The sequence below is a fragment of the Scyliorhinus torazame genome, chromosome 27 (genome assembly GCF_047496885.1).
Source record: "Scyliorhinus torazame isolate Kashiwa2021f chromosome 27, sScyTor2.1, whole genome shotgun sequence".
Lineage (NCBI taxonomy): Eukaryota > Metazoa > Chordata > Chondrichthyes > Carcharhiniformes > Scyliorhinidae > Scyliorhinus > Scyliorhinus torazame.
The window spans coordinates 4956795-5100973 of NC_092733.1; the positions used below are offsets into that span (position 1 = coordinate 4956795).

Here is a 144179-nt window from a genome sequence, read left to right on the forward strand (position 1 = left end):
TCGATCCACTCCTGTACCATGTGGTGTTGGGTGCTCTGGTGCACAGATGAGCCAACACAGTTGTATGTGGTACAACTCTATTTTATTATAACTCTTATAATACAGTTCGTTCTGGATACTCTGCACGTGCTGTCTCCCTGAGTGTGTTTGGCAATAGATGTGTCCTGGTTCTCCTCTGCAGCTAATACTGACCACCGGGGGTCGTGTCTGTGCTTTTATATCTTTCTGTCATTGGTTGTGGTGTTGTGTGTTCTGATTTGTCTGTTGGTGTGTCTATCATGATGTGTGTGTTTGAATATCATGACAGCGGGAAGGATGGAAGGTTGTGTCCCGAGGCTGGATGCGGAGAACCAAGCAGGCTTCGTAAAGGACAGGCAGCTTTCTAGTAAAGTAACGAGGCTGTTAAATGTAATTATGATCCTGTTGGGAGCTCAGGTACCGGAGATAGTGGTGTTTGCTGGTTTAGCTCAGTAGGCTAGACAGCTAGTTTTTAATGCAGAACAAGGCCAGCAGCGTGGGTTCAATTCCCGTACCAGCTTACTCGAACAGGCGCCGGAATGTGGCGACTAGGGGCTTTTCACAGTAACTTCATACTTGTGACAATAAAAGATTATTATTATTACATGGATGCGGAGAAGGCATTTGACCCGGTGGAATGGTGGTCCTGTTTGAGGTCCTGGGAAGGTTTGGGTCGAAGTTTGTGGCACCGAGGGCGAGGACCAATGACATGGGTTCACGGAACTTTGAACTACACAGGGGATAAGGCAGGGGTACCCACTGTCGTTTGTACTGACTATAGAACCCCTGGCAATGGCTTTTAGGTGGTCGGCAGAGTGGCAAGGGATTACAAAGGGACGGAGGGAGCATCGGGTGTCACTCTATGCTGACGACCTACTATTGTATGTTTTGGACCCGCTGGAGAGCATGGAGAGGATCATGGGCCTGTTGGGGAAGTTTGGGGTGTTCTCGGGATATAAATTAAATGTAGGGAAAAGCGAAGTGTTCCCGGTGAATGAGCCAATTTGGGGGGGGGGGCCATTTAAGGTGGCCAGAGACCGGTTTAGATTCCTGGGGATTCAGGTAGCGAGGGAATGGGCGATGCTTCACAAATGGAATTTAACAAAACTGGTGGAGGAGGCTAGGGAGGATCTCAAGAGGTGGGACACGCTGCACTTGACTTTGGCAGGAAGAGTCCAAGTGGTGAAGATGAACATTCTGTCAAGGTTCCTGTTCATATTCCAGACACTCCTGATCTTTATATTGAAGGCAATCTTTCAGAAACTGGACACAATTATTTCAGACTTTGTATGGGCTGGGAAGGTGCCAAGGGTGAAGAGGACCCTGTTACAGAGGCAGAGGCAGCAGGGAGGGTTGGTGTTGCCGAACCTGCTACATTACTATTGGGCGGCGAACGTGGAGAAGGTGAGGCGATAGTGGGAAGGAGAGGGGGTAGGAGAGGGGATAGAATGGGTTAGGAAGGAGGAAGAATCCTATGGGGGTCCATCTTAAGAGCTACAGTGATGGCAGCGTTGCCAATGGCACCAAGCAGATATTCAGAGAGTCCGAAGGTGTTGTCCACGGTGAAGATCTGGAACCAGCTGAGGAGGTACTTTGGGATAGAGGGGTTGTCGGTATTAACGCCGTTGTGTGAAAACCATGGTTTTGAGCCGGGGGTGGGGGGGGGGGGGGGGGGGTGGATTAATGGCATTTATAGGAAATGGGGCTGGTTAAGGTGAGGGATCTGTATCTGGAAGAAGGGTTTGCCATTATCGATGAATTGAAGGAGAAGGTAGAGCCCCCGAGAGGAAGTGAATTTAGGTACCTACAGGTCAGGGACTTTGTGCGGAAGGTTTGGATGGAGTTCTTCAGGTTTCTGGAGCGACTGTTGCTTCCGGATGTGGAAGGGGAGGGCAGGATCGGAGATATATACAGGTGGCTGAGAGAACAGGGAGGTGAGCGGGTGTTGAAGATTAAGGAGAAGCGGGAAGGGGAACTGGGAGGAGAGATAAACTGTGGAATACGGAGGGAGGCGCTACAAAGGGTAAATGCGACCGTGCGCAAGGATGAGTCTGGTATAGTTCAAGGTCGTACCCACGGTGCATATGACATGGGCAAGAATGAGTGGGTTGTTCAGGGGATGGCAGACGAGTGTCTGGGCAGGGTCCAGAGAACCACACACGTATGTTCTGGGGCTGCGGAAAGGTGGAGAGATTCTGGACAGAAGTGTTCGCGGCAAGGATAGTGGGAAGGAGGTTGAGCCGGACCCTTTGGTGGCGATATTTGGGATATCGGAGAAGCCGGAGCTGATTTGGGGGGGGGGGGGGGGGGGAGGCCGATGTTGTGGCTTTCGCCTAACTGATCGCCCAGAGATTAATTTTATTGGAGTGGCGGTCAGCCAACGGCCTGGCTGATGAGCAATGTCCCCGGGGGTGGCGGCCTGGCTGGGGGCGTATATGACTTTCTTCTGCTGGAAAAGATCAAATACGAGTTAAGGGGATCAGGGGAGGGTTTCGAGGTAAGGTGGGGGATGTTCATGACTGTGTTTGAGGAGTTGTCGGTGTGAGGATGGGGAGGGAGGGGGACGGCGATAAAGGGGGAAAATTTGTACAAACTGTATAGTTGTGTGTTGGGAAGTTTGTTTCCCGAATTGTTTGTGTTGTAACTTTTCATGGACATTTGGAATAAAATACATTAAAAAAAACAATAGTCCATGATCTGGCAAGAATTCTAAGAGTTGAAGAATACAACTTGAAAGAGAGTGGGCTGGATTCTCCATTTCTGAGACTAAGTGTTGACGACGGGACAGGATTCGTGGAGTTCCTCGACTGCAAAACTGGCGCCGTACCTTGACCAATTCAGCCACTGTGGAGGGGCTAGCACCGGTGCCACGTGGAACACAATCGATTCCAATGAGAAACGGTGCGGAATTTGCTCAGGAGGCTGACGGGCTGCCCCATATACCCACTTCACTCCCCACACACACCATCCTATCCAATAAGATGGCAGCTTGGAGAGAAGCACCCTGTTTCACGGACCCCGAGCTGGCGGCCCTCCTGGACGCGGTGGGGGAGGGGCGGGCCACCGTGTACCCTGTCCCGGGAAGGAGGTTGCCAGCTGCCGCCATTCGTCGTGCCTGGGCACAGGTGGCAGAGGCAGTCATCGCCACCTGTAACACTGTCCGGACTGGCCAGCAGTGCAGTAAAAAAATACGCGACCTCAGGGCGGCCCCTGCCACTAAACACGTCCCACCGCCCCCATCCCCCCAACAACCCAGAGGACGGCCGAACCCCCACCCTGCAGCTCGGGCTGCAGCCCTCGACCCGAGACTCAAGTCTGAGGATGACACAGATTTCCCGTCTCCAACCCCTCTACCATCCCAGAGACACTCACCTCGGTTGGGCACCTTATTGAAGAGGCTCCTGGGACACTCTCTAATGCACACCACACAACTGATCTGGTACAGCAGATGGAGGTAGGATCACCCAAGGGGTGGAGGGCGGGCTGACCCCAGGGACCAGCTGCCATCCAGACGGGTTTCTGGCTTCTGGAATGGACAGTCCCATCAATTTTGGAGATGCAGTTGCAGAGCCAGGGTCTACATGGGGGTTGTCGGCGAGCATCCAGTACCCGCAGGTGCAGTTGGATAGTCCAACCTCATGCAGGAGCAGGAGGTGGTGCCGACAATGCGTTCAACCCCGACCAATGAATTGATTATCTGAAAAATTGGCTTTCTATCGTATTGTGACAACTTTGGAGGTTTGGCGCTGTTGAAAAAACGTGGACTTCAATCCACCAAACAGAGCTATTGTGGGAAATACCTGCACTAACTCTTGCCCACATGAATCCCGGCACAGAGAATCACGCAGGCATGGAGAATTCACTGCCAAGGCCATAAGTCAGGTGCAAATGGATCGCCTTGACCTATTTGCATCCTCCCACTGGCGCGGGACACACACCTCGAGACCGCCACCAGCAGGGGACCGGAGCATTGGAACGGGTTTGACACCAGGCACCAATCCCGTTTTTTGGACGATGCTGGATTCTCCGCTGCATCGAGAACTCCACTACCATCGGTGGAGAGTCACGTTGATTTACCCTCCAACAGCTGCACCCAATCCAAATTCTTCAATTCCTATCTAATGTTATCGTAATTTGCCTTTCCCCAGTTTAACACCTTAACGCGAGTGTTACCCTCATCCCTGTCCAAAAGTACCCTAAAACTTACAGAATTGTGGTCGCTACTCCCAAAACCTCAACCACCTGTCCAGGCTCATTCCCCTATACCAGGTCCAGTGTTGCCCCTTCCCTGGTTGGACTATCTACATATTGCATCAAGAAGTCTTCCTGGATACACCTTACAAACTCTGCCCCATCCAAACCCCTAGCACTAAGTGAGTCCCAGTCAATATAGGGGAAATTAAAATCCCCTACCACAACAACCCTGTTACTTTTTCACCTATCCAAATCTCTCTACCTAACAAATCCCCAACATTGTGATTGCCTCTTTCCCGTTCCTGAGCTTTACCCAGATTGCCTCATTGTATGAGCCCTCAGAGGTGTCCTCCTGCAGTACGGCTATAATATTCTCCTTAACCAGTAATGCTACTTCCCCAACCCTTTTATATCCCATTCTCTCTCTCCTGAAGCATCTATATCCTCCCAACGTTCAGCTGTCAATCCTGCCCTTCCTTTAACCACATTTCTATGATAGCCACATCATAATTAGCCACAACATCATAATTCCAAGTACTAAATAAGTACTCTTAAGCTCATCTGCCTTACCTGCTATACTTCTGGCATTGAAACAAATACACTTCAAACCACTGTGTTTGAGTAGACAGAGTGATGTTGTTCCCTTATTTTTGTTCTCTATTTCCCCTTCAGTTATTACACCTTCTAAACTACCGCTCTGGTTCCCACCCCCTGCCATACTAGTTTAAAGCCTCCCGTGTGACTTTAGCAAACCTCCAGCCAGGATATTGGTGCCCCTCCAGTTTAGATGCAGCCCGTCCTTCTTGTACAGGTCACACCTGCCCCAGAAGAGATCCCAATTGTCCAGAAATCTGAAACCCTCCCTCCTACATCATCAGTTTAACCACGTACTTAGCTGCACTATCCTCCTATTTATAGTCTCACTGGCACGTGGCACAGAGAATAATCCTGAGATTACCTGAGAAAGCTGAGGTTAATATACACAAACTTTCCATGAAGCTAACTTGACCCAGAGAAAAATAAGTTAATACTAGACAGTCAACATGGCTTTGTCAAGGGCAGGTCATGTCTGACAAATTTAATTGAGTTATTTGATTGGGTGACACAGGCAGTGGGTGAAGGTGGTGCCGTGGATGTTGTACATTTGGACTTTCAGAAAGCATTTGATACGTTGCCACATGGCAGGTTGGTTAGCATTAAAAATGTTTGGGATTGATGTGTCCTTGGCAGCATGGATTAGAAGTTGTCTAAGAGATAGGAAACGGAGGGTAGGTATAGATGGCATTTCTCAGACTGGAGAGAGTTGAAAGTGGTGTCCCCCAGGGCTCAGTGTGGGACCCTTGCTTTTTCTGATTTATGTAAATGATTTAGAATTGGGTGTTGAGGGCAAAATCTCTAAATTTGCAGATAATACTGAGCTAAGGAGAATAGGGAAGTGTGAGGATGACGCTGAGCGACTTCAGAGGGATATTGACAAGTTGGCCAAATGGGCAGACACCTGGCAGATGAACTTCAACGCAGTGAAATGTGAGGTAATGCATTTTGGTAGAAGAAACACGGGGAGACAATCCAGGCTCAATGGTACAACTTTGAGGGGAGTCCAGGAGCAGGGCGACCTCGGGGTTCAAGAGCATAATTCTCTGAAGGTGGCCAGACATGTTGAAACAGTTGTTAAGAAGGCTTAGAGCATCCTTGGGTTTATAAATAAAGGCATAGAGTATAAAAGCAAGGAAGTGATGCTGCACCTCTACAAATCATTGGCCAGACCACATTTGGAGTATTGTGTTCAGTTCTGGGCACCTTATTTAAGGAAGGATGTTAAAGCCCTGGAGAGAGTGCAGAGGAGATTTACTAGAATGATGCCAGGAATGAGGAATTTTAGATACAAGGAAAGATTGGAGAAATTGGGCTTGTTCTCCTTGGAGCCGAGAAGATTAAGAGGTGACCTTATTGAGGCGTTCAAAGTTCTGCACAATTTTGACAGGGTAAAGAAGGACATTCTGTTTCCACTGGTTGGTATGTCAGTGACTAGGGGGGGGTCACAATTTCAAGATGGTCAGCGAGAGAGCTGGAGTGAGATGAGGAGAAACCTCTTTGTTCAGAGAGTTGTTGGGGTTTGGAATGCGCTGGCTGGCAGAGAAGTGGAGGCGGATTCCACAGGAGGTTTCAAAAGAGAGCTGGATATATATTTGAAAGTGCTGAACTTAGAGGGTTGCAGAGATAGAGCTGGGGAATGGGACTAGCTGGGTTGCTCTTTTGCAAGGCCGGTGCAGACACGATGGGCCGAATAGCCTCCTGCTGTGCTGTAAAAAGTAAACAAACAAGATGTTGAAAATTATGAAGTGTCACAGTGTGTCTGTTGGTGGATAACCAGAAGAAGGAACACATCTGATGAACAAGCATTTATAAAGCATACGAATAGGAAATATAATTACTATGGAAGTGAACTGACCTACAATACATGACATAATTAATTTGCATTTCGTCACCACAATAAGGAGCTGCATTAAAGACTCAGCATTTCTTTATTTCATGATTTAGTTGCCATACCTGACCTTGTCCCTGACCAACATTCATGCCTGTATGACACACTGACACACACACACGTGGGCAGATACATACACACACTGACATGCACACACAAACCAACTTACATGGGACACATTGACATGCCCTTACACACCAACATGCCTCCACAAACTTATACATGCATGCACACACCATCCGGAATTTAATCTGCCCTTTGGTTCCTGTAGAGTTGGAACAAGATGTGCTGGCGCTGATCCCCGATTGCATGAACATGTTCCTTCATGAACAGTGCATAACAGGAAAGAGGCAAATAGTACTGAGGCTCATCAACCCAGTCTTCCTGGAGCCCTGTGCTGAGAAGGAGAGGCAGAGAACGAGGAATGACCAGATGCCGGAAGCACCATTGCAGCAGAAGAAACAGAAAAAAATGGCAGGCTCTGGCTGGGAAAGGACGGGCAAGCAGGAGGTCGTGCCATGATAACCCAATTGCCACCCAGAGTTTTCAGGATTCACCGCCACTCTCTCCAGATGTCGCTGTATCTGTGCAAAAGCAGACTGCAGCTGTCAACAGAAGCCATCACTGCAGATGCCATGCTGCAGAACCATCTGCGATCCATGGAACTTGATGGACACGCAATGCCCATGATATAAGATAATGATTTTTCTACATATTCCTTCCACGGGCAGGGTCTCCAAGGCAAGCAGCTCATCACTGCATTAACAAAATTCCCAACGCTTTACACAAAAGGGCTAAAATGTGGGGCAGCACAGTAACACTGTGGTTAGCACTGCTGCCTCACGGTGCTGAGGTGCCAGAATCAATCCCGGCCCTGGGTCATTGTCCGTATGGAGTTTGCACATTCTCCCCATGTCTGCGTGGGTCTCACCCCCACAACACAAAGATGTGCAGGGTAGGTGGATTGGCCGTGGCTAAATTGCCCCTTAATTGGGAAAAAAATAATTGGGTACTCTAAATTAAAAAAAAATAGAAGTGCAAGTTAATGACCAGGACTTTAAACTAGTTAAAGGGGCCAAGGGCTCAGGCAGAGTTTAGTAACATAATAGAACAGAGATTATTGAGGTGACAGGAATCTAACTTCAGGCAGAGCAAAAAAGGTGACAAATATGAGAAGGTCAATGCAGGACTGAGGGTGTTGTGCCTAAATGCGCACAGTATACGGAACAAAGTAAATGAGCTTGTTGCGCACATTGAAATTGGCCGGTGCGATGTTGTGGGCATCACCGAGACGTGGCTGCAAGGGGATCAAGGCTCGGATCTAAATATCCAAGGATATGTGTCCTATCAAAAGGACAGACAGATGGGCAGAGCAGGTGGGGTTGCATTGTTAATAAGGAATGAAATTAAATCGATAGCAAGAAGCGATATAGGATCAGAATTAATAGAATCTATGTGGGTCGAGTTGAGGAATTTCAAAGGAAAAAGACCTGATGGAAGTTATGTGCAGGCCCCCTAGCAATAGTCAGGATGTGGGGCAAAAAGTAAATCAGGAGATAGACAAAGCATGTAAAAAAGGCAAATCACAATTACCATAGATTAGAATAGAATCCCTACCATGCAGAAGGAGACCATTCGGCCCATTGAGCTTGCACTGACCCTTCGAATGACCACCATTCTAAGCCCAACCCCTCACTCTATTCCTGCAATCCCACCCTAAGGGATAATTTAAGCATGGCCAATCCACCTAACCTGCACATCTTTGGACTGTGGGAGGAAACCGGAGCACCCGGAGGAAACTCACGCAGACACGGGGAGAACGTCCAAATTCCACACAGACAGTTCCGAGGTCAGAATCGAACCCGAGTCCCTGGCGCTGAGACAGCAGTGCTAACCACCATGCTGCCCCAATGCGGGGTGGGGGGGGCTTCAATATCTTCAATATGCAGCGGGACTGGGGAAGTCAGGTTGGCAGTGGATCCCAAGAAAAGGAATTTGTGGAATTTCTAAGAGATGTTTTTTTGGAGCAGCTTGTGACAGAGCTCACTAGGGAACAGGCAATTCTGGATTTAGTGATGTGTAATGAGGCAGACTTGATTAAGGAACCCGCAGGCAGCAGTGACCACAATATGATAAAATTTACCCTGTGGAGGCATTGGTGGTGATCTTTCAGGAATCACTGGAGGCAGGAATGGTCCCAGAGGGCTGGAAAGTGGCAAATGTAACACCGCTGTTTAAGAAGGGAAGGAGGCAGAAGACAGGAAATTATAGGCCGGTTAGCCTGACTTTGGTCATTGTTAAGATTTTAGAGTCCATTAGTAAAGATGAGATTGCGGAGTACTTGGAAGCGCATGATAAAATAGGACTGAGTCAGCTCAGCTTTGTCAAAGGGAGGTCATGTCTGACAAACCTGTTAGAGTTCTTTGAGGAGGTAACGAGGAAGTTAGATAAAGGAGAACCAGTGAACGTGATTTATTTAGATTTCCAGAAGGCCTTTGACAAGGTGCCGTATAGGAGGCTATTAAATACGTGGTGTTAAGGGGAAGATCCTGGCATGGATGGAGGATTGACTGACTGGCAGAAGGAGAGAGTGGGGATCAAGGGGTCTTTTTCAGAATGACAGCCGGTGGCTAGTGGTGTGCCTCAGGGGTCTGTGCTGGGACCACGGCTTTTCACAATATACATTAATGATCTAGAAGAAGGAATTGAAGGCACGGTTGCTAAATTTGCAGATTATACAAAGATCTGTAGAGGGACAGGTAGTATTGAGGAAACAGAGGGCTGCAGAAGGACTTTGACAGGCTAGGAGAGTGGGCAAAGAAGTGGCAGATGGAATACAATGTGAAAAATTGTGAGGTTATGCACTTTGGTAGGACAAATGGAGGCATAGACTATTTTCTAAATGGGGAAATGCTTTGGAAATCTGAAGCATAAAGGGACTTGGGAGTCCGAGTTCAAGATCCGCTTAAGGTTAATGTGCAGGTTCAATTGGCAGTTAGGAATGCAATGTTAGCATTCATGTCGAGAAGGCCACACGAAAAGAGCAGGGATGTACTTCTGAGGGTGTAGAAGGCTCCATTTGGAGTATTGCGAGCAGTTTTGGGCCCTGTATCTAGAACAAAGAAATGTACAGCACAGGAACAGGCCCTTCGGCCCTCCAAGCCCGTGCCGACCATGCTGCCCGACTAAACTACAATCTTCTACACTTCCTGGGACCGTATCCCTCTATTCCCATCCTAGTCATGTATTTGTCAAGATGCCCCTTAAATGTCACTATCGTCCCTGCTTCCACCACCTCCTCCGGTAGCGAGTTCCAGGCACCCACTACCCTCTGCGTAAAAAACCTGCCTCGTACATCTACTCTAAACCTTGCCCCTCTCACCTTAAACCTATGCCCCCTAGTAATTGACCCCTCCACCCTGGGGAAAAGCCTCTGACTATCCACTCTGTCTATGCCCCTCATAATTTTGTATACCTCTATCAGGTCGCCCCTCAACCTCCGTCGTTCCAGTGAGAACAAACCGAGTTTATTCAACCGCTCCTCATAGCTAATGCCCTCCATACCAGGCAACATTCTGGTAAATCTCTTCTGCACCCTCTCTAAAGCCTCCACATCCTTCTGGTAGTGTGGAAGGAAGGATGTGGTGGCCTTGGAAAGGGTCCAGAGGAGGTTCACAAGAATGATCCCTGCAATGAAGAGCTTGTCGTATGAGGAACGGTTGAGGACTCTGGGTATGTACTTGTTGGAGTTTAGAAGAATGAGGGGGACCTTATTGAAACTTACAGGATACTGCGAGGCCTGGATAGAGTGGACGTGGAGAGGTTGTTTCCACCAGTAGGAGAGACTAAAACCTGAGGGCACAGCTAAATCACTGAGTGTCTTTAAGACAGATGTTGCGCGATGTTGTGGAGAACACAGCAGGCCACCATGATGCTGGCGACCCTCTCAGGGCCATACTGGAGGGTGCCTCCAAAGCGGTCCAGGCAGCTGAACCACATCTTCTGGAGGATGAAGCACCACTCGATCACGCTAAAGGTTGCTATATGGGCATCGTAGTGCGGGCCAACGCGTCAGTCTATTACCTTTGGGTAGACGTCAGCATCCACGACCGAAGTGCATAACTCCTGTCAACCAGCCGGGGGGGGGGGGGGGGGGGGGGGGGGCTGCGGCAACTAGGAGGTTACTGGTTGAATTCCAATATCCATTGTCTTCAGGGGTGAAAGGCCGACACGTTAGCATGGTGCACACCCCCGTACCCAACCAGACCCACTGGGCTACACGGTGGCCCCGGTTGACGCTGCGGGCCCTACCGCCACATGTTTACTGCCCCCCACATCTCCGGATCCCTGGCACCATCGTTGTCCGGCACCGTGAGGGCCTCTGGCCCTGACGCCCTCCCCTGCTGCCAAGGGTACCATCGGCTGTCACTGCCCTTTTACAGTGATTCGCTCCATGGCCCCCGCCTGGTGCCCCCGTAGTGGGCATTGCCCTTGAGTGGGCCGCGTGATGCTCTGCCGGTGGGATCGGAGGTGGGGCACCCATACTGCAGGTGTCACTCTACAGAACCAGTGGGCAAGGTGGGTGGTCAGTGGAGTGCGCAGCAAGATGGTTGCCTTGCAGGCCTTGGCAATAGCGGTCCATGCCTGGACACCGCCCCAGTCCCATGGGTGGTCACTCCAGCCACAGGGCCCGATACCACCTCACCCAACACCCTCCCCCCCCCCCCCCCCCCCCCCCCCGGCCCGGTCAGGGCTCCCCACCCCAGCCCGGCATCCGTCGGTGGCGCCTCTGTGTTCGATCTCCTCTCTCTCCATCATTAGCCACGACGCTGGTTCCATGATTTTTAAAAGCACAAGCGAATAATGGCATCGGTACCTTGGCCCAGCAGAGGCGGAGAATCGCGGAGAATACCAGTTCGGGCCCGCTAATGATATGCAAACGGTGTTTACTGTACGTGCATTCCTGACCGCATTGACGCCACTGTTGAGGTGATGGAGAATTGCGATTTGGTGTCAACTTGGCACCCATCGCGATTTTGGCGGCGGAACTGATTCTCCACCCAATTGCGTTTCACGATTTTCCCATCAGCCAACAGAGGATCCCGCCCGAAGTTCTTCCTCATCTCAGTCCTGAATGGCTTGCATCTTATTCTTAGGCTGTGACGTCCCCAACATCGGGAACATTCTTCCCGTATCTAGCCTGCCCAGTCCCATCTGGATTTTATATGTTTCTATGTGATGCCCTCTCCTTCTAAACTCCAGTGAGTACCAGCCCAGTTGATCCAATCCGGCCAATGTTTCATTCACCATTCTGGCTGTTTTTGGGTAGTGTAATCTCATGCACATTGAAGAACCAAAGATTGATACTTGTAGATAAAATGCTGTTATCAAGTATGCAGCACACAACCGACACACCCTTCCACAAAATGCTGGGCGTGTTGAAATCGTCAGTTACATTTTCATGGTTACACTGGTGCACATACCTGAAGCAGCTTGATGCTGTCGGGAATGATTTGTTGAAATTGAACCATCCATGTTACTTATTCCTGCAGCAATGGACAAGAGAGCAGTTTATATCCATATTGTACCTGCAGTGCTGGCTTTCTGGATCCAACGTAAGTATCAGTGTTGTCGGAACAGCGTAACAATAAATTGTTGCCCCAACTGAAAAGTAAAATTTCAAGGCTTGTCGAGTTTGAATACTATTCTTCTATATGTTCAGTACGTGTGGGTAAAAGGGAACCATTCAATTCTGTCTGGAACTAGCTATCTTACTCAGACAGTCCTGGAATAGTTACTGAGCAGTGAAATGTTAGAATGAAATGTTAGAATGTTTCATTCTCTCACTAATCCCTCTCCCATTTTTCTCTCTCTCCTTTTTTCCTCGTTCCCCTCCTGCTAATCTATCTCAGTCCTCTCACATTTCCCACTGTCCCTTTTCATGTGTGTCTCCTATTTTTGTCTCATTAATTTGTCTCCCCACAGGGAAGGAGGAGGCACAGTGGAGGAAAGCGCAGGGGGCGACCTACGAGTATGGGGAAAAGGCTAGTCGGATGCTGGCACACCGGCTCCGTAAGAGGATGGCAGCGAGGGAAATAGGGGGAGTCAAAGGTGGAAGGGGAGCCACGGTTCAGAGTGCGACGAAAATAAACGAGGTATTTAAGGCCTTTTATGAAGAGCTGTACAGATCCCAGCCCCCAGCGGGGGAAGAGGGGATGAGACGATTCCTAGATCAACTGAGATTCCCGAGGGTGGAGGAGCAAGAAGTGGCTGGTTTGGGGGCACCAATTGGGTTGGAGGAGCTGAGCAAGGGTTTGGGGAGCATGCAGGCGGGGAAGGCCCCAGGACCGGACGGATTCCCGGTGGAGTTCTACAGGAAGTACGTAGACCTGTTGGCCCCGCTACTGGTGAGGACCTTTAATGAGGCAAGAGAGGAGGGGACCCTTCCCCCGACAATGTTGGAAGCAACAATTTCCTTGATCCTAAAGCAGGACAAGGACCCACTGCAATGTGGATCGTACAGGCCGATCTCGCTCCTCAATGTGGATGCAAAGTTGCTGGCAAAAGTGCTGGCCACGAGGAGCGAGGACTGTGTCCCAGGGGTAATCCACGAGGACCAGACGGGATTTGTAAAGGGCAGGCAACTAAACACCAATGTGCGGCGGTTCTTAAACGTGATAATGATGCCATCGGAGGAGGGCGAGGCGGAGATAGTGGCAGCTATGGACGCGGAGAAGGCCTTTGACCGAGTAGAGTGGGAGTATCTCTGGGAGGTGCTGCGTAGGTTTGGGTTTGGGGGAGAGTTTATCAGTTGGGTTAAGCTCCTTTACAGAGTCCCGATGGCGAGTGTAGTGACGAACCGGCGGAGGTCGGAGTACTTTCGACTGTACCGAGGGACGAGGCAGGGGTGCCCCCTGTCCCCCCTGTTGTTCACATTGGCGATCGAACCATTGGCCATGTCATTGAGGGAGTCTAATAAATGGAGGGGGGTGGTCCAAGGGGGAGAAGAGCATCGGGTGTCGCTATATGCGGATGACCTGTTGCTGTACGTGGCGGATCCAATGGAGGGGACGGTGGAGGTCATGCAGACTCTAAGGGAGTTTGGGGAGTTTTCGGGCTATAAGCTCAATGTAGGGAAGAGTGAGCTCTTTGTATTACAGGCGGGGGACCAAGAAAGAGGGATAGGGGACCTACCGCTGAGGAGGGCGGAGGGGAGCTTTCGGTATCTGGGGATCCAGATAGCCAGGAGTTGGGGGACCCTACATAAACTGAATCTGACGAGGTTGGTGGAGCAAATGGAGGAGGATTTCAAAAGATGGGACATGTTACCGCTCTCGCTGGCGGGTAGAGTGCAGTCGGTCAAAATGGTGGTCCTTCCAAGGTTTCAGTTTGTGTTTCAGTGCCTTCCCATCGTGATCACTGAGGCCTTTTTTAAGAGAGTAGGCAGGAGTATTATGGGGTTTGTGCGGGCGAATAAGACCCCGAGAGTAAGGAGAGGGTTCCTGGAACGCAGTAGGGACCGAGGAGGGTTGGCGCTGCCAAACCTGGGGAGCTACTACTGGGCAGCAAATGTGGCGATGATCCGCAAGTGGGTTATGGAGGGAGAGGGGGCGGCATGGAAGAGGATGGAGATGGCGTCCTGTAAAGGAACGAGCCTGGGGGCGTTGGTGACGGCACCGCTGCCGCTCTCGCCGACAAAGTATACCACGAGCCCGGTGGTGGCCGCAACGCTAAGGATCTGGGGCCAGTGGAGACGGCACCGGGGTGCAATGGGAGCATCGGTGTGGTCCCCGATCAGGGGTAACCACCGGTTTGTCCCGGGGAAGATGGACGGGGGGTTCCAGAGTTGGCATCGGGCGGGGATTGGAAGAATGGGGGACCTGTTCATCGACGGGACGTTTGCGAGCCTAGGGGCACTGGAGGAGAAGTTCGAGTTACCCCCGGGAAATGCCGTTAGATATATGCAGGTGAGGGCTTTTGTGAGGCGACAGGTGAGGGAATTCCCGTTGCTCCCGGCACAAGAAGTTCAAGATAGGGTGATCTCGGGTGTATGGGTCGGGGAGGGCAAGGTGTCGGAAATACACCAGGAGTTGAAAGAAGAGGGGGAAGCGCTGGTAGAAGGGTTGAAGGGTAAATGGGAGGAGGAGCTGGGGAAGGAGATCGAGGAAGGTCTGTGGGCTGATGCCCTAGGTAGGGTTAATTCCTCCTCCTCGTGTGCCAGGCTCAGCCTGATACAATTTAAGGTGGTCCACAGAGCGCACTTGACGGGAGCGAGGTTGAGTAGGTTCTTTGGGGTAGAGGACAGATGTGGAAGGTGCTCAGGGAGTCCAGCGAACCATGTCCACATGTTCTGGACATGTCCGGCACTGGAGGGGTTCTGGAGAGGAGTGGCGGGAGCAATATCTCAGGTGGTGAAAGTCAGGGTCAAGCCAAGCTGGGGGCTAGCAATATTTGGAGTAGTGGACGAACCGGGAGTGCAGGAGGCGAAAGAGGCCGGCATTCTGGCCTTTGCGTCCCTAGTAGCCCGGCGAAGGATCTTGCTAATGTGGAAGGAGGCGAAGCCCCTCAGCGTGGAGGCCTGGATATATGATATGGCTGGGTTCATAAAGTTGGAGAGGATTACGTTCACCTTGAGGGTCTGCGCAGGGGTTCTACAGGCGGTGGCAACCGTTCCTAGACTATCTCGCGGAGCGTTAGAGGAAGGTCGGTCAGCAGCAGCAGCAACCTTGGGAGGGGGGGGGGGTGGAGGGGACGTCCTGGGAGGGAGAGGGAAAGGGGGGACTGCCTGGGAGGGTGGATGAGCAAGAGATAACATGAAGGGTTGGGGAAACTGGCACGTACGGGTGAGGGCCAGTGTACAAAGCTGTGTAAATATATCATTTTGCCATGTATATATCTTGCTCTGCGCGATTTCTCGTTTTTTTTGTTACGAGGGGGGGGTATTTTTAAAAATATATATATTTTATTAAAATTTTTCAAACAAAATTTTTTCCCTTTTTACAACTCAACAAGGGATTATACATTAACTGGTAAATAACATTATTTAAATAATATAGTGAACTAACAACAACAACTAAACAAAAAAAAAAAAAAAATAGCAAAAACACAAAATAGTGCTCCCCCCCCCCCTCCCCATTGGGTTGCTGCTGCTGTCATTTCTATCTTTTCATTATCGTTCCGCGAGATAGTCAAGGAACGGTTGCCACCGCCTGGAGAACCCCTGAGCCGATCCTCTCAACGCAAATTTTATTCGTTCCAGCTTTATAAACCCTGCCATGTCGTTTATCCAGGCCTCCACGCCCGGGGGTTTCGCTTCCTTCCACATGAGTAGAATCCTACGCCGGGCTACCAGGGACGCAAAGGCCAAAATATCGGCCTCTTTCGCCTCCTGCACTCCCGGCTCTTCCGCAACCCCAAATATAGCCAACCCCCAGCCTGGCTTGACCCGGACCTTCACCACCTTTGAGATTACCCTTGCCACGCCCCCCCAGAACTCATGCAGTGCCGGACATGACCAGAACATGTGTGTGTGGTTCGCCGAGCTTCCTGAGCACCTCCCACACCTGTCCTCCACCCTGAAAAACCTGCTCAGTCTTGCTCCCGTCATATGTGCTCTATGTAGAACCTTAAATTGAATCAGGCTAAGCCTGGCACACGAGGACGAGGAATTTACCCTACTTAGGGCATCAGCCCATAGCCCCAACTCAATCTCTTCCCCCAGCTCTTCTTCCCATTTTCCCTTCAGCTCCTCTATCATCGCCTCTCCCTCGTCCCTCATCTCCCAGTACATTTCGGACACTTTGCCCTCCCTGACCCATGCCCCCGAAATCACTCTATCTTGGATCCCCTGCGTCGGGAGCTGTGGAAATTCCCTCACCTGTATCCTCGTAAATGCCCTCACTTGCATATATCGGAAGGCGTTACCCGGGGGCAACTTATATTTTTCTTCCAGCGCTCCCAGACTTGCAAACGTCCTGTCTATTAACAGGTCCCTCAGCTTTCTAATTCCTGCTCGTTGCCAGCACTGGAACCCCCCATCCATCCTCCCTGGGACAAACCTGTGGTTATTCCTTATCGGGGACCACACCGAGGCACCCGTCACTCCCCTGTGTCGCCTCCACTGCCCCCAGATCCTCAAGGTTGCCACCACCACTGGGTTTGTGGTGTACCTTTTCGGGGAGAACGGCAGCGGCGCCGTCACCAGCGCTTTTAGGCTCGTTCCCTTACAGGACGTCATCTCCAGCTTCTTCCACGCTGCTCCCTCTTCCTCCCTCGTCCACTTACAGACCAACGACACATTGGCGGCCCAGTAGTAGTCGCTCAAACTCGGCAGCTTCAGTCCCCCTCTGTCCCTACTGCGCTGAAGGAACCCCCTCTTTACTCTCGGGGTCTTTCCTGCCCACACAAAGCTCGTAATGCTCCTGTCTATTTTTTTTAAAAAGGCCTTTGTGATCAGAATGGGGAGGCACTGGAACACGAAAAGAAACCTCGGGAGAACCACCATTTTAACTGCCTGCACTCTGCCCGCCAGCGACAGCGGCACCATATCCCACCTCTTAAAGTCCTCCTCCAACTGCTCCACCAATCGCGTCAGGTTATGTCTATGCAGGGTTCCCCAGTTCCTGGCCATCTGGATCCCCAGGTATCGGAAGTTCCTTTCCACTGAGGGAGGGGTTATTGTTTGTAAGGGAGAAAAATTGTGTTAAAAAACTTTAATAAATATATATATATTTTTTTAAATTAATTTGTCTCCCAAAACTCACATGCTCTACTCTCTCCTCTCTTTAATTCCTATCCTCGCTCCTTTTTGACCCTCTTCCTTTCCCTGTCTCTTGTTCCACTCCTTTCTTCTCATCTCCTTCTCTCTCCCTCCCTTAAATGTTCCTTCACTTTTAGTTCCATTTCTCTCTCTGCCACTCTAATGCTTTTATTTTCTATACCCATCCTTTCGGTCTTCATCCTCCTGTTTATCGTGATCTTTCTGTGGAACTCTCGTTTTTCTCTTCTCCTGTCTCTTGTTCCTCCCCATTTGTGTTTGAGCCGACTAGCATAATTGTACACTTCATAAACAGCAAAAATTCAAAGAAAACAAACAAGCAAAACAGTTCAGGCTTAGAAGTAATAAATTAATTATCTTTACTGAGGATATGCTGCCATTAGGAAAATGATCAGTAAGTAGTGTGTCATGTGAGAGTACCTTTAAGAAATGGGTGCTTAAGGAATGTACCTTTAAGAAATGGGTGTTTATCAGTGATGTCAGAGTGTAGGTGGAGCTGGGCTGTGTCAGCTTTTTACTTTCATTTTAGGCTGTTTGCTGCAGGGTGTGTTTTAGTTTTGTTTTCAGTGTTGGAGCTGAGTCCAGACCAAGCAGGTGTACTGCTGTTCTCTCTGCCATCAAAAGACTATCTCTTGATCAGTTGGTGAATTCAGAATTATAAATGTTCTCAGTAGTGAATGTAAACCTACTGTGCTTCTATTTAAAAGTCTTGAGCAGATTGTGGTTGCTTTTCAGCTGTGGTATTTCAGTTAAGTCGGGAGTGTGTTGTGGACAATGGATCTTTCAGAGGGTCTGAGGTTTTTGGGGGTGGAGACAGTCACATGCAGTATCTTACGGACAGAGACTAAAAACTGGTGGAATCTTCTTGTCCAAACTGAACGGTTGGAGGTCTGCTGGACCCCAGGACCCAGCTGGCTCCCAGTCAGAGGCGAAGCCTCTGGAACAGGTTAATCCGGAGCTGATGTAGATGTTAGGGAGCGGCCAGGACATTCAGAAGGAGATGTCAGCGACATTCCAGTAGGTCCATCATCGATTGAAGGCATCCCAAAGGCTACAGGCGCAGGAGATAGCACAGGCAATACGTGGCACTGAGGCCAAAACTGCCAGGATGGCGGCCGCAGTGGAGAGCCTGGTGCACAACATCAGCAGCATGAGTGAATGTGTCCAAGGCATTGCGCAGTCGGTGAAGGCCATGGCTGTGGGCTTCAGTAGACTGTTTGACTCGATGGGGGACGAGACCCAGTACCAGGCGGACCTTGATGAGGCGCTGGGGGACATGTCCCAGTCGCAGTTGGGCATTGCCAAGGCACTGCAGAGCATGTCCCAGTCGCTGAGAGCATCGATATTGGGGAGCTGCCAGAACTGGGAAGGCCAGATGATGCAGGGGCAGCCAGGGCTTGATCCAGCTGCCCGCAGTCCTGAGTGAACCCCAGGGCCCTATGGGCACCGACTGGGAGATGGGGCACTGGTGCCAACACGGACCTGTCCCATGGAGTGGCGATGTTGGCCACCAGCTTCTCCGAGTTTCACCCCGTCGACTCTCGCAGTCAGCATCATCTACAGTGCAGCACGGCTGTGCGTGTGCATCCCTCAAGTGTGCATCCCTCCGGCCCCAGAGCCCCCAGAGGACACCCGCGAGGGGCACGGAAGGCCACGGGTCGTGGTAAGCAGCTGGCTGCCTCCACCTCAGATGTGCATCCTGGGGACACCTAGACGCAGTTGGAGAGGAAGGAAGGCTAAACACGTCGAGGATCACTGAGGGCACTGGGAGGGGGGGGGGGGGGGGGGGAAAGAGGCGATAGTGGGGAAAGTGGGGTAGAACCATTGGGAATGTGGGGTAGTGTTGGACACTTGTGTGAAACATTAAAAAACGTTCACAACCAGTATGATGCCTCTGACACTTTCTTCCGCTATATGGGCTGACCTCCGAAGCCTTGCGCCATCTCCCCAGCCATGGGTGGCCTGCCCACCTCCCTCCTCTCCCCTGGCACACCGCGTGCGGGTGATAGGTGTGAGCGAACACTCAGCAGATAGGCAGGGGTCAGACTATGGCATAGATGGAGGAGAACCAGCGCACGGCTCTCTGCAAATTATCATCACCACATTGCCCTCGGCAGTGACCCGCTGACGATGCCGACACACTTCCAGCACCCAAGATTGATATAACAGAGGCATTGGAAGGGTGGGAAATGGGGACAGGAGGGGGTGGAGCGAGGAGTTGAAGTTGTAGCCACCTAAAATGGCTGATTCCCTATTAATTTGGCCAAAACCCGATATAAAATGGCTAACCGAAAAGGCTGATGGGAAAAGCAGCCAATAGGACACAAACGGACAGCTGCAGACAGATCAGTGTATTCGGCTCTGGGGAAGTCGGCCCAGACCGATACCTGCGACCATTAGCAGCACATCAACCCAGACATCTGCAGTTTAATCGGCTATCCCCGGGAACAATTGCAACATATTAGCAATTGAATGCCGGGCCAGACCTCTCGGTGCCTGCAGTGGCCGAGACAAAGACAGGTGAACGACCACCCCCCGATCGAGGAATCGCCCCATTATTGGAGCATATCGAACCCAGTGATTGGGAACAAGTCCAATCACTTGGGACTCAGGGTCAAGGGCCGCCCCGAGAGGCGGGAAGCCCCTGGGCCCTATAAATTGAGGGGCCAAGTTCAGATCTCTCTCTCTCTCCCTTCTTCTCCTGCTCGTAACCTTCGCAAGAACATCGACCAGAAACAGTAAGTCTGACTGCAGCGATCGCTACCCGATAGAGACTCCTAGCCATCGACCCGTGTCAGCCTTTTGAATCCCGCAGACCAGACCCAATTCGATAAACCATTCGTTTCCCTGACCTGGTGGGCCATCCCCAAAAGTTAAGTATTGGCCAGTAGTGGTAGGTAGTGATATAGATAGTAGGATTATTGTGTAAACATTACTTGTTGTATATAATCAATGACCGTTGATTTCAATCTTACTAAGCGGTGTGCTGACTTATTAATCATAACTCGAGCTTGAACCACGTGGCGGTATCAGAAAGATACCTGGCGACTCGTGAGCAAAGGTGACATAATCAGAGCTAATAAAACTAAGGCTAAAAAGAGCAACAAAGTACCGCTTCCTTTGTGAAGCGGGTGAGCATGAGGACCTCCCTGACTGTCAGGGCTTGCTGGACCCTGGCCTCCACTGCCTCATCTGGAGCCTCCGGCCTGTCCTCCAGTTCCTCCCTGGGATCGTACTCCTCCCCCTACTGGTCCGGCACCTCCTCACCATCCTCCGTCTTCAGGTCAAGTCTGATGAAGGAGCTGTGCTCTGAAAGCTAGTGATTACAAATAAACTTGTTGGACTTTAACCTGGTGTCTTAAGACTTCTCACTGTGCCGAGCCCAATCCAGTCCGTCTACACCACATCATCATTCTCATCCTCCTCGGAGGTGGCCACAGGTTGCCCATCCTCCACCCCCAGCACGTCGCCCCGCTGCTGAGCCAGATTGTTGTGGGCACAGGCGGCCACCACGAAGCAGGCGACCTTTTGCGGAATGTACTGCAGGGCACCACCTGAGCGGTTGAGGCATTGGAACCACATTTTGAGCAGTCCGGTGGCCGCATGGGTCTCCGCAACGGCCTCCGGCCTCCTTACTGGAGTCATTAGCCAGGTCCTAAGAACCAACTGGCCATCCTGGGGTGGTCCTCGAAGAGGCAGGGGTGTATGGCAGTCCCAAGATGCAGCCGTCTTGCACACTCCCTGGGAAGTGTGCACACACGTGTTTGAGCATGATTTTAAGGTGGTGGTCGCAGACGTGTTATTCAGGGAGTGGAACCCCTTCCTATTATTGCAGGGCACTGTCAGATGATCTGGTGCACACAGGGTGACATGCGTTCAGTCTACTGGGAGTGTCTCCCAGGGGAATCGGAGACGCCCAGGTGGTTGCCCTCTAGGCAGGTTGGCTCCCTGGCACTTCTGGTGCCACCTGGGCAACCTGGCAGTGCCAGCTGGGTGCCAGCCTGGTACTGCCAAGGTGCCCAGGTGTCACAGCCAGGCGAGCAGTGCCAAGGTGCATTTTCTCTCCCCTGGGATTGGTCCTGGGAGTGCCGTGCCCATATGAAGGGGGGGGGGGGGGGGGGGGTGCCTGAGGACACTCTTAGAGGTGAGTTGGGTGGTGGGAGGTGCGGGGGTCCCACCAGGGAGCTTGACAGATCAGGACTCCATTTAAAAATGGCATCCCGATCTTCTCCAGCACTGAGGAGTTCCAGCGAGTACAGGAAACGTGCGGCCTCGGCAGGGCGTTCCCCACTGAGGACCCAGATTGCAACAAAGTCCCAATAGATAGCATAATGTTTCTTGGCGCTGCTAGCACTGGAAAACACCCGCCTAAACGTGCTCGGCCTGGGTCTCTGTTGCAATTTGATTAGATAGCACCCAATATGTTGAATATGGTGAAATATAACAAAAGAGGAAAATGTTACCTTTCCAATCTGTAATAAGTTAGTAGTTAAAATGTTTACAGTATTGAAATTGGTTGTATTTTGCTGGTGTTGTGGAAAAGCCGTGTCCAAATGTTTTTTTCATTTTAGGGAGGAGGTGCCATGAAGACTAACTTTACAAGATAATTATGTTTTTAAAAGTACCTTAAAGTTAAAGAAAAACTGTTTGTTCCGAAAAGGGGAGAAGTGAATTTTTGGTTAAGCCTCAGTTCAGAGAAATCCCCAGGTGATCTCAGTTGCCGGGGGAGAGAAACACAAATAAAAACACGTTAACATGTTCAGTATCAGGGACAGCACAATTCACCATTCAGTGCGATTGGTCTCTAAGAGGTTGTAACATACATCACTACATTTGGCCAGGACGAGAGCCAATTGTGAATTAGCTAAAAGTGGAGATAGTCAGGTATAAAAATGTAAAAAATAATTTGACTAACTGAAGGTTTCTTTTCATTTGAACCTATCTAAGGAACTTCACAATTTTATTGTTTGCCTTCCATGTTGCAGTCATGGTTGGCTCATTATTTGGTATTTTTCTAATGCTGCTTATTGAACACAAGGCTGAATGAAGACTTCTACCATTTACAGCTCCTTACACTTTTACAGGAAGTTTAAACTCTAATCAATAGGCAAACACACATTTATTAGTCTCAGTTTTTCAAAGCAGTTTGTGGATTTGAATTCTTAGCCACCGCCTGTTATTTTCTTTGCAATCCAGTTTTAATTTTAATCAGGGGCAGCACGGTAGCATGGTGATTAGCACAATTGCTTCACAGCTCCAGGGTCTCAGGTTCGATTCCCGGCTTGGGTCACTGTCTGTGTGTAGTCTGCACGTTTTTCCCCGTGTCTGCGTGGGTTTCCCCCGGGTGCTCAGGTTTCCTCCCACAGTCCAAAGATGTGCAGGTTAGGTGGATTGGCCGTGATAAATTGCCCTTAGTGTTGGGTGGGGTTACTGGGTTATGGGGATAGGGTGGAGGTGTTGACCTTGGGTAGGGTGCTCTTTCTAAGAGCCGGTGCAGACTCGATGGGCTGAATGGCCTCCTTCTGCACTGTAAAGTCTATGATAAATTCTATGATAAATTTCCATGTCTTTCCCACTGTAAAAGTGCATGGTTTCAAAATGAAACTGTAGTTACTGTGGGGAGTTAACTGGTGAGTGCTGTCATTAAATGTATTTCCTTTTCTTTCATCTTTTGTGATTTGTTTCCTTAGCAGCAATTGTAACTGGATTTGAGATCACGCTCAACACAAACCCCCCAGCTGTGGAATTTGGAGCTTCTTTCGAGATGAACTGCACTACGACATGTCCAGACCCAATAATCAACGTGGAATATAAACCGGGGATACATCCCAACAGAACAACTGGCAGTAATTGGATCACAGACTATTTCCCGAGTGTGCAGGCATGGGATTTTACAGCACCATGTAATATGATCTGTAAATCACAGAATAATAGCGCAGATGAGCAGAAAAAGGTGGTCACAGTATACAGTAAGTGAAAAGGCTTGCTCTAACATATTGGCTTACCTGACAATAAAGGAAAGTAGCGACAGGAGAAGGTCTTCTTTATAGAGAAGCAGGATATATCTGATTTAATGTTGCCTGTTGCTGGTCAGATCTGAACTGTACTGATTTAATTGACAGTCATTGTTTGAAATTGAAGCAAGGAAATGAGGCCGAAGAGTTTGGAGCAGGAAGATCATGGGCAGCATTCTCCATCTGCTGAAGCCAAAAATCGCAAAATGCAATTGGGCGGAGAATTGGATCCGATGCCAACAGCGTGATTCTCTGTCACCCTGACAGCTGCGTCAGTGCGTATCAGAGCGCATGTACAGTAGACACCACTTGCATATCATTAGTGGGCCCGACCCGGTAATCTCCGGGGCCTCCGCGGTGCTCCGCCTCCGATGGGCCGAGTTCCCGACGGCACGGTTAATTGTGCTTTTAAAAATAGTGACCCTGGCGTGGTGACTGATGAAGGAGAGAGAGAGGAGGAAGGAAGAAAAAGAGAGGAGCGACTACGGGCAGCACGGTTCAATTCCCGTACCAGCCTCCCCGAACAGGCGCTGGAATGTGGCGACTAGGGGCTTTTCACAGTAACTTCATTTGAAGCCTACTTGTGACAATAAGCAATTTTCATTTTTCATAATCGCTTATTTTCACAAGTAGGCTTCGATGAAGTTCCTGTGAAAAGCCCCTAGTTGCCACATTCCAGCGCCTGTTCGGGGAGGTCGGTACAGGAATTTAACCCGCGCTGCTGGCATGAAGGGTCTGCTCGAGGAGGAGGAGTAAGCTGCAGCAGCAGAGCATGCAACAGCAGAGCGGGCAGCAGCGGAGCGGGCAGCAGAGGGAAAGGTGGCAGCCGCCAGGATGGAGAGCGAGCCACCCAACAGGCCAAGGTCCCACCTGAGGCCTGATATGTACTGGCACCACCTGCCAGTTGAGGACCTGCCAGACCGGGCATGCCATCGAAGGCTCCGGCTGAGCAGGGGGGCAGTGCGACATATCTACCAGACGATGGCACACCTGGCACAGCGGGGGTCTCCCGGTTGTCCTGAACTTTTACATGACGGGGTTTGTCTGTGCAGCGAGTGGGGAATCGGTCCGGGATCTCACAGACCTTGGTGCACAGGAGCATCCACGCCGTCACGGAGGCCCTATATGGCCCAGTCGGCTCAATACATCCACTTCAATGTGGACCAAGCCCACCAGGCTGCCCGAGCAGCGGGGTTTGCTGCCATTGCCGGGATGCCCCAGGTCCAGGGGGTGATTGACAGGATGCATGTCCCCTACGACCTGCAGCTGACAGACTGATCTTCACAAACCAAAAGGGGTTCCACTCGATGAATGTGCAGCTGATAAGTGACCATCAGCTACGCATCATCCACGTCTGTGCCCGATACCCAGGCACACTTGACGATTCCTGACATGTTTAGAATGCCCCCCACCCCGGCTGGGGTTGTTGACTCCTGGGTGTCAGGGGTTATCCACTGTGATCATGGCTGATGAAGCCTATCCGGAGGCCACAGACAAACGCGGAGGCCAGCTACATCGATGCCCATGCAGGACTTGGTCCGTGATCGAGTGGTGCTTCAGCCTCCTGAAGATGTGGTCCAGGTTCCTGGGCCGCTCTGGAGGGGCCCTCTAGTATGATGCTCTTGAGGGTCGCCACCATCGTGGAGGCCTGCTGCGTCCACCACAACATCACGCAGCACAGATGCTGGAGGAGGAACAGGAACACCAGGCCTCATCTGACGAGAGGATGCAGAGGAGGGCGAAGATGGGCAGGTTGCCACAGTGGCAACAGGTGTTTAATGTAAGCAAATTTGACAGATTTGAGCCCTAGCCCCTATATCTAAACTGATTTCGGAGTGTGGTAGTGTGTAGGAATTGCCCCGAGCTTCCTGGCACTCGGCCTAGACGCACTGGAAGCCAGGAGGAATGTCCTGTCCCCCCCGAGGGCCCAGGAGGGTGAGCCGTAGGGCAGCCAGTGCTGCCTGGGGCAGCTGTGATCTCGGGGAGTGTGACCAGGAGGACTGGCCTCCAGTGCTGAAAAAAGTTCAATGATCTACACCAGGCAGCATGAGTGAATAGACACCAACGCCTTCCACCCCACCTAAGGGAGTATCACCCATGGGGCTGTTCTCCTTGCTGCCATCTTGTTGGCTGGGATGGTGTGTGAGGGGAGGGGAGAATTGTTTTCGTGCTGCTTCATCTTGTCAGCATTTGGGTGTCAATTGCGAAGCCGGCGAATGAGGCACTGTTTCGCATTAGAATCAATTGTGTTCCACGTGGCACCGGTGCTAGCCCCTTAATGGTAGCAGAATTGTGATCCACGTGGCACCGGTGCTAGCCCCTTAATGGTAGCGGAATCGGTGCAGGTGCGGCACCAGTTTTTCGTAGAAGTCCATGGATTCTGCGACAACACTTTGTCTCAGAAATGAGAATCCTGCCGCACGATTTTTACTCCATAGAGTCACAGTCCTGCATACGCACTTGTCTAAGAAGGAAGTTTTGTCAGTAACTGGATTTGAATCACATGTTGAAAGGAGACTAATATGAATATCCAGACTGTAATAACTCCAAAGGAAACTATCATAAACATAAACTGGATTTATTTACATATCTATACAAGTTACAAATTATTCTTGTACCTCATTCCCAGTGGAGACCCTACTGAGAGAATAGATCTGACCAGTCTCAGACTGGAGCCTGCATTTATCCTCTAGTCTCACGAGCCCCTGCTGGGTCTGTGTCCCCTCCTGGGGAATTCATATTTAATAAGCCCTCATGATCTCATGGTGGTTTTAACACAGATATATTCAGTGAATTATGTTAATTGTAATTCTCCTTTAACAGATCGAGAGATAAACATTACTTCACCTCCGGAAGTGCTGGAAGTTAACAGAACGTATAGTCTGGAGTGCATTGGTCCGAGGGTCTATCCAAACAATAAACTCATCCTCACATGGCTGAGAGGGAGTGAGACTCTTCAGATTAATTCCACAGGAGAACAAGGTTTCCCGGATGAAGATATAAGATTGAGGAATGTCTTCAGTTTCACTGCCAGTGTGTCAGATGATGGACAGGAGTACACCTGCTTGGCAGAAGTGGACCTGGGCTCTAACAGCACAAAACCAATCGCAAACTGCTCTGTGACTCTGCGAGCTCACTGTAAGTTCCTCTCGAGTGTGTACTAATTTGTTTGTTTTCTCTGTCTGAGAATGAGCGAAATGTTCACATTTGTAGATAAAGAAATCAGAACACGCTCGAGGTCTGCGTTTGTTCTGGTCAGGGAGGTCGATAAACTGGGAGATTGAACCACCAAGTGAGAGATATATTTTAATTAGAAGAATGCAAATTCTAGAACCTGCGGGATTCTCCCCTAACCGGCGGGGCGGGCCGTACCAGTGCCGAGGAGAGACATGAACCACTCCGCCGTCGGGCCACCCAAAGATGCGGAATCCTCCGCACCTTCAGGGGCTAGGCTGGCCCCGGCGGGGTTGGCACCGTGCCAACCGGTGCCGAAGGGCCTCGGTCAGCCGGCACGAGTTGGCGCATGCGCGGGAGCATCAGCGTGTGCTGGCGTCATCCCAGTGCATGCGCAGGGGGGGTTCTTCTCCGTGCCGCCCATGACGGACCGTTACACCGGCCCGCGCGGAAGGAAAGAGTGCCCCCACGGCACAGGCCCGCCCACGGATCAGTTGGCCCCGATCGTGGGCGAGGCCACCGTGGGGGCCCACCCCGGGGCTAGATCCCCCCGCGCTCCCCAGAGACGGGTCCCGCCGGTACGGACTGGTGGAACATACACCGGCAGGACCCGCCGAAAACGAGCGACTATTCGGCCTAACGCGGGCCGGAGATTCGCCGGGGGGGCCGCTGCCAACGGCCTCCGACCGGCGCGGCGCTATTCCCGCCCCCGCAAAAAAAAAAACCCCGCGATTCACCGGCCCGGCGGGGGGGGCGGAGAATCCAGTGAGGGAAACAAATAACATGGTTGCAATTCTCCCCCGAAAATTCAGAGTTCATTTGTAGCTGTCTTTCAGGGAGTTTCCCGCCGGCTCGGTCAGCGAGTTCCCCACGTTATTCTATTCTGCTCGGGCACGATTCTCCGGCCTCTTTAATAATAATCTTTATTGTCACAAGTAGGCTTACATTAACATTGCAATGAGGTTACTGTGAAAATCCCCCAGTCACCACATTTCAGTGCTTGTTCAGGTACACTGAGGGACAATTCAGAATGTCCAAATTACCTCACAACACGTCTTTCGGGACTTGTGGGAGGAAACCGGAGCACCCGGAGGAAACCCACGCAGACACGGGGAGAACGTGCAGACTCCGCACAGACAGTGACCCAGCGGGGAATCGAACTTGGGTCCCTGCCGCTGTGAAGCAACAGTGCTAACCACTGTGTTACTGTGCTGCTCCCAAGTGGATTCCCGTGGGCGGGCGGGCCATGTAGCATGTGGGAGTCATTGCCGAGCATCCCAATCACATCTTGATGCAAGGACACTGTGCAAGAGGCAACACCACACACACACAGCAGCCAACATCCGAACACCCAGGGGATGGGACAGGGCTCCGGATACATGTCCACGGCTGGAGGGTGGTTTGGGTGCCGTGGAGAGGAAGAGATGCCTGGAGAGATGGGCAAAGGGTTCAGAGGTTAGTCCACATTGCGGAAAGTAACAGAGGCATCATATTGGTTGTGCACAAAATTGTTCATTGTGTTTGACAATTCCCCACGCTCCTGATGGTGCTGCCCCTCCCCCACCCTTCTTACCCACTACGTACCCCCTCCACACCCTTCACCCCTCCCCCAGTGTCCTCAGTGATCCTCGATGTGCTTAGCCCTCCTACTACATCTAGGTGTGTCCCTAGGATGCACATCTGAGGTGGACAGCCAGCTGCTTACCGCATCACGTGACCTTCAGTGCCCCTGGTGGGTGTCCTCTAGGGATTCTGAGGACGGAAGGACCCAGCTCACTGGTCGACGGCACATGCACAGCTGTGCCACCCTGTCCCGTGTGCTGGCTGTGCAGCCTCATAAGAGGGGTGGAACTCGGGGGAGCTGGTGGCCACGATCGTCATTCCATGGGACGGGTCCGGATTGGAACTCAGCGTCCCCTCCTCCTGGTTGGTGCCCCTACGGCCCTGGGGTTCACCCTAGGACGAAGGGGCAGCAGGTTCGAGGTGGTCTCCTGGGACGCAGGAGAGGGGGCCGCCCGGGATGGGCCGGCGCTGTCGGCGGGAAGACCTGCGGGAGAATGGACATGTGGTCAGTGCGAGGGATGGGTCAGTCAGTATGGCAATAACAACTCATGTTTGACAGGTCCTCCGGGTGGGGCCCGGTGGTTCCTCACCTCTGCAGCGTCCACCAGCCTCCGCGAGGGTGACCCCTCTGTCCTCAGCCACACCAGCCACCTCCAGGGCCTGCTCCTCGAAGGTGGTGAGGATTCTCAAGTCTGGCACCCTCCCGTCAGTCTGGGCCCTTTCTAGGCGATTATGGGAGAGCTTTTCTTGAGGAGACACAGAGAGGGCATCGTTAGTCACACGCATGGTTCACAGAGGAGGGGGTGGGTGGAAGGAGGATTGAAAGAGGAGGAGGGTGGAGAGAGGGTTGTGAGTCTCTTGGGGGGGGGGGGGGGATGCTCCCTTGGGTGGGGGGGGGGGGAACATTGGTGTCTACTCACCCGTGCTGCCCAGTGTATGCCATTGACCTTCTTCCGACACAGGCCAGTCCACCTGCTCACACTGCCCGAGTTGACAGTTGCCACCACCTCATCCCAGACAGCACTGGCTGCCTTGTGACTGACTCTCAGGGACCCTCGGGGAAACAGGACATCTCTCCTGGTCTCCACGCCATCCAGGAGCCTCCCCAGGTCAGTATCTCCGAATCTCGGGGCTGGTTTCCTTCGAGCCATTGTTGCGAGCTGGCTGAGCAAGTACAGCTCAAGTACTGCTCGAAGTTGTTCGCGGGGGCATGCGAGCGCGGTCCCGGGGAATCCTCTGGCAAACCGGTATTCGGGGAAGGAAGCCAGTGAACCCTCATTAAGTGGACCAATTAACGTTGAATAGCGTTGCCAGTCTCGCTGGGTCGAGCGCCGGGAAACACGTGACAATTCCCACTCGCTAGCAGATTAGAAATTATTCTGGAGAATCACGCGCAAGATCAACATCAACAATTTTAGGGCACGATTCAACTAGATAAATTGTGGGCACGATCTTCCGGCCTCGTTGCACTCTCGCTCAAGCATAACGAGGCCGATGAGTAGCGGGAGAGGCCAGGGGCTGGTTTAGCTCACTGGGCTACATCGCTGGCTTTGAAAGCAGACCAAGGCAGACCAGTAGCACGGTTCAATTCCCGTACCAGCCTCCCCGAACAGGTGCTGGAATGTGGCGACTAGGGGCTTTTCACAGTAGCTTCATTGAAGCCTACTTGTGACAATAAGCGACTTTTCATTTCATTCATTTCATTTTCAAAAGCAGGAACCGCGCCAGGCCGCAAGCAGTTTCATAGAATCATAGAATTTACAGTACAGAAGGAGTCCATTCGGCCCATCAAGTCTGCACCGGCCCTTTGGAAAGAGCACCCCACTGAAGCCCTCCACCCCATCCCCATAACCCAGCAACCACACCCAACCTTTTCTTTTGGACACTAAAAGCAATTTATCATGGCCAATCCACCTAACCTGCACATCTTTGAACTGTGGGAGGAAACCGGAGCACCCGGAGGAAACACACGCACACACGGGGAGAACGTGCAGACTCCGCACAGACAGTGACCCAAGCCGGAATCGAACCTGGGACCCTGGAGCTGTGAAGCAACTGTGCTAACCACTGTGCTACCGTGCAGGCCGGTTTGCAATGCAACCGGCCTGCTCCCATAGGTGAAATTGGAATCTCGCCATAGCGTGGCGAGAAATCAATTATCCCCACTGAAGCCCCATTTCCATACAATTAACAAGAGCCACCCATCATCCAATGGCCTTCTGTCATTTACCGGCCTTCCCAGCAAGTGGTCACGCTGGCGCTGATTAGTACGTGAACCTGGCGGAAGGGTGTCCGTGGGGAGCCGAGGAGGAGAACAGCAATCTTTGCTCAAAGGCAAACAGACCAGTCCTGGTGGATTGCCACCCCAGTGATCAGCGGGAGGTGGGCGACGATCCGCAGGGGTAGGCCACCATGAGGGTGGGGGGGAGGCACTGGGGGGGCAATTGCTCGTGGCACCACCATGACAATCCCTGGATCCCAACCCCATTCCGGGGGCAACTACCCATCTGCCAAACTGATCACCCATAACCCCCACCGACTGCTGAGGCCTATGGCCGCGTGGCTGAAGGCTATCGCGAATAGGGAATAGGCAATCATGGTTAAGTGAGCACTTGACACATGCCAAGCGGGTTCCCGTGGGTAGGCGGGCCATGTGAGAGTTAATGCCTAGCATCCCGATTTCACCTTGATGCCTGGACACTGTGTGGGGGTCAACACCACACGCAGCAGCCAACATCCGAACACCCAGGGGATGGCCGCAGCTCCCGGGGCACCACCACGGTGCTTGTGTGCCACAGGGAGCGGGGTTGCCTGGAGAGGTACGCAAAGGGTCCGGAAGTCAGCCCGCATTGCGGAAGAAAGTGACAGAGGCATCATAATGTTTGTGCCAAAGATTGTTTAATGGGCTATACAATATCCCATTGCTGACCAACCCCTCCCACTACACCGGTGCCTTCAATGTTGCTCAACGTGTCTGACCCTCCTAGCTCTACCACAACATCTAGGTGTGTCCCCAGGATGCACATCTGAGATGGAGGCAGCCAGCTGCTTACCTCGTCTAGTGTCCTTTGATGCCAATGGCGGACATCCGCTGGGAGTTCTGGGGCCGGATGGCCCCGGGTCACTTATCGACGTCACATGCACAGCCTTACCCGCCCAGTCCCGTGTGCTGACGTGGCCACATCAGGGGAGTGGAACACGGGAGTGCTGGTGGCCACCATGGGACAGGTCCGGGTTGGCACCCAGCACTCCTCCCAGTCAGTGCCCATAGGGCCCTGGGACGGAGGGGCAGCCAGTTGCCCCTGCATCATCTTGTTCTGCCAGTCCTGTGGTTTCCCATAGACTGCACCATCGTGTCGCCGCCTAGGCGATGCTCCTTAGTGACTGGGACACATATCCCAGTGACCGGGCCATGCTCTGCAGTGCATCAGCCATTCCCACCTGTGACTGGGACCAGCTCTGCTTGCGCCAAACACATTGGGCTGGATTCTGCACCCCGACGTGAAAATCGCATTTGGCGCCGGGGCGGAGAATCCGTTTTGACACCCATATCGGGAGCGGCACCGAATTTTGGATTCTCCGCCCCAGGAGTAGGATTTTGCCGCGGCGATTATCCACGGCCTCGGAGGCTCACCCCGCAATGCTCCCTTGCAGACCGGCCGAGTTCCCGATGGCATGGGTTACGTGTGCTCACACCATCCGGGAAGCTCGCGTGGTGGCTGCGGACTCGGCGGGCAAGGGGGGATGTATTTGGGGCTGGGGTCACTATAGGCAGGCGGTCTGGGGCGCACGAGCAGCCGGAGGGATGCACTACTTTTGCGGTCCAGGTTTGTGGTCGGAGTTCGCCATGGAGTATGGCGCGGCAGCTGCAGGCCTCCGCCGTGCGCATTCGCAGCCACGAAACCAGAGATGCTGAGGGACGTATTGCCAGCTATAGCTCTACGCTGTCTCCCTGCTATCTCTAGCATAGTGGTGAATCAGTGGCTGTTTTGCACCAGTTTTCCTGCTGTAAAAGACCACCGTTTTCACGCCGGGGTGGGGACGTAGTCTCAGAATCGGAGAATCCAGCCCAATGTGTTATGGTTGTAACTGTTCAGAAAAAAAATCAAAGTTGGTGCAACACCACCACCAAAATCTCCTTCTCAGCTATCAGAATATAGTTTCCACAGACAGAAAAAGAGCTGCAGAATGTTCACATGTTAATCATCAGCTTCAATGACCAACTAGCATCTAACCTGTAAGTACTGGATAAGCCCTTTAAATAGTGCTGGTGAAAAGCCCAGTGCTGCCTGGTAGCACCAGGAGTTGCTGCGTGAGTTTATCACTCCAACACTGGGACACTGCAATGTCACAAAAGGTTTATACAGAGACAATAAAATCCTATTTAGAATATTAAATGTATTGTTTTAAATAGCTCCAGTCGCTGTTCTGGATGCCGAAGGAGCAGCTCGATCCAATATGATGGGCTGTGCACTCCCAGCACCATATTGCATCTGAGGTGCCGTTTAGCACCATTGAGTTTCCCGGCTTCGGTTTCTGTACAAAGTGTGGAATGTGTCCCACACTGACACGGCTGGAATTGGGAACTCACTGGCAATGGGGCTGAACTTGTGTCCCACCCCTGCTGTGCTGATTCTCCAAACACCTTCCCATTTTCATATTGTTTCACATTTCTTTTCCAGATAAACCAGGAGACACAACCATATCAGTAAATAACAAAACTGTGTCAGGGTTTCCAGTAACCGTCAGGAAAGGTGATGAGGTTACAATGATCTGCAATTCCAATGGAAATCCCACACCTACATTAAAGTGGGAAGATCCCAGTAACAGCAGCAATGTTGAGATTGGTTCCCCTGGAGTCCTCCGTATTTCCCACGCAACATCAGGACATCAAGGAATTTATCAATGTAGAGCAACCAATCGCTATGGAATTGAAGAGAAGGAAGTGGACATCAGGGTCACAGGTCAGTTTGTAACATTGGTCAGAATTCAATGAATAAATAATTAATCTTTTGAGGATTGAAACAGCATTTCAGTCACTCCATTTTGATCCAGAGGGTCACATTGTGTTACAACATTCTGTTATTTATTTATTTTGATTAAGTTTCCTGTTCCACTCCATCCTTGCTGATGAAGGGACAAATGGATAAACCACTCCCAGCCTCTAACAATGCTGCTCTGTAACTAGCCTCTGGGACATGAGTACGAGTGATCCAGAGTGACACTCTCTTCCTCTTGTTCCTCTTTGTGTGTAGAAGCACCTTCCTCCCACTCTGTTTGCCCAGACTGTCCGAGCAATAACACTGCAGGAGGAGAGGTACAGCTGTGAATCCACACAGTGCCGGTCCATGGTGCGAGGTGTTGGCAGCTCAGTGAACTGCAGTACATGGCTGGGCATCAATTGTCATAGTGACGGGGAAGTGGGGCCAATCACAATGTGTTATGGTTATAACAGTTTGGAAACAATCCAAGTTGGTGCAACACCAGCACCAAAATCTCCTTCTCAGCAATCAGAGTATAGTTTCCACAGACAGAAAAAGAGCTGCAGAATGTTCACATGTTAATCATCAGCTTCAATGACCAACTAGCATCTAACCTGTAAGTACTGGATAAGCCCTTTAAATAGTGCTGGTGAAAAGCCCAGTGCTGCCTGGTAGCACCTGGAGTTGCTGCGTGAGTTTATCACTCCAACACTGGGACACTGCAATGTCACAAAAGGTTTATACAGAGACAATAAAATCCTATTTAGAATATTAAATGTAGAGAGATTGAGGGAAGGATTACGTCGTTCATATGGGGCGGGAAGGTGGCCAGAGTTAGAAAGGTGCTACTACAGAGGGGAAGGCAGGCAGGGGGTTTGGGTCTTCCGAACCTGATGTATTACTACTGGGCGGCGAATGTGGAGAAAGTGCGGAGCTGGGTAAGAGGGGTTGATTCCCAGTGGGTCAGAATGGAGGAGAGTTTGTGCAGGGGGTCGGGATTGAAAGCACTAGCAACAGCGCCGCTCCCGATAGCCCCAGGGAAGTTCTCAGGGAGTCCGGTAATAATAGCTTCATTGAGAATTTGGAGGCAGTTTCTCCAACATTTCGGGTTGGGGGCAGGGTCAAGGGAAATGCCGATTCCGGGGAACCACAGATTTGAGCCAGGGAGGTGGGATGGAAGTTTTCGGAAATGGGAGGAGAAGGGGATTAAGACACTGAAAGATTTGTTTCATAGGGGGCAGTTTGCAGGATTGAAGGAGCTGGAAGCGAAGTATGGGCTGGAGCAGGTGGAAATGTTTAGATACATGCAGGTTCGAGATTTTGCCAGAATGGAGATACAGAACTTCCCGGAGGAGCCGGCCTCCACATTGCAGGAGGAGGTGCTGATGACAGGGGGACTGGAGAAGGGGGTAGTGTCAGCGGTTCATGGAGATATTTTGGGAGAGGTGAAGGCACCACTGGAAGGGATCAAAGCAAAGTGGGAGGAAGAGTTGGGAGAGGATATGGAGGAGGGGTTCTGGTGTGAGGTGCTCCGGAGAGTGAATGCCTCCACCTCGTGCGCGAGGTTGGGGCTGATACAGCTGAAGGTGGTATACAGAGCACACCTCACGAGGGCGAGGATGATCCGATTCTTTGAAGGAGTAGAAGATGTGTGTGAACACTGCTGGGGGGGCCCTGCTAATCACGTTCATATGTTTTGGTCCTGTCCAAAGCTAGAGGATTACTGGAAGGAGGTTTTTAGGGAAATTTCTAAAGTGGTGCACGTGAAACTGGACCTGGGCCCCCGGGAGGCCATATTCGGAGTGTCGGACCAGCCAGTGTTAGAAACGGGTACGGAGGCAGATGTTGTAGCCGTCGTCTCGTTGATCGGCCGAAGGCGGATTCTGATGGGTTGGAGAGCAGCCTCTCCACCCAGTGCCCTGGTGTGGCGGCAGGACCTGTTGGAATTCTTGACTCTTGAGAAGGTTATGTTTGAGCTGAGGGGAAGGATGGAGGGGTTCTACAATTCGTGGGCATTATTCATTATGCTCTTTCAAGAACTGGATAGCATCAAACATTAGTTGCGGGGGGGGGGGGGTTGGGGGGATGGGCGTGATGGGTGTTAATGGTGGCTATGGGTGATTCCTTTTTGTCATTTGCTTATGTGAATATGTGGGTGAATGTTTTGGGTTTGGTGGGAGGATGGGATCGTTGTTATTGATATGGGGATTGACATCACATCTGTTACTGATTATTGTTTATTGTTGGTGGGTGTAAATTTGGAGAAAATGTGAAAAAAGAGGAGAATAAAGAATTTAAAAAATATATATATATTAAATGTATTGTTTTAAATAGCTCCAGTCGCTGTTCTGGATGCCGAAGGAGCAGCTCGATCCAATATGATGGGCTGTGCACTCCCAGCACCATATTGCATCTGAGGTGCCGTTTAGCACCATTGAGTTTCCCGGCTTCGGTTTCTGTACAAAGTGTGGAATGTGTCCCACACTGACACGGCTGGAATTGGGAACTCACTGGCAATGGGGCTGAACTTGTGTCCCACCCCTGCTGTGCTGATTCTCCAAACACCTTCCCATTTTCATATTGTTTCACATTTCTTTTCCAGATAAACCAGGAGACACAACCATATCAGTAAATAACAAAACTGTGTCAGGGTTTCTAGTAACCGTCAGGAAAGGTGATGAGGTTACAATGATCTGCAATTCCAATGGAAATCCCACACCTACATTAAAGTGGGAAGATCCCAGTAACAGCAGCAATGTTGAGATTGGTTCCCCTGGAGTCCTCCGTATTTCCCACGCAACATCAGGACATCAAGGAATTTATAAATGTAGAGCAACCAATCGATATGGAATTGAAGAGAAGGAAGTGGACATCAGGGTCACAGGTCAGTTTGTAACATTGGTCAGAATTCAATGAATAAATAATTAATCTTTTGAGGATTGAAACAGCATTTCAGTCACTCCATTTTGATCCAGAGGGTCACATTGTGTTACAACATTCTGTTATTTATTTATTTTGATTAAGTTTCCTGTTCCACTCCATCCTTGCTGATGAAGGGACAAATGGATAAACCACTCCCAGCCTCTAACAATGCTGCTCTGTAACTAGCCTCTGGGACATGAGTACGAGTGATCCAGAGTGACACTCTCTTCCTCTTGTTCCTCTTTGTGTGTAGAAGCACCTTCCTCCCACTCTGTTTGCCCAGACTGTCCGAGCAATAACACTGCAGGAGGAGAGGTACAGCTGTGAATCCACACAGTGCCGGTCCATGGTACGAGGTGTTGGCAGCTCAGTGAACTGCAGTACATGGCTGGGCTTCAATTCTCATAGTGACGGGGAAGTGGGGCCAATCACAATGTGTTATGGTTGTAACAGTTTGGAAACAATCAAAGTTGGTGCAGCACCAGCACCAAAATCTCCTTCTCAGCAATCAGAGTATAGTTTCCACAGACAGAAAAAGAGCTGCACAATGTTCACATGTTAATCATCAGCTTCAATGACCAACTAGCATCTAACCTGTAAGTACTGGATAAGCCCTTTAAATAGTGCTGGTGAAAAGCCCAGTGCTGCTTGGTAGTACCAGGAGTTGCTGCGTGAGTTTATCACTCCAACACTGGGACACTGCAATGTCACAAAAGGTTTATACAGAGACAATAAAATCCTATTTAGAATATTAAATGTGGAGAGATTGAGGGAAGGATTACGTTGTTCATTTGGGGAGGGAAGGTGGCCAGAGTTAGAAAGGTGCTACTACAGAGGGGAAGGCAGGCATGGGGTTTGGGTCTTCCGAACCTGATGTATTACTACTGGGCGGCGAATGTGGAGAAGGTGCGGAGCTGGGTAAGAGGGGTTGATTCCCAGTGGGTCAGAATGGAGGAGAGTTTGTGCAGGGGGTCGGGATTGAAAGCACTAGCAACAGCGCCGCTCCCGATAGCCCCAGGGAAGTACTCAGGGAGTCCGGTAATAATAGCTTCATTGAGAATTTGGAGGCAGTTTCTCCAACATTTCGGGTTGGGGGCAGGGTCAAGGGAAATGACGATTCGGGGGAACCACAGATTTGAGCCAGGGAGGTGGGATGGAAGTTTTCGGAAATGGGAGGAGAAGGGCATTAAGACACTGAAAGATTTGTTTCATAGCGGGCGGTTTGCAGGATTAAAGGAGCTGGAAGCGAAGTATGGGCTGGAGCAGGTGGAAATGTTTAGATACATGCAGGTTCGAGATTTTGCCAGAAAGGAGATACAGAACCTCCCGGAGGAGCCGGCCTCCACATTGCAGGAGGAGGTGCTGACGACAGGGGGACTGGAGAAGGGGGTAGTGTCAGCGGTTTATGGAGCTATTTTGGGAGAGGAGAAGGCACCACTGGAAGGGATCAAAGCAAAGTGGGAGGAAGAGTTGGGAGAGGATATGGAGGAGGGGTTCTGGTGTGAGGTGCTCCGGAGAGTGAATGCCTCCACCTCGTGCTCGAGGTTCGGGCTGATACAGCTGAAGGTGGTATACAGAGCACACCTTCCTGGGGGAAGGCTAATTATAACAATATGAGGCGGGAACTGAAGAAGATAGATTGGGGGCGGATGTTTGAGGGCAAATCAACATCTGACATGTGGGTGACTTTCAAGTGTCAGTTGAAAGGAATTCAGGGCCGGCATGTTCCTGTGAGAAGAAGGATAAATACGGCAATTTTCAGGAACCTTGGATAGCGAGAGATATTGTAGGCCTCGTCAAAAAGAAAAAGGAGGCATTTGTCAGGGCTAAAAGGCTGGGAACAGACGAAGCCTGTGTGGAATATAAGGAAAGTAGGAAGGAACTTAAGCAAGGAGTCAGGAGGGCTAGAAGGGGTCACGAAAAGTCATTGGCAAATAGGGTTAAGGAAAATCCCAAGGCTTTTTACACGTACATAAAAAGCAAGAGGGTAGCCAGGGGAAGGGTTGGCCCACTGAAGGATAGGCAAGGGAATCTATGTGTGGAGCCAGAGGAAATGGGCGAGGTACTACATGAATACTTTGCATCAGTATTCACCAAAGAGAAGGAATTGGTAGATGTTGAGTCTGGAGAAAGGTGTGTAGATAGCCTGGGTCACATTGAGATCCCAAAAGACGAGGTGTTGGGCGTCTTAAAAAATATTAAGGTAGATAAGTCCCCAGGGCCTGATGGGATCTACCCCAGAATACTGAAGGAGGCTGGAGAGGAAATTGCTGAGGCCTTGACAGAAATCTTTGGATCCTCACTGTCTTCAGGTGATGTCCCGGAGGACTGGAAAATAGCCAATGTTGTTCCTCTGTTTAAGAAGGGTAGCAAGGATAATCCAGGGAACTACAGGCCGGTGAGCCTTAGTTCAGTGGTAGGGAAATTGCTGGAGAGAATTCTTCGAGACAGGATCTACCATCATTTGTAAGCAAATGGACGTATTAGTGAGAGGCAGCATGGTTTTGTGAAGGGGAGGTCGTGTCTCACTAACTTGATAGAGTTTTTCGAGGCGGTCACAAAGATGATTGATGCAGGTAGGGCAGTGGATGTTGTCTATATGGACTTCAGTAAAGCCTTTGACAAGGTCCCTCATGGTAGACTAGTACAAAAGGTGAAGTCACACGGGATCAGGGGTGAGCTGGCAAGGTGGATACAGAACTGGCTAGGTCATAGAAGGCAGAGAGTAGCAATGGAAGGATGCTTTTCTAATTGGAGGGCTGTGACCAGTGGTGTTCCACAGGGATCAGTGCTGGGACCTTTGTAGTTTGTAGTACATATAAATGATTTGGAGGAAAATGTAACTGGTCTGATTAGTAAGTTTGCAGACGACAAAAAGGTTGGTGGAATTGCGGATAGCGATGAGGACTGTCAGAGGATACAGCAGGATTTAGATTATTTGGAGACTTGGGCGGAGAGATTGCAGATGGAGTTTAATCCAGACAAATGTGAGGTCATGCATTTTGGAAGGTCGAATGCAGGTAGGGAATATACAGTGAATGGTAGAACCCTCAAGAGTATTGAAAGTCAGAGAGATCTAGGAGTACAGGTCCACAGGTCACTGAAAGGGGCAACACAGGTGGAGAAGGTAGTCAAGAAGGCATACGGCATGATTGCCTTCATTGGCCGGGGCATTGAGTATAAGAATTGGCAAGTCATGTTGCAGCTGTATAGAACCTTAGTTAGGCCACACTTGGAGTATAGTGTTCAATTCTGGTCGCCACACTACCAGAAGGATGTGGAGGCTTTAGAGAGGGTGCAGAAGAGATTTACCAGAACGTTGCCTGGTATGGAGGGCATTAGCTATGAGGAGCGGTTGAATAAACTCGGTTTGTTCTCACTGGAACAAAGGAGGTTGAGGGGCGACCTGATAGAGGTCTACAAAATTATGAGGGGCATAGACAGAGTGGATAGTCAGAGGCTTTTCCCTGGGGTAGAGGGGTCAATTACTAGGGGGCATAGCTTTAAGGTGAGAGGGGCAAGGTTTAGAGTAGATGTACGAGGCAAGTTGTTTACACAGAGGTTAGTGGGTGCCTGGAACTCGCTACCGGAGGAGGTGGTGGAAGCAGGGACGATAGTGACATTTAAGGGTCATCTTGACAAATACATGAATAGGATGGGAATAGAGGGATACGGACCCAGGAAGGGTAGAAGATTGTAGTTTAGTCGGGCAGCATGGTCGGCATGGGCCTGGAGGGCCGAAGGGCCTGTTCCTGTGCTGTACATTTCTTTGTTCTTTGTTTGTTCAAACCCAAAACATTCATTTAAAAATGGCATCCCGATCTTCTCCAGCACTGAGGAGTTCCAGCGAGTACAGGAAACGTGCGGCCTCGGCAGGGCGTTCCCCACTGAGGACCCAGATTGCAACAAAGTCCCAATAGATAGCATAATGTTTCTTGGCGCTGCTAGCACTGGAAAACACCCGCCTAAACGTGCTCGGCCTGGGTCTCTGTTGCAATTTGATTAGATAGCACCCAATATGTTGAATATGGTGAAATATAACAAAAGAGGAAAATGTTACCTTTCCAATCTGTAATAAGTTAGTAGTTAAAATGTTTACAGTATTGAAATTGGTTGTATTTTGCTGGTGTTGTGGAAAAGCCGTGTCCAAATGTTTTTTTCATTTTAGGGAGGAGGTGCCATGAAGACTAACTTTACAAGATAATTATGTTTTTAAAAGTACCTTAAAGTTAAAGAAAAACTGTTTGTTCCGAAAAGGGGAGAAGTGAATTTTTGGTTAAGCCTCAGTTCAGAGAAATCCCCAGGTGATCTCAGTTGCCGGGGGAGAGAAACACAAATAAAAACACGTTAACATGTTCAGTATCAGGGACAGCACAATTCACCATTCAGTGCGATTGGTCTCTAAGAGGTTGTAACATACATCACTACATTTGGCCAGGACGAGAGCCAATTGTGAATTAGCTAAAAGTGGAGATAGTCAGGTATAAAAATGTAAAAAATAATTTGACTAACTGAAGGTTTCTTTTCATTTGAACCTATCTAAGGAACTTCACAATTTTATTGTTTGCCTTCCATGTTGCAGTCATGGTTGGCTCATTATTTGGTATTTTTCTAATGCTGCTTATTGAACACAAGGCTGAATGAAGACTTCTACCATTTACAGCTCCTTACACTTTTACAGGAAGTTTAAACTCTAATCAATAGGCAAACACACATTTATTAGTCTCAGTTTTTCAAAGCAGTTTGTGGATTTGAATTCTTAGCCACCGCCTGTTATTTTCTTTGCAATCCAGTTTTAATTTTAATCAGGGGCAGCACGGTAGCATGGTGATTAGCACAATTGCTTCACAGCTCCAGGGTCTCAGGTTCGATTCCCGGCTTGGGTCACTGTCTGTGTGTAGTCTGCACGTTTTTCCCCGTGTCTGCGTGGGTTTCCCCCGGGTGCTCAGGTTTCCTCCCACAGTCCAAAGATGTGCAGGTTAGGTGGATTGGCCGTGATAAATTGCCCTTAGTGTTGGGTGGGGTTACTGGGTTATGGGGATAGGGTGGAGGTGTTGACCTTGGGTAGGGTGCTCTTTCTAAGAGCCGGTGCAGACTCGATGGGCTGAATGGCCTCCTTCTGCACTGTAAAGTCTATGATAAATTTCCATGTCTTTCCCACTGTAAAAGTGCACGGTTTCAAAATGAAACTGTAGTTACTGTGGGGAGTTAACTGGTGAGTGCTGTCATTAAATGTATTTCCTTTTCTTTCATCTTTTGTGATTTGTTTCCTTAGCAGCAATTGTAACTGGATTTGAGATCACGCTCAACACAAACCCCCCAGCTGTGGAATTTGGAGCTTCTTTAGAGATGAACTGCACTACGACATGTCCAGACCCAATAATCAACGTGGAATATAAACCAGGGATACATCCCAACAGAACAACTGGCAGTAATTGGATCACAGACTATTTCCCGAGTGTGCAGGCATGGGATTTTACAGCACCATGTAATATGATCTGTAAATCACAGAATAATCGCGCAGCTGAGCAGAAAGTGGTGCTCACAGTATACAGTAAGTGAAAAGGCTTGCTCTAACATATTGGCTTACCTGGCATTAAAGGAAAGTAGCGACAGGAGAAGGTCTTCTTTATAGAGAAGCAGGATATATCTGATTTAATGTTGCCTGTTGCTGGTCAGATCTGAACTGTACTGATTTAATTGACAGTCATTGTTTGAAATTGAAGCAAGGGAATGAGGCCGAAGAGCTTGGAGCAGGAAGATCATGGGCAGCATTCTCCATCTGCTGAAGCCAAAATCGCAAAATGCAATTGGGCGGAGAATTGGTTCCGATGCCAACAGCGTGATTCTCTGTCACCCTGACAGCTGCGTCAGTGCGTATCAGAGCGCATGTACAGTAGACACCACTTGCATATCATTAGTGGGCCCGACCCGGTAATCTCCGGGGCCTCCGCGGTGCTCCGCCTCCGATGGGCCGAGTTCCCGACGGCACGGTTAATTGTGCTTTTAAAAATAGTGACCCTGGCGTGGTGACTGATGAAGGAGAGAGAGAGGAGGAAGGAAGAAAAAGAGAGGAGCGACTACGGGCAGCACGGTTCAATTCCCGTACCAGCCTCCCCGAACAGGCGCTGGAATGTGGCGACTAGGGGCTTTTCACAGTAACTTCATTTGAAGCCTACTTGTGACAATAAGCAATTTTCATTTTTCATAATCGCTTATTTTCACAAGTAGGCTTCGATGAAGTTCCTGTGAAAAGCCCCTAGTTGCCACATTACAGCGCCTGTTCGGGGAGGTCGGTACAGGAATTTAACCCGCGCTGCTGGCATGAAGGGTCTGCTCGAGGAGGAGGAGTAAGCTGCAGCAGCAGAGCATGCAACAGCAGAGCGGGCAGCAGCGGAGCGGGCAGCAGAGGGAAAGGTGGCAGCCGCCAGGATGGAGAGCGAGCCACCCAACAGGCCAAGGTCCCACCTGAGGCCTGATATGTACTGGCACCACCTGCCAGTTGAGGACCTGCCAGACCGGGCATGCCATCGAAGGCTCCGGCTGAGCAGGGGGGCAGTGCGACATATCTACCAGACGATGGCACACCTGGCACAGCGGGGGTCTCCCGGTTGTCCTGAACTTTTACATGACGGGGTTTGTCTGTGCAGCGAGTGGGGAATCGGTCCGGGATCTCACAGACCTTGGTGCACAGGAGCATCCACGCCGTCACGGAGGCCCTATATGGCCCAGTCGGCTCAATACATCCACTTCAATGTGGACCAAGCCCACCAGGCTGCCCGAGCAGCGGGGTTTGCTGCCATTGCCGGGATGCCCCAGGTCCAGGGGGTGATTGACAGGATGCATGTCCCCTACGACCTGCAGCTGACAGACTGATCTTCACAAACCAAAAGGGGTTCCACTCGATGAATGTGCAGCTGATAAGTGACCATCAGCTACGCATCATCCACGTCTGTGCCCGATACCCAGGCACACTTGACGATTCCTGACATGTTTAGAATGCCCCCCACCCCGGCTGGGGTTGTTGACTCCTGGGTGTCAGGGGTTATCCACTGTGATCATGGCTGATGAAGCCTATCCGGAGGCCACAGACAAACGCGGAGGCCAGCTACATCGATGCCCATGCAGGACTTGGTCCGTGATCGAGTGGTGCTTCAGCCTCCTGAAGATGTGGTCCAGGTTCCTGGGCCGCTCTGGAGGGGCCCTCTAGTATGATGCTCTTGAGGGTCGCCACCATCGTGGAGGCCTGCTGCTTCCACCACAACATCACGCAGCACAGATGCCGGAGGAGGAACAGGAACACCAGGCCTCATCTGACGAGAGGATGCAGAGGAGGGCGAAGATGGGCAGGTTGCCACAGTGGCAACAGGTGTTTAATGTAAGCAAATTTGACAGATTTGAGCCCTAGCCCCTATATCTAAACTGATTTCGGAGTGTGGTAGTGTGTAGGAATTGCCCCGAGCTTCCTGGCACTCGGCCTAGACGCACTGGAAGCCAGGAGGAATGTCCTGTCCCCCCCGAGGGCCCAGGAGGGTGAGCCGTAGGGCAGCCAGTGCTGCCTGGGGCAGCTGTGATCTCGGGGAGTGTGACCAGGAGGACTGGCCTCCAGTGCTGAAAAAAGTTCAATGATCTACACCAGGCAGCATGAGTGAATAGACACCAACGCCTTCCACCCCACCTAAGGGAGTATCACCCATGGGGCTGTTCTCCTTGCTGCCATCTTGTTGGCTGGGATGGTGTGTGAGGGGAGGGGAGAATTGTTTTCGTGCTGCTTCATCTTGTCAGCATTTGGGTGTCAATTGCGAAGCCGGCGAATGAGGCACTGTTTCGCATTAGAATCAATTGTGTTCCACGTGGCATCGGTGCTAGCCCCTTAATGGTAGCAGAATTGTGATCCACGTGGCACCGGTGCTAGCCCCTTAATGGTAGCGGAATCGGTGCAGGTGCGGCACCAGTTTTTCGTAGAAGTCCATGGATTCTGCGACAACACTTTGTCTCAGAAATGAGAATCCTGCCGCACGATTTTTACTCCATAGAGTCACAGTCCTGCATACGCACTTGTCTAAGAAGGAAGTTTTGTCAGTAACTGGATTTGAATCACATGTTGAAAGGAGACTAATATGAATATCCAGACTGTAATAACTCCAAAGGAAACTATCATAAACATAAACTGGATTTATTTACATATCTATACAAGTTACAAATTATTCTTGTACCTCATTCCCAGTGGAGACCCTACTGAGAGAATAGATCTGACCAGTCTCAGACTGGAGCCTGCATTTATCCTCTAGTCTCACGAGCCCCTGCTGGGTCTGTGTCCCCTCCTGGGGAATTCATATTTAATAAGCCCTCATGATCTCATGGTGGTTTTAACACAGATATATTCAGTGAATTATGTTAATTGTAATTCTCCTTTAACAGATCGAGAGATAAACATTACTTCACCTCCGGAAGTGCTGGAAGTTAACAGAACGTATAGTCTGGAGTGCATTGGTCCGAGGGTCTATCCAAACAATAAACTCATCCTCACATGGCTGAGAGGGAGTGAGACTCTTCAGATTAATTCCACAGGAGAACAAGGTTTCCCGGATGAAGATATAAGATTGAGGAATGTCTTCAGTTTCACTGCCAGTGTGTCAGATGATGGACAGGAGTACACCTGCTTGGCAGAAGTGGACCTGGGCTCTAACAGCACAAAACCAATCGCAAACTGCTCTGTGACTCTGCGAGCTCACTGTAAGTTCCTCTCGAGTGTGTACTAATTTGTTTGTTTTCTCTGTCTGAGAATGAGCGAAATGTTCACATTTGTAGATAAAGAAATCAGAACACGCTCGAGGTCTGCGTTTGTTCTGGTCAGGGAGGTCGATAAACTGGGAGATTGAACCACCAAGTGAGAGATATATTTTAATTAGAAGAATGCAAATTCTAGAACCTGCGGGATTCTCCCCTAACCGGCGGGGCGGGCCGTACCAGTGCCGAGGAGAGACATGAACCACTCCGCCGTCGGGCCACCCAAAGATGCGGAATCCTCCGCACCTTCAGGGGCTAGGCTGGCCCCGGCGGGGTTGGCACCGTGCCAACCGGTGCCGAAGGGCCTCGGTCAGCTGGCACGAGTTGGCGCATGCGCGGGAGCATCAGCGTGTGCTGGCGTCATCCCAGTGCATGCGCAGGGGGGGTTCTTCTCCGTGCCGCCCATGACGGACCGTTACACCGGCCCGCGCGGAAGGAAAGAGTGCCCCCACGGCACAGGCCCGCCCACGGATCAGTTGGCCCCGATCGTGGGCGAGGCCACCGTGGGGGCCCACCCCGGGGCTAGATCCCCCCGCGCTCCCCAGAGACGGGTCCCGCCGGTACGGACTGGTGGAACATACACCGGCAGGACCCGCCGAAAACGAGCGACTATTCGGCCTATCGCGGGCCGGAGATTCGCCGGGGGGGCCGCTGCCAACGGCCTCCGACCGGCGCGGCGCTATTCCCGCCCCCGCAAAAAAAAAAACCCCGCGATTCACCGGCCCGGCGGGGGGGGCGGAGAATCCAGTGAGGGAAACAAATAACATGGTTGCAATTCTCCCCCGAAAATTCAGAGTTCATTTGTAGCTGTCTTTCAGGGAGTTTCCCGCCGGCTCGGTCAGCGAGTTCCCCACGTTATTCTATTCTGCTCGGGCACGATTCTCCGGCCTCTTTAATAATAATCTTTATTGTCACAAGTAGGCTTACATTAACATTGCAATGAGGTTACTGTGAAAATCCCCCAGTCACCACATTTCAGTGCTTGTTCAGGTACACTGAGGGACAATTCAGAATGTCCAAATTACCTCACAACACGTCTTTCGGGACTTGTGGGAGGAAACCGGAGCACCCGGAGGAAACCCACGCAGACACGGGGAGAACGTGCAGACTCCGCACAGACAGTGACCCAGCGGGGAATCGAACTTGGGTCCCTGCCGCTGTGAAGCAACAGTGCTAACCACTGTGTTACTGTGCTGCTCCCAAGTGGATTCCCGTGGGCGGGCGGGCCATGTAGCATGTGGGAGTCATTGCCGAGCATCCCAATCACATCTTGATGCAAGGACACTGTGCAAGAGGCAACACCACACACACACAGCAGCCAACATCCGAACACCCAGGGGATGGGACAGGGCTCCGGATACATGTCCACGGCTGGAGGGTGGTTTGGGTGCCGTGGAGAGGAAGAGATGCCTGGAGAGATGGGCAAAGGGTTCAGAGGTTAGTCCACATTGCGGAAAGTAACAGAGGCATCATATTGGTTGTGCACAAAATTGTTCATTGTGTTTGACAATTCCCCACGCTCCTGATGGTGCTGCCCCTCCCCCACCCTTCTTACCCACTACGTACCCCCTCCACACCCTTCACCCCTCCCCCAGTGTCCTCAGTGATCCTCGATGTGCTTAGCCCTCCTACTACATCTAGGTGTGTCCCTAGGATGCACATCTGAGGTGGACAGCCAGCTGCTTACCGCATCACGTGACCTTCAGTGCCCCTGGTGGGTGTCCTCTAGGGATTCTGAGGACGGAAGGACCCAGCTCACTGGTCGACGGCACATGCACAGCTGTGCCACCCTGTCCCGTGTGCTGGCTGTGCAGCCTCATAAGAGGGGTGGAACTCGGGGGAGCTGGTGGCCACGATCGTCATTCCATGGGACGGGTCCGGATTGGAACTCAGCGTCCCCTCCTCCTGGTTGGTGCCCCTACGGCCCTGGGGTTCACCCTAGGACGAAGGGGCAGCAGGTTCGAGGTGGTCTCCTGGGACGCAGGAGAGGGGGCCGCCCGGGATGGGCCGGCGCTGTCGGCGGGAAGACCTGCGGGAGAATGGACATGTGGTCAGTGCGAGGGATGGGTCAGTCAGTATGGCAATAACAACTCATGTTTGACAGGTCCTCCGGGTGGGGCCCGGTGGTTCCTCACCTCTGCAGCGTCCACCAGCCTCCGCGAGGGTGACCCCTCTGTCCTCAGCCACACCAGCCACCTCCAGGGCCTGCTCCTCGAAGGTGGTGAGGATTCTCAAGTCTGGCACCCTCCCGTCAGTCTGGGCCCTTTCTAGGCGATTATGGGAGAGCTTTTCTTGAGGAGACACAGAGAGGGCATCGTTAGTCACACGCATGGTTCACAGAGGAGGGGGTGGGTGGAAGGAGGATTGAAAGAGGAGGAGGGTGGAGAGAGGGTTGTGAGTCTCTTGGGGGGGGGGGGGGGGATGCTCCCTTGGGTGGGGGGGGGGGGGGGAACATTGGTGTCTACTCACCCGTGCTGCCCAGTGTATGCCATTGACCTTCTTCCGACACAGGCCAGTCCACCTGCTCACACTGCCCGAGTTGACAGTTGCCACCACCTCATCCCAGACAGCACTGGCTGCCTTGTGACTGACTCTCAGGGACCCTCGGGGAAACAGGACATCTCTCCTGGTCTCCACGCCATCCAGGAGCCTCCCCAGGTCAGTATCTCCGAATCTCGGGGCTGGTTTCCTTCGAGCCATTGTTGCGAGCTGGCTGAGCAAGTACAGCTCAAGTACTGCTCGAAGTTGTTCGCGGGGGCATGCGAGCGCGGTCCCGGGGAATCCTCTGGCAAACCGGTATTCGGGGAAGGAAGCCAGTGAACCCTCATTAAGTGGACCAATTAACGTTGAATAGCGTTGCCAGTCTCGCTGGGTCGAGCGCCGGGAAACACGTGACAATTCCCACTCGCTAGCAGATTAGAAATTATTCTGGAGAATCACGCGCAAGATCAACATCAACAATTTTAGGGCACGATTCAACTAGATAAATTGTGGGCACGATCTTCCGGCCTCGTTGCACTCTCGCTCAAGCATAACGAGGCCGATGAGTAGCGGGAGAGGCCAGGGGCTGGTTTAGCTCACTGGGCTACATCGCTGGCTTTGAAAGCAGACCAAGGCAGACCAGTAGCACGGTTCAATTCCCGTACCAGCCTCCCCGAACAGGTGCTGGAATGTGGCGACTAGGGGCTTTTCACAGTAGCTTCATTGAAGCCTACTTGTGACAATAAGCGACTTTTCATTTCATTCATTTCATTTTCAAAAGCAGGAACCGCGCCAGGCCGCAAGCAGTTTCATAGAATCATAGAATTTACAGTACAGAAGGAGTCCATTCGGCCCATCAAGTCTGCACCGGCCCTTTGGAAAGAGCACCCCACTGAAGCCCTCCACCCCATCCCCATAACCCAGCAACCACACCCAACCTTTTCTTTTGGACACTAAAAGCAATTTATCATGGCCAATCCACCTAACCTGCACATCTTTGAACTGTGGGAGGAAACCGGAGCACCCGGAGGAAACACACGCACACACGGGGAGAACGTGCAGACTCCGCACAGACAGTGACCCAAGCCGGAATCGAACCTGGGACCCTGGAGCTGTGAAGCAACTGTGCTAACCACTGTGCTACCGTGCAGGCCGGTTTGCAATGCAACCGGCCTGCTCCCATAGGTGAAATTGGAATCTCGCCATAGCGTGGCGAGAAATCAATTATCCCCACTGAAGCCCCATTTCCATACAATTAACAAGAGCCACCCATCATCCAATGGCCTTCTGTCATTTACCGGCCTTCCCAGCAAGTGGTCACGCTGGCGCTGATTAGTACGTGAACCTGGCGGAAGGGTGTCCGTGGGGAGCCGAGGAGGAGAACAGCAATCTTTGCTCAAAGGCAAACAGACCAGTCCTGGTGGATTGCCACCCCAGTGATCAGCGGGAGGTGGGCGACGATCCGCAGGGGTAGGCCACCATGAGGGTGGGGGGGAGGCACTGGGGGGGCAATTGCTCGTGGCACCACCATGACAATCCCTGGATCCCAACCCCATTCCGGGGGCAACTACCCATCTGCCAAACTGATCACCCATAACCCCCACCGACTGCTGAGGCCTATGGCCGCGTGGCTGAAGGCTATCGCGAATAGGGAATAGGCAATCATGGTTAAGTGAGCACTTGACACATGCCAAGCGGGTTCCCGTGGGTAGGCGGGCCATGTGAGAGTTAATGCCTAGCATCCCGATTTCACCTTGATGCCTGGACACTGTGTGGGGGTCAACACCACACGCAGCAGCCAACATCCGAACACCCAGGGGATGGCCGCAGCTCCCGGGGCACCACCACGGTGCTTGTGTGCCACAGGGAGCGGGGTTGCCTGGAGAGGTACGCAAAGGGTCCGGAAGTCAGCCCGCATTGCGGAAGAAAGTGACAGAGGCATCATAATGTTTGTGCCAAAGATTGTTTAATGGGCTATACAATATCCCATTGCTGACCAACCCCTCCCACTACACCGGTGCCTTCAATGTTGCTCAACGTGTCTGACCCTCCTAGCTCTACCACAACATCTAGGTGTGTCCCCAGGATGCACATCTGAGATGGAGGCAGCCAGCTGCTTACCTCGTCTAGTGTCCTTTGATGCCAATGGCGGACATCCGCTGGGAGTTCTGGGGCCGGATGGCCCCGGGTCACTTATCGACGTCACATGCACAGCCTTACCCGCCCAGTCCCGTGTGCTGACGTGGCCACATCAGGGGAGTGGAACACGGGAGTGCTGGTGGCCACCATGGGACAGGTCCGGGTTGGCACCCAGCACTCCTCCCAGTCAGTGCCCATAGGGCCCTGGGACGGAGGGGCAGCCAGTTGCCCCTGCATCATCTTGTTCTGCCAGTCCTGTGGTTTCCCATAGACTGCACCATCGTGTCGCCGCCTAGGCGATGCTCCTTAGTGACTGGGACACATATCCCAGTGACCGGGCCATGCTCTGCAGTGCATCAGCCATTCCCACCTGTGACTGGGACCAGCTCTGCTTGCGCCAAACACATTGGGCTGGATTCTGCACCCCGACGTGAAAATCGCATCTGGCGCCGGGGCGGAGAATCCGTTTTGACACCCATATCGGGAGCGGCACCGAATTTTGGATTCTCCGCCCCAGGAATAGGATTTTGCCGCGGCGATTATCCACGGCCTCGGAGGCTCACCCCGCAATGCTCCATTGCAGACCGGCCGAGTTCCCGATGGCATGGGTTACGTGTGCTCACACCATCCGGGAAGCTCGCGTGGTGGCTGCGGACTCGGCGGGCAAGGGGGGATGTATTTGGGGCTGGGGTCACTATAGGCAGGCGGTCTGGGGCGCACGAGCAGCCGGAGGGATGCACTACTTTTGCGGTCCAGGTTCGTGGTCGGAGTTCGCCATGGAGTATGGCGCGGCAGCTGCAGGCCTCCGCCGTGCGCATTCGCAGCCACAAAACCAGAGATGCTGAGGGACGTATTGCCAGCTATAGCTCTACGCTGTCTCCCTGCTATCTCTAGCATAGTGGTGAATCAGTGGCTGTTTTGCACCAGTTTTCCTGCTGTAAAAGACCACCGTTTTCACGCCGGGGTGGGGACGTAGTCTCAGAATCGGAGAATCCAGCCCAATGTGTTATGGTTGTAACTGTTCAGAAAAAAAATCAAAGTTGGTGCAACACCACCTCCAAAATCTCCTTCTCAGCAATCAGAATATAGTTTCCACAGACAGAAAAAGAGCTGCAGAATGTTCACATGTTAATCATCAGCTTCAATGACCAACTAGCATCTAACCTGTAAGTACTGGATAAGCCCTTTAAATAGTGCTGGTGAAAAGCCCAGTGCTGCCTGGTAGCACCAGGAGTTGCTGCGTGAGTTTATCACTCCAACACTGGGACACTGCAATGTCACAAAAGGTTTATACAGAGACAATAAAATCCTATTTAGAATATTAAATGTATTGTTTTAAATAGCTCCAGTCGCTGTTCTGGATGCCGAAGGAGCAGCTCGATCCAATATGATGGGCTGTGCACTCCCAGCACCATATTGCATCTGAGGTGCCGTTTAGCACCATTGAGTTTCCCGGCTTCGGTTTCTGTACAAAGTGTGGAATGTGTCCCACACTGACACGGCTGGAATTGGGAACTCACTGGCAATGGGGCTGAACTTGTGTCCCACCCCTGCTGTGCTGATTCTCCAAACACCTTCCCATTTTCATATTGTTTCACATTTCTTTTCCAGATAAACCAGGAGACACAACCATATCAGTAAATAACAAAACTGTGTCAGGGTTTCCAGTAACCGTCAGGAAAGGTGATGAGGTTACAATGATCTGCAATTCCAATGGAAATCCCACACCTACATTAAAGTGGGAAGATCCCAGTAACAGCAGCAATGTTGAGATTGGTTCCCCTGGAGTCCTCCGTATTTCCCACGCAACATCAGGACATCAAGGAATTTATCAATGTAGAGCAACCAATCGCTATGGAATTGAAGAGAAGGAAGTGGACATCAGGGTCACAGGTCAGTTTGTAACATTGGTCAGAATTCAATGAATAAATAATTAATCTTTTGAGGATTGAAACAGCATTTCAGTCACTCCATTTTGATCCAGAGGGTCACATTGTGTTACAACATTCTGTTATTTATTTATTTTGATTAAGTTTCCTGTTCCACTCCATCCTTGCTGATGAAGGGACAAATGGATAAACCACTCCCAGCCTCTAACAATGCTGCTCTGTAACTAGCCTCTGGGACATGAGTACGAGTGATCCAGAGTGACACTCTCTTCCTCTTGTTCCTCTTTGTGTGTAGAAGCACCTTCCTCCCACTCTGTTTGCCCAGACTGTCCGAGCAATAACACTGCAGGAGGAGAGGTACAGCTGTGAATCCACACAGTGCCGGTCCATGGTGCGAGGTGTTGGCAGCTCAGTGAACTGCAGTACATGGCTGGGCATCAATTGTCATAGTGACGGGGAAGTGGGGCCAATCACAATGTGTTATGGTTATAACAGTTTGGAAACAATCCAAGTTGGTGCAACACCAGCACCAAAATCTCCTTCTCAGCAATCAGAGTATAGTTTCCACAGACAGAAAAAGAGCTGCAGAATGTTCACATGTTAATCATCAGCTTCAATGACCAACTAGCATCTAACCTGTAAGTACTGGATAAGCCCTTTAAATAGTGCTGGTGAAAAGCCCAGTGCTGCCTGGTAGCACCTGGAGTTGCTGCGTGAGTTTATCACTCCAACACTGGGACACTGCAATGTCACAAAAGGTTTATACAGAGACAATAAAATCCTATTTAGAATATTAAATGTAGAGAGATTGAGGGAAGGATTACGTCGTTCATATGGGGCGGGAAGGTGGCCAGAGTTAGAAAGGTGCTACTACAGAGGGGAAGGCAGGCAGGGGGTTTGGGTCTTCCGAACCTGATGTATTACTACTGGGCGGCGAATGTGGAGAAAGTGCGGAGCTGGGTAAGAGGGGTTGATTCCCAGTGGGTCAGAATGGAGGAGAGTTTGTGCAGGGGGTCGGGATTGAAAGCACTAGCAACAGCGCCGCTCCCGATAGCCCCAGGGAAGTTCTCAGGGAGTCCGGTAATAATAGCTTCATTGAGAATTTGGAGGCAGTTTCTCCAACATTTCGGGTTGGGGGCAGGGTCTAGGGAAATGCCGATTCCGGGGAACCACAGATTTGAGCCAGGGAGGTGGGATGGAAGTTTTCGGAAATGGGAGGAGAAGGGGATTAAGACACTGAAAGATTTGTTTCATAGGGGGCGGTTTGCAGGATTGAAGGAGCTGGAAGCGAAGTATGGGCTGGAGCAGGTGGAAATGTTTAGATACATGCAGGTTCGAGATTTTGCCAGAATGGAGATACAGAACTTCCCGGAGGAGCCGGCCTCCACATTGCAGGAGGAGGTGCTGATGACAGGGGGACTGGAGAAGGGGGTAGTGTCAGCGGTTCATGGAGATATTTTGGGAGAGGTGAAGGCACCACTGGAAGGGATCAAAGCAAAGTGGGAGGAAGAGTTGGGAGAGGATATGGAGGAGGGGTTCTGGTGTGAGGTGCTCCGGAGAGTGAATGCCTCCACCTCGTGCGCGAGGTTGGGGCTGATACAGCTGAAGGTGGTATACAGAGCACACCTCACGAGGGCGAGGATGATCCGATTCTTTGAAGGAGTAGAAGATGTGTGTGAACACTGCTGGGGGGGCCCTGCTAATCACGTTCATATGTTTTGGTCCTGTCCAAAGCTAGAGGATTACTGGAAGGAGGTTTTTAGGGAAATTTCTAAAGTGGTGCACGTGAAACTGGACCTGGGCCCCCGGGAGGCCATATTCGGAGTGTCGGACCAGCCAGTGTTAGAAACGGGTACGGAGGCAGATGTTGTAGCCGTCGTCTCGTTGATCGGCCGAAGGCGGATTCTGATGGGTTGGAGAGCAGCCTCTCCACCCAGTGCCCTGGTGTGGCGGCAGGACCTGTTGGAATTCTTGACTCTTGAGAAGGTTATGTTTGAGCTGAGGGGAAGGATGGAGGGGTTCTACAATTCGTGGGCATTATTCATTATGCTCTTTCAAGAACTGGATAACATCAAACATTAGTTGCGGGGGGGGGGGGGTTGGGGGGATGGGCGTGATGGGTGTTAATGGTGGCTATGGGTGATTCCTTTTTGTCATTTGCTTATGTGAATATGTGGGTGAATGTTTTGGGTTTGGTGGGAGGATGGGATCGTTGTTATTGATATGGGGATTGACATCACATCTGTTACTGATTATTGTTTATTGTTGGTGGGTGTAAATTTGGAGAAAATGTGAAAAAAGAGGAGAATAAAGAATTTTAAAAATATATATATATTAAATGTATTGTTTTAAATAGCTCCAGTCGCTGTTCTGGATGCCGAAGGAGCAGCTCGATCCAATATGATGGGCTGTGCACTCCCAGCACCATATTGCATCTGAGGTGCCGTTTAGCACCATTGAGTTTCCCGGCTTCGGTTTCTGTACAAAGTGTGGAATGTGTCCCACACTGACACGGCTGGAATTGGGAACTCACTGGCAATGGGGCTGAACTTGTGTCCCACCCCTGCTGTGCTGATTCTCCAAACACCTTCCCATTTTCATATTGTTTCACATTTCTTTTCCAGATAAACCAGGAGACACAACCATATCAGTAAATAACAAAACTGTGTCAGGGTTTCCAGTAACCGTCAGGAAAGGTGATGAGGTTACAATGATCTGCAATTCCAATGGAAATCCCACACCTACATTAAAGTGGGAAGATCCCAGTAACAGCAGCAATGTTGAGATTGGTTCCCCTGGAGTCCTCCGTATTTCCCACGCAACATCAGGACATCAAGGAATTTATAAATGTAGAGCAACCAATCGATATGGAATTGAAGAGAAGGAAGTGGACATCAGGGTCACAGGTCAGTTTGTAACATTGGTCAGAATTCAATGAATAAATAATTAATCTTTTGAGGATTGAAACAGCATTTCAGTCACTCCATTTTGATCCAGAGGGTCACATTGTGTTACAACATTCTGTTATTTATTTATTTTGATTAAGTTTCCTGTTCCACTCCATCCTTGCTGATGAAGGGACAAATGGATAAACCACTCCCAGCCTCTAACAATGCTGCTCTGTAACTAGCCTCTGGGACATGAGTACGAGTGATCCAGAGTGACACTCTCTTCCTCTTGTTCCTCTTTGTGTGTAGAAGCACCTTCCTCCCACTCTGTTTGCCCAGACTGTCCGAGCAATAACACTGCAGGAGGAGAGGTACAGCTGTGAATCCACACAGTGCCGGTCCATGGTACGAGGTGTTGGCAGCTCAGTGAACTGCAGTACATGGCTGGGCTTCAATTCTCATAGTGACGGGGAAGTGGGGCCAATCACAATGTGTTATGGTTGTAACAGTTTGGAAACAATCAAAGTTGGTGCAACACCAGCACCAAAATCTCCTTCTCAGCAATCAGAATATAGTTTCCACAGACAGAAAAAGAGCTGCACAATGTTCACATGTTAATCATCAGCTTCAATGACCAACTAGCATCTAACCTGTAAGTACTGGATAAGCCCTTTAAATAGTGCTGGTGAAAAGCCCAGTGCTGCTTGGTAGTACCAGGAGTTGCTGCGTGAGTTTATCACTCCAACACTGGGACACTGCAATGTCACAAAAGGTTTATACAGAGACAATAAAATCCTATTTAGAATATTAAATGTGGAGAGATTGAGGGAAGGATTACGTTGTTCATTTGGGGAGGGAAGGTGGCCAGAGTTAGAAAGGTGCTACTACAGAGGGGAAGGCAGGCATGGGGTTTGGGTCTTCCGAACCTGATGTATTACTACTGGGCGGCGAATGTGGAGAAGGTGCGGAGCTGGGTAAGAGGGGTTGATTCCCAGTGGGTCAGAATGGAGGAGAGTTTGTGCAGGGGGTCGGGATTGAAAGCACTAGCAACAGCGCCGCTCCCGATAGCCCCAGGGAAGTACTCAGGGAGTCCGGTAATAATAGCTTCATTGAGAATTTGGAGGCAGTTTCTCCAACATTTCGGGTTGGGGGCAGGGTCAAGGGAAATGACGATTCGGGGGAACCACAGATTTGAGCCAGGGAGGTGGGATGGAAGTTTTCGGAAATGGGAGGAGAAGGGCATTAAGACACTGAAAGATTTGTTTCATAGCGGGCGGTTTGCAGGATTAAAGGAGCTGGAAGCGAAGTATGGGCTGGAGCAGGTGGAAATGTTTAGATACATGCAGGTTCGAGATTTTGCCAGAAAGGAGATACAGAACCTCCCGGAGGAGCCGGCCTCCACATTGCAGGAGGAGGTGCTGACGACAGGGGGACTGGAGAAGGGGGTAGTGTCAGCGGTTCATGGAGCTATTTTGGGAGAGGAGAAGGCACCACTGGAAGGGATCAAAGCAAAGTGGGAGGAAGAGTTGGGAGAGGATATGGAGGAGGGGTTCTGGTGTGAGGTGCTCCGGAGAGTGAATGCCTCCACCTCGTGCTCGAGGTTCGGGCTGATACAGCTGAAGGTGGTATACAGAGCACACCTTCCTGGGGGAAGGCTAATTATAACAATATGAGGCGGGAACTGAAGAAGATAGATTGGGGGCGGATGTTTGAGGGCAAATCAACATCTGACATGTGGGTGACTTTCAAGTGTCAGTTGAAAGGAATTCAGGACCGGCATGTTCCTGTGAGAAGAAGGATAAATACGGCAATTTTCAGGAACCTTGGATAGCGAGAGATATTGTAGGCCTCGTCAAAAAGAAAAAGGAGGCATTTGTCAGGGCTAAAAGGCTGGGAACAGACGAAGCCTGTGTGGAATATAAGGAAAGTAGGAAGGAACTTAAGCAAGGAGTCAGGAGGGCTAGAAGGGGTCACGAAAAGTCATTGGCAAATAGGGTTAAGGAAAATCCCAAGGCTTTTTACACGTACATAAAAAGCAAGAGGGTAGCCAGGGGAAGGGTTGGCCCACTGAAGGATAGGCAAGGGAATCTATGTGTGGAGCCAGAGGAAATGGGCGAGGTACTAAATGAATACTTTGCATCAGTATTCACCAAAGAGAAGGAATTGGTAGATGTTGAGTCTGGAGAAAGGTGTGTAGATAGCCTGGGTCACATTGAGATCCCAAAAGACGAGGTGTTGGGCGTCTTAAAAAATATTAAGGTAGATAAGTCCCCAGGGCCTGATGGGATCTACCCCAGAATACTGAAGGAGGCTGGAGAGGAAATTGCTGAGGCCTTGACAGAAATCTTTGGATCCTCACTGTCTTCAGGTGATGTCCCGGAGGACTGGAAAATAGCCAATGTTGTTCCTCTGTTTAAGAAGGGTAGCAAGGATAATCCAGGGAACTACAGGCCGGTGAGCCTTAGTTCAGTGGTAGGGAAATTGCTGGAGAGAATTCTTCGAGACAGGATCTACCATCATTTGTAAGCAAATGGACGTATTAGTGAGAGGCAGCATGGTTTTGTGAAGGGGAGGTCGTGTCTCACTAACTTGATAGAGTTTTTCGAGGTGGTCACAAAGATGATTGATGCAGGTAGGGCAGTGGATGTTGTCTATATGGACTTCAGTAAAGCCTTTGACAAGGTCCCTCATGGTAGACTAGTACAAAAGGTGAAGTCACACGGGATCAGGGGTGAGCTGGCAAGGTGGATACAGAACTGGCTAGGTCATAGAAGGCAGAGAGTAGCAATGGAAGGATGCTTTTCTAATTGGAGGGCTGTGACCAGTGGTGTTCCACAGGGATCAGTGCTGGGACCTTTGTAGTTTGTAGTACATATAAATGATTTGGAGGAAAATGTAACTGGTCTGATTAGTAAGTTTGCAGACGACAAAAAGGTTGGTGGAATTGCGGATAGCGATGAGGACTGTCAGAGGATACAGCAGGATTTAGATTATTTGGAGACTTGGGCGGAGAGATGGCAGATGGAGTTTAATCCAGACAAATGTGAGGTCATGCATTTTGGAAGGTCGAATGCAGGTAGGGAATATACAGTGAATGGTAGAACCCTCAAGAGTATTGAAAGTCAGAGAGATCTAGGAGTACAGGTCCACAGGTCACTGAAAGGGGCAACACAGGTGGAGAAGGTAGTCAAGAAGGCATACGGCATGATTGCCTTCATTGGCCGGGGCATTGAGTATAAGAATTGGCAAGTCATGTTGCAGCTGTATAGAACCTTAGTTAGGCCACACTTGGAGTATAGTGTTCAATTCTGGTCGCCACACTACCAGAAGGATGTGGAGGCTTTAGAGAGGGTGCAGAAGAGATTTACCAGAACGTTGCCTGGTATGGAGGGCATTAGCTATGAGGAGCGGTTGAATAAACTCGGTTTGTTCTCACTGGAACAAAGGAGGTTGAGGGGCGACCTGATAGAGGTCTACAAAATTATGAGGGGCATAGACAGAGTGGATAGTCAGAGGCTTTTCCCTGGGGTAGAGGGGTCAATTACTAGGGGGCATAGCTTTAAGGTGAGAGGGGCAAGGTTTAGAGTAGATGTACGAGGCAAGTTGTTTACACAGAGGTTAGTGGGTGCCTGGAACTCGCTACCGGAGGAGGTGGTGGAAGCAGGGACGATAGTGACATTTAAGGGTCATCTTGACAAATACATGAATAGGATGGGAATAGAGGGATACGGACCCAGGAAGGGTAGAAGATTGTAGTTTAGTCGGGCAGCATGGTCGGCATGGGCCTGGAGGGCCGAAGGGCCTGTTCCTGTGCTGTACATTTCTTTGTTCTTTGTTTGTTCAAACCCAAAACATTCATTTAAAAATGGCATCCCGATCTTCTCCAGCACTGAGGAGTTCCAGCGAGTACAGGAAACGTGCGGCCTCGGCAGGGCGTTCCCCACTGAGGACCCAGATTGCAACAAAGTCCCAATAGATAGCATAATGTTTCTTGGCGCTGCTAGCACTGGAAAACACCCGCCTAAACGTGCTCGGCCTGGGTCTCTGTTGCAATTTGATTAGATAGCACCCAATATGTTGAATATGGTGAAATATAACAAAAGAGGAAAATGTTACCTTTCCAATCTGTAATAAGTTAGTAGTTAAAATGTTTACAGTATTGAAATTGGTTGTATTTTGCTGGTGTTGTGGAAAAGCCGTGTCCAAATGTTTTTTTCATTTTAGGGAGGAGGTGCCATGAAGACTAACTTTACAAGATAATTATGTTTTTAAAAGTACCTTAAAGTTAAAGAAAAACTGTTTGTTCCGAAAAGGGGAGAAGTGAATTTTTGGTTAAGCCTCAGTTCAGAGAAATCCCCAGGTGATCTCAGTTGCCGGGGGAGAGAAACACAAATAAAAACACGTTAACATGTTCAGTATCAGGGACAGCACAATTCACCATTCAGTGCGATTGGTCTCTAAGAGGTTGTAACATACATCACTACATTTGGCCAGGACGAGAGCCAATTGTGAATTAGCTAAAAGTGGAGATAGTCAGGTATAAAAATGTAAAAAATAATTTGACTAACTGAAGGTTTCTTTTCATTTGAACCTATCTAAGGAACTTCACAATTTTATTGTTTGCCTTCCATGTTGCAGTCATGGTTGGCTCATTATTTGGTATTTTTCTAATGCTGCTTATTGAACACAAGGCTGAATGAAGACTTCTACCATTTACAGCTCCTTACACTTTTACAGGAAGTTTAAACTCTAATCAATAGGCAAACACACATTTATTAGTCTCAGTTTTTCAAAGCAGTTTGTGGATTTGAATTCTTAGCCACCGCCTGTTATTTTCTTTGCAATCCAGTTTTAATTTTAATCAGGGGCAGCACGGTAGCATGGTGATTAGCACAATTGCTTCACAGCTCCAGGGTCTCAGGTTCGATTCCCGGCTTGGGTCACTGTCTGTGTGTAGTCTGCACGTTTTTCCCCGTGTCTGCGTGGGTTTCCCCCGGGTGCTCAGGTTTCCTCCCACAGTCCAAAGATGTGCAGGTTAGGTGGATTGGCCGTGATAAATTGCCCTTAGTGTTGGGTGGGGTTACTGGGTTATGGGGATAGGGTGGAGGTGTTGACCTTGGGTAGGGTGCTCTTTCTAAGAGCCGGTGCAGACTCGATGGGCTGAATGGCCTCCTTCTGCACTGTAAAGTCTATGATAAATTCTATGATAAATTTCCATGTCTTTCCCACTGTAAAAGTGCATGGTTTCAAAATGAAACTGTAGTTACTGTGGGGAGTTAACTGGTGAGTGCTGTCATTAAATGTATTTCCTTTTCTTTCATCTTTTGTGATTTGTTTCCTTAGCAGCAATTGTAACTGGATTTGAGATCACGCTCAACACAAACCCCCCAGCTGTGGAATTTGGAGCTTCTTTCGAGATGAACTGCACTACGACATGTCCAGACCCAATAATCAACGTGGAATATAAACCGGGGATACATCCCAACAGAACAACTGGCAGTAATTGGATCACAGACTATTTCCCGAGTGTGCAGGCATGGGATTTTACAGCACCATGTAATATGATCTGTAAATCACAGAATAATAGCGCAGATGAGCAGAAAAAGGTGGTCACAGTATACAGTAAGTGAAAAGGCTTGCTCTAACATATTGGCTTACCTGACAATAAAGGAAAGTAGCGACAGGAGAAGGTCTTCTTTATAGAGAAGCAGGATATATCTGATTTAATGTTGCCTGTTGCTGGTCAGATCTGAACTGTACTGATTTAATTGACAGTCATTGTTTGAAATTGAAGCAAGGAAATGAGGCCGAAGAGTTTGGAGCAGGAAGATCATGGGCAGCATTCTCCATCTGCTGAAGCCAAAAATCGCAAAATGCAATTGGGCGGAGAATTGGATCCGATGCCAACAGCGTGATTCTCTGTCACCCTGACAGCTGCGTCAGTGCGTATCAGAGCGCATGTACAGTAGACACCACTTGCATATCATTAGTGGGCCCGACCCGGTAATCTCCGGGGCCTCCGCGGTGCTCCGCCTCCGATGGGCCGAGTTCCCGACGGCACGGTTAATTGTGCTTTTAAAAATAGTGACCCTGGCGTGGTGACTGATGAAGGAGAGAAAGAGGAGGAAGGAAGAAAAAGAGAGGAGCGACTACGGGCAGCACGGTTCAATTCCCGTACCAGCCTCCCCGAACAGGCGCTGGAATGTGGCGACTAGGGGCTTTTCACAGTAACTTCATTTGAAGCCTACTTGTGACAATAAGCAATTTTCATTTTTCATAATCGCTTATTTTCACAAGTAGGCTTCGATGAAGTTCCTGTGAAAAGCCCCTAGTTGCCACATTCCAGCGCCTGTTCGGGGAGGTCGGTACAGGAATTTAACCCGCGCTGCTGGCATGAAGGGTCTGCTCGAGGAGGAGGAGTAAGCTGCAGCAGCAGAGCATGCAACAGCAGAGCGGGCAGCAGCGGAGCGGGCAGCAGAGGGAAAGGTGGCAGCCGCCAGGATGGAGAGCGAGCCACCCAACAGGCCAAGGTCCCACCTGAGGCCTGATATGTACTGGCACCACCTGCCAGTTGAGGACCTGCCAGACCGGGCATGCCATCGAAGGCTCCGGCTGAGCAGGGGGGCATTGCGACATATCTACCAGACGATGGCACACCTGGCACAGCGGGGGTCTCCCGGTTGTCCTGAACTTTTACATGACGGGGTTTGTCTGTGCAGCGAGTGGGGAATCGGTCCGGGATCTCACAGACCTTGGTGCACAGGAGCATCCACGCCGTCACGGAGGCCCTATATGGCCCAGTCGGCTCAATACATCCACTTCAATGTGGACCAAGCCCACCAGGCTGCCCGAGCAGCGGGGTTTGCTGCCATTGCCGGGATGCCCCAGGTCCAGGGGGTGATTGACAGGATGCATGTCCCCTACGACCTGCAGCTGACAGACTGATCTTCACAAACCAAAAGGGGTTCCACTCGATGAATGTGCAGCTGATAAGTGACCATCAGCTACGCATCATCCACGTCTGTGCCCGATACCCAGGCACACTTGACGATTCCTGACATGTTTAGAATGCCCCCCACCCCGGCTGGGGTTGTTGACTCCTGGGTGTCAGGGGTTATCCACTGTGATCATGGCTGATGAAGCCTATCCGGAGGCCACAGACAAACGCGGAGGCCAGCTACATCGATGCCCATGCAGGACTTGGTCCGTGATCGAGTGGTGCTTCAGCCTCCTGAAGATGTGGTCCAGGTTCCTGGGCCGCTCTGGAGGGGCCCTCTAGTATGATGCTCTTGAGGGTCGCCACCATCGTGGAGGCCTGCTGCGTCCACCACAACATCACGCAGCACAGATGCTGGAGGAGGAACAGGAACACCAGGCCTCATCTGACGAGAGGATGCAGAGGAGGGCGAAGATGGGCAGGTTGCCACAGTGGCAACAGGTGTTTAATGTAAGCAAATTTGACAGATTTGAGCCCTAGCCCCTATATCTAAACTGATTTCGGAGTGTGGTAGTGTGTAGGAATTGCCCCGAGCTTCCTGGCACTCGGCCTAGACGCACTGGAAGCCAGGAGGAATGTCCTGTCCCCCCCGAGGGCCCAGGAGGGTGAGCCGTAGGGCAGCCAGTGCTGCCTGGGGCAGCTGTGATCTCGGGGAGTGTGACCAGGAGGACTGGCCTCCAGTGCTGAAAAAAGTTCAATGATCTACACCAGGCAGCATGAGTGAATAGACACCAACGCCTTCCACCCCACCTAAGGGAGTATCACCCATGGGGCTGTTCTCCTTGCTGCCATCTTGTTGGCTGGGATGGTGTGTGAGGGGAGGGGAGAATTGTTTTCGTGCTGCTTCATCTTGTCAGCATTTGGGTGTCAATTGCGAAGCCGGCGAATGAGGCACTGTTTCGCATTAGAATCAATTGTGTTCCACGTGGCACCGGTGCTAGCCCCTTAATGGTAGCGGAATCGGTGCAGGTGCGGCACCAGTTTTTCGTAGAAGTCCATGGATTCTGCGACAACACTTTGTCTCAGAAATGAGAATCCTGCCGCACGATTTTTACTCCATAGAGTCACAGTCCTGCATACGCACTTGTCTAAGAAGGAAGTTTTGTCAGTAACTGGATTTGAATCACATGTTGAAAGGAGACTAATATGAATATCCAGACTGTAATAACTCCAAAGGAAACTATCATAAACATAAACTGGATTTATTTACATATCTATACAAGTTACAAATTATTCTTGTACCTCATTCCCAGTGGAGACCCTACTGAGAGAATAGATCTGACCAGTCTCAGACTGGAGCCTGCATTTATCCTCTAGTCTCACGAGCCCCTGCTGGGTCTGTGTCCCCTCCTGGGGAATTCATATTTAATAAGCCCTCATGATCTCATGGTGGTTTTAACACAGATATATTCAGTGAATTATGTTAATTGTAATTCTCCTTTAACAGATCGAGAGATAAACATTACTTCACCTCCGGAAGTGCTGGAAGTTAACAGAACGTATAGTCTGGAGTGCATTGGTCCGAGGGTCTATCCAAACAATAAACTCATCCTCACATGGCTGAGAGGGAGTGAGACTCTTCAGATTAATTCCACAGGAGAACAAGGTTTCCCGGATGAAGATATAAGATTGAGGAATGTCTTCAGTTTCACTGCCAGTGTGTCAGATGATGGACAGGAGTACACCTGCTTGGCAGAAGTGGACCTGGGCTCTAACAGCACAAAACCAATCGCAAACTGCTCTGTGACTCTGCGAGCTCACTGTAAGTTCCTCTCGAGTGTGTACTAATTTGTTTGTTTTCTCTGTCTGAGAATGAGCGAAATGTTCACATTTGTAGATAAAGAAATCAGAACACGCTCGAGGTCTGCGTTTGTTCTGGTCAGGGAGGTCGATAAACTGGGAGATTGAACCACCAAGTGAGAGATATATTTTAATTAGAAGAATGCAAATTCTAGAACCTGCGGGATTCTCCCCTAACCGGCGGGGCGGGCCGTACCAGTGCCGAGGAGAGACATGAACCACTCCGCCGTCGGGCCACCCAAAGATGCGGAATCCTCCGCACCTTCAGGGGCTAGGCTGGCCCCGGCGGGGTTGGCACCGTGCCAACCGGTGCCGAAGGGCCTCGGTCAGCCGGCACGAGTTGGCGCATGCGCGGGAGCATCAGCGTGTGCTGGCGTCATCCCAGTGCACGCGCAGGGGGGGTTCTTCTCCGTGCCGCCCATGACGGACCGTTACACCGGCCCGCGCGGAGGGAAAGAGTGCCCCCACGGCACAGGCCCGCCCACGGATCAGTTGGCCCCGATCGTGGGCGAGGCCACCGTGGGGGCCCACCCCGGGGCTAGATCCCCCCGCGTTCCCCAGAGACGGGTCCCGCCGGTACGGACTGGTGGAACATACACCGGCAGGACCCGCCGAAAACGAGCGACTATTCGGCCTATCGCGGGCCGGAGATTCGCCAGGGGGCCGCTGCCAACGGCCTCCGACCGGCGCGGCGCTATTCCCGCCCCCGCAAAAAAAAAAACCCCGCGATTCACCGGCCCGGCGGGGGGGGCGGAGAATCCAGTGAGGGAAACAAATAACATGGTTGCAATTCTCCCCCGAAAATTCAGAGTTCATTTGTAGCTGTCTTTCAGGGAGTTTCCCGCCGGCTCGGTCAGCGAGTTCCCCACGTTATTCTATTCTGCTCGGGCACGATTCTCCGGCCTCTTTAATAATAATCTTTATTGTCACAAGTAGGCTTACATTAACATTGCAATGAGGTTACTGTGAAAATCCCCCAGTCACCACATTTCAGTGCTTGTTCAGGTACACTGAGGGACAATTCAGAATGTCCAAATTACCTCACAACACGTCTTTCGGGACTTGTGGGAGGAAACCGGAGCACCCGGAGGAAACCCACGCAGACACGGGGAGAACGTGCAGACTCCGCACAGACAGTGACCCAGCGGGGAATCGAACTTGGGTCCCTGCCGCTGTGAAGCAACAGTGCTAACCACTGTGTTACTGTGCTGCTCCCAAGTGGATTCCCGTGGGCGGGCGGGCCATGTAGCATGTGGGAGTCATTGCCGAGCATCCCAATCACATCTTGATGCAAGGACACTGTGCAAGAGGCAACACCACACACACACAGCAGCCAACATCCGAACACCCAGGGGATGGGACAGGGCTCCGGATACATGTCCACGGCTGGAGGGTGGTTTGGGTGCCGTGGAGAGGAAGAGATGCCTGGAGAGATGGGCAAAGGGTTCAGAGGTTAGTCCACATTGCGGAAAGTAACAGAGGCATCATATTGGTTGTGCACAAAATTGTTCATTGTGTTTGACAATTCCCCACGCTCCTGATGGTGCTGCCCCTCCCCCACCCTTCTTACCCACTACGTACCCCCTCCACACCCTTCACCCCTCCCCCAGTGTCCTCAGTGATCCTCGATGTGCTTAGCCCTCCTACTACATCTAGGTGTGTCCCTAGGATGCACATCTGAGGTGGACAGCCAGCTGCTTACCGCATCACGTGACCTTCAGTGCCCCTGGTGGGTGTCCTCTAGGGATTCTGAGGACGGAAGGACCCAGCTCACTGGTCGACGGCACATGCACAGCTGTGCCACCCTGTCCCGTGTGCTGGCTGTGCAGCCTCATAAGAGGGGTGGAACTCGGGGGAGCTGGTGGCCACGATCGTCATTCCATGGGACGGGTCCGGATTGGAACTCAGCGTCCCCTCCTCCTGGTTGGTGCCCCTACGGCCCTGGGGTTCACCCTAGGACGAAGGGGCAGCAGGTTCGAGGTGGTCTCCTGGGACGCAGGAGAGGGGGCCGCCCGGGATGGGCCGGCGCTGTCGGCGGGAAGACCTGCGGGAGAATGGACATGTGGTCAGTGCGAGGGATGGGTCAGTCAGTATGGCAATAACAACTCATGTTTGACAGGTCCTCCGGGTGGGGCCCGGTGGTTCCTCACCTCTGCAGCGTCCACCAGCCTCCGCGAGGGTGACCCCTCTGTCCTCAGCCACACCAGCCACCTCCAGGGCCTGCTCCTCGAAGGTGGTGAGGATTCTCAAGTCTGGCACCCTCCCGTCAGTCTGGGCCCTTTCTAGGCGATTATGGGAGAGCTTTTCTTGAGGAGACACAGAGAGGGCATCGTTAGTCACACGCATGGTTCACAGAGGAGGGGGTGGGTGGAAGGAGGATTGAAAGAGGAGGAGGGTGGAGAGAGGGTTGTGAGTCTCTTGGGGGGGGGGGGGGGGGATGCTCCCTTGGGTGGGGGGGGGGGGGGGAACATTGGTGTCTACTCACCCGTGCTGCCCAGTGTATGCCATTGACCTTCTTCCGACACAGGCCAGTCCACCTGCTCACACTGCCCGAGTTGACAGTTGCCACCACCTCATCCCAGACAGCACTGGCTGCCTTGTGACTGACTCTCAGGGACCCTCGGGGAAACAGGACATCTCTCCTGGTCTCCACGCCATCCAGGAGCCTCCCCAGGTCAGTATCTCCGAATCTCGGGGCTGGTTTCCTTCGAGCCATTGTTGCGAGCTGGCTGAGCAAGTACAGCTCAAGTACTGCTCGAAGTTGTTCGCGGGGGCATGCGAGCGCGGTCCCGGGGAATCCTCTGGCAAACCGGTATTCGGGGAAGGAAGCCAGTGAACCCTCATTAAGTGGACCAATTAACGTTGAATAGCGTTGCCAGTCTCGCTGGGTCGAGCGCCGGGAAACACGTGACAATTCCCACTCGCTAGCAGATTAGAAATTATTCTGGAGAATCACGCGCAAGATCAACATCAACAATTTTAGGGCACGATTCAACTAGATAAATTGTGGGCACGATCTTCCGGCCTCGTTGCACTCTCGCTCAAGCATAACGAGGCCGATGAGTAGCGGGAGAGGCCAGGGGCTGGTTTAGCTCACTGGGCTACATCGCTGGCTTTGAAAGCAGACCAAGGCAGACCAGTAGCACGGTTCAATTCCCGTACCAGCCTCCCCGAACAGGTGCTGGAATGTGGCGACTAGGGGCTTTTCACAGTAGCTTCATTGAAGCCTACTTGTGACAATAAGCGACTTTTCATTTCATTCATTTCATTTTCAAAAGCAGGAACCGCGCCAGGCCGCAAGCAGTTTCATAGAATCATAGAATTTACAGTACAGAAGGAGTCCATTCGGCCCATCAAGTCTGCACCGGCCCTTTGGAAAGAGCACCCCACTGAAGCCCTCCACCCCATCCCCATAACCCAGCAACCACACCCAACCTTTTCTTTTGGACACTAAAAGCAATTTATCATGGCCAATCCACCTAACCTGCACATCTTTGAACTGTGGGAGGAAACCGGAGCACCCGGAGGAAACACACGCACACACGGGGAGAACGTGCAGACTCCGCACAGACAGTGACCCAAGCCGGAATCGAACCTGGGACCCTGGAGCTGTGAAGCAACTGTGCTAACCACTGTGCTACCGTGCAGGCCGGTTTGCAATGCAACCGGCCTGCTCCCATAGGTGAAATTGGAATCTCGCCATAGCGTGGCGAGAAATCAATTATCCCCACTGAAGCCCCATTTCCATACAATTAACAAGAGCCACCCATCATCCAATGGCCTTCTGTCATTTACCGGCCTTCCCAGCAAGTGGTCACGCTGGCGCTGATTAGTACGTGAACCTGGCGGAAGGGCGTCCGTGGGGAGCCGAGGAGGAGAACAGCAATCTTTGCTCAAAGGCAAACAGACCAGTCCTGGTGGATTGCCACCCCAGTGATCAGCGGGAGGTGGGCGACGATCCGCAGGGGTAGGCCACCATGAGGGTGGGGGGGAGGCACTGGGGGGGCAATTGCTCGTGGCACCACCATGACAATCCCTGGATCCCAACCCCATTCCGGGGGCAACTACCCATCTGCCAAACTGATCACCCATAACCCCCACCGACTGCTGAGGCCTATGGCCGCGTGGCTGAAGGCTATCGCGAATAGGGAATAGGCAATCATGGTTAAGTGAGCACTTGACACATGCCAAGCGGGTTCCCGTGGGTAGGCGGGCCATGTGAGAGTTAATGCCTAGCATCCCGATTTCACCTTGATGCCTGGACACTGTGTGGGGGTCAACACCACACGCAGCAGCCAACATCCGAACACCCAGGGGATGGCCGCAGCTCCCGGGGCACCACCACGGTGCTTGTGTACCACAGGGAGCGGGGTTGCCTGGAGAGGTACGCAAAGGGTCCGGAAGTCAGCCCGCATTGCGGAAGAAAGTGACAGAGGCATCATAATGTTTGTGCCAAAGATTGTTTAATGGGCTATACAATATCCCATTGCTGACCAACCCCTCCCACTACACCGGTGCCTTCAATGTTGCTCAACGTGTCTGACCCTCCTAGCTCTACCACAACATCTAGGTGTGTCCCCAGGATGCACATCTGAGATGGAGGCAGCCAGCTGCTTACCTCGTCTAGTGTCCTTTGATGCCAATGGCGGACATCCGCTGGGAGTTCTGGGGCCGGATGGCCCCGGGTCACTTATCGACGTCACATGCACAGCCTTACCCGCCCAGTCCCGTGTGCTGACGTGGCCACATCAGGGGAGTGGAACACGGGAGTGCTGGTGGCCACCATGGGACAGGTCCGGGTTGGCACCCAGCACTCCTCCCAGTCAGTGCCCATAGGGCCCTGGGACGGAGGGGCAGCCAGTTGCCCCTGCATCATCTTGTTCTGCCAGTCCTGTGGTTTCCCATAGACTGCACCATCGTGTCGCCGCCTAGGCGATGCTCCTTAGTGACTGGGACACATATCCCAGTGACCGGGTTCTGGTGTGAGGTGCTCCAGAGAGTGAATGCCTCCACCTCGTGCGCGAGGTTGGGGCTGATACAGCTGAAGGTTGTATACAGAGCACACCTCACGAGGGCGACGATGAGCCGATTCTTTGAAGGAGTAGAAGATGTGTGTGAACACTGCTGGGGGGGCCCTGCTAATCACGTTCATATGTTTTGGTCCTGTCCAAAGCTAGAGGATTACTGGAAGGAGGGTTTTAGGGAAATTTCTAAAGTGGTGCACGTGAAACTGGACCTGGGCCCCCGGGAGGCCATATTCGGGGTGTCGGACCAGCCAGTGTTAGAAACGGGTACGGAGGCAGATGTTGTAGCCGTCGTCTCGTTGATCGGCCGAAGGCGGATTCTGATGGGTTGGAGAGCAGCCTCTCCACCCAGTGCCCTGGTGTGGCGGCAGGACCTGTTGGAATTTTTGACTCTTGAGAAGGTTATGTTTGAGCTGAGGGGAAGGATGGAGGGGTTCTACAATTCATGGGCATTATTTATTATGCACTTTCAAGAACTGGATAACATGAAACATTAGTTGGGGGGGCGGGGGGGGGGGGGGGAATGGGCGTGATGGGTGTTAATGGTGGCTATGGGTGATTCCTTTTTGTCATTTGTTTATGTGAATATGTGGGTGAATGTTTTGGGTTTGAACAAACAAAGAACAAAGAAATGTACAGCACAGGAACAGGCCCTTCGGCCCTCCAAGCCCGTGCCGACCATGCTGCCCGACTAAACTACAATCTTCTACACGTCCTGGGTCCGTATCCTTCTATTCCCATCCTATTCATATATTTGTCAAGATGCCCCTTAAATGTCCCTATCGTCCCTGCTTCCACTACCTCCTCCGGTAGCGAGTTCCAGGCACCCACTACCCTCTGCGTAAAAAACTTGCCTCGTACATCTACTCTAAACATTGCCCCTCTAACCTTAAACCTATGCCCCCTAGTAATTGACCCCTCTACCCTGGGGAAAAGCCTCTGACTATCCACTCTGTCTATGCCCCTCATAAGTTTGTATACCTCTATCAGGTCTCCCCTCAACCTCCTTCGTTCCAGTGAGAACAAACAGAGTTTATTCAACAGCTCCTCATAGCTAATGCCCTCCATACCAGGCAACATTCTGGTAAATCTCTTCTGCACCCTCTCTAAAGCCTCCGCATCTTTCTGCTAGTGTGGCGACCAGAATTGAACACTATACTCCAAGTGTGGCCTAACTAAGGTTCTATACAGCTGCAACATGACTTGCCAATTCTTATACTCAATGCCCCGGCCAATGAAGGCAAGCATGCCGTATGCCTTCTTGACTACCTTCTCCACCTGTGTTGCCCCTTTCAATGACCTGTACTCCTAGATCTCTTTGACTTTCAATACTCTTGAGGGTTCTACCATTCACTGTATATTCCCTACCTGCATTAGACCTTCCAAAATGCACTACCTCACATTTGTCCGGATTAAACTCCATCTGCCATCTCTCCGCCCAAGTCTCCAGACAATCTAAATCCTGCTGTATCCTCCGACAGTCCTCAGCGCTATCCGCAATTCCACCAACCTTTGTGTCGTCTGCAAACTTACTAATCAGACCAGTTACATTTTCCTCCAAATCATTTATATATACTACAAACAGCAAAGGTCCGAGCATTGATCCCTGTGGAACACCACTGGTCACAGCCCTCCAATTAGAAAAGCATCCCTCCATTGCTACTCTCTGCCTTCTATGGCCTAGCCAGTTCTGTATCCACCTTGCCAGCTCACCCCTGATCCTGTGTGACTTCACCTTTTGTACTAGTCTACCATGAGGGACCTTGTCAAAGGCTTTACTGAAGTCCATATAGACAACATCTACTGCCCTACCTGCATCAATCATCTTAGTGACCTCCTCGAAAAACTCTATCAAGTTAGTGAGACACGACCTCCCCTTCACAAAACCGTGCTGTCTCTCACTAATACGTCCATTTGCTTCCAAATGGGAGTAGATCCTGTCTCGAAGAATTCTCTCCAGTAATTTCCCTACCACTGAAGTAAGGCTCACCGGCCTGTAGTTCCTGGGATTATCCTTGCTACCCTTCTTAAACAGAGGAACAACATTGGCTATTCTCCAGTCCTCCGGGACATCCCCTGAAGACAGCGAGGATCCAAAGATTTCTGTCAAGGCCTCAGCAATTTCCTCTCCAGCCTCCTTCAGTATTCTGGGGTAGATCCCATCAGGCCCTGGGGACTTATCTACCTTAATATTTTTTAAGACACCCAACACCTCGTCTTTTTGGATCACAATGTGACCCAGGCTATCTACACCCCCTTCTCCAGACTCAACATCTACCAATTCCTTCTCTTTGGTGAATACTGATGCAAAGTATTCATTTAGTACCTCGCCCATTTCCTCTGGCTCCACACATAGATTCCCTTGCCTACCCTTCAGTGGGCCAACCCTTTCCCTGGCTACCCTCTTGCTTTTTATGTACGTGTAAAAAGCCTTGGGATTTTCCTTAACCCTATTTGCCAATGACTTTTCGTGACCCCTTCTAGCCCTCCTGACTCCTTGCTTAAGTTCCTTCCTACTTTCCTTATATTCCACGCAGGCTTCGTCTGTTCCCAGCCTTTTAGCCCTGACAAATGCCTCCTTTTCTTTTTGACGAGGCCTACAATTTCACTCGTCATCCAAGGTTCCCGAAAATTGCCGTATTTATCTTTCTTCCTCACAGGAACATGCCGGTCCTGTATTCCTTTCAACTGCCACTTGAAAGCCTCCCACATGTCAGATGTTGATTTGCCCTCAAACATCCGCCCCCAATCTATGTTCTTCAGTTCCCGCCTAATATTGTTATAATTAGCCATCCCCCAATTTAGCACATTCATCCTCGGACCACTCTTATCCTTGTCCACCAGTACTTTAAAACTTACTGAATTGTGGTCACTGTTACCGAAATGCTCCCCTACTGAAACATCTACCACCTGGCCGGGCTCATTCCCCAATACCAGGTCCAGTACCGCCCCTTCCCTAGTTGGACTATCTACATATTGTTTTAAGAAGCCCTCCTGGATGCTCCTTGCAAACTCCGCCCCGTCTAAGCCCCTGGCACTAAGTGAGTCCCAGTCAATATTGGGGAAGTTGAAGTCTCCCATCACCACAACCCTGTTCTTTTTACTCTTTTCCAAAATCTGTCTACCTATCTGCTCCTCTATCTCCTGCTGGCTGTTGGGAGGCCTGTAGTATACCCTCAACATTGTGACTGCACCCTTCTTATTCCTGATCTCTACCCATATAGCCTCACTGCCCTCTGAGGTGTCCTCTCGCAGTACAGCTGTGATATTCTCCCGAACAAGTAGCGCAACTCCGCCTCCCCTTTTACATCCCCCTCTATCCCGCCTGAAACATCTAAATCCTGGAACGTTTAACTGCCAATCCTGCCCTTCCCTCAACCAGGTCTCTGTAATGGCAACAACATCATAGTTCCAAGTAGTAATCCAAGCTCTAAGTTCATCTGCCTTACCCGTAATGCTCCTTGCATTAAAACATATGCACTTCAGGCCACCAGACCCGCTGTGTTCAGCAACTTCTCCCTGTCTGCTCTGCCTCAGAGCCACACTGTCCCTATTCCCTAGTTCTCCCTCAATGCTCTCACCTCCTGACCTATTGCTCCCGTGCCCACCCCCTGCCATACTAGTTTAAACCCTCCCGTGTGACACTAGCAAACCTCGCGGCCAGGATATTTATGCCTCTCCGGTTTAGATGCAACCCGTCCTTCTTATACAGGTCACACCTGCCCCGGAAGAGCTCCCAGTGGTCCAGATAATGGAAACCCTCCCTCCTACACCAGCTGTTTAGCCACGTGTTTAGCTGCTCTATCTTCCTATTTCTAGCCTCACTGGCACGTGGCACAGGGAGTAATCCCGAGAATACAACCCTCGAGGTCCTGTCTTTTAACTTTCTGCCTAGCTCCCTGAACTCCTGCTGCAGGACCTCATGCCCCTTCCTGCCTATGTCGTTAGTACCAATATGTACAACGACCTCTGCCTGTTTGCCCTCCCCCTTCAGGATGCCCTCTACCCGTTCGGAGACATCCTGGACCCTGGCACCAGGGAGGCAACATACCATCCTGGAGTCTCTTTCACGTCCACAGAAGCGCCCATCTGTGCCCCTGACTATAGAGTCCCCTATTACTATTACTCTTCTGCGCTTTGACCCTCCCTTCTGAACATCAGAGCCAGCCGTGGTGCCACTGCTCTGGCTGCTGCTGTTTTCCCCTGATAGGCTATCCCCCCCGACAGTATCCAAAGGGGTATATCTGTTCGAGAGGGGGACAACCACAGGGGATTCCTGCACTGACTGCCTGCCCTTTCTGGTGGTCACCCATTTCTCTGCCTGCACCTTGGGTGTGACCACATTTACATAACTGCGATCTATGACGCTTTCCGCCACCTGCATGCTCCTAAGTGCATCCAATTGCTGCTCCAACGGAACCATGCGGTCTGTGAGGAGCTCCAGTTGGGTGCACTTTCTGCAGATGAAGCCATCCGGGACGCTGGAAGCGGAAGTTTGGTGGGAGGATGGGATCGTTGCTATTGATATGGGGATTGACATCACATCCGTTACTGATTATTGTTTATTGTTGGTGGGTGTAAATTTGGAGAAAATGTGAAAAAAAGAGGAGAATAAAGAATTTTAAAAATATATATATATTAAATGCATTGTTTTAAATAGCTCCAGTCGCTGTTCTGGATGCCGAAGGAGCAGCTCGATCCAATATGATGGGCTGTGCACTCCCAGCACCATATTGCATCTGAGGTGCCGTTTAGCACCATTGAGTTTCCCGGCTTCGTTTTCTGTACAAAGTGTGGAATGTGTCCCACACTGACACGGCTGGAATTGGGAACTCACTGGCAATGGGGCTGAACTTGTGTCCCACCCCTGCTGTGCTGATTCTCCAAACACCTTCCCATTTTCATATTGTTTCACATTTCTTTTCCAGATAAACCAGGAGACACAACCATATCAGTAAATAACAAAACTGTGTCAGGGTTTCCAGTAACCGTCAGGAAAGGTGATGAGGTTACAATGATCTGCAATTCCAATGGAAATCCCACACCTACATTAAAGTGGGAAGATCCCAGTAACAGCAGCAATGTTGAGATTGGTTCCCCTGGAGTCCTCCGTATTTCCCACGCAACATCAGGACATCAAGGAGTTTATAAATGTAGAGCAACCAATCGATATGGAATTGAAGAGAAGGAAGTGGACATCAGGGTCACAGGTCAGTTTGTAACATTGGTCAGAATTCAATGAATAAATAATTAATCTTTTGAGGATTGAAACAGCATTTCAGTCACTCCATTTTGATCCAGAGGGTCACATTGTGTTACAACATTCTGTTATTTATTTATTTTGATTAAGTTTCCTGTTCCACTCCATCCTTGCTGATGAAGGGACAAATGGATAAACTACCCCCGGCCTCTAACAATGCTGCTCTGTAACTAGCCTCTGGGACATGAGTACGAGTGATCCAGAGTGACACTCTCTTCCTCTTGTTCCTCTTTGTGTGTAGAAGCACCTTCCTCCCGCTCTGTGTTTGCCCAGACTGTCCGAGCAATAACACTGCAGGAGGAGAGGTACAGCTGTGAATCCACACAGTGCCGGTCCATGGTGCGAGGTGTTGGCAGCTCAGTGAACTGCAGTACATGGCTGGGCTTCAATTGTCATAGTGACGGGGAAGTGGGGCCAATCACAATGTGTTATGGTTATAACAGTTTGGAAACAATCAAAGTTGGTGCAACACCACCACCAAAATCTCCTTCTCAGCTATCAGAATATAGTTTCCACAGACAGAAAAAGAGCTGCAGAATGTTCACATGTTAATCATCAGCTTCAATGACCAACTAGCATCTAACCTGTAAGTACTGGATAAGCCCTTTAAATAGTGCTGGTGAAAAGCCCAGTGCTGCCTGGTAGTACCAGGAGTTGCTGCGTGAGTTTATCACTCCAACACTGGGACACTGCAATGTCACAAAAGGTTTATACAGAGACAATAAAATCCTATTTGGAATATTAAATGTGGAGAGATTGAGGGAAGGATTACGTCGTTCATTTGGGGAGGGAAGGTGGCCAGAGTTAGAAAGGTGCTACTACAGAGGGGAAGGCAGGCATGGGGTTTGGGTCTTCCGAACCTGATGTATTACTACTGGGCGGCGAATGTGGAGAAGGTGCGGAGCTGGGTAAGAGGGGTTGATTCCCAGTGGGTCAGAATGGAGGAGAGTTTGTGCAGGGGGTCGGGATTGAAAGCACTAGCAACAGCGCCGCTCCCGATAGCCCCAGGGAAGTACTCAGGGAGTCCGGTAATAATAGCTTCATTGAGAATTTGGAGGCAGATTCTCCAACATTTCGGGTTGGGGGCAGGGTCAAGGGAAATGACGATTCGGGGGAACCACAGATTTGAGCCAGGGAGGTGGGATGGAAGTTTTCGGAAATGGGAGGAGAAGGGCATTAAGACACTGAAAGATTTGTTTCATAGCGGGCGGTTTGCAGGATTAAAGGAGCTGGAAGCGAAGTATGGGCTGGAGCAGGTGGAAATGTTTAGATACATGCAGGTTCGAGATTTTGCCAGAAAGGAGATACAGAACCTCCCGGAGGAGCCGGCCTCCACATTGCAGGAGGAGGTGCTGACGACAGGGGGACTGGAGAAGGGGGTAGTGTCAGCGGTTCATGGAGCTATTTTGGGAGAGGTGAAGGCACCACTGGAAGGGATCAAAGCAAAGTGGGAGGAAGAGTTGGGAGAGGATATGGAGGAGGGGTTCTGGTGTGAGGTGCTCCGGAGAGTGAATGCCTCCACCTCGTGCTCGAGGTTCGGGCTGATACAGCTGAAGGTGGTATACAGAGCACACCTTCCTGGGGGAAGGCTAATTATAACAATATGAGGCGGGAACTGAAGAAGATAGATTGGGGGCGGATGTTTGAGGGCAAATCAACATCTGACATGTGGGTGACTTTCAAGTGTCAGTTGAAAGGAATTCAGGACCGGCATGTTCCTGTGAGAAGAAGGATAAATACGGCAATTTTCAGGAACCTTGGATAGCGAGAGATATTGTAGGCCTCGTCAAAAAGAAAAAGGAGGCATTTGTCAGGGCTAAAAGGCTGGGAACAGACGAAGCCTGTGTGGAATATAAGGAAAGTAGGAAGGAACTTAAGCAAGGAGTCAGGAGGGCTAGAAGGGGTCACGAAAAGTCATTGGCAAATAGGGTTAAGGAAAATCCCAAGGCTTTTTACACGTACATAAAAAGCAAGAGGGTAGCCAGGGGAAGGGTTGGCCCACTGAAGGATAGGCAAGGGAATCTATGTGTGGAGCCAGAGGAAATGGGCGAGGTACTAAATGAATACTTTGCATCAGTATTCACCAAAAAGAAGGAATTGGTAGATGTGGAGTCTGGAGAAGGGTGTGTAGATAGCCTGGGTCACATTGAGATCCAAAAAGACGAGGTGTTGGGCGTCTTTAAAAATATTAAGGTAGATAAGTCCCCAGGGCCTGATGGGATCTACCCCAGAATACTGAAGGAGGCTGGAGAGGAAATTGCTGAGGCCTTGACAGAAATCTTTGGATCCTCACTGTCTTCAGGAGATGTCCCGGAGGACTGGAAAATAGCCAATGTTGTTCCTCTGTTTAAGAAGGGTAGCAAGGATAATCCAGGGAACTACAGGCCGGTGAGCCTTAGTTCAGTGGTAGGGAAATTGCTGGAGAGAATTCTTCGAGACAGGATCTACCATCATTTGTAAGCAAATGGACGTATTAGTGAGAGGCAGCATGGTTTTGTGAAGGGGAGGTCGTGTCTCACTAACTTGATAGAGTTTTTCGAGGAGGTCACAAAGATGATTGATGCAGGTAGGGCAGTGGATGTTGTCTATATGGACTTCAGTAAGGCCTTTGACAAGGTCCCTCATGGTAGACTAGTACAAAAGGTGAAGTCACACGGGATCAGGGGTGAGCTGGCAAGGTGGATACAGAACTGGCTAGGTCATAGAAGGCAGAGAGTAGCAATGGAAGGATGCTTTTCTAATTGGAGGGCTGTGACCAGTGGTGTTCCACAGGGATCAGTGCTGGGACCTTTGTAGTTTGTAGTACATATAAATGATTTGGAGGAAAATGTAACTGGTCTGATTAGTAAGTTTGCAGACGACAAAAAGGTTGGTGGAATTGCGGATAGCGATGAGGACTGTCAGAGGATACTGCAGGATTTAGATTATTTGGAGACTTGGGCGGAGAGATGGCAGATGGAGTTTAATCCAGACAAATGTGAGGTCATGCATTTTGGAAGGTCTAATGCAGGTAGGGAATATACAGTGAATGGTAGAACCCTCAAGAGTATTGAAAGTCAGAGAGATCTAGGAGTACAGGTCCACAGGTCACTGAAAGGGGCAACACAGGTGGAGAAGGTAGTCAAGAAGGCATACGGCATGATTGCCTTCATTGGCCGGGGCATTGAGTATAAGAATTGGCAAGTCATGTTGCAGCTGTATAGAACCTTAGTTAGGCCACACTTGGAGTAGAGTGTTCAATTCTGGTCGCCACACTACCAGAAGGATGTGGAGGATTTAGAGAGGGTGCAGAAGAGATTTACCAGAACGTTGCCTGGTATGGAGGGCATTAGCTATGAGGAGCGGTTGAATAAACTCGGTTTGTTCTCACTGGAACAAAGGAGGTTGAGGGGCGACCTGATAGAGGTCTACAAAATTATGAGGGGCATAGACAGAGTGGATAGTCAGAGGCTTTTCCCTGGGGTAGAGGGGTCAATTACTAGGGGGCATAGCTTTAAGGTGAGAGGGGCAAGGTTTAGAGTAGATGTACGAGGCAAGTTGTTTACACAGAGGGTAGTGGGTGCCTGGAACTCGCTACCGGAGGAGGTGGTGGAAGCAGGGACGATAGTGACATTTAAGGGTCATCTTAACAAATACATGAATAGGATGGGAATAGAGGGATACGGACCCAGGAAGGGTAGAAGATTGTAGTTTAGTCGGGCAGCATGGTCGGCACGGGCCTGGAGGGCCGAAGGGCCTGTTCCTGTGCTGTACATTTCTTTGTTCTTTGTTTGTTCAAACCCAAAACATTCATTTAAAAATGGCATCCCGATCTTCTCCAGCACTGAGGAGTTCCAGCGAGTACAGGAAACGTGCGGCCTCGGCAGGGCGTTCCCCACTGAGGACCCAGATTGCAACAAAGTCCCAATAGATAGCATAATGTTTCTTGGCGCTGCTAGCACTGGAAAACACCCGCCTAAACGTGCTCGGCCTGGGTCTCTGTTGCAATTTGATTAGATAGCACCCAATATGTTGAATATGGTGAAATATAACAAAAGAGGAAAATGTTACCTTTCCAATCTGTAATAAGTTAGTAGTTAAAATGTTTACAGTATTGAAATTGGTTGTATTTTGCTGGTGTTGTGGAAAAGCCGTGTCCAAATGTTTTTTTCATTTTAGGGAGGAGATGCCATGAAGACTAACTTTACAAGATAATTATGTTTTTAAAAGTACCTTAAAGTTAAAGAAAAACTGTTTGTTCCGAAAAGGGGAGAAGTGAATTTTTGGTTAAGCCTCAGTTCAGAGAAATCCCCAGGTGATCTCAGTTGCCGGGGGAGAGAAACACAAATAAAAACACGTTAACATGTTCAGTATCAGGGACAGCACAATTCACCATTCAGTGCGATTGGTCTCTAAGAGGTTGTAACATACATCACTACATTTGGCCAGGACGAGAGCCAATTGTGAATTAGCTAAAAGTGGAGATAGTCAGGTATAAAAATGTAAAAAATAATTTGACTAACTGAAGGTTTCTTTTCATTTGAACCTATCTAAGGAACTTCACAATTTTATTGTTTGCCTTCCATGTTGCAGTCATGGTTGGCTCATTATTTGGTATTTTTCTAATGCTGCTTATTGAACACAAGGCTGAATGAAGACTTCTACCATTTACAGCTCCTTACACTTTTACAGGAAGTTTAAACTCTAATCAATAGGCAAACACACATTTATTAGTCTCAGTTTTTCAAAGCAGTTTGTGGATTTGAATTCTTAGCCACCGCCTGTTATTTTCTTTGCAATCCAGTTTTAATTTTAATCAGGGGCAGCACGGTAGCATGGTGATTAGCACAATTGCTTCACAGCTCCAGGGTCTCAGGTTCGATTCCCGGCTTGGGTCACTGTCTGTGTGTAGTCTGCACGTTTTTCCCCGTGTCTGCGTGGGTTTCCCCCGGGTGCTCAGGTTTCCTCCCACAGTCCAAAGATGTGCAGGTTAAGTGGATTGGCCGTGATAAATTGCCCTTAGTGTTGGGTGGGGTTACTGGGTTATGGGGATAGGGTGGAGGTGTTGACCTTGGGTAGGGTGCTCTTTCCAAGAGCCGGTGCAGACTCGATGGGCTGAATGGCCTCCTTCTGCACTGTAAAGTTTATGATAAATTTCCATGTCTTTCCCACTGTAAAAGTGCACGGTTTCAAAATGAAACTGTAGTTACTGTGGGGAGTTAACTGGTGAGTGCTGTCATTAAATGTATTTCCTTTTCTTTCATCTTTTGTGATTTGTTTCCTTAGCAGCAATTGTAACTGGATTTGAGATCACGCTCAACACAAACCCCCCAGCTGTGGAATTTGGAGCTTCTTTAGAGATGAACTGCACTACGACATGTCCAGACCCAATAATCAACGTGGAATATAAACCAGGGATACATCCCAACAGAACAACTGGCAGTAATTGGATCACAGACTATTTCCCGAGTGTGCAGGCATGGGATTTTACAGCACCATGTAATATGATCTGTAAATCACAGAATAATCGCGCAGCTGAGCAGAAAGTGGTGGTCACAGTATACAGTAAGTGAAAAGGCTTGCTCTAACATATTGGCTTACCTGGCATTAAAGGAAAGTAGCGACAGGAGAAGGTCTTCTTTATAGAGAAGCAGGATATATCTGATTTAATGTTGCCTGTTGCTGGTCAGATCTGAACTGTACTGATTTAATTGACAGTCATTGTTTGAAATTGAAGCAAGGGAATGAGGCCGAAGAGCTTGGAGCAGGAAGATCATGGGCAGCATTCTCCATCTGCTGAAGCCAAAATCGCAAAATGCAATTGGGCGGAGAATTGGTTCCGATGCCAACAGCGTGATTCTCTGTCACCCTGACAGCTGCGTCAGTGCGTATCAGAGCGCATGTACAGTAGACACCACTTGCATATCATTAGTGGGCCCGACCCGGTAATCTCCGGGGCCTCCGCGGTGCTCCGCCTCCGATGGGCCGAGTTCCCGACGGCACGGTTAATTGTGCTTTTAAAAATAGTGACCCTGGCGTGGTGACTGATGAAGGAGAGAGAGAGGAGGAAGGAAGAAAAAGAGAGGAGCGACTACGGGCAGCACGGTTCAATTCCCGTACCAGCCTCCCCGAACAGGCGCCGGAATGTGGCGACTAGGGGCTTTTCACAGTAACTTCATTTGAAGCCTACTTGTGACAATAAGCAATTTTCATTTTTCATAATCGCTTATTTTCACAAGTAGGCTTCGATGAAGTTCCTGTGAAAAGCCCCTAGTTGCCACATTCCAGCGCCTGTTCGGGGAGGTCGGTACAGGAATTTAACCCGCGCTGCTGGCATGAAGGGTCTGCTCGAGGAGGAGGAGTAAGCTGCAGCAGCAGAGCATGCAACAGCAGAGCGGGCAGCAGCGGAGCGGGCAGCAGCGGAGCGGGCAGCAGAGGGAAAGGTGGCAGCCGCCAGGATGGAGAGCGAGCCACCCAACAGGCCAAGGTCCCACCTGAGGCCTGATATGTACTGGCACCACCTGCCAGTTGAGGACCTGCCAGACCGGGCATGCCATCGAAGGCTCCGGCTGAGCAGGGGGGCAGTGCGACATATCTACCAGACGATGGCACACCTGGCACAGCGGGGGTCTCCCGGTTGTCCTGAACTTTTACATGACGGGGTTTGTCTGTGCAGCGAGTGGGGAATCGGTCCAGGATCTCACAGACCTTGGTGCACAGGAGCATCCACGCCGTCACGGAGGCCCTATATGGCCCAGTCGGCTCAATACATCCACTTCAATGTGGACCAAGCCCATCAGGCTGCCCGAGCAGCGGGGTTTGCTGCCATTGCCGGGATGCCCCAGGTCCAGGGGGTGATTGACAGGATGCATGTCCCCTACGACCTGCAGCTGACAGGCTGATCTTCACAAACCAAAAGGGGTTCCACTCGATGAATGTGCAGCTGATAAGTGACCATCAGCTACGCATCATCCACGTCTGTGCCCGATACCCAAGCACACTTGACGATTCCTGACATGTTTAGAATGCCCCCCACCCCGGCTGGGGTTGTTGACTCCTGGGTGTCAGGGGTTATCCACTGTGATCATGGCTGATGAAGCCTATCCGGAGGCCACAGACAAACGCGGAGGCCAGCTACATCGATGCCCATGCAGGACTTGGTCCGTGATCGAGTGGTGCTTCAGCCTCCTGAAGATGTGGTCCAGGTTCCTGGGCCGCTCTGGAGGGGCCCTCTAGTTTGATGCTCTTGAGGGTCGCCACCATCGTGGAGGCCTGCTGCGTCCACCACAACATCACGCAGCACAGATGCTGGAGGAGGAACAGGAACACCAGGCCTCATCTGACGAGAGGATGCAGAGGAGGGCGAAGATGGGCAGGTTGCCACAGTGGCAACAGGTGTTTAATGTAAGCAAATTTGACAGATTTGAGCCCTAGCCCCTATATCTAAACTGATTTCGGAGTGTGGTAGTGTGTAGGAATTGCCCCGAGCTTCCTGGCACTCGGCCTAGACGCACTGGAAGCCAGGAGGAATGTCCTGTCCCCCCCGAGGGCCCAGGAGGGTGAGCCGTAGGGCAGCCAGTGCTGCCTGGGGCAGCTGTGATCTCGGGGAGTGTGACCAGGAGGACTGGCCTCCAGTGCTGAAAAAAGTTCAATGATCTACACCAGGCAGCATGAGTGAATAGACACCAACGCCTTCCACCCCACCTAAGGGAGTATCACCCATGGGGCTGTTCTCCTTGCTGCCATCTTGTTGGCTGGGATGGTGTGTGAGGGGAGGGGAGAATTGTTTTCGTGCTGCTTCATCTTGTCAGCATTTGGGTGTCAATTGCGAAGCCGGCGAATGAGGCACTGTTTCGCATTAGAATCAATTGTGTTCCACGTGGCACCGGTGCTAGCCCCTTAATGGTAGCGGAATCGGTGCAGGTGCGGCACCAGTTTTTCGTAGAAGTCCATGGATTCTGCGACAACACTTTGTCTCAGAAATGAGAATCCTGCCGCACGATTTTTACTCCATAGAGTCACAGTCCTGCATACGCACTTGTCTAAGAAGGAAGTTTTGTCAGTAACTGGATTTGAATCACATGTTGAAAGGAGACTAATATGAATATCCAGACTGTAATAACTCCAAAGGAAACTATCATAAACATAAACTGGATTTATTTACATATCTATACAAGTTACAAATTATTCTTGTACCTCATTCCCAGTGGAGACCCTACTGAGAGAATAGATCTGACCAGTCTCAGACTGGAGCCTGCATTTATCCTCTAGTCTCACGAGCCCCTGCTGGGTCTGTGTCCCCTCCTGGGGAATTCATATTTAATAAGCCCTCATGATCTCATGGTGGTTTTAACACAGATATATTCAGTGAATTCTGTTAATTGTAATTCTCCTTTAACAGATCGAGAGATAAACATTACTTCACCTCCGGAAGTGCTGGAAGTTAACAGAACGTATAGTCTGGAGTGCATTGGTCCGAGGGTCTATCCAAACAATAAACTCATCCTCACATGGCTGAGAGGGAGTGAGACTCTTCAGATTAATTCCACAGGAGAACAAGGTTTCCCGGATGAAGATATAAGATTGAGGAATGTCTTCAGTTTCACTGCCAGTGTGTCAGATGATGGACAGGAGTACACCTGCTTGGCAGAAGTGGACCTGGGCTCTAACAGCACAAAACCAATCGCAAACTGCTCTGTGACTCTGCGAGCTCACTGTAAGTTCCTCTCGAGTGTGTACTAATTTGTTTGTTTTCTCTGTCTGAGAATGAGCGAAATGTTCACATTTGTAGATAAAGAAATCAGAACACGCTCGAGGTCTGCGTTTGTTCTGGTCAGGGAGGTCGATAAACTGGGAGATTGAACCACCAAGTGAGAGATATATTTTAATTAGAAGAATGCAAATTCTAGAACCTGCGGGATTCTCCCCTAACCGGCGGGGCGGGCCGTACCAGTGCCGAGGAGAGACATGAACCACTCCGCCGTCGGGCCACCCAAAGATGCGGAATCCTCCGCACCTTCAGGGGCTAGGCTGGCCCCGGCGGGGTTGGCACCGTGCCAACCGGTGCCGAAGGGCCTCGGTCAGCCGGCACGAGTTGGCGCATGCGCGGGAGCATCAGCGTGTGCTGGCGTCATCCCAGTGCACGCGCAGGGGGGGTTCTTCTCCGTGCCGCCCATGACGGACCGTTACACCGGCCCGCGCGGAGGGAAAGAGTGCCCCCACGGCACAGGCCCGCCCACGGATCAGTTGGCCCCGATCGTGGGCGAGGCCACCGTGGGGGCCCACCCCGGGGCTAGATCCCCCCGCGCTCCCCAGAGACGGGTCCCGCAGGTACGGACTGGTGGAACATACACCGGCAGGACCCGCCGAAAACGAGCGACTATTCGGCCTATCGCGGGCCGGAGATTCGCCGGGGGGCCGCTGCCAACGGCCTCCGACCGGCGCGGCGCTATTCCCGCCCCCGCAAAAAAAAAAACCCCGCGATTCACCGGCCCGGCGGGGGGGGCGGAGAATCCAGTGAGGGAAACAAATAACATGGTTGCAATTCTCCCCCGAAAATTCAGAGTTCATTTGTAGCTGTTTTTCAGGGAGTTTCCCGCCGGCTCGGTCAGCGAGTTCCCCACGTTATTCTATTCTGCTCGGGCACGATTCTCCGGCCTCTTTAATAATAATCTTTATTGTCACAAGTAGGCTTACATTAACATTGCAATGAGGTTACTGTGAAAATCCCCCAGTCACCACATTTCAGTGCTTGTTCAGGTACACTGAGGGACAATTCAGAATGTCCAAATTACCTCACAACACGTCTTTCGGGACTTGTGGGAGGAAACCGGAGCACCCGGAGGAAACCCACGCAGACACGGGGAGAACGTGCAGACTCCGCACAGACAGCGACCCAGCGGGGAATCGAACTTGGGTCCCTGCCGCTGTGAAGCAACAGTGCTAACCACTGTGTTACTGTGCTGCTCCCAAGTGGATTCCCGTGGGCGGGCGGGCCATGTAGCATGTGGGAGTCATTGCCGAGCATCCCAATCACATCTTGATGCAAGGACACTGTGCAAGAGGCAACACCACACACACACAGCAGCCAACATCCGAACACCCAGGGGATGGGACAGGGCTCCGGATACATGTCCACGGCTGGAGGGTGGTTTGGGTGCCGTGGAGAGGAAGAGATGCCTGGAGAGATGGGCAAAGGGTTCAGAGGTTAGTCCACATTGCGGAAAGTAACAGAGGCATCATATTGGTTGTGCACAAAATTGTTCATTGTGTTTGACAATTCCCCACGCTCCTGATGGTGCTGCCCCTCCCCCACCCTTCTTACCCACTACGTACCCCCTCCACACCCTTCACCCCTCCCCCAGTGTCCTCAGTGATCCTCGATGTGCTTAGCCCTCCTACTACATCTAGGTGTGTCCCTAGGATGCACATCTGAGGTGGACAGCCAGCTGCTTACCGCATCACGTGACCTTCAGTGCCCCTGGTGGGTGTCCTCTAGGGATTCTGAGGACGGAAGGACCCAGCTCACTGGTCGACGGCACATGCACAGCTGTGCCACCCTGTCCCGTGTGCTGGCTGTGCAGCCTCATAAGAGGGGTGGAACTCGGGGGAGCTGGTGGCCACATCGTCATTCCATGGGACGGGTCCGGATTGGAACTCAGCGTCCCCTCCTCCTGGTTGGTGCCCCTACGGCCCTGGGGTTCACCCTAGGACGAAGGGGCAGCAGGTTCGAGGTGGTCTCCTGGGACGCAGGAGAGGGGGCCGCCCGGGATGGGCCGGCGCTGTCGGCGGGAAGACCTGCGGGAGAATGGACATGTGGTCAGTGCGAGGGATGGGTCAGTCAGTATGGCAATAACAACTCACGTTTGACAGGTCCTCCGGGTGGGGCCCGGTGGTTCCTCACCTCTGCAGCGTCCACCAGCCTCCGCGAGGGTGACCCCTCTGTCCTCAGCCACACCAGCCACCTCCAGGGCCTGCTCCTCGAAGGTGGTGAGGATTCTCAAGTCTGGCACCCTCCCGTCAGTCTGGGCCCTTTCTAGGCGATTATGGGAGAGCTTTTCTTGAGGAGACACAGAGAGGGCATCGTTAGTCACACGCATGGTTCACAGAGGAGGGGGTGGGTGGAAGGAGGATTGAAAGAGGGTGGAGAGAGGGTTGTGAGTCTCTTGGGGGGGGGGGGGGGAAACATTGGTGTCTACTCACCCGTGCTGCCCAGTGTATGCCATTGACCTTCTTCCGACACAGGCCAGTCCACCTGCTCACACTGCCCGAGTTGACAGTTGCCACCACCTCATTCCAGACAGCACTGGCTGCCTTGTGACTGACTCTCAGGGACCCTCGGGGAAACAGGACATCTCTCCTGGCCTCCACGCCATCCAGGAGCCTCCCCAGGTCAGTATCGCCGAATCTTGGGGCTGGTTTCCTTCGAGCCATTGTTGCGAGCTGGCTGAGCAAGTACAGCTCAAGTACTGCTCGACGTTGTTCGCGGGGGCATGCGAGCGCGGTCCCGGGGAATCCTCTGGCAAACCGGTATTCGGGGAAGGAAGCCAGTGAACCCTCATTAAGTGGACCAATTAACGTTGAATAGCGTTGCCAGTCTCGCTGGGTCGAGCGCCGGGAAACACGTGACAATTCCCACTCGCTAGCAAATTAGAAATTATTCTGGAGAATCACGCGCAAGATCAACATCAACAATTTTAGGGCACGATTCAACTAGATAAATTGTGGGCACGATCTTCCGGCCTCGTTGCACTCTCGCTCAAGCATAACGAGGCCGATGAGTAGCGGGAGAGGCCAGGGGCTGGTTTAGCTCACTGGGCTACATCGCTGGCTTTGAAAGCAGACCAAGGCAGACCTGTAGCACGGTTCAATTCCCGTACCAGCCTCCCCGAACAGGCGCTGGAATGTGGCGACTAGGGGCTTTTCACAGTAGCTTCATTGAAGCCTACTTGTGACAATAAGCGACTTTTCATTTCATTCATTTCATTTTCAAAAGCAGGAACCGCGCCAGGCCGCAAGCAGTTTCATAGAATCATAGAATTTACAGTACAGAAGGAGTCCATTCGGCCCATCAAGTCTGCACCGGCCCTTTGGAAAGAGCACCCCACTGAAGCCCTCCACCCCATCCCCATAACCCAGCAACCACACCCAACCTTTTCTTTTGGACATTAAAAGCAATTTATCATGGCCAATCCACCTAACCTGCACATCTTTGAACTGTGGGAGGAAACCGGAGCACCCGGAGGAAACACACGCACACACGGGGAGAACGTGCAGACTCCGCACAGACAGTGACCCAAGCCGGAATCGAACCTGGGACCCTGGAGCTGTGAAGCAACTGTGCTAACCACTGTGCTACCGTGCAGGCCGGTTTGCAATGCAACCGGCCTGCTCCCATAGGTGAAATTGGAATCTCGCCATAGCGTGGCGAGAAATCAATTATCCCCACTGAAGCCCAATTTCCATACAATTAACAAGAGCCACCCATCATCCAATGGCCTTCTGTCATTTACCGGCCTTCCCAGCAAGTGGTCACGCTGGCGCTGATTAGTACGTGAACCTGGCGGAAGGGCGTCCGTGGGGAGCCGAGGAGGAGAACAGCAATCTTTGCTCAAAGGCAAACAGACCAGTCCTGGTGGATTGCCACCCCAGTGATCAGCGGGAGGTGGGCGACGATCCGCAGGGGTAGGCCACCATGAGGGTGGGGGGGGGGGGGGGAGGCACTGGGGGGGCAATTGCTCGTGGCACCACCATGACAATCCCTGGATCCCAACCCCATTCCGGGGGCAACTACCCATCTGCCAAACTGATCACCCATAACCCCCACCGACTGCTGAGGCCTATGGCCGCGTGGCTGAAGGCTATCGCGAATAGGGAATAGGCAATCATGGTTAAGTGAGCACTTGACACATGCCAAGCGGGTTCCCGTGGGTAGGCGGGCCATGTGAGAGTTAATGCCTAGCATCCCGATTTCACCTTGATGCCTGGACACTGTGTGGGGGTCAACACCACACGCAGCAGCCAACATCCGAACACCCAGGGGATGGCCGCAGCTCCCGGGGCACCACCACGGTGCTTGTGTGCCACAGGGAGCGGGGTTGCCTGGAGAGGTACGCAAAGGGTCCGGAAGTCAGCCCGCATTGCGGAAGAAAGTGACAGAGGCATCATAATGTTTGTGCCAAAGATTGTTTAATGGGCTATACAATATCCCATTGCTGACCAACCCCTCCCACTACACCGGTGCCTTCAATGTTGCTCAACGTGTCTGACCCTCCTAGCTCTACCACAACATCTAGGTGTGTCCCCAGGATGCACATCTGAGATGGAGGCAGCCAGCTGCTTACCTCGTCTAGTGTCCTTTGATGCCAATGGCGGACATCCGCTGGGAGTTCTGGGGCCGGATGGCCCCGGGTCACTTATCGACGTCACATGCACAGCCTTACCCGCCCAGTCCCGTGTGCTGACGTGGCCACATCAGGGGAGTGGAACACGGGAGTGCTGGTGGCCACCATGGGACAGGTCCGGGTTGGCACCCAGCACTCCTCCCAGTCAGTGCCCATAGGGCCCTGGGACGGAGGGGCAGCCAGTTGCCCCTGCATCATCTTGTTCTGCCAGTTCCCATAGACTGCACCATCGTGTCGCCTCCTAGGCGATGCTCCTTAGTGACTGGGACACATATCCCAGTGACCGGGCCATGCTCTGCAGTGCATCAGCCATGCCCACCTGTGACTGGGACCAGCTCTGCTTGCGCCAAACACATTGGGCTGGATTCTGCACCCCGACGTGAAAATCGCATTCGGCGCCGGGGCGGAGAATCCGTTTTGACACCCATATCGGGAGCGGCACCGAATTTTGGATTCTCTGCCCCAGGAATAGGATTTTGCCGCGGCGATTATCCACGGCCTCGGAGGCTCACCCCGCAATGCTCCATTGCAGACCGGCCGAGTTCCCGATGGCATGGGTTACGTGTGCTCACACCATCCGGGAAGCTCGCGTGGTGGCTGCGGACTCGGCGGGCAAGGGGGGATGTATTTGGGGCTGGGGTCACTATAGGCAGGCGGTCTGGGGCGCACGAGCAGCCGGAGGGATGCACTACTTTTGCGGTCCAGGTTTGTGGTCGGAGTTCGCCATGGAGTATGGCGCGGCAGCTGCAGGCCTCCGCCGTGCGCATTCGCAGCCACGAAACCAGAGATGCTGAGGGACGTATTGCCAGCTATAGCTCTACGCTGTCTCCCTGCTATCTCTAGCATAGTGGTGAATCAGTGGCTGTTTTGCACCAGTTTTCCTGCCGTAAAAGACCACCGTTTTCACGCTGGGGTGGGGACGTAGTCTCAGAATCGGAGAATCCAGCCCAATGTGTTATGGTTGTAACTGTTCAGAAAAAAAATCAAAGTTGGTGCAACACCACCTCCAAAATCTCCTTCTCAGCAATCAGAATATAGTTTCCACAGACAGAAAAAGAGCTGCAGAATGTTCACATGTTAATCATCAGCTTCAATGACCAACTAGCATCTAACCTGTAAGTACTGGATAAGTCCTTTAAATAGTGCTGGTGAAAAGCCCAGTGCTGCCTGGTAGCACCAGGAGTTGCTGCGTGAGTTTATCACTCCGACACTGCAATGTCACAAAAGGTTTATACAAAGAGAATAAAATCCTATTTAGTATATTAAATGTAGAGAGATTGAGGGAAGGATTACATCGTTCATTTGGGGAGGGAAGGTGGCCAGAGTTAGAAAGGTGCTACTACAGAGGGGGAGGCAGGCAGGGGGTTTGGGTCTTCCGAACCTGATGTATTACTACTGGGCGGCGAATGTGGAGAAGGTGCGGAGCTGGGTAAGAGGGGTATCGGGATAAGTTAGACTACGTATAATGGCGAAGGCTGAGGATCCGCACGCCGACAGCAGGATAACCAGTTTCCTTTCTTCCTGCATTATCTCATTGGCCTGGAAGAAGTAACACATTCTCTCCACATACTGGGACCAGTCCACAATAATCGGGTCGAATGCATCTAACCTTCCAAAAAACGGCAATTTTGAAATAGCAAGCCTTACCCTCCGAGTGCGGCAGCTGGTCTCCGCAAGGTTCTTTGTTTACCTCGTCGCCACTGTAATAATCCACAGGAGGCAGGGGTACCGTCACTACATCAGTATTTATTTGCAATAACTATATACAGGAGCAGCTCCAAACAGTGCTGCTAGCATTCCAGTCAACTTAAGACTGCCTCACAAAGCCTACACAGGTGCTTCTATGGAGCCCTTCAATGAGCTATCATTGAGGGAGCTCATACTCCAATTGGATAACCAATAATGCCAATTGGAGGTCATTACAGTGTAGAAGCACCTTCCTCCCGCTCTGTGTTTGCCCAGACTGTCCGAGCAATAACACTGCAGGAGGAGAGGTACAGCTGTGAATCCACACAGTGCCGGTCCATGGTGCGAGGTGTTGGCAGCTCAGTGAACTGCAGTACATGGCTGGGCATCAATTGTCATAGTGACGGGGAAGTGGGGCCAATCACAATGTGTTATGGTTATAACAGTTTGGAAATAATCCAAGTTGGTGCAACACCAGCACCAAAATCTCCTTCTCAGCAATCAGAATATAGTTTCCACAGACAGAAAAAGAGCTGCAGAATGTTCACATGTTAATCATCAGCTTCAATGACCAACTAGCATCTAACCTGTAAGTACTGGATAAGTCCTTTAAATAGTGCTGGTGAAAAGCCCAGTGCTGCCTGGTAGCACCAGGAGTTGCTGCGTGAGTTTATCACTCCAACACTGGGACACTGCAATGTCACAAAAGGTTTATACAGAGACAATAAAATCCTATTTAGAATATTAAATGTAGAGAGATTGAGGGAAGGATTACGTCGTTCATATGGGGCGGGAAGGTGGCCAGAGTTAGAAAGATGCTACTACAAAGGGTAAGGCAGGCAGGGGGTTTGGGTCTTCCGAACCTGATGTATTACTACTGGGCGGCGAATGTGGAGAAGGTGCGGAGCTGGGTAAGAGGGGTTGATTCCCAGTGGGTCAGAATGGAGGAGAGTTTGTGCAGGGGGTCGGGATTGAAAGCACTAGCAACAGCGCCGCTCCCGATAGCCCCAGGGAAGTACTCAGGGAGTCCGGTAATAATAGCTTCATTGAGAATTTGGAGGCAGTTTCTCCAATATTTCGGGTTGGGGGCAGGGTCTAGGGAAATGCCGATTCCGGGGAACCACAGATTTGAGCCAGGGAGGTGGGATGGAAGTTTTCGGAAATGGGAGGAGAAGGGCATTAAGACACTGAAAGATTTGTTTCATAGGGGGCGGTTTGCAGGATTGAAGGAGCTGGAAGCGAAGTATGGGCTGGAGCAGGTGGAAATGTTTAGATACATGCAGGTTCGAGATTTTGCCAGAAAGGAGATACAGAACCTCCCGGAGGAGCCGGCCTCCACATTGCAGGAGGAGGTGCTGACGACAGGGGGACTGGAGAAGGGGGTAGTGTCAGCGGTTTATGGAGCTATTTTGGGAGAGGAGAAGGCACAATGGGAAGGGATCAAAGCAAAGTGGGAGGAAGAGTTGGGAGAGGATATGGAGGAGGGGTTCTGGTGTGAGGTGCTCCGGAGAGTGAATGCCTCCACCTCGTGCGCGAGGTTCGGGCTGATACAGCTGAAGGTGGTATACAGAGCACACCTTCCTGGGGGAAGGCTAATTATAACAATATTAGGCGGGAACTGAAGAACATAGATTGGGAGCGGATGTTTGAGGGCAAATCAACATCTGACATGTGGGAGGCTTTCAAGTGTCAGTTGAAAGGAATTCAGGACCGGCATGTTCCTGTGAGAAGAAGGATAAATACGGCAATTTTCGGGAACCTTGGATAGCGAGAGATATTGTAGGACTCGTCAAAAAGAAAAAGGAGGCATTTGTCAGGGCTAAAAGGCTGGGAACAGACAAAGCCTGTGTGGAATATAAGGAAAGTAGGAAGGAACTTAAGCAAGGAGTCAGGAGGGCTAGAAGGGGTCACGAAAAGTCATTGGCAAATAGGGTTAAGGAAAATCCCAAGGCTTTTTACACGTACATAAAAAGCAAGAGGGTAGCCAGGGGAAGGGTTGGCCCACTGAAGGATAGGCAAGGGAATCTATGTGTGGAGCCAGAGGAAATGGGCGAGGTACTAAATGAATACTTTGCATCAGTATTCACCAAAGAGAAGGAATTGGTAGATGTTGAGTCTGGAGAAGGGTGTGTAGATAGCCTGGGTCACATTGAGATCCAAAAAGACGAGGTGTTGGGCGTCTTAAAAAATATTAAGATAGATAAGTCCCCAGGGCCTGATGGGATCTACCCCAGAATACTGAAGGAGGCTGGAGAGGAAATTGCTGAGGCCTTGACAGAAATCTTTGGATCCTCACTGTCTTCAGGTGATGTCCCGGAGGACTGGAGAATAGCCAATGTTGTTCCTCTGTTTAAGAAGGGTAGCAAGGATAATCCAGGGAACTACAGGCCGGTGAGCCTTACTTCAGTGGTAGGGAAATTACTGGAGAGAATTCTTCGAGACAGGATCTACTCGCATTTGTTAGCAAATGGACGTATTAGTGAGAGGCAGCATGGTTTTGTGAAGGGGAGTCGTGTCCCACTAACTTGATAGAGTTTTTCGAGGAGGTCACAAAGATGATTGATGCAGGTAGGGCAGTGGATGTTGTCTATATGGACTTCAGTAAGGCCTTTGACAAGGTCCCTCATGGTAGACTAGTATAAAAGGTGAAGTCACACGGGATCAGGGGTGAGCTGGCAAGGTGGATACAGAACTGGCTAGGTCATAGAAGGCAGAGAGTAGCAATGGAAGGATGCTTTTCTAATTGGAGGGCTGTGACCAGTGGTGTTCCACAGGGATCAGTGCTGGGACCTTTGTAGTTTGTAGTACATATAAATGATTTGGAGGAAAATGTAACTGGTCTGATTAGTAAGTTTGCAGACGACAAAAAGGTTGGTGGAATTGCGGATAGCGATGAGGACTGTCAGAGGATACAGCAGGATTTAGATTGTTTGGAGACTTAGGCGGAGAGATGGCAGATGGAGTTTAATCCAGACAAATGTTAGGTCATGCATTTTGGAAGGTCTAATGCAGGTAGGGAATATACAGTGAATGGTAGAACCCTCAAGAGTATTGAAAGTCAGAGAGATCTAGGAGTACAGGTCCACAGGTCACTGAAAGGGGCAACACAGGTGGCGAAGGTAGTCAAGAAGGCATACGGCATGCTTGCCTTCATTGGCCGGGGCATTGAGTATAAGAATTGGCAAGTCATGTTGCAGCTGTATAGAACCTTAGTTAGGCCACACTTGGAGGATAGTGTTCAATTCTGGTCGCCACACTACCAGAAGGATGTGGAGGCTTTAGAGAGGGTGCAGAAGAGATTTACCAGAACGTTGCCTGGTATGGAGGGCATTAGCCATAAGGAGCGGTTGAATAAACTCGGTTTGTTCTCACTGGAACGAAGGAGGTTGAGGGGCGACCTGATAGAGGTCTACAAAATTATGAGGGGCATAGACAGAGTGGATAGTCAGAGGCTTTTCCCCGGGGTAGAGGGGTCAATTACTAGGGGGCATAGGTTTAAGGTGAGAGGGGCAAGGTTTAGAGTAGATGTACGAGGCAAGTTTTTTACACAGAGGTTAGTGGGTGCCTGGAACTTGCTACCGGAGGAGGTGGTGGAAGCAGGGACGATAGTGACATTTAAGGGTCATCTTGACAAATACATGAATAGGATGGGAATAGAGGGATACGGACCCAGGAAGTGTAGAAGATTGTAGTTTAGTCGGGCAGCATGGTCGGCATGGGCTTGGAGGGCCGAAGGGCCTGTTCCTGTGCTGTACATTTCTTTGTTCTTTGTTCTCACAAGGGCGAGGATGATCCGATTCTTTGAAGGAGTGGAAGATATGTGTGAACATTGCGCGGGGGGGGGGGGGGGGGGGGGGGGGGGGGGGGCGGGCAGCTAATCACGTTCATATGTTTTGGTCCTGTCCAAAGCTAGAGGATTACTGGAAGGAGGTTTTTAGGGTAATTTCTAAAGTGGTGCACGTGAAACTGGACCCGGGCCCCTGGAAGGTCATATTCGGGGTGTCGGACTAGCCAGTGTTAGAAACGGGAACGGAGACAGATGTTGTAGCCTTCGTCTCGTTGATCGGTGAAGGCGGATCCTGATGGGTTGGAGGGCAACCTCTCCACCCAGTGCCCCGGCGTGGCGCGGGGAACTGTTGGAATTCTTGACTCTTGAGAAGGTTAAGTTTGAGCTGAGGGGAAGGATGGAGGGGTTCTACAATTCATGGGCATTATTCATTATGCACTTTCAAGAACTGGATAACATTGAACATTAGTTGGGGGGGGGGGGAGGGTTGGGGGAGGGGAGGGGCTGTTAATGGTGGCTATGGGTGATTCCTGATTACTTTTTGTCATTTGTTTATGTGAACATGTGGGCGAATGTTTTGGGTTTGGTGAGAGGATGGGATCGTGGTTATTGATATGGGGATTGACATATTTGTTACTGATTATTGTTTATTGTTGGTGGGTGTAAATTTGGGAGAAAATGTGAAAAAGCAGGAGAATAAAGAAATATTTTTTAAAAAAGAATATTAAATGCATTGTTTTAAATAGCTCCAGTCGCTGTTCTGGATGCCGAAGGAGCAGCTCGATCCAATATGATGGGCTGTGCACTCCCAGCACCATATTGCATCTGAGGTGCCGTTTAGCACCATTGAGTTTCCCGGCTTCGGTTTCTGTACAAAGTGTGGAATGTGTCCCACACTGACACGGCTGGAATTGGGAACTCACTGGCAATGGGGCTGAACTTGTGTCCCACCCCTGCTGTGCTGATTCTCCAATCACCTTCCCATTTTCATATTGTTTCACATTTCTTTTCCAGATAAACCAGGAGACACAACCATATCAGTAAATAACAAAACTGTGTCAGGGTTTCCAGTAACCGTCAGGAAAGGTGATGAGGTTACAATGATCTGCAATTCCAATGGAAATCCCACACCTACATTAAAGTGGGAAGATCCCAGTAACAGCAGCAATGTTGAGATTGGTTCCCCTGGAGTCCTCCGTATTTCCCACGCAACATCAGGACATCAAGGAGTTTATAAATGTAGAGCAACCAATCGATATGGAATTGAAGAGAAGGAAGTGGACATCAGGGTCACAGGTCAGTTTGTTTCTTGGTCAGAATTCAATGAATAAATAATTAATCTTTTGAGGATTGAAACAGCATTTCAGTCACTCCAATTTGATCCAGAGGGTCACATTGTGTTACAACATTCTGTTATTTATTTATTTTGATTAAGTTTCCTGTTCCACTCCATCCTTGCTGATGAAGGGACAAATGGATAAACCACTCCCAGCCTCTAACAATGCTGCTCTGTAACTAGCCTCTGGGACATGAGTACGAGTGATCCAGAGTGACACTCTCTTCCTCTTGTTCCTCTTTGTGTGTAGAAGCACCTTCCTCCCACTCTGTTTGCCCAGACTGTCCGAGCAATAACACTGCAGGAGGAGAGGTACAGCTGTGAATCCACACAGTGCCGGTCCATGGTGCGAGGTGTTGGCAGCTCAGTGAACTGCAGTACATGGCTGGGCATCAATTGTCATAGTGACGGGGAAGTGGGGCCAATCACAATGTGTTATGGTTATAACAGTTTGGAAACAATTAAAGTTGGTTCAACACCAGCACCAAAATCTCCTTCTCAGCTATCAGAATATAGTTTCCACAGTGTGGTATTATCAGGTATTGCAGTACCCGAGAGGCTGAAGACCATTGGTTAAACCTAGGAGTTTACTCTTGGCTGTTTTGTATGTAGCTCCGCCCTGACAGGCGGGGTATAAGAACCCGGGCCGTCCCAGCAGCCCTCATTCTGTACCGAAGCTGCTGGGGAACAGTTCTAGTCTATTAAAGGCTTCAGTTTAATACCTCGTTTTGAGATTGGTTCCCCTGGAGTCCTCCGTATTTCCCACACAATATCAGAACATAAAGGAACATTATATGGGTGGCACAGAAGCACAGTGGTTAGCACTGCTGCCTCACAGCTCCAGGGTCCCAGGGTCAGCCTCGGATGACCTTGGATGACGAATGTGGAGTTCGCACTTTCTCCCCGTGTGTGCGTGGGCTTCCTCCGAGTGCTCCGGTTTCCTCCCAAAGTCCAAAGATGTGCAGGTTAGGTGGATTGGCCGTGATAAATTGCCCCTTAGTGTCCAAAAGTTTAGGTTGGTTTACGGGGATAGGTTGGAGGTGTGGGCTTAAGTCGGGTGCTCTTTCCAAGGGCCGGTGCAGACTCGATGGGCCAAATGGCCTCCTTGTGCACTGTAAATTCTATGATTCTAAATGTAGAGCTACCAATAAATATGGAATTGATGAGCAGGAAGTGAACATCAGGGCCACAGGTCAGTTTGTAACACTGATCGCTTTTAATGGAAAATAATTAACCATTTGACTGCTGAAGCAGCATTTCCGTTACCTGAATAAATCTGACTGCTATGTTAGTTTAATTAACTGTGTAATTTAAGCTGGGATTTTCCAGCCCCATTTTGGTGGGACCCACTGCAGGAGAGTTGGCAGCCCAACCAAAGGATCACTGACTTTCAGTGGGGCAGACAGTCCCAGCGGCAGGCAGGGCTGGAAAGTCCTGCCCTTCGTCCCCACGTAAAGTTTTGTTTTGTTCACCATTCAAAACCCTTTAGCAGAGTAGCTATGATCTAGCATAATGAAAAAAGGAGTGTTATTACTTGAAGAAAAATCATAACCATTGCAGCCCAATAGCATTGATCATAGAATTTACAGTGCAGAAGGAGGCCATTTGGCCCATCGAGTCTGCACCGGCTCTTGGAAAGAGCACCCTACCCAAGATCAACACCTCCACCCTATCCCCATAACCCAGTAACCCCACCCAACACTAAGGGCAATTTTGGACACTAAGAGCAATTTATCATGGCCAATCCACCTAACCATTGTATTAATATATTGTAAAATGTGTGCATGACTAACTATCCAGAGAGCTAGGACCATGTGTATGCCCTCACCACGTCCTACTAAGAATGTAAACAGCATACCTCTCACTTGGCATTCACTTAATTATTGATTCCCTCCGCCATAATAATCTGGTTCCTTCCTACTCTGTAAAATGGAAACACAAGAGGGAATGGAGGCTTTAGTTCATCCACAATTTACAGACACAATTTCAGTACATGTAATTGTGCATTGGAAACTTTTGTTTTTTGGTTAACCATTTCCTTGCTTTTCTTTGATCCAGGTCAAACTTCAGCCAGAAGACTTGCAGCAAAGTTCATCGGCCTAACCTCTGTAGTAATTGTAGCTGGAGCATTTTTATTATCTATCTTAAGCGTTTTGTTTCAAAAAATTGAAATAAAAACAGAATAATTTGTGTACATGCAGCAAAGATTAACGTATATGAGTCTCAGAACTGACACAATGAAAGGAATAAACAGCTGTTTCAGTACAGCCACAACACAGGTATCTACCCAACAATTAATTGCCCAAATATGTCCTGTCCAGTCCACCGAAAGCAGGACAATTCCAATCCAGCCAATTACCACCCCATCAGCCTCCTCACGGTCATCAGCAAAGTGATGAGAGGTGGTTATTGACACTGTTCTTTGGGGATTGGGAATTCCATGAACCTCTGAAAGAAAAAATAATATTTTCATATTCATCTTAAATAAGGGACTCCTTATTTGAAACTGTGTTTCCTGGTTTATGCTCTCTCATAAGAGAAAATATCTTTTCAACATCTACCTTGTCAAGTTCCTCAGGATCCTATATGCTTCAGCAAGATTACTTCTCTTCTTTTAAACTCCAATCCATAGAATCGCTGTAATGCAGAAGGAGGCCATTCAGCCCATTGGGTCTGCACCAACCCTCTGAAAGAGCACCCTACCTCGACCCATTTCTCGCCTGATCCCCGTCACCCTACCTAACCTGCACTGTGGAAAGAAACTGGAGGAACCTTACGCAGCCACGAGAGAACATGCAAACTCCACACAGAGTCACCGAAGGCTGGAATCGAACCTGGGTCCCTGGCACTGTGAGGAAGCAGTGGGCGGGACTCTCTGACCCCCCCGCCGGGACGGAGAATTGCCGGGGGGGGTGGGGGGCAGTGTGAATCCCGCCCCTGCGAATCCCACCCCTGCCGGCTGCCGAATTCTCCGGCGCCGGGGATTTGGCGGGGGCGGGAATCGCGCTGCGCCGGTTGGTGGCCGCTGGCAGCGGCCCCCCTGTAATTTTCCGGCCCGCAATGGGCCAAGTGGCCGCCCGTTTTCGGGGGGTCCTGCCGGCGTAAATTAGAATAGATACTTACCGGCGGGACCTGGCTCCGCAGGCGGCCTCCGGGATCCTCGGGGGGGGGGCGCAGGGGGATCTGGCCCCGGGGGATGCCCCCACGGGAGGGCCTGTGCCGTGGGGGCACTCTATTCCTCCGCGTCGGCTGCTGTCAGCCTCCGTGATGGCCGATGCGGAGATGAACCCCCCTGTGCATGCGCTGGGATGACGCCAGCACACGCTAGTGCTCCCGCGCATGCGCCAACTCGCGCCGGCCGGCGGAGGCCCTTCGGCGCTGGTTGGCATGGTGCCAAGCCCCTTCTGCACCTTCGGGGCGGCCCGATGCCGGAGTGGTTCACGCCATTCCTTCACGCCGGAGTTGCCCGCCCTGCCAATTCCCACAGAATACCGCCCAGTATTTTTAAAATAATATTTTATTGAGGTATTTGAAAATTTTTATGACAGTAACATAAACAATGATATCAACATGGAAAATAAACATTTCCTCCCCCCAGCCCAATCTTCACGCACCTCAACCATACAACAACAATCCGCCCGCCCCCACCCCTTGGAATACTGCATCTTCTGACATTTGAATTTTCCCCGAGAAAGTCGACGAACGGCTGCCACCTCCGGGAGAACTTTATTTTCTCGAGGCTGAGAAACCAGCCATGTCACTAACCCAGGTCTCTACACTCGGGGGCTTCCAGTCCCTCCATATTACCAAGGTCCGTCTCCGGGCTACTAGGGAGGTAAAGGCCAAGACGTCAGCCTCTTTCGCCCCCTGAACTCCCGGATCTTCCAACACTCCAAAAATTGCTACCTCCGGAATCGGCACCACCCGTGTTTTTAGCACCGCGGACATTGCATTTGCAAAACCCTGCCAAAACTCTCTAAGCTTCAGGCATGCCCAAAACATGTGGACATGATTTGCTGGGCGTCCCCAGCAAACATCCTCAACCCCGAAGAGCTTACTCATCCTAGCCGCTGTCACGTGTGCCCGGTGAACTACCTTAAATTGTATCAGGCTAAGCCTGGCGCATGATGAGGAGGTATTAACCCTGCTTAGGGCATCCGCCCATGGGCCCGCCTCTATCTCTCCTCCTAGCTCATCCTCCCACTTGCCCTCAAGCTCCTGGTAAATATCCAATACCTTCCCCTCGCCCACCCAGGTAATGGAAACTACTCTATCCTGTATTCCCCGTGGCGGCAGCAGCGGAAATGCCAGCACCTGTTTTCTCAGGAAGTCTCGCACCTGCAAATACCTAAAACCATTCCCTGCTGGCAATTTAAATTTATCCTCCAAAGCTTTCAAGCTGGGAAAGCTCCCATCTATAAATAGATCCCCCAACCTTCTAATTCCTGTCCTTTGCCAACTCCAGAACCCATCATCTACCTACCCGGTACAAACCTGTGGTTATTATAAATCAGGGTCCAAATCGATGCTCCCTCCACTCTCTTATATCTCCTCCATTGCCCCCGATCCTCAGAACCGCCACTACCATCGAACTTGTGGAATATAGGGCTGGCGAGAACGGCAGAGGTGCCGTTATCAGTGCACCCAAACTGGTGTCTTTACATGACGCCGCCTCGATACGCTCCCATGCCGACACCCCCCCCCCCCCCTCCCCCCCCCACTACCCACTTCCTAATCATGGCTATATTAACCGCCCAGTAGTAATTGCAGAAGTTCGGCAGCGCCAACTCACCCTCCCCCCGACTGCACTCCAGCAACACTTTCTTCACTCGCAGGGTTTTACTCGCCCACACAAAGCCCAAAATAATGTTATTCACCCGCTTGATAAAGGCCTTTGGGGTGAAGATGGGGAGGCACTGAAAGACAAACAGAAATCTGGGGAGGACCGTCATTTTCACGGTCTGTACTCTCCCCACCAGTGATAGCGGGAGCATGTCCCATCTCTTAAAGTCCCCTTCCATTTGTTCTACGAGCCGGGATAGGTTTAACTGGTGCAGTGCCTCCCATTCCCGGGCCACCTGGATTCCCAGATATCAAAAGCTCTTCCCTACCATTCTAAGCGGCAGCTCTCCCAGTCTCTTCTCCTGTCCTCTTGCCTGGTTCGCGAACATCTCGCTTTTCCCCATGTTCAATTTATACCCCCAAAAATTGCCAAATTCCCCCGAGATTCGCATTACTTCCCCAAACCCCTCCAGCGGGTCCGAAATGTACAAGAGCAGGTCATCTGCGTAGAGCGAGACCCGATGCCCCCCCTCCCCCTCCCCCCTTTCCAGTTCCTAGAGGCTCTTAACGCCATGGCCAATGGCTCTATGGCCAGAGCAAACAGTAATGGGGTGAGGGGACATCCGTGCCTCGTCCCTCGGTGTAGTTTAAAATACCCCGGCCTCAGCCTGTTCGTACGCACACTCGCTACTGGTGCCTGATAGAGCAACCGCACCCAGTCAATAAAGCCTTCACCAAACCCAAACCTTCCCAGCGCCTCCCACATGTAATTCCACTCCACCCGATCAAAAGCCTTCTCCGCATCCATCGCTACTACCACCTCCATCTCCCCTCCTTCTGAGGGCATCATAATAACATTTAGAAGCCTTCTATGAGAAATGAGCATTTTATGTTGTTTTTACATGTATAACTCTGGTTCACAATTAAGATGTTGTCAACAATAGGGCTTGATGGGAAAGTAAAATGCCAAGTTCTGTGTAAGCTACAGTGAGCAAGTTGTTGTAACTATGTACAGGACTGACCTTCGGGGAAGAACGGGATGTACAATAACAGAAACCACTAAGCAAGGGGGAAGACAGCAGGTGCAAGCAGGGGGCCTCATTCTTATCTTTTAATTGACGGTCCAAGGATATACCAGGAGCTAACAGAAACCACTATGCAAGGGGGAAGACAAAATGAACATAACAAGTCCAAATAAGGAATCACTGATAAGGAAGCTGCTCTTTTCGTATATAACAGGTGATGCTGTATGAATTCTGTGTGTCTGCTATTGTTTACCGGCGGCACCCATTCTTGCAAGATCAATTGAAATAAATACTTCTTCTGAATTTGACTAAGTGTAAATTATTATCAAGTGAGCGGATGCTCTTCCGGGACCACCTTCATTGATCAAGGGGGGCGGCTCAAGAGGAACCGAGAAGACGCGTCCCGTTATTTAAACGGTCCGTACTTTGTCTTGAGTAGTCACCCACGGTCAACTGAACACGTTCCTAGGGTAGTCATTCTGAAGAAGCAAATAACGGATTATAGTGGCAGGCACGCCGTGGAAGTGAAAGTCAGGCAACTCTGTGCACGGAGCACGGTAAGAAAAGCGACTTTTAAGTATTACCTTGTTGACTTGGGTTTGTATCTAGACATCCGGATAAGTGTGTGGGCGGATTGATGATATAAGGACTCTGGAGTTTATATCTGGACATCCGGATAAGTGTGTGGGCGGATTGATGATATAAGGACTCTGGAGTTTATATCTGGACATCCGGATAAGTGTGTGGGCGGATTGATGATATAAGGACTCTGGAGTTTATATCTGGACATCCGGATAAGTGTCTGGGCGGATTGATGATATAAGGACTCTGGAGTTTATATCTAGACATCCGTATAAGTGTATGGGCGGATTGATGATATAAGGACTCTGGAGTTTATATCTAGACATCCGTATAAGTGTATGGGCGGATTGATGATATAAGGACTCTGGAGTTTATATCTAGACATCCGGATAAGTGTCTGGGCGGATTGATGATATAAGGACTCTGGAGTTTATATCTGGACATCCGGATAAGTGTGTGGGCGGATTGATGATATAAGGACTCTGGAGTTTATATCTGGACATCCGGATAAGTGTATGGGCGGATTGATGATATAAGGACTCTGGAGTTTATATCTGGACATCCGTATAAGTGTATGGGCGGATTGATGATATAAGGACTTTCAGAATTGTGATTGTTTTGACGGACCAGTCATAACTAGACACTTTACTTAGAAATAAGTGGAGGTTGAGTACATTACAATGGGAAGTAAAAACTCGAAACAAGGAGACGGCGCCAATAAGAAAATCGCTAAGAATATCCCACCAGAAAGTCCAGTGGGTCGGATGTTAGTGAATTGGGATTTTGAGAGTTGTACAAAAAATAAGGACAGGAAAACAATGATAAAATTTTGTTGCTTCATATGGGTAAAAGAAGCAATCCGTAAACCCTCAGTCTTTTGGCCGAAATACGGTTCGGACGAAGATTGGGTGTGCCAAATTTTGAATATATATGTCAATGATAAAAGACCCTGGGCGACATTCTCCGCCGGCGGGAGTCTCCGTTTTGCCGGCGCCCGGGGGTTTCCCGACGGCGTGGGGCTACCCCACAATGGGAAACCCCATTGACCGGCCGGTTGTACGGAGACTCCCGCCGGCCGGTCAGGGCAGAAATGTGGCGGGACGGGTAGGAGAATTTCGGCCCCTGTTCGGATAAAGAAGTAAGTTACGCGAGTTGTTGGCTTCCCAGCAGGAACGCCACCCGAATATATCCATTAATCCCACAGGGCGAAGACGTTCCCACAGCCCCTCTTAAACAATGGGAAGTCCTAGATAATTTGCCACCCCCTTATAAGAATAAGTCAAACGACAAGGACTCGCCAAATGACCAACAAATGAATAAAGGCAAATCAGAGAAAGTCCCTGAAAAAGGAGAGACTAAAATGATATTAAGATCCACGAAAGGACAGGGAAAGGAACCAGAAATAACACAAATGAACCCCCTTCGGGAAGTCCCTATTGGAGAGGGAGAAGTAGGATTTGTAAATTCTCCTTTAAATTCAGGAGAAGTCATAGAACATAGAACATAGAACAATACAGCGCAGTACAGGCCCTTCGGCCCACGATGTTGCACCGAAACAAAAGCCATCTAACCTACACTATACAATTAGCATCCATATGTTTATCCAATAAACTTTTAAATGCCCTCAATATTGGCGAGTTCACTACTGTAGCAGGTAGGGCATTCCACGGCCTCACTACTCTTTGCGTAAAGAACCTACCTCTGACCTCTGTCCTATATCTATTACCCCTCAGTTTAAGGCTATGTCCCCTCGTGCTAGCCATTTCCATCCGCGGGAGAAGGCTCTCACTGTCCACCCTATCTAACCCTCTGATCATTTTGTATGCCTCAATTAAGTCTCCTCTTAACCTTCTTCTCTCTAACGAAAACAACCTCAAGTCCATCAGCCTTTCCTCATAAGATTTTCCCTCCATACCAGGCAACATCCTGGTAAATCTCCTCTGTACCCGTTCCAAAGCCTCCACGTCCTTCCTATAATGCGGTGACCAGAACTGTACGCAATACTCCAAATGCGGCCGTACCAGAGTTCTGTACAGCTGCAACATGACCTCCTGATTCCGGAACTCAATCCCTCTACCAATAAAGGCCAACACCGCATAGGCCTTCTTCACCACCCTATCAACCTGGGTGGCAACTTTCAGGGATCTATGTACATGGACACCTAGATCCCTCTGCTCATCCACACTTTCAAGAACTTTTCCATTAGCCAAATATTCCACATTCCTGTTATTCCTTCCAAAGTGAATCACCTCACACTTCTCTACATTAAACTCCATTTGCCACCTCTCAGCCCAGCACTGCAGCTTATCTATATCCCTCTGTAACCTGCTACTTCCTTCCACACTATCGACAACACCACCGACTTTAGTATCGTCTGCAAATTTACTCACCCACCCTTCTGCGCCTTCCTCTAGGTCATTGATAAAAATGACAAACAGCAACGGCTCCAGAACAGATCCTTGTGGTACTCCACTTGTGACTGTACTCCATTCTGAACATGTCCCATCAACCACCACCCTCTGTCTTCTTTCAGCTAGCCGATTTCTGATCCACATCTCTAAATCACCCTCAATCCCCAGCCTCCGTATTTTCTGCAATAGCCTACCGTGGGGAACCTTATCAAACGCTTTGCTGAAATCCATATACACCACATCAACTGCTCTACCCTCGTCTACCTGTTCAGTCACCTTCTCAAAGAACTCGATAAGGTTTGTGAGGCATGACCTACCCTTCACAAAGCCATGCTGACTATCCCTGATCATATTATTCCTATCTAGATGATTATAAATCTTGTCTCTTATAATCCCCTCCAAGACTTTACCCACTACAGACGTGAGGCTCACCGGTCTATAGTTGCCGGGGTTGTCTCTGCTCCCCTTTTTGAACAAAGGGACCACATTTGCTATCCTCCAGTCCTCTGGCACTATTCCTGTAGCCAATGATGACATAAAAATCAAAGCTAATGGTCCAGCAATCTCTTCCCTGGCCTCCCAGAGAATCCTAGGATAAATCCCATCAGGTCCCGGGGACTTATCTATTTTCAGCCTGTCCAGAATTGCCAACACCTCTTCCCTACATACCTCAATGCCATCTAATCTATTTACCTGGAGCTCAGCATTCTCCTCCACAACATTATCTTTTTCCTGAGTGAATACTGACGAAAAATATTCATTTAGTATCTCGCCTATCTCTTCAGACTCTACACACAACTTCCCATCCCTGTCCTTGACTGGTCCTACTCTTTCCCTAGTCATTCGCTTATTCCTGACATACCTATAGAAAGCTTTTGGGTTTTCCTTGATCCTTCCTGCCAAATACTTCTCATGTCCCCTCCTTGCTCGTCTTAGCTCTCTCTTTAGATCCTTCCTCGCTACCTTGTAACTATCCATCGCCCCAACTGAAACTTCACACCTCATCTTCACATAGGCCTCCTTCTTCCTCTTAACAAGAGATTCCACTTCTTTGGTAAACCACGGTTCCCTCGCTCGGCACCTTCCTCCCTGCCTGACCGGTACATACTTATCAAGAACACGCAAGAATATAGAGCATTAAAAAAATATATATCTATGTACGTTAATGGAAGACCCCTTAGGACTGGCGGAACAATTCAATCAGTTCTTAGGTCCTAATATATACACATGGACCGAATTAATGTCCATTATGAGTATCCTATTCACGGGGGAAGAAAGGGGTATGATTAGAAGAGCAGGCATGCGACTGTGGGAGAATAAACACCCGCCAGGGGGAAGTGATAAAGAGAGAGTGAGAGCCAGGCAGAGAGAGAGAGATACAGAGACAGAGAGAGAGAGACAGAGAGAGAGACAGAGACAGAGAGAGAGAGACAGTGAGAGACAGAGACAGAGAGAGAGAGACAGGCAGAGAGAGAGAGAGACAGGCAGAGAGAGAGAGACAGGCAGAGAGAGAGAGACAGGCAGAGAGAGAGATACAAAGGCAGAGAGAGAGACAGAGACAGAGAGATACAGAGAGAGAGAGAGAGACAGAGAGAGATACGCAGACAGACAGAGAGACAGAAGAGATACACAGACAGAGAGAGAGTCAGGGAAGACGAGGAGGATAGAAAAATAGTCAACCGGCGGGGTGTTTTAACTGCGGGAGAATGGGTCACTTCAAACGGGACTGCCCGGACAGAGAGAGAAAGAGACAAAGAGAGAGAGAGATACAGAGACAGAGAGAGAGAACAGAGAGACAGAGAGAGACAGAGACAGAGACAGAGAGAGAGATAACAGAGAGAGAGATACAGAGAGAGAGAGAAAGACAGGCAGAGAGAGAGAGATACAGAGACAGAGATAGAGAACAGAGAGACAGAGAGAGACAGAGAGAGAGATACAGAGAGAGAGAGAGAGAGATACAGGGAGAGACAGACAGAGAGCTACAGAGAGACAGAGAGAGAAAGAGACAGAGAGAGAGAGAGAGACAGAGATACAGAGAGAGAAAGAGACAGAGAGAGAGAGAGAGACAGAGAGACAGAGAGAGACAGAGAGAGAAAGAGACAGAGAGAGACAGAGAGAGATCGATACAGAGACAGAGAGAGAGAACAGAGAGACAGAGACTGAGAGAGATACAGAGAGAGAGACAGAGAGAGACAGACAGAGACAGAGAGATACAGAGAGAGAGACAGAGACAGAGAGAGACAGGCAGAGAGAGAGAGAGAGACAGAGAGATACAGAGACAGAGAGAGAGAACAGTGTAGCGCACAATGACTTACGCGAGACGAGAAGCGATGAAGTCTATCTCGGCTTTATTAAGCGAGACTTGTCCCCAGCAGCTCAGCAACAGAATGAGGCTGCGGGGAGAAGCTCGAGCTCTTATACTCCGCCTTCAGGGCGGAACCAGAAGTCGGCAGATCCAACCAGGACCCGGGACCTGTCAGCCAATAGCCTCTTGGCTTCACAGGTATCACATTACCCCTAATACATACCACCACATTCACCCCTTGTTAAAAAGGAACCCGGCGGGGTGGTGGTTCGCATGGTGGTAGGGGTTTACAAGGCTGGCCCTGGAACAAATTTAGGACTGTGTTAATACAGCTTTAGCCCTGCACTGGGCTATGTACAAGTTTGTGAGAACTATTTACAATACGGGCGAAAACATTTTTGTTTATTTCAGCAACATTCTTGCTTTTTCTTGGTGTCACGCGGATTCCACGAGTCGAGCGGGCGGTCTGGTCTTCCTCGTCGATCGCCTCAGCCCCAGTGGTGGTGCAGGTGCTTGTTCCGGCGTTGTCGTCTCCGGGAGCGTTTCGCTGTTTGTTCCTGTTTTACTCCTGGGCGGGCACGGGAGGAGGACTGATCCCCCCGGGAAGGGGGCGGTCGCGGGGTGCGCCGGTGGCAGGGAGGGGGTGATCAGTGTCGGGTGTGTATGTGTGTTGTCGGCGGGCGCCAGGTCCCGCAGGGAGACCGTGTCCTGTCGGCCGTCGGGGTACGCCACGTAGGCGTACTGCGTGTTCGCGTGGAGAAGGTGGACCCTCTCGACCAACGGGTCCGATTTGTGCGCCCGCACATGTTTCCGGAGCAAGATGGGTCCTGGGGCCGCCAGCCAGGTCGGCAGCGACGTTCCGGAGGAGGACTTCCTGGGGAAGACAAGGAGGCACTCATGAGGCGTTTGGTTAATGGTGGTACACAGCAGCGACCGGATGGAGTGGAGAGCGTCCGGGAGGACCTCCTGCCACCGGGAAACTGGGAGATCCCTGGACCGTAGGGCCAGTAGGACGGTCTTCCAGACCGTGCCGTTCTCCCTCTCTACTTGCCCGTTCCCCCGGGGGTTGTAGCTGGTCGTCCTGCTCGAGGCTATGCCCTTGCTGAGCAGGAACTGGCGCAGCTCGTCGCTCATGAAGGAGGACCCCCTGTCGCTATGGATATACGCGGGGAAACCGAACAGTGTGAATATGGTGTCAAGGACTTTAATGATTGTGGCCGCTGTCATGTCGGGGCAGGGGATGGGAAGGGGAAACGGGAGTACTCGTCCACCACGTTCAGGAAGTATGCGTTGCGGTCGGTGGAGGGGAGGGGCCCTTTGAAATCCAAACTGAGGCGTTCAAATGGGCGGGAAGCCTTGATCAGGTGCGCTCTATCCGGCCTGAAAAAGTACGGTTTGCACTCTGCGCAGATGTGGCAGTTCCTGGTGACTGTACGGACCTCCTCCACAGAGTAGGGGAGGTTGCGAGACTTTATAAAATGGTAGAATCGGGTGACCCCCGGGTGGCAGAGGTCTTCGTGGAGGGCTTGGAGGCGGTCTATTTGTGCGTTGGCACATGTGCCGCGGGACAGGGCATCGGACGGCTCATTCAGCTTTCCGGGACGATACAAGATCTCATAGTTAAAGGTGGAGAGCTCAATCCTCCACCTTAAGATCTTGTCATTCTTAATTTTGCCCCGCTGTGCATTATCGAACATAAAGGCTGCCGACCGTTGGTCGGTGAGGAGAGTGAATCTCTTGCCGGCCAGGTAATGCCTCCAATGTCGCACAGCTTCCACTATGGCTTGGGCTTCCTTTTCCACTGAGGAGTGGCGGATTTCTGAGGCGTGGAGGGTCCGGGAGAAAAAGGCCACGGGTCTGCCCGCTTGGTTAAGGGTGGCCGCCAGAGCTACATCGGATGCGTCGCTCTCGACCTGGAAGGGGAGGGACTCGTCGATGGCGTGCATCGTGGCCTTTGCAATATCCGCTTTGATGCGGCTGAAGGCCTGGCGAGCCTCTGTCGACAGGGGGAAGGTAGTGGACTGTATTAGCGGGCGGGCCTTGTCTGCGTACTGGGGGACCCACTGGGCGTAATATGAAAAGAAGCCCAGGCAACGTTTCAGGGCTTTGGAGCAGTGGGGGAGGGGAAATTCCATAAGGGGGCGCATGCGTTCGGGGTCGGGGCCTATTACTCCATTGCGCACTACATATCCCAGGATGGCCAAACGGTTTGTGCTAAAAACGCATTTTTCCTCGTTATATGTGAGGTTCAGGGCGTTTGCGGTCTGAAGGAACTGTTGGAGGTTGGAGTCGTGGTCCTGCTGATCGTGGCCGCAGATGGTTACGTTGTCGAGGTACGGGAACGTGGCCTGCAACCCGTGCTGGTCAACCATTCGGTCCATCTCCCGCTGGAAGACCGAGATCCCGTTTGTGACGCCAAATGGGACCCTTAGGAAGTGGTATAGCCGCCCGTCTGCCTCGAAGGCGGTGGACTTGTGGTCACCTGGGTGGATGGGGAGCTGGTGGTAGGCGGACTTGAGGTCCACGGTGGAAAAGACCTTATACTGAGCAATCCGATTGACCATGTTGGATATGCGGGGGAGAGGGTACGCATCTAGCTGCGTGTACCTGTTGATGGTCTGACTATAGTCTATGACCATCCTTTGCTTCTCCCCGGTCTTTACGACTACCACCTGGGCTCTCCAGGGACTATTGCTGGCCTGGATTATGCCTTCCTTCAGCAACTGCTGGACTTCAGACCGGATAAATGTCCGGTCCTGGGCGCTGTACCGTCTGCTCCTAGTGGCGACGGGTTTGCAATCCGGGGTGAGGTTTGCAAACAAGGACGGCGGTTCAACCTTGAGAGTTGCGAGGCCGCAGATAGTGAGTGGGGGTATTGGGCCGCCGAATTGGAATGTTAGGCTCTGAAGGTTACACTGGAAGTCTAATCATGTAATGTGGGCGCGCAGAGTTGGGGAAGGACGTAGAGCCTGTAGTTTTTAAACTCCCTCCCTTGCACCGTTAGGTTTGCGATGCAGAACCCTTTGATATCCACTGAGTGGGATCCTGCAGCTAGGGAAATCTTTTGCGTGCTTGGATGGATGGTCAGAAAACAGCGTCTTACCGTGTCTGGGTGAATAAAACTTTCAGTGCTCCCGGAGTCGATCAGGCATGGCGTCTCGTATCCGTTGACCAGCACCGTTGTTGTCGTCGTCTGGAGCATCCGGGGCCGCGATTGATCCAGTGTCACCGAAGCCAGTCATGGTAGTAGTGTCGCGGCGTCTTCTTCGGACCCCATGGAGCCGTCGATGCTGGGGTCCTTTGTTGTCAACCAAGATGGTGGCGTCCATGAATCGCACGCGGCCGGGGGTGGACAAAATGGCCGCCCCCATGGGTCGCACGTGGTCGGGGGTGGACAAAATGGCCACCCCCATGAATCGCACGTGGCTGGGGGGTCACAAGATGGCGGCGCCCATCCTCCCCTTGTGGTGCCCGGGACCCAAAATGGCGGCGCCCGCGGGTCGCACATGGGGCGCTGGGGGGGTTAGGGGGTGTTTGGGATGTGCTGTCCTCGTTCTTCTCCGGGGATTGCGGCGACCCCCCGGGACCGGCACACTGCCGCGTATTGGCGCTTTTTGCCGCAGCTTTTACAAGTAGCTGCGCGGTCCGGGCAGCGCTGCCGGCTGTGTTTCGCCTGACCGCAAAAATAGCAGCGGGCCCCCCCGGGATGGTCTGCCGCTTTAACCATGCAAGCTTGCGGGGGGGGGGGGGGGGATGGTGCCGGGGAGTTGGTCGCAACTGGGGTCCACGGAGCCCAAGGGGCTGCCGCGCGGTCGTAGGCGCGGGCGTTTTGGGAGGCCACATCAAGGGAGGCCGCAAGGGCCCATGCCTCTGAGAGTCCTAGCGACTCTCTTTCTAAAAGTCTTTGACGAATTTGAGGAGAGTTCATACCTGCCACGAATGCGTCACGAATTAGCAGGTCCGTGTGTTCGATCGCGTTCACCGGCGGGCAGTTGCAGCCTCGTCCCAAAATCAGCAGCACGCCGTACAATTCCTCGAGCGATTCTCCGGGAATTTGCCGTCTTGTCGCGAGTTGGTGGCGCGCGTAGACCTGGTTTACGGGCCGAACGTAGATACCCTTCAGCAATGCGAGCGCCATCGGGAAATCCTCTGCGTCTTCTATTAGTGAGTAAATTTCCGGGCTTACCCTCGAATGCAGGACCTGCATTTTCTGCTCTTCCGTGATCCGGCCGGGGGCCGTTCGGAGGTAGCCTTCGAAGCATGCTTGCCAGTGTTTGAATACGGCCGCCGTGTTCGCTGCAGTTGGGCTGATCCGCAGGCACTCCGGGGCGATCCGGTGCTCTTTTAAGCTCGCTTAATAAATTGTAGCGCACAATGACCTACGCGAGACGAGAAGCGATGAAGTCTATCTAGGCTTTATTAAGCGAGACTTGTCCCCAGCAGCTCAGCAACAGAATGAGGCTGCGGGGAGAAGCTCAAGCTCTTATACTCTGCCTTCAGGGCGGAGCCAGAAGTCGGCAGATCCAACCAGGACCTGGGACCTGTCAGCCAATAGCCTCTCGGCTTCACAGGTACCACATTACCCCTAATACATACCACCACATACAGAGAGACAGAGAGACAGAGACAGAGAGATACAGAGAGACAGAGAGAGAAAGAGACAGAGAGAGACAGAGAGGCAGAGAGAGACAGAGAGAGAGATACAGAGAGAGAGAGAGAGAGAGAGACAGAGAAGGCTGCAACATGCCTGGAGTCAGTGTTTCAATACAGAGAGAGAGAGAGAGACAGTTTGTTACAGAGAAGGCTGCAAATACTGAACTGTCACCCGTGGGAAGGCTGAAATAAGCTTACCCTACAACCACCGCCACCGCAGACGGAGGCTCTAAAATCATTCTGGAGCAAATAGTTCCCTGATATGGGTTGGTAGAAAATATAGACTCGGACAGGGAAAGTCACTTTACCTCTAAGGTCTTATCAACCGCAGTGTCAGTTCCCCATCCGGCAAGTTCCCAATATAGCATACAACCCTGCCAACTGCAGGGGCCCAACAACCAGGCATTTCAAAATAATTATTATAATTAATAAATTAATCAAATTTGATACTACTGATTCAGTAACATTTCAATAATAGTATTTCAGCTCAAATTCATCGACTGGGAGTAAAAGTTGGATTGCTGCCAAATTCCCGTTATCAAATGTCCTTGAACGATCTGTTCTTTTTAATCAAAGTTGTTTTGGGTTTTTTAAGACCAGCTTCCACATCATTTTAAGTTTTAATTTCCAGGCTAATTCTAAACATTTATTTTAAAATATCAAACACAATAACTTATTAAACATATAGGTTTTCTGTAGATGAATTCGTCGATTCTATTAAAGAAGGCACTACTAGAAGTTTGGAGATAAATTGGGACTTCCACACTCCTTGGCACCCCCCCTCATCGGGACGGGTGGAAAGGATGAATCAAACTCTTAAAAATCATTTGTCAAAAATGATACTAGAAACTAGGCTCCCCTGGACAAAATGCTTCCCGATAGCCCTTCTAAGAAAAGATTTGGGGTTGTCCCCATACGAAATGTTGTTCGGATTGCCATACCTTGGAACAATGGGAGAATGGCCCATTGCAGGATGTAAAGATATCTATGTAAAAAAATATATCTGGCACGGTCTTCCTCATTATCATTCCTCAGGAGACAAGGACTGCTAGCGCAGACACCTCCCCTTGAATTCGCAGTCCACACATTTAAACCAGGAGATTGGGTACTGGTGAAATCGTGGCAGGAAACCAAGCTTCAACCCACTTGGGACGGACCGTTCCTGGTTTTGTTAACCACAGAGACTGCCATACGAACCGCGGAAAAAGGTTGGACTCATTACAGCAGAACGAAGGGACCCGTGAAATCACCACCTGAACAGGAACAATGGCATGTGGAGGCCACTGAGGAACCATTAAAGATAAGGTTGCAAAGACACTGAAAATAGGACTAAAATAATATGAAGAGACTACAGCAAAAATGGACTATACAATGTATAATAATATTAATAATGTGGATGGTGACGGGGGGGACCAGAGGCAGTCCAGAGATGGAGGGAGGAGAAAGGAAACGGTCATATGTTTAAATTAACAATCCCAGAAAGTCGGTACCCTCAGGTATTTCGGACTGATCTATGCACCCTCATAGACTGCGAGTCAGCGGGGAATGGAAAGGAATTTAGGGTGGAGGCTCTTGATTACGAGGGGGGGAAGCATTGTTCACTAAGAAATGAGTTATTCGGGGTAAAAATGAGAAATAGCGAGACTAAATGCTGCTTCCTTATCTCATTAGACCAGGGGGCAGCTCCCACTAATGGAACTAGGAACGACAAGGCGGAGGAAGGACAGGGAGTCAAAATAATTGAAGTAAAAGATTTAGAGCAAGCCTTTGAGATAGAAACCGGCTATGAGGGACAGAATGCGTGGATTGAGTGGGTGAGGTACTCGGCCCAGTCGCTGGAGAAAGACAATTGTTATGCTTGCACATCAGGTAGACCGCAGGCCCATCTGGAGCCCTTTCCACTGGGGTGGACAGACAATAGAGGGAGCATGGAATGCATGATGGCCTTGTACCAAGATGAGACAGCCTGGGGCAACAAGACCTGCACTGCCCTATCTCTGATGTTTCCTCCTGTTAATAAGAAACTATCAGCAAACCCTCCCTCCTTCTTGGTTACCGTGACGCATCACAAATCGTGTATAAGTCGTTCTGATACGGGGCTAAGTAAAGATATGGGAGAACTCAAGACTTGTATTGAGACTAAGAACGTGACCAACCAGGGCAATTACTCATCACTAAAAATACCACGTGCGGATATATGGTGGTATTCCGGAGGAAAAATCCTAAGACCCACTCTGCCCCCCCCAATGGAAAGGGACATGCACATTAGTTCAGCTAGCCATACCGTTCAGTATAGCCTGTGAAAGACAAAAGGAGAAGGGGAGTGTAAAAGGGGAACGATCTAAACAAAGCATACCCACCTCATTTGATGAATGTTTGGGAAATGGAAAGGGTTAATTGTATCCATCATCGTAGTAATAAGAGCAGAGGCTCATCGAAACAGCCTTGACCAAGCAGATGCCATTACCCCTGGGTAAGGGAGGCCAGGAAACAATTTGCCTACTAGAAAGAGGGAAGACTGAAGGAGAGGACAACCCCATAGAAAGAGAGGTTGAGAGGATGTTGGACAATTTTGGGGTAGGTTAGAAGGGGCTACATAGTGTAAAAAGCAACAAGAGTAAAAAGAAAAAAAGGGGGGAATTATGAGAAATGAGCATTTTATGTTGTTTTTACATGTATAACTCTGGTTCACAATTAAGATGTCAACAATAGGGCTTGATGGGAAAGTAAAATGTCAAGTTCTGTGTAAGCTGCAGTGAGCAAGTTGTTGTAACTATGTACAGGACTGACCTTCGGGGAAGAACGGGATGTACAATAACAGAAACCACTAAGCAAGGGGGAAGACAGCAGGTGCAAGCAGGGGGCCTCATTCTTATCTTTTAATTGACGGTCCAAGGATATACCAGGAGCTAACAGAAACCACTATGCAAGGGGGAAGACAAAATGAACATAACAAGTCCAAATAAGGAATCACTGATAAGGAAGCTGCTCTTTTCGTATATAACAGGTGATGCTGTATGAATTCTGTGTGTCTGCTATTGTTTACCGGCGGCACCCATTCTTGCAAGATCGATTGAAATAAATACTTCTTCTGAATTTGACTAAGTGTAAATTATTATCAAGTGAGCGGTGTTTCTCACACTTCGAACATTGGTCTGGAGTTGCCTGCCCTTAAAAAATCCCGTCTGGTCTTCCCCTATCACCCCCGGGACACAGTCCTCTATCCTTGTGGCCAGTATCTTAGCCAGCAGTTTGGCATCCACATTCAGTAGAGAAATCGGCCTGTATGACCCGCATTGCTCCGGATCCTTCTCCCGTTTCAGGATCAATGAAATCGAGGCCTGCGCCATTGTTGGGGGAATTACTCCCTTCTCTCTTGCTTAGTTAAATGTCCTCATCAGCAGTGGGCTCAATATCTGTGAAAACTTCTTATAGATTTCCACCGGGTAGCTGTCAGGCCCCGGGCCTTGCCCGACTGCATGCCCTCCAGCCCTTGATTATTTCCTCAATCTCAATTGGGGCTCCCAGCCCCTCCACCAGGTTCTCCTCCACCCTCGGGAACCTCAACTGATCCAGAAACTGCCTCATCCCCTCCACCCCAGCCGGGGGTTCCGACTCATATAACTTACTATAAAAGTCCTTAAACACCTCGTTCACCCCTGCTGGGTCCAGGACAGTATTACCGTTTCTACTCTTTACTTTACTTATCTCCCTGGTCGCCGCTCTTTTCCTGAGCTGGTGCGCCGACATTCTGCTTGCCTTTTCCCCGTACTCATAGATCGTCCCCCTTGTTTTCCTCAACTGTTCCACTGCTTCCCCTGTGGTCAACATAGAACATTACAGCGCAGTACAGGCCCTCCGGCCCTCGATGATGCGCCGACCTGTGAAACCACTTTAAAGCGAGTCCACTACTGTTGCAGGCAGGGCATTCCACGCCCTTACTACTCTCTGAGTAAAGAACCTACCTCTGACATCTGTCTTATATCTATCTCCCCTCAATTTAAAGCTATGTCCCCTCGTGCTAGACATTACCATCCGAGGAAAAAGGCTCTCACTGTCCACCCTATCCAATCCTCTGATCATCTTGTATGCCTCAATTAAGTCACCTCTTAACCTTCTTCTCTCTAACGAAAACAGCCTCAAGTCCCTCAGCCTTTCCTCATAAGATCTTCCCTCCATACCAGGCAACATTCTGGTAAATCTCCTCTGCACCCTTTCCAATGCTTCCACATCCTTCCTATAATGCAGCGACCAGAATTGCACGCAATACCCCAAATGCGAACGTTTTGTATAGCTGCAACATGACCTCATGGCTCCTGAACTCAGTCCCTCTACCAATAAAAGCTAACACACCATACGCCTTCTTAACAACCCTCTCAACCTGGGTGGCAACTTTCAGGGATCTATGTACATGGACACCGAGATCTCTCTGCTCATCCACACTGCCAAGAATCTTACCATTAGCCCAGTACTCAGTCTTCCTGTTATTCCTTCCAAGATGAATCATCTCACACTTTTCTGCATTAAACTCCATTTGCCACCTCTCAGCCCAGTGCTGCAGCTTATCTATGTCTCTCTGTAACTTGTAACATCCTTCCGCACTGTCCACAACTCCACCGACTTTAGTGTCATCTGCAAATTTACTCACCCATCCTTCTACGCCCTCCTCCAGGTCATTTATAAAAATGACAAACAGCAGTGGCCCCAAAACAGATCCTTGTGGTACACCACTAGTAACTGGACTCCAGTCTGAACATTTCCCATCAACCACCACCCTTTGTCTTCTTCCAGCTAGCCAATTTCTCATCCAAACTGCTAAATCTCCCTGAATCCCATGGATTCCATAGCCTACCGTGGGGAACCTTATCAAACGCTTTACTGAAATCCATATACACCACATCAACTGCTTTACCCTCATTCACCTTTTTGGCCTACCACAAAACGTGTTCCTTGTCCATGAAACGGTCAAAATGTACCACCATGGCCCTCAGCGGCTCATTTGCTTCCTCGCGAGGGCTCTGTGCGCTCTGTCCAATTCCAGGGGCCAAGGGAACGCCCCAGCCCCCATCAACCTCTCCAACATGTCCGTCACATAGGCCCTCGCATCCGATCCCGCACTGCCTTCAGGGTGGCCAACAATTCTGAGATTCTGCCTCCTGGACTTATTCTCCAGGTCCTCCTGCATTCTTTTCTGGCGGTTGTTCATTATCCCCACTTTTTTTTCCAGCACGGTTATATACTCCTCGTGCTCGGACAACTTTTGTTCCACCTCCTGTATCGCTCTCCCGTGGGTTTCCTGATTCTGAACCACTTGATCAATCAAAGCCTTAATCGGGTCCAGCGTGTCCTTCTTCAGCTTGGTGAAGCAATCCTCAAAAAACTTCACCAGCTGCTCCGTCAACCACTGTGCCGTCGCCCCGCGGCCCTTGCTCTCCGCCATGCTGCCCCGTGTTACCAGCTCTACTTGCGTCTCCCTTATGGGACTTTGTCTTCTCACACGGCCACTTCTGGTCTAATTCTCCACACACAGGAGCTGGATTTCTCCTTACTGTCTCACTCTTCACCGATTTATCCCATAAAATCCAGGGAAAAACGGGGGAAAAAGGTCCAAAAGTCTGTTACAGGCAGGAGCTATCAAATGTGCGACCTACTCCTCCATGGCCGCCACTGGAAGTCTCGTGAGGCAGCAGTGTTAACCACTGTGCAGGCCATCCTGGACAAACATTCCTCACAAAATAATCCCTTCACATGATATGTATACTGACTGGGATGTAAAGAATTAACAAGTTAATGAGTATGCTTCTTACCAGTAGAGGGAACCACAGAACAGTCATATATATATCATGTGAGTTTGGGGGTTCTGGGAGTTACGAGTTAGAAGAGGGCTGGAAGAATGTCAGGCAAAGAGATCAGTTGTACTTGAGAAAGTCTGTTAGGTAGAGATAGCAAAGTTTAATATAGAAACCTTCTACTTTAGGAATGTGTACGTATCTTAGTTAGTGTTGTAATAAGCAACAATGAACAGATCAATTGAGGGTGCATCAATCGTGTCCAGCTTACAAGAAAATGACATCTTGGAGTAGTTGACTCCAGATGAGGAGCACCAAAAGCTCAACCACACATCAGATCATCCAGAGGAGACTGATGTCACAATGCTCAACCATACATCAGATCATCCAGAGGAGACTGATGTCACAATGCTCAACCATACATCAGATCATCCAGAGGAGACTGGTGTCACAATGCTCAACCATACATCAGATCATCCAGAAGAGACTGATATCACAATGCTCAATCATACATCAGATCATCCAGAAGGGACTGATGTCACAATACTCAACCATACATCAGATCATCCAGAGGAGACTGCTGTCACAATGCTCAATCATACAACAGATCATCCAGAAGAGACTGACGTCACAATGCTCAACCATACATCAGATCATCTAGAGGAGACTGATGTCACAATGCTCAATCATACATCAGATCATCCAGAAGGGACTGATGTCGCAATGCTCAATCATACATCAGATCATCCAGAGGAGACTGATGTCACAATGCTCAATCATACATCAGATCATCCAGAAGAGACTGATGTCACAATGCTCAATCATACATCAGATCATCCAGAGGAGACTGATGTCACAATGCTCAACCATACATCAGATCATCCAGAGGAGACTGGTGTCACAATGCTCAATCATACATCAGATCATCCAGAGGAGACTGATGTCACAATGCTCAACCATACATCAGATCATCCAGAGGAGACTGATGTCACAATGCTTAATCATACATCAGATCATCCAGAGGAGACTGATGTCACAATGCTCATTCATACATCAGATCACCCAGAGGAGACTGATGTCACAATGCTCAATCATACATCAGATCATCCAGAAGAGGCTGATGTCACGATGCTCAATCATACATCAGATCATCCAGAGGAGACTGATGTCACAATGCTCAATCATACATCAGATCATCCAGAAGAGACTGATGTCACAATGCTCAATCATACATCAGATCATCCAGAGGAGACTGATGTCACAATGCTCAATCATACATCAGATGATCCAGAGGAGACCGATGTCACAATGCTCAACCATACATCAGATCATCCAGAAGAGACTGATGTCACAGTGCTCAATCATACATCACATCATCCAGAGGAGACTGAAGTCACAATGCTCAATCATACATCAGGTCATCCAGAAGAGACTGATGTCACAATGCTCAACCATACATCAGATCATCCAGAGGAGACTGATGTCACAATGCTCAATCATACAGCAGATCATCCAGAGGAGACTGATGTCACAATGCTCAATCATACATCAGATCATCCAGAAGAGACTGATGTCACAATGCTCAATCATACATCAGATCATCCAGAGGAGACCGATGTCACAATGCTCAACCATACATCAGATCATCCAGAAGAGACTGATGTCACAGTGCTCAATCATACATCAGATCATCCAGAGGAGACTGAAGTCACAGTGCTCAATCATACATCAGGTCATCCAGAAGAGACTGATGTCACAATGCTCAACCATACATCAGATCATCCAGAGGAGACTGATGTCACAATGCTCAATCATACATCAGATCATCCAGAGGAGACTGATGTCACAATGCTCAATCATACATCAGATCATCCAGAAGAGACTGATGTCACAATCCTCAATCATACATCAGATCATCCAGAGGAGACTGATGTCACAATGCTCAATCATACATCAGATCATCCAGAGGAGACTGGTGTCACAATGCTCAACCATACATCAGATCATACAGAGGAAACTGATGTCACAATGCTCAACCATACATCAGATCTTCCAGAGGAGACTGATGTCACAATGCTCAACCATACATCAGATCATCCAGAAGGGACTGATGTCACAATGCTCAATCATACATCAGATCATCCAGGGGAGACTGATGTCACAATACTCAATCATACATCAGATCATCCAGAGGAGACTGATGTCACAATGCTCAATCATACAACAGATCATCCAGAGGAGACTGATGTCACAATGCTCAATCATACATCAGATCATCCAGGGGAGACTGATGTCACAATACTCAATCATACATCAGATCATCCAGAGGAGACTGATGTCACAATGCTCAATCATACAACAGATCATCCAGAGGAGACTGATGTCACAATGCTCAATCATACATCAGATCATCCGGAGGAGACTGATGTCACAATGCACAATCATACATCAGATCATCCACAGGAGACTGATGTCACAATGCTCAACCATACATCAGATCATCCAGAGGAGACTGATGTCACAATACTCAATCATACATCAGATCATCCCGAGGAGACTGATGTCACAATGCTCAACCATATATCAGATCATCCAGAGGAGACTGATGTCACAATGCTCAACCATACATCAGATCATCCAGAGGAGACTGATATCGCAATGCTCAATCATACATCAGATCATCCAGAGGAGACTGATATCACAATGCTCAACCATACATCATATCATCCAGAGAAGACTGATGTCACAATGCTCAACCATACATCATATCATCCAGAGGAGTCTGATGTCACAATGCTCAACCATACATCATATCATCCAGAAGAGACTGATATCGCAATGCTCAACCATACATCAGGTCATCCAGAAGGGACTGATGTCACAATGCTCAATCATACATCAGATCATCCAGAGGAGACTGATGTCACAATGCTCAATCATACATCAGATCATCCATAGGAAACTGGTGTCACAATGCTCAATCATACATCAGATCATCCAGAGGAGACTGATGTCACAATGCTCAACCATACATCAGATCATCCAGAAGAGACTGATGTCACAATGCTCAATCATACACCAGGTCATCCAGAAGAGACTGATGTCACAATGCTCAACCATACATCAGATCATCCAGAGGAGACTGATGTCACAATGCTCAATCATACATTAGATCATCCAGAGGAGACTGATGTCACAATGCTCAATCATACATCAGATCATCCAGAAGAGACTGATGTCACAATGCTCAATCATACATCAGATCATCCAGAGGAGACCGATGTCACAATGCTCAACCATACATCAGATCATCCAGAAGAGACTGATGTCACAGTGCTCAATCATACATCAGATCATCCAGAGGAGACTGAAGTCACAATGCTCAATCATACACCAGGTCATCCAGAAGAGACTGATGTCACAATGCTCAACCATACATCAGATCATCCAGAGGAGACTGATGTCACAATGCTCAATCATACATTAGATCATCCAGAGGAGACTGATGTCACAATGCTCAATCATACATCAGATCATCCAGAAGAGACTGATGTCACAATGCTCAATCATACATCAGATCATCCAGAGGAGACCGATGTCACAATGCTCAACCATACATCAGATCATCCAGAAGAGACTGATGTCACAGTGCTCAATCATACATCAGATCATCCAGAGGAGACTGAAGTCACAGTGCTCAATCATACATCAGGTCATCCAGAAGAGACTGATGTCACAATGCTCAACCATACATCAGATCATCCAGAGGAGACTGATGTCACAATGCTCAATCATACATCAGATCATCCAGAGGAGACTGATGTCACAATGCTCAATCATACATCAGATCATCCAGAAGAGACTGATGTCACAATGCTCAATCATACATCAGATCATCCAGAGGAGACTGATGTCACAATGCTCAATCATACATCAGATCATCCAGAGGAGACTGGTGTCACAATGCTCAACCATACATCAGATCATACAGAGGAAACTGATGTCACAATGCTCAACCATACATCAGATCTTCCAGAGGAGACTGATGTCACAATGCTCAACCATATATCAGATCATCCAGAAGGGACTGATGTCACAATGCTCAATCATACATCAGATCATCCAGGGGAGACTGATGTCACAATGCTCAATCATACATCAGATCATCTAGAGGAGACTGAAGTCACAGTGCTCAATCATACATCAGGTCATCCAGAAGAGACTGATGTCACAATGCTCAACCATACATCAGATCATCCAGAGGAGACTGATGTCACAATGCTCAATCATACATCAGATCATCCAGAGGAGACTGATGTCACAAGGCTCAATCATACATCAGATCATCCAGAAGAGACTGATGTCACAATGCTCAATCATACATCAGATCATCCAGAGGAGACTGATGTCACAATGCTCAATCATACATCAGATCATCCAGAGGAGACTGGTGTCACAATGCTCAACCATACATCAGATCATACAGAGGAAACTGATGTCACAATGCTCAAACATACATCAGATCTTCCAGAGGAGACTGATGTCACAATGCTCAACCATACATCAGATCATCCAGAAGGGACTGATGTCACAATGCTCAATCATACATCAGATCATCCAGGGGAGACTGATGTCACAATGCTCAATCATACATCAGATCATCCAGAGGAGACTGATGTCACAATGCTCAATCATACATCAGATCATCCAGAGGAGACTGATGTCACAATGCTCAATCATACATCAGATCATCCAGAGGAGACTGATGTCACAATGCACAATCATACATCAGATCATCCAGAGGAGACTGATGTCACAATACTCAATCATACATCAGATCATCCCTGACTCCTTCATCTGCAAGAAGTGTGTCCAACTGCAGCTCCTGTTAGACCGCTTGACGGCTCTGGAGCTGCGGATGGACTCACTTTGGAGCATCCGCGATGCTGAGGAAGTTGTGGAAAGCACATTCAGTGAGTTGGTCACACCGCAGATTAAAATTACTGAGGCAGATAGGGAAAGGGTGACCAACAGACAGAGGAAGAGTAGGAAGGCAGTGCAGGGATCCCCTGCGGTCATCTCCCTCCAAAACAGATTTACCGTTTTGGAAACTGTTGGGGGAGATGGCTCACCAGGGGAAGGTGGCAGCAGCCAGGTTCATGGCACCGTGGCTGGCTCTGCTGCACAGAAGGGCGGGAAAAAGAGTGGCAGAGCTATAGTGATAGGGGATTCAATCGTAAGGGGAATAGACAGGCGTTTCTGCGGACGCAAACGAGAATCCAGGTTGGTATGTTGCCTCCCTGGTGCAAGGGTCAAGGATGTCTCGGAGCGGCTGCAGGGCATTCTGGAGGGGGAGGGTGAACAGCCAGCTGTCGTGGTGCATATAGGCACCAACGATATAGGTAAAAAACGGGATGAGGTCCTACGAGCTGAATTTAGGGAGTTAGGAGTTAAACTAAAAAGTAGGACCTCAAAGGTAGTAATCTCAGGATTGCTACCAGTGCCACGTGATAGTCAGAGTAGGAATGACAGGATAGCTAGGATGAATACGTGGCTTGAGAGATGGTGCAAGAGGGAGGGTTTCAAATTCCTGGGACATTGGGACCGATTCTGGGGGAGGTGGGACCTGTACAAATCGGACGGTCTGCATCTGGGTGGGACCGGAACCAATGTTCTCGGGGGGGTGTTTGCTAGTGCAGTTGGGGAGGGTTTAAACTAATGTGCCAGGGGGATGGGAACCGATGTAGGAAGTCAGTGGGGACAGAAACAAAAGGCAGGAAGGGAGAGTGTGTAAAGCATGACCAGAGAAAGCAGGGCAGAGAGCAAGGAAGGTCTACATTAAACTGCATTTATTTCAATGCAAGGGGCCTGACGGGCAAAGCGGATGAACTCAGGGCATGGACGGGCACATGGGACTGGGATATTATAGCTATGACTGAAACATGGCTAAGGGAGGGGCAGGACTGGCAGCTCAATGTTCCGGGCTACAGATGCTATAGAAAGGATAGAACAGGAGGTAAGAGAGGAGGGGGAGTGGCGTTTTTGATTAGGGAGAACATCACGGCAGTACTTAGAGGGGATATATCCGAGGGTTCGCCCACTGAGTCTATATGGGTGGAACTGAAAAATAAGAAGGGAGAGATCACCTTGGTAGGACTGTACTACAGGCCCCCAAATAGTCAGCGGGAAATTGAGGAGCAAATATGTAAGGAGATTACAGATAGCTGCAAGAATAATAGGGTGGTAGTAGTAGGGGACTTTAACTTTCCCAACATTGACTGGGACAGTCATAGCATTAGGGGCTTGGATGGAGGGAAATTTGTTGAGTGTATTCAGGAGGAATTTCTCATTCAGTATGTGGATGGACCGACTAGAGAGGGGGCAAAACTTGACCTCGTCTTGGGAAATAAGGAAGGGCAAGTGATAGAAGTGCTAGTGAGGGATCACTTTGGGACAAGTGACCATAATTCCATTAGTTTTAAGATAGCTATGGAGAATGATAGGTCTGGCCCAAGAGTTAAAATTCTTAATTGGGGCAAGGCCAATTTTGATGCTATCAGACAGGAACTTGCAGAGGTAGATTGGGGGAGACTATTGGCAGACAAAGGGACGGCTGGTAAATGGGAGGCTTTTAAAAATGTGTTAACCAGGGTGCAGGGTAAGCACATTCCCTTTAGAGTGAAGGGCAAGGCTGGTAGAAGTAGGGAACCCTGGATGACTCGAGATATTGAGACTCTGGTCAAAAAGAAGAAGGAGGCATATGACGTACATAAGCAACTGGGATCAAGTAGATCCCTTGAAGAGTATAGAGATTGTCGAAATAGAGTTAAGAGGGAAATCAGGAGGGCAAAAAGGGGACATGAAATTGCTTTGGCAAATAATGCAAGGGAGAATCCAAAGAGATTCTACAGATACATAAAGGGGAAAAGAGTAACTAGGGACAGAGTAGGGCCTCTTAAGGATCAACAAGGGCATTTGTGTGCAGAGCCACAAGAGTTGGGTGAGATCCTGAATGAATATTTCTCATCGGTATTCACGGTGGAGAAAGGCATGGATGTTAGGAAACTAAGGGAAATAAATAGTGATGTCTTGAGAAGTGTGCATATTACAGAGGAGGAGGTGCTGGAAGTCTTAAAGCGCATCAAGGTAGATAAATCCCCGGGACCTGATGAAATGTATCCCAGGATGTTGTGGGAGGCTAGGGAGGAAATTGCGGGTCCCCTAACCGAGATATTTGAATCATCGGCAGCCACAGGTGAGGTGCCTGAAGATTGGAGAGTGGCGAATGTTGTGCCCTTGTTTAAGAAGGGCAGCAGGGAAAAGCCTGGGAACTACAGACCGGTGAGCCTAACGTCTGTAGTAGGTAAGTTGCTAGAAGGTATTCTGAGAGACAGGATCTACAAGCATTTAGAGAGGCAAGGACTGATTCGGGGCAGTCAGCATGGCTTTGTGCGTGGAAAATCATGTCTCACAAATTTGATTGAGTTTTTTGAGGGAGTGACCAAGAAGGTAGATGAGGGTAGTGCAGTAGACGTTGTCTACATGGACTTTAGCAAAGCCTTTGACAAGGTACCGCATGGTAGGTTGTTGCAGAAGGTTAAAGCTCACGGGATCCAGGGTGAGGTTGCCAATTGGATTCAAAATTGGCTGGACGACAGAAGGCAGAGGGTGGTTGTAGAGGGTTGTTTTTCAAACTGGAGGCCTGTGACCAGTGGTGTGCCTCAGGGATCGGTGCTGGGTCCACTGTTATTTGTGATTTATATTAATGATTTGGATGAGAATTTAGGAGGCATGGTTAGTAAGTTTGCAGATGACACCAAGATTGGTGGCACAGTGGATAGTGAAGAAGGTTATCTAGGATTGCAACGGGATCTTGATCAATTAGGCCAGTGGGCCGACGAATGGCAGATGGAGTTTAATTTAGATAAATGTGAGGTGATGCATTTTGGCAGATCGAATCAGGCCAGGACCTACTCAGTTAATGGTATGGCGTTGGGGAGAGTTATAGAACAAAGAGATCTAGGAGTACAGGTTCATAGCTCCTTGAAGGTGGAGTCGCAGGTGGACAGGGTGGTGAAGAAGGCATTCGGCATGCTTGGTTTCATTGGTCAGAACATTGAATATAGGAGTTGGGACATCTTGTTGAAGTTGTACAAGACATTGGTACGGCCTCACTTGGAATACTGTGTGCAGTTCTGGTCACCCTATTATAGAAAGGATATTATTAAACTAGAAAGAGTGCAGAAAAGATTTACTAGGATGTTGCCGGGACTTGATGGTTTGAGTTATAAGGAGAGGCTGGATAGACTGGGACTTTTTTCCCTGGAGCGTAGGAGGCTTAGGGGTGATCTTATAGAGGTCTATAAAATAATGAGGGGCATAGATAAGGTAGATAGTCAACATCTTTTCCCAAAGGTAGGGGAGTATAAAACTAGAGGGCATAGGTTTAAGGTGAGAGGGGAGAGATTCAGAAGGGCCCAGAGGGGCAATTTCTTCACTCAGAGGGTAGTGAGTGTCTGGAATGGGCTGCCAGAGGTAGTAGTAGAAGCGGGTACAATTGTGTCTTTCAAAAAGCATTTAGATGGTTACATGGGTAAGATGGGTATAGAGGGTTATGGGCCAAGTGCGGGCATCTGGGACTAGCTTAATGGTAAAAAACTGGGCGGCATGGACTGGTTGGGCCGAAGGGCCTGTTTCCATGCTGTAAACTTCTATGATTCTATGATTCTATCCACAGGAGACTGATGTCACAATGCTCAACCATACATCAGATCATCCAGAGGAGACTGATGTCACAATACTCAATCATACATCAGATCATCCCGAGGAGACTGATGGCACAATGCTCAACCATACATCAGATCATCCAGAGGAGACTGATATCGCAATGCTCAATCATACATCAGATCATCCAGAGGAGACTGATATCGCAATGCTCAATCATACATCAGATCATCCAGAGGAGACTGATATCACAATGCTCAACCATACATCATATCATCCAGAGGAGACTGATGTCACAATGCTCAACCATACATCATATCATCCAGAGGAGTCTGATGTCACAATGCTCAACCATACATCATATCATCCAGAAGAGACTGATATCGCAATGCTCAACCATACATCAGGTCATCCAGAAGGGACTGATGTCACAATGCTCAATCATACATCAGATCATCCAGAGGAGACTGGTGTCACAATGCTCAACCATACATCAGATCATCCAGAAGGGACTGATGTCACAATGCTCAACCATACATCAGATCATCCATAGGAAACTGGTGTCACAATGCTCAATCATACATCAGATCATCCAGAGGAGACTGATGTCACAATGCTCAATCATACATCAGATCATCCAGAAGAGACTGATGTCACAATGCTCAATCATACATCAGATCATCCAGAGGAGACTGATGTCACAATGCTCAATCATACATCAGATCATCCAGAGGAGACTGATGTCACAATGCTCAACCATACATCAGATTATCCAGAAGAGACTGATGTCACAATGCTCAACCATACATTAGATCTTCCAGAGGAGACTGATGTCACAATGCTCAATCATACATCAGATCATCCAGAGGAGACTGGTGTCACAATGCTCAATCATACATCAGATCATCCAGAGGAGATGATGTCACAATGCTCAACCATACATCAGATCATCCAGAAGAGACTGATGTCACAATGCTCAACCATACATCAGATCATCCAGAGGAGACTGATGTCACAATGCTCAACCATACATCATATCACCAGAAGGGACTGATGTCACAATGCTCAATCATGCATCAGATCATCCAGAGGAGACTGATGTCACAATGCTCAATCATACATCAGATCATCCAGGGGAGACTGATGTAACAATGCTCAACCATACATCAGATCATCCAGAGGAGACTGATGTCACAATGCTCAATCATACTTCAGATCATCCAGAAGAGACTGATATCGCAAAGCTCAACCATACATCAGATCATCCAGAGGAGACTGGTGTCACAATGCTCAATCATACATCAGATCATCCAGAGGAGACTGATGTCACAATGCTCAACCATACATCAGATCATCCAGAGGAGACTGGTGTCACAATGCTCAATCATACATCCGATCATCCACAGGAGACTGATGTCACAATGCTCAATCATACATCAGATCATCTAGAAGAGACTGATGTCACACTGCTCAATCATACGTCAGATCATCCAGAAGAGACTGATGTCACAATGCTCAATCATACATCAGATCATCCAGAAGAGACTGATGTCACAATGCTCAATCATACATCAGATCATCCAGAGGAGACTGGTGTCACAATGCTCAATCATACATCAGATCATCCAGAGGAGACTGATGTCACAATGTTCAATCATACATCAGATCATCCAGAGGAGACTGATATCGCAATGCTCAATCATACATCAGATCATCCAGAGGAGACTGATATCACAATGCTCAACCATACATCATATCATCCAGAGGAGACTGATGTCACAATGCTCAACCATACATCATATCATCCAGAGGAGACTGATGTCACAATGCTCAACCATACATCATATCATCCAGAAGAGACTGATATCGCAATGCTCAACCATACATCAGATCATCCAGAAGGGACTGATGTCACAATGCTCAATCATACATCAGATCATCCAGAGGAGACTGGTGTCACAATGCTCAATCATACATCAGATCATCCAGAGGAGACTGGTGTCACAATGCTCAACCATACATCAGATCATCCAGAGGAGACTGAAGTCACAATGCTCAATCATACATCAGGTCATCCAGAAGAGACTGATGTCACAATGCTCAACCATACATCAGATCATCCAGAGGAGACTGATGTCACAATGCTCAATCATACATCAGATCATCCAGAGGAGACTGATGTCACAATGCTCAATCATACATCAGATCATCCAGAAGAGACTGATGTCACAATGCTCAATCATACATCAGATCATCCAGAGGAGAGTGATGTCACAATGCTCAATCATACATCAGATCATCCAGAGGAGACTGGTGTCACAATGCTCAACCATACATCAGATCATACAGAGGAAACTGATGTCACAATGCTCAACCATACATCAGATCTTCCAGAGGAGACTGATGTCACAATGCTCAACCATACATCAGATCATCCAGAAGGGACTGATGTCACAATGCTCAATCATACATCAGATCATCCAGAGGAGACTGATGTCACAATGCTCAATCATACATCAGATCATCCAGAGGAGACTGATTTCACAATGCTCAATCATACATCAGATCATCCAGAGGAGACTGATGTCACAATGCTCAATCATACATCAGATCATCCAGAGGAGACTGATGTCACAATGCACAATCATACATCAGATCATCCACAGGAGACTGATGTCACAATGCTCAACCATACATCAGATCATCCAGAGGAGACTGATGTCACAATGCTCAATCATACATCAGATCATCCAGAGGAGGCTGAAGTCACAATGCTCAATCATACATCAGATCATCCAGAGGAGACTGATGTCACAATGCTCAATCATACATCAGATCATCCAGAGGAGACTGATGTCACAATGCTCAATCATACATCAGATCATCCAGGAGAGACTGATGTCACAATGCTCAATCATACATCAGATCATCCAGAGGAGACTGATGTCACAATGCTCAATCATACATCAGATCATCCAGAAGAGACTGATGTCACAATGCTCAATCATACATCAGATCATCCAGAGGAGACTGTTGTCACAATGCTCAACCATACATCAGATCATCCAGAGGAGACTGGTGTCACAATGCTCAATCATACATCCGATCATCCAGAGGAGACTGATGTCACAATGCTCAATCATACATCAGATCATCTAGAAGAGACTGATGTCACACTGCTCAATCATACATCAGATCATCCAGAAGAGACTGATGTCACAATGCTCAGTCATACATCAGATCATCCAGAAGAGACTGATGTCACAATGCTCAATCATACATCAGATCATCCAGAGGAGACTGGTGTCACAATGCTCAATCATACATCAGATCATCCAGAGGAGACTGATGTCACAATGCTCAATCATACATCAGATCATCCAGAGGAGACTGATATCGCAATGCTCAATCATCCATCAGATCATCCAGAGGAGACTGATATCACAATGCTCAACCATACATCATATCATCCAGAGGAGACTGATGTCACAATGCTCAACCATACATCATATCATCCAGAGGAGACTGATGTCACAATGCTCAACCATACATCATATCATCCAGAAGAGACTAATATCGCAATGCTCAACCATACATCAGATCATCCAGAAGGGACTGATGTCACAATGCTCAATCATACATCAGATCATCGAGAGGAGACTGGTGTCACAATGCTCAATCATACATCAGATCATCCAGAGGAGACTGGTGTCACAATGCCCAACCATACATCAGATCATCCAGAAGGGACTGATGTCACAATGCTCAACCATACATCAGATCATCCAGAGGAAACTGGTGTCACAATGCTCAATCATACATCAGATCATCCAGAGGAGACTGATGTCACAATGCTCAATCATACATCAGATCATCCAGAAGAGACTGATGTCACAATGCTCAATCATACATCAGATCATCCACAGGAGACTGATGTCACAATGCTCAATCATACATCAGATCATCCAGAGGAGACTGATGTCACAATGCTCAACCATACATCAGATTATCCAGAAGAGACTGATGTCACAATGCTCAACCATACATTAGATCTTCCAGAGGAGACTGATGTCACAATGCTCAACCATAAATCAGATCATCCAGAAGAGACTGGTGTCACAATGCTCAATCATACATCAGATCATCCAGAGGAGACTGGTGTCACAATGCTCAACCATACATCAGATCATCCAGAGGAGACTGGTGTCACAATGCTCAATCATACATCAGATCATCCAGAAGAGACTGATATCGCAATGCTCAACCATACATCAGATCATCCAGAGGAGACTGGTGTCACAATGCTCAATCATACATCAGATCATCCAGAGGAGACTGATGTCACAATGCTCAATCATACATCAGATCATCCAGAGGAGACTGATGTCACAATGCTCAACCATACATCAGATCATCCAGAGGAGACTGGTGTCACAATGCTCAATCATACATCCGATCATCCAGAGGAGACTGATGTCACAATGCTCAATCATACATCAGATCATCTAGAAGAGACTGATGTCACACTGCTCAATCATACGTCAGATCATCCAGAAGAGACTGATGTCACAATGCTCAATCATACATCAGATCATCCAGAAGAGACTGATGTCACAATGCTCAATCATACATCAGATCATCCAGAGGAGACTGGTGTCACAATGCTCAATCATACATCAGATCACCCAGAGGAGACTGATGTCACAATGCTCAATCATACATCAGATCATCCAGAGGAGACTGATATCGCAATGCTCAATCATACATCAGATCATCCAGAGGAGACTGATATCACAATGCTCAACCATACATCATATCATCCAGAGCAGACTGATGTCACAATGCTCAACCATACATCATATCACCAGAAGGGACCGATGTCACAATGCTCAATCATGCATCAGATCATCCAGAGGAGACTGATGTCACAATGCTCAATCATACATCAGATCATCCAGGGGAGACTGATGTAACAATGCTCAACCATACATCAGATCATCCAGAGGAGACTGATGTCACAATGCTCAATCATACATCAGATCATCCAGAAGAGACTGACATCGCAATGCTCAACCATACATCAGATCATCCAGAGGAGACTGGTGTCACAATGCTCAATCATACATCAGATCATCCAGAGGAGACTGGTGTCACAATGCTCAATCATACATCCGATCATCCAGTGGAGACTGATGTCACAATGCTCAATCATACATCAGATCATCTAGAAGAGACTGATGTCACACTGCTCAATCATACGTCAGATCAGCCAGAAGAGACTGATGTCACAATGCTCAATCATACATCAGATCATCCAGAAGAGACTGATGTCACAATGCTCAATCATACATCAGATCATCCAGAGGAGACTGGTGTCACAATGCTCAATCATACATCAGATCACCCAGAGGAGACTGATGTCACAATGCTCAATCATACATCAGATCATCCAGAGGAGACTGATATCGCAATGCTCAATCATACATCAGATCATCCAGAGGAGACTGATATCACAATGCTCAACCATACATCAGATCATCCAGAGGAGACTGATGTCACAATGCTCAACCATACATCATATCATCCAGAGGAGACTGATGTCACAATGCTCAATCATACATCATATCATCCAGAAGAGACTGATATCGCAATGCTCAACCATACATCAGATCATCCAGAAGGGACTGATGTCACAATGCTCAATCATACATCAGATCATCCAGAGGAGACTGGTGTCACAATGCTCAATCATACATCAGATCATCCAGAGGAGACTGGTGTCACAATGCTCAACCATACATCAGATCATCCAGAAGGGACTGATGTCACAATGCTCAACCATACATCAGATCATCCAGAGGAGACTGGTGTCACAATGCTCAATCATACATCAGATCATCCAGAGGAGACTGGTGTCACAATGCTCAACCATACATCAGATCATCCAGAGGAGACTGGTGTCACAATGCTCAATCATATATCAGATCATCCGGAGGAGATGATGTCACAATGCTCAACCATACATCAGATCATCCAGAAGAGACTGATGTCACAATGCTCAACCATACATCAGATCATCCAGAGGAGACTGATGTCACAATGCTCAACCATACATCATATCATCCAGAAGGGACTGATGTCACAATGCTCAATCATGCATCAGATCATCCAGAGGAGACTGATGTCACAATGCTCAATCATACATCAGATCATCCAGAGGAGACTGATGTAACAATGCTCAACCATACATCAGATCATCCAGAGGAGATTGGTGTCACAATGCTCAACTATACATCATATCATCCAGAAGGGACTGATGTCACAATGCTCAATCATACATCAGATCATCCAGAGGAGACTGATGTCACAATGCTCAACCATACATCAGATCAACCAGAGGAGACTGATGTCACAATGCTCAATCATACATCAGATCATCCAGAGGAGACTGATGTCACACAATGCTCAATCATACATCAGATCATCCAGAAGAGACTGATATCGCAATGCTCAACCAAACATCAGATCATCCAGAGGAGACTGGTGTCACAATGCTCAATCATATATCAGATCATCCAGAGGAGACTGATGTCACAATGCTCAACCATACATCAGATCATCCAGAGGAGACTGGTGTCACAATGCTCAATCATACATCAGATCATCCAGAGGAGACTGATGTCACAATGCTCAACTATACATCAGATCATCCAGAGGAGACTGATATCACAATGCTCAACCATACATCAGATCATCCAGAGGAGACTGATGTCACAATGCTCAACCATACATCAGATCTTCCAGAAGAGACTGATGTCACAATGCTCAATCATACATCAGATCATCCAGAGGAGATGATGTCACAATGCTCAATCATACATCAGAAAATCCAGAAGAGACTGATGTCACAATGCTCAATCATACATCAGATCATCCAGAGGAGACTGATGTCACAATGCTCAATCATACATCAGATCATCCAGAGGAGACTGATGTCACAATGCTCAATCATACATCAAATCATCCAGAGGAGATTGATGTCACAATGCTCAATCATACATCAGATCATCCAGAGGAGACTGATGTCACAATGCTCAATCATACATCAGATCATCCAGAGGAGACTGATGTCACAATGCTCAATCATACATCAGATCATCCAGAGGAGACTGATGTCACGATGCTCAACTATACATCAGATCATCCAGAAGAGACTGATGTCACAATGCTCAATCATACATCAGATCATCCAGAGGAGACTGATGTCACAATGCTCAATCATACATCAGATCATCCAGAGGAGACTGATGTCACAATGCTCAATCATACATCAGATCATCCAGAGGAGACTGATGTCACAATGCTCAATCATACATCAGATCATCCAGAAGAGACTGATGTCACAATGCTCAACCATACATCAGATCATCCAGAGGAGACTGATGTCACAATGCTCAATCATACATCAGATCATCCAGAGGAGACTGATGTCACAATGCTCAATCATACATCAGATCATCCAGAAGAGACTGATGTCACAATGCTCAATCATACATCAGATCATCCAGAGGAGACTGATGTCACGATGCTCAACTATACATCAGATCATCCAGAAGAGACTGATGTCACAATGCTCAATCATACATCAGATCATCCAGAGGAGATTGGTGTCACAATGCTCAACCATACATCATATCATCCAGAAGGGACTGATGTCACAATGCTCAATCATACATCAGATCATCCAGAGGAGACTGATGTCACAATGCTCAACCATACATCAGATCATCCAGAAGAGACTGATATCGCAATGCTCAACCATACATCAGATCATCCAGAAGGGACTGATGTCACAATGCTCAACCATACATCAGATCATCCAGAGGAGACTGATGTCACAATGCTCAATCATACATCAGATCATCCAGAAGAGACTGATATCACAATGCTCAACCATACATCAGATCATCCAGAGGAGAATGATGTCACAATGCTCAACCATACATCAGATCATCCAGAGGAGACTGATGTCATAATGCTCAATCATACATCAGATCATCCAGAGGAGACTGATATCGCAATGCTAAACCATACATCAGATCATCCAGAAGGGACTGATGTCACAATGCTCAATCATACATCAGATCATCCAGAGGAGACTGGTGTCACCATGCTCAATCATACATCAGATCATCCAGAAGAGACTGATGTCACAATGCTCAATCATACATCAGATCATCCAGAGGAGACTGGTGTCACCATGCTCAATCATACATCAGATCATCCAGAGGAGACTGGTGTCACAATGCTCAACCATACATCAGATCTTCCAGAGGAGACTGATGTAACAATGCTCAACCATACATCAGATCATCCAGACGAGACTGATGTCACAATGCTCAATCATACATCAGATCATCCAGAGGAGACTGATGTCACAATGCTCAATCATACCTCAGATCATCCACAGGAGACTGATGTCATAATGCTCAACCATACATCAGATCATCCAGAGCAGACTGATGTCACAATGCTCAACCATACATCAGATCATCCAGAGGAGACTGATGTCACAATGCTCAATCATACATCAGATCATCCAGAAGAGACTGACATCGCAATGCTCAACCATACATCAGATCATCCAGAGGAGACTGGTGTCACAATGCTCAATCATACATCAGATCATCCAGAGGAGACTGATGTCACAATGCTCAACCATACATCAGATCATCCAGAGGAGACTGGTGTCACAATGCTCAATCATACATCCGATCATCCAGAGGAGACTGATGTCACAATGCTCAATCATACATCAGATCATCTAGAAGAGACTGATGTCACACTGCTCAATCATACGTCAGATCATCCAGAAGAGACTGATGTCACAATGCTCAATCATACATCAGATCATCCAGAAGAGACTGATGTCACAATGCTCAATCATACATCAGATCATCCAGAGGAGACTGATGTCACAATGCTCAATCATACATCAGATCATCCAGAGGAGACTGATATAGCAATGCTCAATCATACATCAGATCATCCAGAGGAGACTGATATCACATTGCTCAACCATACATCATATCATCCAGAGGAGACTGATGTCACAATGCTCAACCATACATCATATCATCCAGAGGAGACTGATGTCACAATGCTCAACCATACATCATATCATCCAGAAGAGACTGATATCGCAATGCTCAACCATACATCAGATCATCCAGAAGGGACTGATGTCACAATGCTCAATCATACATCAGATCATCCAGAGGAGACTGGTGTCACAATGCTCAACCATACATCAGATCATCCAGAAGGGACTGATGTCACAATGCTCAACCATACATCAGATCATCCAGAGGAGACTGGTGTCACAATGCTCAATCATACATCAGATCATCCAGAGGAGACTGGTGTCACAATGCTCAACCATACATCAGATCATCCAGAGGAGACGGGTGTCACAATGCTCAATCATACATCAGATCATCCAGAGGAGATGATGTCACAATGCTCAACCATACATCAGATCATCCAGAAGAGACTGATGTCACATTGCTCAACCATACATCAGATCATCCAGAGGAGACTGATGTCACAATGCTCAACCATACATCATATCATCCAGAAGGGACTGATGTCACAATGCTCAATCATGCATCAGATCATCCAGAGGAGACTGATGTCACAATGCTCAATCATACATCAGATCATCCAGAGGAGACTGATGTAACAATGCTCAACCATACATCAGATCATCCAGAGGAGTTTGGTGTCACAATGCTCAACTATACATCATATCATCCAGAAGGGACTGATGTCACAATGCTCAATCATACATCAGATCATCCAGAGGAGACTGATGTCACAATGCTCAACCATACATCAGATCAACCAGAGGAGACTGATGTCACAATGCTCAATCATACATCAGATCATCCAGAGGAGACTGATGTCACAATGCTCAATCATACATCAGATCATCCAGAAGAGACTGATATCGCAATGCTCAACCAAACATCAGATCATCCAGAGGTGACTGGTGTCACAATGCTCAATCATTTATCAGATCATCCAGAGGAGACTGATGTCACAATGCTCAACCATACATCAGATCATCCAGAGGAGACTGGTGTCACAATGCTCAATCATACATCAGATCATCCAGAGGAGACTGATGTCACAATGCTCAACTATACATCAGATCATCCAGAGGAGACTGATATCACAATGCTCAACCATACATCAGATCATCCAGAGGAGACTGATGTCACAATGCTCAACCATACATCAGATCTTCCAGAAGAGACTGATGTCACAATGCTCAATCATACATCAGATCATCCAGAGGAGATGATGTCACAATGCTCAATCATACATCAGAAAATCCAGAAGAGACTGATGTCACAATGCTCAATCATACATCAGATCATCCAGAGGAGACTGATGTCACAATGCTCAATCATACATCAGATCATCCAGAGGAGACTGATGTCACAATGCTCAATCATACATCAAATCATCCAGAGGAGACTGATGTCACAATGCTCAATCATACATCAGATCATCCAGAGGAGACTGATGTCACAATGCTCAATCATACATCAGATCATCCAGAGGAGACTGATGTCACAATGCTCAATCATACATCAGATCATCCAGAGGAGACTGATGTCACGATGCTCAACTATACATCAGATCATCCAGAAGAGACTGATGTCACAATGCTCAATCATACATCAGATCATCCAGAGGAGATTGGTGTCACAATGCTCAACCATACATCATATCATCCAGAAGGGACTGATGTCACAATGCTCAATCATACATCAGATCACCCGGAGGAGACTGATGTCACAATGCTCAATCATACATCAGATCATCCAGAGGAGACTGATGTCACAATGCTCAATCATACATCAGATCATCCAGAGGAGACTGATGTCACAATGCCCAATCATACATCAGATCATCCAGAAGAGACTGATGTCACAATGCTCAACCATACATCAGATCATCCAGAGGAGACTGATGTCACAATGCTCAATCATACATCAGATCATCCAGAGGAGACTGATATCGCAATGCTCAACCATACATCAGATCATCCAGAAGGGACTGATGTCACAATGCTCAATCATACATCAGATCATCCAGAGGAGACTGGTGTCACCATGCTCAATCATACATCAGATCATCCAGAAGAGACTGATGTCACAATGCTCAATCATACATCAGATCATCCAGAGGAGACTGGTGTCACCATGCTCAATCATACATCAGATCATCCAGAGGAGACTGGTGTCACAATGCTCAACCATACATCAGATCTTCCAGAGGAGACTGATGTAACAATGCTCAACCATACATCAGATCATCCAGACGAGACTGATGTCACAATGCTCAATCATACATCAGATCATCCAGAGGAGACTGATGTCACAATGCTCAATCATACATCAGATCATCCACAGGAGACTGATGTCACAATGCTCAACCATACATCAGATCATCCAGAGCAGACTGATGTCACAATGCTCAACCATACATCAGATCATCCAGAGGAGACTGATGTCACAATGCTCAATCATACATCAGATCATCCAGAGGAGATTGGTGTCACAATGCTCAATTATACATCATATCATCCAGAAGGGACTGATGTCACAATGCTCAATCATACATCAGATCATCCAGAGGAGACTGATGTCACAATGCTCAACCATACATCAGATCAACCAGAGGAGACTGACGTCACAATGCTCAATCATACATCAGATCATCCAGAGGAGACTGATGTCACAATGCTCAATCATACATCAGATCATCCAGAAGAGACTGATATCGCAATGCTCAACCATACATCAGATCATCCAGAGGAGACTGGTGTCACAATGCTCAATCATACATCAGATCATCCAGAGGAGACTGATGTCACAATGCTCAACCATACATCAGATCATCCAGAGGAGACTGGTGTCACAATGCTCAATCATACATCAGATCATCCAGAGGAGACTGATGTCACAATGCTCAACCATACATCAGATCATCCAGAGGAGACTGATATCACAATGCTCAACCATACATCAGATCATCCAGAGGAGACTGATGTCACAATGCTCAACCATACATCAGATCTTCCAGAAGAGACTGATGTCACAATGCTCAATCATACATCAGATCATCCAGAGGAGATGATGTCACAATGCTCAATCATACATCAGATCATCCAGAAGAGACTGATGTCACAATGCTCAATCATACATCAGATCATCCAGAGGAGACTGATGTCACACTGCTCAATCATACGTCAGATCATCCAGAAGAGACTGATGTCACAATGCTCAATCATACATCAGATCATCCAGAAGAGACTGATGTCACAATGCTCAATCATACATCAGATCATCCAGAGGAGACTGGTGTCACAATGCTCAATCATACATCAGATCACCCAGAGGAGACTGATGTCACAATGCTCAATCATACATCAGATCATCCAGAGGAGACTGATATCGCAATGCTCAATCATACATCAGATCATCCAGAGGAGACTGATATCACAATGCTCAACCATACATCATATCATCCAGAGGAGACTGATGTCACAATGCTCAACCATACATCATATCATCCAGAGGAGACTGATGTCACAATGCTCAACCATACATCATATCATCCAGAAGAGACTGATATCGCAATGCTCAACCATACATCAGATCATCCAGAAGGGACTGATGTCACAATGCTCAATCATACATCAGATCATCCAGAGGAGACTGGTGTCACAATGCTCAATCATACATCAGATCATCCAGAGGAGACTGGTGTCACAATGCTCAACCATACATCAGATCATCCAGAAGGGACTGATGTCACAATGCTCAACCATACATCAGATCATCCAGAGGAGACTGGTGTCACAATGCTCAATCATACATCAGATCATCCAGAGGAGACTGGTGTCACAATGCTCAACCATACATCAGATCATCCAGAGGAGACTGGTGTCACAATGCTCAATCATACATCAGATCATCCAGAGGAGATGATGTCACAATGCTCAACCATACATCAGATCATCCAGAAGAGACTGATGTCACAATGCTCAACCTTACATCAGATCATCCAGAGGAGACTGATGTCACAATGCTCAACCATACATCATATCATCCAGAAGGGACTGATGTCACAATGCTCAATCATGCATCAGATCATCCAGAGGAGACTGATGTCACAATTCTCAATCATACATCAGATCATCCAGAGGAGACTGATGTAACAATGCTCAACCATACATCAGATCATCCAGAGGAGATTGGTGTCACAATGCTCAACTATACATCATATCATCCAGAAGGGACTGATGTCACAATGCTCAATCATACATCAGATCATCCAGAGGAGACTGATGTCACAATGCTCAACCATACATCAGATCAACCAGAGGAGACTGATGTCACAATGCTCAATCATACATCAGATCATCCAGAGGAGACTGATGTCACAATGCTCAATCATACATCAGATCATCCAGAAGAGACTGATATCGCAATGCTCAACCAAACATCAGATCATCCAGAGGAGACTGGTGTCACAATGCTCAATCATATATCAGATCATCCAGAGGAGACTGATGTCACAATGCTCAACCATACATCAGATCATCCAGAGGAGACTGATGTCACAATGCTCAATCATACATCAGATCATCCAGAAGAGACTGATATCGCAATGCTCAACCATACATCAGATCATCCAGAAGAGACTGATGTCACAATGCTCAACCATACATCAGATCATCCAGAGGAGACTGATGTCACAATGCTCAATCATACATCAGATCATCCAGAGGAGACTGATATCGCAATGCTCAACCATACATCAGATCATCCAGAAGGGACTGATGTCACAATGCTCAATCATACATCAGATCATCCAGAGGAGACTGGTGTCACCATGCTCAATCATACATCAGATCATCCAGAAGAGACTGATGTCACAATGCTCAATCATACATCAGATCATCCAGAGGAGACTGGTGTCACCATGCTCAATCATACATCAGATCATCCAGAGGAGACTGGTGTCACAATGCTCAACCATACATCAGATCTTCCAGAGGAGACTGATGTAACAATGCTCAACCATACATCAGATCATCCAGACGAGACTGATGTCACAATGCTCAATCATACATCAGATCATCCAGAGGAGACTGATGTCACAATGCTCAATCATACATCAGATCATCCACAGGAGACTGATGTCACAATGCTCAACCATACATCAGATCATCCAGAGCAGACTGATGTCACAATGCTCAACCATACATCAGATCATCCAGAGGAGACTGATGTCACAATGCTCAATCATACATCAGATCATCCAGAGGAGATTGGTGTCACAATGCTCAATTATACATCATATCATCCAGAAGGGACTGATGTCACAATGCTCAATCATACATCAGATCATCCAGAGGAGACTGATGTCACAATGCTCAACCATACATCAGATCAACCAGAGGAGACTGACGTCACAATGCTCAATCATACATCAGATCATCCAGAGGAGACTGATGTCACAATGCTCAATCATACATCAGATCATCCAGAAGAGACTGATATCGCAATGCTCAACCATACATCAGATCATCCAGAGGAGACTGGTGTCACAATGCTCAATCATACATCAGATCATCCAGAGGAGACTGATGTCACAATGCTCAACCATACATCAGATCATCCAGAGGAGACTGGTGTCACAATGCTCAATCATACATCAGATCATCCAGAGGAGACTGATGTCACAATGCTCAACCATACATCAGATCATCCAGAGGAGACTGATATCACAATGCTCAACCATACATCAGATCATCCAGAGGAGACTGATGTCACAATGCTCAACCATACATCAGATCTTCCAGAAGAGACTGATGTCACAATGCTCAATCATACATCAGATCATCCAGAGGAGATGATGTCACAATGCTCAATCATACATCAGATCATCCAGAAGAGACTGATGTCACAATGCTCAATCATACATCAGATCATCCAGAGGAGACTGATGTCACACTGCTCAATCATACGTCAGATCATCCAGAAGAGACTGATGTCACAATGCTCAATCATACATCAGATCATCCAGAAGAGACTGATGTCACAATGCTCAATCATACATCAGATCATCCAGAGGAGACTGGTGTCACAATGCTCAATCATACATCAGATCACCCAGAGGAGACTGATGTCACAATGCTCAATCATACATCAGATCATCCAGAGGAGACTGATATCGCAATGCTCAATCATACATCAGATCATCCAGAGGAGACTGATATCACAATGCTCAACCATACATCATATCATCCAGAGGAGACTGATGTCACAATGCTCAACCATACATCATATCATCCAGAGGAGACTGATGTCACAATGCTCAACCATACATCATATCATCCAGAAGAGACTGATATCGCAATGCTCAACCATACATCAGATCATCCAGAAGGGACTGATGTCACAATGCTCAATCATACATCAGATCATCCAGAGGAGACTGGTGTCACAATGCTCAATCATACATCAGATGCTCCAGAGGAGACTGGTGTCACAATGCTCAACCATACATCAGATCATCCAGAAGGGACTGATGTCACAATGCTCAACCATACATCAGATCATCCAGAGGAGACTGGTGTCACAATGCTCAATCATACATCAGATCATCCAGAGGAGACTGGTGTCACAATGCTCAACCATACATCAGATCATCCAGAGGAGACTGGTGTCACAATGCTCAATCATACATCAGATCATCCAGAGGAGATGATGTCACAATGCTCAACCATACATCAGATCATCCAGAAGAGACTGATGTCACAATGCTCAACCTTACATCAGATCATCCAGAGGAGACTGATGTCACAATGCTCAACCATACATCATATCATCCAGAAGGGACTGATGTCACAATGCTCAATCATGCATCAGATCATCCAGAGGAGACTGATGTCACAATTCTCAATCATACATCAGATCATCCAGAGGAGACTGATGTAACAATGCTCAACCATACATCAGATCATCCAGAGGAGATTGGTGTCACAATGCTCAACTATACATCATATCATCCAGAAGGGACTGATGTCACAATGCTCAATCATACATCAGATCATCCAGAGGAGACTGATGTCACAATGCTCAACCATACATCAGATCAACCAGAGGAGACTGATGTCACAATGCTCAATCATACATCAGATCATCCAGAGGAGACTGATGTCACAATGCTCAATCATACATCAGATCATCCAGAAGAGACTGATATCGCAATGCTCAACCAAACATCAGATCATCCAGAGGAGACTGGTGTCACAATGCTCAATCATATATCAGATCATCCAGAGGAGACTGATGTCACAATGCTCAACCATACATCAGATCATCCAGAGGAGACTGATGTCACAATGCTCAATCATACATCAGATCATCCAGAAGAGACTGATATCGCAATGCTCAACCATACATCAGATCATCCAGAGGAGACTGGTGTCACAATGCTCAATCATACATCAGATCATCCAGAGGAGACTGATGTCACAATGCTCAACCATACATCAGATCATCCAGAGGAGACTGGTGTCACAATGCTCAATCATACATCAGATCATCCAGAGGAGACTGATGTCACAATGCTCAACCATACATCAGATCATCCAGAGGAGACTGATATCACAATGCTCAACCATACATCAGATCATCCAGAGGAGACTGATGTCACAATGCTCAACCATACATCAGATCTTCCAGAAGAGACTGATGTCACAATGCTCAATCATACATCAGATCATCCAGAGGAGATGATGTCACAATGCTCAATCATACATCAGATCATCCAGAAGAGACTGATGTCACAATGCTCAATCATACATCAGATCATCCAGAGGAGACTGATGTCACACTGCTCAATCATACGTCAGATCATCCAGAAGAGACTGATGTCACAATGCTCAATCATACATCAGATCATCCAGAAGAGACTGATGTCACAATGCTCAATCATACATCAGATCATCCAGAGGAGACTGGTGTCACAATGCTCAATCATACATCAGATCACCCAGAGGAGACTGATGTCACAATGCTCAATCATACATCAGATCATCCAGAGGAGACTGATATCGCAATGCTCAATCATACATCAGATCATCCAGAGGAGACTGATATCACAATGCTCAACCATACATCATATCATCCAGAGGAGACTGATGTCACAATGCTCAACCATACATCATATCATCCAGAGGAGACTGATGTCACAATGCTCAACCATACATCATATCATCCAGAAGAGACTGATATCGCAATGCTCAACCATACATCAGATCATCCAGAAGGGACTGATGTCACAATGCTCAATCATACATCAGATCATCCAGAGGAGACTGGTGTCACAATGCTCAATCATACATCAGATCATCCAGAGGAGACTGGTGTCACAATGCTCAACCATACATCAGATCATCCAGAAGGGACTGATGTCACAATGCTCAACCATACATCAGATCATCCAGAGGAGACTGGTGTCACAATGCTCAATCATACATCAGATCATCCAGAGGAGACTGGTGTCACAATGCTCAACCATACATCAGATCATCCAGAGGAGACTGGTGTCACAATGCTCAATCATACATCAGATCATCCAGAGGAGATGATGTCACAATGCTCAACCATACATCAGATCATCCAGAAGAGACTGATGTCACAATGCTCAACCTTACATCAGATCATCCAGAGGAGACTGATGTCACAATGCTCAACCATACATCATATCATCCAGAAGGGACTGATGTCACAATGCTCAATCATGCATCAGATCATCCAGAGGAGACTGATGTCACAATTCTCAATCATACATCAGATCATCCAGAGGAGACTGATGTAACAATGCTCAACCATACATCAGATCATCCAGAGGAGATTGGTGACACAATGCTCAACTATACATCATATCATCCAGAAGGGACTGATGTCACAATGCTCAATCATACATCAGATCATCCAGAGGAGACTGATGTCACAATGCTCAACCATACATCAGATCAACCAGAGGAGACTGATGTCACAATGCTCAATCATACATCAGATCATCCAGAGGAGACTGATGTCACAATGCTCAATCATACATCAGATCATCCAGAAGAGACTGATATCGCAATGCTCAACCAAACATCAGATCATCCAGAGGAGACTGGTGTCACAATGCTCAATCATATATCAGATCATCCAGAGGAGACTGATGTCACAATGCTCAACCATACATCAGATCATCCAGAGGAGACTGGTGTCACAATGCTCAATCATACATCAGATCATCCAGAGGAGACTGATGTCACAATGCTCAACTATACATCAGATCATCCAGAGGAGACTGATATCACAATGCTCAACCATACATCAGATCATCCAGAGGAGACTGATGTCACAATGCTCAACCATACATCAGATCTTCCAGAAGAGACTGATGTCACAATGCTCAATCATACATCAGATCATCCAGAGGAGATGATGTCACAATGCTCAATCATACATCAGAAAATCCAGAAGAGACTGATGTCACAATGCTCAATCATACATCAGATCATCCAGAGGAGACTGATGTCACAATGCTCAATCATACATCAGATCATCCAGAGGAGACTGATGTCACAATGCTCAATCATACATCAAATCATCCAGAGGAGACTGATGTCACAATGCTCAATCATACATCAGATCATCCAGAGGAGATTGGTCTCACAATGCTCAACCATACATCATATCATCCAGAAGGGACTGATGTCACAATGCTCAATCATACATCAGATCATCCAGAGGAGACTGATGTCACAATGCTCAATCATACATCAGATCATCCAGAGGAGACTGATGTCACAATGCTCAATCATACATCAGATCATCCAGAGGAGACTGATGTCACAATGCTCAATCATACATCAGATCATCCAGAAGAGACTGATGTCACAATGCTCAACCATACATCAGATCATCCAGAGGAGACTGATGTCACAATGCTCAATCATACATCAGATCATCCAGAGGAGACTGATATCGCAATGCTCAACCATACATCAGATCATCCAGAAGGGACTGATGTCACAATGCTCAACCATACATCAGATCATCCAGAGCAGACTGATGTCACAATGCTCAACCATACATCAGATCATCCAGAGCAGACTGATGTCACAATGCTCAATCATACATCAGATCATCCAGAGGAGATTGGTGTCACAATGCTCAATTATACATCATATGATCCAGAAGGGACTGATGTCACAATGCTCAATCATACATCAGATCATCCAGAGGAGACTGATGTCACAATGCTCAACCATACATCAGATCAACCAGAGGAGACTGATGTCACAATGCTCAATCATACATCAGATCATCCAGAGGAGACTGATGTCACAATGCTCAATCATACATCAGATCATCCAGAAGAGACTGATAACGCAATGCTCAACCATACATCAGATCATCCAGAGGAGACTGGTGTCACAATGCTCAATCATACATCAGATCATCCAGAGGAGACTGATGTCACAATGCTCAACCATACATCAGATCATCCAGAGGAGACTGGTGTCACAATGCTCAATCATACATCAGATCATCCAGAGGAGACTGATGTCACAATGCTCAACCATACATCAGATCATCCAGAGGAGACTGATATCACAATGCTCAACCATACATCAGATCATCCAGAGGAGACTGATGTCACAATGCTCAACCATACATCAGATCTTCCAGAAGAGACTGATGTCACAATGCTCAATCATACATCAGATCATCCAGAGGAGATGATGTCACAATGCTCAATCATACATCAGATCATCCAGAAGAGACTGATGTCACAATGCTCAATCATACATCAGATCATCCAGAGGAGACTGATGTCACAATGCTCAATCATACATCAGATCATCCAGAGGAGACTGATGTCACAATGCTCAATCATTCATCAGATCATCCAGAGGAGACTGATGTCACAATGCTCAACCATACATCAGATCATCCAGAGGAGACTGATGTCACAATGCTCAATCATACATCAGATCATCCAGAGGAGACTGATGTCACAATGCTCAATCATACATCAGATCATCCAGAGGAGACTGATGTCACGATGCTCAACTATACATCAGATCATCCAGAAGAGACTGATGTCACAATGCTCAATCATACATCAGGTCATCCAGAGGAGATTGGTGTCACAATGCTCAACC

At 49.2% G+C, this 144179-nt stretch overlaps 1 protein-coding gene across 10 annotated transcripts; it reads left to right on the forward strand.

The window, feature by feature from the left end:
• The first annotated feature begins 12181 nt into the window (after positions 1 to 12181).
• On the forward strand, positions 12182 to 99703 carry LOC140403142 (intercellular adhesion molecule 5-like). 10 transcript variants are annotated; one of them, XM_072490810.1, is made up of 16 exons: positions 12182 to 12312; positions 23168 to 23443; positions 26312 to 26626; positions 32908 to 33189; positions 35810 to 36091; positions 41405 to 41683; positions 44551 to 44865; positions 51151 to 51432; positions 54053 to 54334; positions 59660 to 59938; positions 62761 to 63075; positions 73066 to 73347; positions 78663 to 78941; positions 81778 to 82092; positions 93267 to 93548; positions 95647 to 99703. In XM_072490810.1, exons 1-16 carry the CDS (start codon positions 12231 to 12233, stop codon positions 95772 to 95774), a joined length of 4275 nt encoding a protein of 1424 aa, XP_072346911.1. In that variant the 5' UTR covers positions 12182 to 12230; the 3' UTR covers positions 95775 to 99703. The 10 variants fall into 10 exon arrangements, with proteins under 10 accessions (XP_072346911.1, XP_072346916.1, XP_072346910.1 ...); XM_072490809.1 differs by having other exon boundaries at positions 12187 to 12312; positions 23165 to 23443; XM_072490813.1 differs by having other exon boundaries at positions 12187 to 12312; positions 23165 to 23443; positions 78666 to 78941.
• Positions 99704 to 144179: the final 44476 nt, after the last annotated feature.

Coding starts and splice junctions, on each gene's coding strand:
- LOC140403142 (XM_072490809.1), top strand. CDS start 12,231: ATGTTACTTATTCCTGCAGCAATGGACAAGAGAGCAGTTTATATCCAT. Junction 12,313..23,164: donor GCTGGCTTTCTGGATCCAAC/GTAAGTATCAGT, acceptor TTGTTTCCTTAG/CAGCAATTGTAACTGGATTT. Junction 44,866..51,150: donor TGTGACTCTGCGAGCTCACT/GTAAGTTCCTCT, acceptor TTTCTTTTCCAG/ATAAACCAGGAGACACAACC.